This window comes from Leuciscus leuciscus (genome assembly GCF_965113295.1).
Source record: "Leuciscus leuciscus genome assembly, chromosome: 15".
Taxonomy (NCBI): domain Eukaryota; kingdom Metazoa; phylum Chordata; class Actinopteri; order Cypriniformes; family Leuciscidae; genus Leuciscus; species Leuciscus leuciscus.
This window is the reverse complement of record NC_138739.1, coordinates 3,197,463-3,341,641: the sequence shown is the minus strand read 5'-3', so window position 1 is coordinate 3,341,641 and position 144,179 is coordinate 3,197,463. Positions and strand designations below refer to the sequence as shown.

The 144,179-nt window shown below is 41.2% G+C and overlaps 4 protein-coding genes and 2 long non-coding RNA genes across 16 annotated transcripts in view; 2 read left to right on the top strand and 4 right to left on the bottom strand.

Moving 5' to 3' along the window:
- The window catches only part of ampd2a (adenosine monophosphate deaminase 2a), a 41,263-nt gene extending 29,390 nt beyond the window's left edge, over positions 1 to 11,873 (top strand). For all 4 annotated transcript variants that reach the window (XM_082139008.1, XM_082139010.1, XM_082139009.1 and 1 more), the window contains 7 exons: positions 1,204 to 1,367; positions 3,576 to 3,702; positions 3,936 to 4,099; positions 5,073 to 5,193; positions 6,840 to 7,013; positions 10,381 to 10,491; positions 10,666 to 11,873. In XM_082139008.1, coding sequence (XP_081995134.1) covers positions 1,204 to 1,367; positions 3,576 to 3,702; positions 3,936 to 4,099; positions 5,073 to 5,193; positions 6,840 to 7,013; positions 10,381 to 10,491; positions 10,666 to 10,917 — 1,113 coding nt within the window. In that variant the 3' untranslated portion in view covers positions 10,918 to 11,873. The remainder of the gene's footprint in view (positions 1 to 1,203; positions 1,368 to 3,575; positions 3,703 to 3,935; positions 4,100 to 5,072; positions 5,194 to 6,839; positions 7,014 to 10,380; positions 10,492 to 10,665) is intronic.
- Positions 11,770 to 27,360, bottom strand: eps8l3a (EPS8 signaling adaptor L3a). The gene is made up of 21 exons (XM_082139069.1): positions 27,154 to 27,360; positions 23,435 to 23,507; positions 23,294 to 23,361; positions 22,072 to 22,136; positions 21,831 to 21,989; positions 20,923 to 21,072; positions 20,635 to 20,708; positions 20,445 to 20,554; positions 18,894 to 19,057; positions 18,719 to 18,821; positions 18,553 to 18,626; positions 18,282 to 18,356; positions 17,983 to 18,128; positions 16,977 to 17,127; positions 16,238 to 16,269; positions 16,067 to 16,163; positions 15,700 to 15,804; positions 15,529 to 15,614; positions 12,890 to 13,022; positions 12,727 to 12,808; positions 11,770 to 12,013 (listed from the first exon to the last, which is right to left on the bottom strand). The coding sequence occupies exons 2-20, from the start codon at positions 23,494 to 23,496 to the stop codon at positions 12,779 to 12,781; spliced, it is 1,884 nt and encodes a 627-aa protein (XP_081995195.1). The 5' UTR covers positions 23,497 to 23,507; positions 27,154 to 27,360; the 3' UTR covers positions 11,770 to 12,013; positions 12,727 to 12,778.
- A 135-nt stretch (positions 27,361 to 27,495) lies between these two features.
- irf6 (interferon regulatory factor 6) lies at positions 27,496 to 43,239 on the bottom strand. Of its 2 annotated transcripts, none has more exons than XM_082139170.1 (8): positions 42,991 to 43,239; positions 42,159 to 42,341; positions 36,130 to 36,325; positions 35,723 to 35,806; positions 33,533 to 33,727; positions 32,203 to 32,595; positions 29,381 to 29,502; positions 27,496 to 28,146 (listed from the first exon to the last, which is right to left on the bottom strand). In XM_082139170.1, the coding sequence occupies exons 2-8, from the start codon at positions 42,330 to 42,332 to the stop codon at positions 27,916 to 27,918; spliced, it is 1,395 nt and encodes a 464-aa protein (XP_081995296.1). In that variant the 5' UTR covers positions 42,333 to 42,341; positions 42,991 to 43,239; the 3' UTR covers positions 27,496 to 27,915. The 2 variants fall into 2 exon arrangements, with proteins under 2 accessions (XP_081995296.1, XP_081995297.1); XM_082139171.1 differs by having other exon boundaries at positions 42,159 to 42,338.
- A 3,308-nt stretch (positions 43,240 to 46,547) lies between these two features.
- LOC309475950 (uncharacterized protein) lies at positions 46,548 to 137,359 on the top strand. 7 transcript variants are annotated; one of them, XM_082138960.1, is made up of 7 exons: positions 46,548 to 46,601; positions 49,799 to 49,834; positions 53,448 to 54,110; positions 90,575 to 91,252; positions 131,419 to 132,039; positions 132,246 to 133,643; positions 134,033 to 137,359. In XM_082138960.1, the coding sequence occupies exons 1-7, from the start codon at positions 46,586 to 46,588 to the stop codon at positions 135,910 to 135,912; spliced, it is 5,292 nt and encodes a 1,763-aa protein (XP_081995086.1). In that variant the 5' UTR covers positions 46,548 to 46,585; the 3' UTR covers positions 135,913 to 137,359. The 7 variants fall into 7 exon arrangements, with proteins under 7 accessions (XP_081995086.1, XP_081995091.1, XP_081995085.1 ...); XM_082138965.1 differs by having other exon boundaries at positions 46,573 to 46,601; positions 49,796 to 49,834; positions 131,959 to 132,039; XM_082138959.1 differs by having other exon boundaries at positions 46,573 to 46,601; positions 49,796 to 49,834.
- Positions 115,455 to 117,313, bottom strand: LOC309476401. The gene is made up of 2 exons (XR_014198109.1): positions 116,350 to 117,313; positions 115,455 to 115,892 (listed from the first exon to the last, which is right to left on the bottom strand). It is a non-coding gene; the product is annotated as an uncharacterized lncRNA (long non-coding RNA).
- A 3,157-nt stretch (positions 137,360 to 140,516) lies between the features above and the next one.
- On the bottom strand, positions 140,517 to 141,362 carry LOC309476513. The gene is made up of 2 exons (XR_014198225.1): positions 140,946 to 141,362; positions 140,517 to 140,866 (listed from the first exon to the last, which is right to left on the bottom strand). It is a non-coding gene; the product is annotated as an uncharacterized lncRNA (long non-coding RNA).
- Between the last annotated feature and the right edge of the window lie 2,817 nt (positions 141,363 to 144,179).

The following is a 144,179-nucleotide window of genomic DNA, read 5'->3' as shown; positions in this document are numbered from 1 at the left end:
AAAAAAAAAAAAATTTTTTTTTTGGACGGCCGGGCGACGGCCCTCGGTTGGACGGCCGTTCTGGACTTTTCCAGAACGCACAGATTGCCAATCCGTCCCTGCCAGTCACCCGTTATTACAGTTGTCAATCATTCCCATCATCGCCAGTCACCCGCTATTACAGCTGTCAATCATTCCCATCATCGTCAGTCACCCGTTATTACAGCTGTCAATCATTCCCATCATCGCCAGTCACGTTATTACAGCTGTCAATCATTCCCATCATCGCCAGTCACGTTATTACAGCTGTCAATCATTCCCATCATCGCCATTCACACGTTATTACAGCTGTCAATCATTCCCATCATCGCCAGTCACACGTTATTACAGCTGTCAATCATTCCCATCATCGCCAGTCACCCGCTATTACAGCTGTCAATCATTCCCATCATCGCCAGTAACACGCTATTACAGCTGTCAATCATTCCCATCATCGCCAGTCACCCGTTATTACAGCTGTCAATCATTCCCATCATCGCTAGTCACCCGCTATTACAGCTGTCAATCATTCCCATCATCGCCAGTCACCCGTTATTACAGCTGTCAATCATTCCCATCATCGTCAGTCACCCGTTATTACAGCTGTCAATCATTCCCATCATCGCCAGTCACCCGTTATTACAGCTGTCAATCATTCCCATCATCGCCAGTCACCCGCTATTACAGCTGTCAATCATTCCCATCATCGCCAGTCACATTATTACAGCTGTCAATCATTCCCATCATCGCCAGTCACCTGTTATTACAGCTGTCAATCATTCCCATCATCGCCATTCACACGCTATTACCGCTGTCAATCATTCCCATCATCGCCAGTCACGCTATTACAGCTGTCAATCATTCCCATCATCGCCAGTCACACGTTATTACCGCCATTAATGACACATTAATTCATTATTAAATCATTACTTATTACATTCATTCAGTTAATGCATCATCAATAGTGTTAAAGCACCCTTTCTTTTTAGATATAATTGTTATTTCTTTCCTAAAACTATAGTTTGAAAGAAATACATAAAAAAATGAAAATGTTAATTGAAATAAATTGAGTTCAAACTCGAATAATTCTTCACTGAAAACCCTTTAAAGTACATTCAAGCTCAGACGGGTGTGTGTGTGTGTCTCGTTCTGAATGTGCTGCCGTGTGGCTTCCTGTGTGTGCAGGAAGTGATGTCAGACCTGGAGGAGAGTAAGTACCAGAATGCCGAGCTGCGTCTGTCGATCTACGGCCGATCCATGGACGAGTGGGACAAGCTGGCGCAGTGGGCCGTCACACACTCCGTCTACTCCGATAACGTGCGCTGGCTCATCCAGATCCCACGACTGTTGTGAGGACACACACACACACTCACACACTCCCTCTGCTCTGATAACGTGCGCTGGCTCATCCAGATCCCACGACTGTTGTGAGGACACACACACGCACACGCACACTCACACGCACACTCACACACACACACTCCGTCTACTCCGATAACGTGCGCTGGCTCATCCAGATCCCACGTCTGTTGTGAGGACACACTCACTCACTCACTCTCACACACTCACTCACTCTCACACACACTCACACACACACTCACTCACTCTCTCTCACTCACTCTCACTCACTCACTCTCTCTCACTCACTCACTCACTCACTCTCACACTCACTCACACTCTCACACTCACTCTCACACTCACTCTCACTCACTCTCACACTCACTCTCACACTCACACTCACTCTCACACTCACTCTCACTCACTCTCACACTCACTCTCACACTCACTCACTCACACTCACTCTCACACTCACTCACTCTCACTCACTCTCACTCACTCTCACACTCACTCTCACACTCACTCTCACACTCACTCTCACACTCACACACTCACTCACTCTCACACTCACTCACACACTCACTCACTCTCACACTCACTCTCACACTCACTCACTCTCACACTCACTCACTCACTCTCACACTCACTCACACACACACACACACACTCACTCTCACACTCACTCACTCACTCACTCACTCACTCTCACACTCACACTCACTCTCACACTCACTCACACACACTCACACACTCACTCTCTCTCACTCACTCACTCACTCACTCACTCACTCACTCTCACACTCTCTCACACTCACTCTCACACTCACTCACTCTCACTCACTCACTCACTCTCTCTCACTCACTCACTCTCACACTCACTCTCACACTCACTCTCACTCACTCTCACACTCACTCACACTCTCTCACTCTCACTCACTCTCTCACTCACTCTCACACTCACACTCACTGCACTCACTCACTCACTCACTCACTCACTCACTCTCACATTCACTCACACACACACACTCACACACACACACACACACACTCACTCACTCACTCACTCACTCACTCTCACACTCACTCACTCACTCTCACACTCACTCTCAAGTCAAGTCACCTTTATTTATATAGCGCTTTTTACAATACAGATTGCATCAAAGCAGCTTCACAGTGATAACAGGAAAATAATACAACAAAGTTTGTTTCTAGAAGAAAATTGTGTCATCGACCACCTTAAGTAAGGAAGATCAATAATATTGTTGAGTATTAAATGTCCCCAACTAAGCAAGCCAAAAGCCAAGGCAACAGTGGCAAGGAACCAAAACTCCATCAGTGACAGAATGGAGAAAAAAAAACCTTGGGAGAACCCAGACTCAGTCGCTCAGTTCTCCTCTGGCCAACGAGCGAACAGTGTATGATTATGATCCAGGCAGCATTACAGGTCAGAAGTCAGATTGGTCGTGTCGATGAGGCCTTCACAGGGCTGATGAGGCTGGCACTGAACGGCTGACCTGATCTATGCAGCCTAATATGGAATTATAGAAGTCTATAATGTGTTATGTGTTATGTTATGTGTATGCTAGGTCAAAGATATGTGTTTTTAGTCTAGCTTTGAACTGACAGAGTGTGTCTGCTTCCCGGACAATGTTAGGAAGACTGTTCCAGAGTTTTGGTGCTAAATAGGAAAAGCATCTACCGCCAGCAGTCGATTTTTGAGATCGCAATAGACGTGAAGGACTATAATGCGTTAAGAGCTCGCTCAAGAACTGCGGAGATAAACCATTTAGTGCTTTGTAAGTAATCAGCAATATTTAAAAATGTATGCGATGTTTAATAGGGAGCCAGTGCAGTTTTGACAGAACTGGGCTAATATGGTCATACTTCCTGGTTCTGGTAAGAACTCGAGCTGCTGTGTTTTGGACCAGCTTTAGTTTGTTTATTAAGTGTGCAGGGCAACCACCCATAATAGCATTACAATAATCTAGCCTTGAGGTCATGAACGCATGAACTAATTGTTCTGCATTTGTCAATGAGAGCATATGACGTAATTTAGATATATTTATCACTTACACACTCACTCTCACACTCACACACTCACTCTCACACTCACTCACAAACTCAGACACACACACTCACTACACACACGCTTTGTTTTTATGTTTTATGGGTTCTTCCATGAGTGTGATGTGTGTGTTTGTGTGTGTGTGTGTCCGCAGTGACGTGTACCGCACTAAGAAGCAGCTGATCAACTTCCAGCAGATGCTGGAGAACATCTTCCTGCCTCTGTTTGAGGCGACGGTCAATCCAAGCAGCCATTCAGACCTGCACCTGTTCCTCACACACGTGAGTCTCACACACACACACACACACACACACACTCACACCTGCACTTGTTCCTGACACACGTGAGTCTCACACACACACACACACACACTCACACCTGCACTTGTTCCTGACACACGTGAGTCTCACACACACACACACCTGCACCTGACTCATGTGAGTCCTTCAGTGTGAAACACAAGTCTATGATGTGTGTGTGTGTGTGTGTGTGTGTGTGTGTGTGTGTTGTTCAGGTGGTGGGCTTCGACAGCGTGGACGACGAGTCTAAACCGGAGCATCACATCTTTAACCTGGACAGTCCGACTCCGGAGCGCTGGTGTGACGACAACAACCCGCCGTACTCGTACTATCTGTACTACATGTACGCCAACATGACGGTCCTCAACCACCTGCGCAGGTACTCACACACCGCACTCACACACCGCACTCACACACTCCACATCATCAGTGTGTCAATCACTTCACCAGTCTCTCTGAGTCACTCTGAATCACTTCACGAGTCACTTCCTGAATCACTTCACGAGTCACTTCCTGAATCACTTCACGACCTCTGAATCACTCTGAATCACTTCACGAGTCATTCCAAGGCTGCGTTCCAGTTCACTTTTAGACACGCACTTGCAAACTTCCCTAAGCACTTCCCCTCGGGGGAATCCCCACCGCCATTTTGAAGTGCGTTCCACTTCGTGAAGTGGAGGAGGGAAGTTTATATGGACAGACCCTCGTTCCCTCGATTTTGACAGAGGGAGCGAGTCTACTTCATATGTACACTTCAGGTACACTTATGATCCCACAATGCAGAGCGATTGTGATGTCATATCTCGTCTAATCACCACCACAACAAACATCTCTATGATATATGAATTATATATTTTTTTATTTAAAACAACCCACACACACCTAAATACATTTGGATGCTGCATTAAACAAATTCTTAAAGGGAAAAAAATGTAATAATAAATCAACTCCACAGCTGATTCCAAGTGACCAAGGGCTTAGGATGTTTCAATTCAGCCCGCCGCAGTTTCCGCCAGTAGTGGGCACTCGTGCAACGTAAGCAATGACGCACATCCGAGTGAACAAGACGGAGGGAAGTTAGCGAGTGAAGGGCATGACAATTTTGGACTGGAACGCACCACAAATCACTTCACGAGTCACTTCCTGAATCACTTCACATCCTCTGAATCACTTCCTGAGTCACTCTGAATCACTTCCTGAGTCACTCTGAATCACTTCACCAGTCACTCTGAATCACTAAACGAGTCACTTCACGAGTCACTCTGAATCACTTCACCAATCACTCTGAATCACTTCACGAGTCATTCCAAATCACTTCACTAGTCACTCTGAATCACTGCGTCTCTGAGCAGGAGGCGGGGCTTCAACACCTTCGTGCTGCGACCTCACTGCGGGGAGGCGGGGCCTATTCATCACCTGGTTTCTGGATTCATCCTGTCAGAAAACATCTCACACGGACTTCTGCTCAGGAAGGTACATGGATGAAAAGAGTGTGAATCGAAAGAGTCATTTGTTCAGGAATCAGATAGACTACACTGGTTGTGCTGTGTGTGTTTCATTCACAAAAAATAACCATCTTCTAAGAAGACGAATATTTACAGTCAGGCCTGTGTTGTGTGGGTTTGATTTAATAAAAAGAACCGGTTCATAAGAGTAATTTGTTCAGAAATCAGAATGTAGTCTGATTACTGAACGAATGGCTCTTATGAACCGGTTCTCTTTGTAGTGAGAGGAAAAACCACTACAGTATAGATTCATAACCGTTATTTGTTTGGGAAATTGGTTACAGTATTTCTCTGCTCATTCATTCGGGAATCGGATTTCACTAGATGCACTATGTGGCTTTGATTCACTAAAGATTCAGTTCATAGCAGTCATTTATTCAAGTATCTGATTTCACTAGTTCACGAAATATGGCTAATTTGAATGAAACAAATTCCCAAACAAATGACTCTTCTTTACCAGTTCTTTTTAGTCAATCAAAACCATACAGCATGACTAATGTAGTCCCCAAAGAAAGACTTATGACAACACAACCAGTGTAGTCCAACCAATTCTCAACCAAATGACTCATATGAACCAGTTCTTTTAAGTGAATCAAAACATGCAGAATGACTAATGTTGTCCAATTCATGAAGGAGTGACTCGTATGAGATGTTTTTTTTTTTTTGTGAATCAGAACCAAAAAGTTTGACTGGTGTTGTCTCATTCTTAAACAAACATGTACATTACATTTGATCATTTAGCAGAGGCCTTTATCCAAGCGCCTTTATCCGAAACGACTCCTATGAATTTTTTGGTGTGAATCAAACACATTCAACGTGACTAAAGAACAATGATTCCTAAATGAATGGCAAACTAATTTATTTTGATTCCATAAAGGTGCAGTGTGTAATATTCAGGAGGATCTGTGGACAGAAATGCAATATCATATGCATAACTATGTTTTCAGTGGTGTATAAAGACCTTACATAATGAACCGTTATGTGTTTATTAGCTTAGAATGAGTCATTTCTCTCTACACACACCGCGGGTCCGCTTACATCCACATGTTTCTACGGTGGCCCTGAACGGACAAAAGCGTTTCGTCACTATGTTGTTCTTCGTGATAAGAAGCTTCAGCTAAAGCCAGCGAATAAAACACTGACACAATGATGAACAAGTAACAATAATATTCGCAATAACATATCGTTTTACTGAATAATTAAGTAAACCTAATTTCTTAATCTATCTTTGCAAAGAAACCTCATTGTTTAACTGGCTACTCTCTGCTGTCTCAGACGACGACATCACTTCCTGTCGGCCACCGTAACTTCTGTTGGGTGCAATTCACAACCTCACCACTAGATGCGCTAAAACTTACACACTGCACCTTTAACTACTCTTGTTTGACCATGTTTTTGATTCACTTAAAGAACCAGTTCATAACAGTCATTCGTTAATGAATTGGACTACATTAGTCACTCTGTATGTGTTCGATTCACTATAAAGAACCGCTTCATAAGAGTCATTCATTAATGAATCGTTAGTTTTCAGTATTTTGAACAGGTTATAACAAACACACAGGACAGAATCATCAGAGTGGACGTAGTAGTGATCCACCTGTGTGTGTGTCGTAGGCTCCGGTCCTGCAGTACCTGTACTATCTGGCTCAGGTGGGCATCGCCATGTCTCCACTCAGCAACAACAGTCTGTTTCTGAGTTACCACCGTAACCCTCTGCCCGAGTATCTGTCCCGCGGCCTGATGGTGTCGCTGTCCACCGACGACCCGCTGCAGTTCCACTTCACCAAGGTCAGATCACCTGGTGTCCAGTGTTGTGTGGAACTCATTACTAGTAACTTGAGTTATGTAATCAGATTACTTTTTCAAGTAACAAGTAATGCATTACTTTTAAAATTTACAACAAAATAACAGTTACTTTTTCAAATAAGTAACACAAGTTACATTTTTAACCCATTTATTGACTGACAGCTCTCTTGTCCCCATGTTGAGAGAAATCAAAGTGCAGAGGCGTGTGTGTGTGTGTGTGTGTGTGTGTGTGTGTGTGTGTGTGTGTGTGTGTGTGTGTGTGTGTGTGTGTGAGAACATGATGGTTATTGCAGTTCTAGACTAAATGTGAGTGTGCATTTACTGATCTCACTTGCACAAAAAAAGATTCAATATTCCTCAAAATGAATAAAATCAGTGAAATGCAGAATCAGACTATGCAAACCTCCAATAACTAAATATGTTAAAACATTCATTTGTATGCATTTAATCTCACTTTATTGACTGATGTACTTGCTTCTGACCTTCGATGATTCAGTCAAGCCATGAGCAAAAATGACTATAGATTTTTTTGTTTTTATTGGTAAAGTAAGTGTTAAACTTTCTTCTCCTTCATCCAATTCTTCTGTTATCCAGAATAACAGCAGCTGAAAGGTTTGTTTGAGCTGTTCTTCTACTGTACTCTCTCTCTACTGTACTCTCTCTACTGTACTCTCTACTACTCTCTCTCTACTCTACTCCCCCTCTACTCTATCTACTCTACTCTACTCCCCCTCTACTCTCCCTCTACTCTACTCTACTCCCCTCCCCCTCTACTCTACTCTCCCTCTACCCTACTCCCCCTATACCCTACTCCCCCTATACCTCTACCATACTCCCCCTCTACCTCTACCATACTCCCCCTTTACCTCTACTGTACTCTACTCCCCCTCTACCTATACTGTACTCCCCCTCTACCTATACTGTACTCCCCCTCTACTCTACTGTACTCCCCCTCTACTATACTCTACTCCCCCTCTACTGTACTCTACTGTACTCTACTCCCCCTCTACTGTACTCTACTCCCCCTCTACTGTACTCCCCCTCTACCGTACTCCCCCTCTACCTCTACTGTACTCCCCCTCTATCGTACTCCCCCTCTACCTCTACCGTACTCCCCCTCTATCGTACTCCCCCTATACCTCTATCGTACTCCCCCTCTACTGTACTCTACTCTCCCTCTACTCTACTCTACTCCCCCTCTACTGTACTCCCCCTCTACTGTACTCTCTACTCTACTCTACTCTACTCTACTCTACTCTACTCCCCCTCTACCTCTACCTCTACCGTACTCCCCCTCTACCTCTACTGTACTCCCCCCTCTACCGCTACTGTACTCCCCCTCTATCGTACTCCCCCTCTACCTCTACCGTACTCCCCCTCTACTGTACTCTACTCCCCCTCTACTCTACTCCCCTCTGCTGTACTCCCCCTCTACTGTACTCTCTACTCTACTCTACTCCCCCTCTACTCTACTCTACTCTACTCCCCCTCTACTGTACTCTACTCCCCCTCTACCTCTACTCTACTCCCCCTCTACTGTACTCCCCCCTCTACCTCTACCGTACTCTACCTCTACCGTACTCCCCCTCTACCTCTACCGTACTCCCCCTCTACCTCTACCGTACTCCCCCTCTACCTCTACCGTACTCCCCCTCTACCTCTACCGTACTCCCCCCTCTACCGCTACTGTACTCCCCCTCTATCGTACTCCCCCTCTACCTCTACCGTACTCCCCCTCTACCGTACTCCCCCTCTACCGTACTCCCCCTCTACTGTACTCTACTCCCCCTCTACTCTACTCCCCCTCTACTGTACTCCCCCTCTACTGTACTCTCTACTCTACTCCCCCTCTACTCTACTCTACTCTACTCTACTCCCCCTCTACTGTACTCCCCCTCTACTGTACTCCCCCTCTACTGTACTCTACTCCCCCTCTACCTCTACTCTACTCCCCCTCTACCGTACTCCCCCTCTACCTCTACCGTACTCCCCCTCTACCTCTACCGTACTCCCCCTCTACCTCTACTGTACTCCCCCTCTACCGTACTCCCCCTCTACCTCTACTCTACTCCCCCTCTACCGTACTCCCCCTCTACCTCTACCGTACTCCCCCTCTACCGCTACTGTACTCCCCCTCTATCGTACTCCCCCTCTACCGTACTCCCCCTCTACTGTACTCTACCGCTACCGTACTCCCCCTCTATCGTACTCCCCCTCTACCTCTACCGTACTCCCCCTCTACTGTACTCTCTACTCTACCTCTACTCTACTCTACTCCCCCTCTACTGTACTCCCCCTCTACTGTACTCTACTCCCCCTCTACCTCTACTGTACTCCACCGTAATTCAAACCTCTACTGTACTCCACCTCTACTGTACTCCACCTCTACCTCTACTGTACACACGTGAATCTGCATTCCCTTCAGTCTGAGGATTATGTAAAGAGTCTTTACATTTGCCCAAAAATATAGCCAAACTTTTTTCTTATAAAAAAACAAGCCCAGCCCAGGTGGAACAAAAGTAACGCAAAAGTAACGTAACAAATTACTTTTCTAAAAAAGTAACTAAGTAATGTAATTACTAACTTTTTAAGGGATTAATGCAATATTGTAATCTATTACTTTTCAAAGTACCTTTCCCCAACACTGCTGGTGTCTGATGTTCAAGCATCAGTTTCAGGTTAAACTACAGTATTTATTAGTGGTGTAACAATATATCGCAATACAAAACTGCAACAATATGCATCGTGTATAGTTCAATAACATTTCTGTGTGAGGAAAAAATGTGAGTTTACAGAGTTTTAGTGTCAGTACTACATTAAACTACTATATATAATGTTGAATATTATGTATAATAATGCAATGGGGGAATATTTGTGTGTCCTGATAACGCCAAATGTCTGATGTAGTAAAAACTGGCCTACATTATTTTAAATATATCTAGTCAGTGACAGAGTGAAAGCATATTCATCTACAATATTTCTGTATTTTCAGCTTCAGAATCATGAATATTGTTATTCTGGTGTCTCTATTGTCCTGTGCTTTGGGTTTCCAGCAACAAATCCAAGCCTATTCATTTACACACACAATGTTATATCAAATTGATCATTTTAAATCAATAGTATTATTTTTTTTTTTACCTTTTACCATATGTCTTAGACTAGAGTATCCCAATAATATTGTGTCGTGAGTTCAGTATCGTAATATGTATCGAATCGTGACATGAGGGTATCCTTACACCCCTAGTATATATGCTTGTGTCTGTGTTTTGCATGACTGTATGTGTGTGTGTGTGTGTGTGTGTGTGTGTGTGTGTGTGTGTGTGTGTGTGTGTGTGTGTGTGTGTTGCAGGAGCCTCTGATGGAGGAGTACAGCATTGCTGCTCAAGTCTGGAAACTGAGCTCATGTGACATGTGTGAACTGGCCAGAAACAGTGTGTTAATGAGCGGCTTCTCACACAGGGTAACAAACACAAAAGTACACACAGTATATATAGAAAGGTTATCAAGGTTAATGAAAATAATGGAAATGAAAGCAGGGCTCCCAGAGTCACAGAGAACCCAGAAATATTAGGGTCAGAAACATTTCTGTGGAGTGTATAATTGTGTCCTGATCTATTATATCTGTCTGTCTCAGGCTAAGGGTTATTGGCTGGGTCCCAACTACAACAAAGAGGGTACGATCAGTAACGACATTCGGCGCACAAACGTCCCCGACATCCGCGTGGCGTACCGTCACGAGACGCTGTGCGAAGAACTTCACCTCATCACCCAGGCCGTCCGAACGCAGGAGCTGGACCGCATCGAGGAGGAGGAGGACATGCTGTCTTTCACGTCCAGCCAATCCACAGCCCCGCCCACATGCTCGCCTGTCCAATCAGCACGCTAGAGAAGCCATGTCCCCGCCCACACGCTCGCCTGTCCAATCAGCACACTAGAGATAAGCCATGACCCCGCCCACACGCTCGCCTGTCCAATCAGCACACTAGAGAAGCCATGACCCCGCCCACACGCTCGCCTGTCCAATCAGCACACTAGAGAAGCCATAACCCCGCCCACACACTCACTACAGAACGCCACAGCACCAAGACCAAAGTGACATTCCCTACGTCAGTGTTGATCTCATTTCAGTGCATGTTTAGAGACGTTTCAGCTATGCATCAATATAATGCAACGAGCACGAGTGTTTGTGTCATTACACCTCCGTCACGAGCGCCGTGATGACATCACCGCTCCCTCACGTGCCTTTTACTTTAGCTACTTTTATTTTGAAGCTTTGGCTTTGATTGTAACTTACTGTGAACGTGTCTTTTTTTTAGTCTCTCGTTCTATAAACTGTTTAATTTCTTCATCAATTCGAAGGATTTATTTTCTCTGATGGCCGAACTGTTCAGATGTGTGTTTACGAGTTTCCTCCGGTCCTGCAGGAGGCGCCGTTGAGCCCTAAACCCTAAACCTCCTGTGCGCTAAACGCTGGGGAGTTCACATGTCTATATGAAGGTAGTTCACGTAGATCTCCTCGTACACTCGACATGTATGCCTGACAGTAGTTTTAGTTGAACATTAAACTGACTGTTAATCTTCACACAATATAGTGATTTTCCCACTAATAAATCGCACAAATCATGAGATCAAAAACAGCACGATTTGTAGAGATTAGCATGCGGATCGAGCAGACACAGAGCAAAGCATGAGGTTCCACATGCTAGAGAGCAAATGATCACAAGTAATGGTACAAAAATATATATGTATATCTTTATTTTTTGTGAATGAAAAAGTTAGTCTACAGCAGTTCTGATCAGAGTATTTTGTTCATATCAATAAAGCATGTGTGCATTCAGTCTCCTCTGGGTTCTTGATCATCTTTGCATCAAACCTAAAAACAGTGATAATAATATACAAATCAGACGCTCCTGATCTTCAAAACCAGCTCTGATTACCAATAAATATGAATTTAATATTCAACGTCCTTCAGCATCCATTAAAGGAACACTCCACCGTTTTTTTAAATAGGGCTTATTCGCTTTCTTTCCTACATTTAGATAGGTGGGCAAATGCATTTTTGTCTCAGTGCATGCATTGTTTTAGTTTGACAGGGTCGGCGCTAGCTTAGCTTAGCACAATGAATGGAATCCTTTGTTGCCAGCTAGCATGTCCTGAGTAAAAGTGATATAAAAATTAAAAAAAACCCACCTAATTACTTCTTGTGGCCTGCGTATTCACAACAAGTACAAATAGTGATGCAGATTAACACTAGGCGATTTCCTAGGCAGATATTGACTTATATATTAAGGACTATATTAGGGGGAAGCACAGGCGAAGCACTGCTACTTGGGCGTGATATCTCTGCGCCCAAGTAGCAGTGCTTCACCTGTGCTTCCCCCTAATATAGTCCCAAGTCAATATCTGCATAGGAAATCGTCTAGTGTTAATCTGCATCGCTATTTGTACTTGTTGTGAATACGCAGGCCACAAGAAGTAATTAGGTGGGGTTTTTAAATTTTTTATATCACTTTTACTCAGGACATGCTAGCTGGCAACAAAGGATTCCATTCATTATGCTAAGCTAAGCTAGCGCCGACCCTGTCAAACTAAAACAATGCATGCACTGAGACAAAAATGCATTTGCCCACCTATCTAAATGTAGGAAAGAAGGTGAATAAGCCCTATTTCAAAAAACGGTGGAGTGTTCCTTTAACAGCTTCAGTTGTGTGTGTGTGTTAGTGTCGGTCGACGGGAAGTTAGCGGCCTCAGATCATTGGTCTCACTTCACTGGCCACCTGGAGAGAGTGAACATGACGTTGTGTGAATATGACATCAGATACTTCAGTATGACATCATGTGTGTAACGATGACCTCACCGCAAGGGCCGACTTGACGTTCTGCAGCTGGTAGAAAACTCGTCCGCCCTCCTCGGGACAAACAGTCTTGAGCTCGTCACGTGTCATTCCCAGCAGCATGGAGCCGGTGACGCCCCCTAAACACCGGACCGTACTGACACACACACACACACACACACACAGTTTAACAACACAAACATTTTATTATGTGACATCTGAGTTCAGATTAACAAACTAGCATGCCAGTGGTTCTCAACTGGTCTGGCCACATTTTCCCATGGTCATTAAAGGATTAGTTCACCCCCAAATAAAAATGTCCTAATAATTTACTCACCCCAATGCCATCCAAGATATCCATGTCTTTCTTTCCTCAGTGGGAGAGAAATTATGTTGTTTGAGGAAAACATTTCTGGATTTTTCTTCTAACAAGAGCTGATCAACAAACGGACAGGGAACTACGTCATCATGTTGAAAGGTCACGCCGGCGTCGGCAATACTATTTGAACTACCATTCATATTCATCAGAATGTTATTCACATACTATTCATATTCACTGAATACTATTACTATATATATAATAGCAAACAATACTATTTGAACTATCCTCCTACGTACGGTCGCATTGTAAACAGTGGGGCGGTACTTCTGCCGGCGCCGGCGCGACCTTTCAACGTGATGACGTAGTTCCCTCTCCGTTTGTTGATCAGCTCAATCCCAACTATTGAAGGTAAAAAGTCTATAAATTATTAATTTTTTATTAAAATGACCTATCGTTTCACTAGATAACAACCTCTTCTTCAGCTGTGATCGTGTACAGCCCGTTTAAACACTTCAAAGACTTTTGAAATGATGGGAACCAATGAAGTCCATTGTTAGAAGAAAAATCCAGAAATGTTTTCCTCAAAAAACATAATTTCTCTCCCACTGAGGAAAGAAAGACATGGATATCTTGGATGACATTGGGGTGAGTAAATTATTAGGACATTTTAATTTTGGGGTGAACTAATCCTTTAAGCGCGACCCAAAGTTTTTAGGAATTTGAACCAAACAAATTTAGTTCTCAAAAATGGTTGACATGCACAGAGATACCGTTCCTTTTTACTTAACATACACACACACTGTAAGAACGATAGTAATGAGGCTATTAAATAACAAACCCAAACTAGTATTAAAGTTAGCATGTTGGAATGAACCACCACAGTCATCAAAAAATAACAGAATAATAACAAAATAACTGGAAACTACAGTTACCGTTGTAAATACAATAATAACATGAACTGTTAATAAAACATGCACAAAGATCCTGGTGAAGTTAGACGGAATAAACATATAATGCATGCAATCCTCCCCAGCTAAAGGCCAATTTATACTTCTGCGTCGAGTGTACGTCGTAGGCGACGCCGTCGTGAGCATTTATACTTCTGCGAATGTCTGTGTTGCTCTGCAGTTACACCGCCGAAACGCTAGTTGGCACGGGTGGGTTTTAATGTTCCAGTTCCACTGTGTTTACATTCCTCGCGGCTGTTTTGAGTTTAGGTTTCTACGAGCAATGACGACTGAAGGAGTCATACAGATGGCTGTATTTCCGCACTTCTTCAAGCAATCTCTCGGTCACTTGGTCTATTTCCATGGCTCTTCACTGATCTTCGGAATTTAAAAATGGCGGGCGGGCGGTGCAGAGTGCAGAAGATCATTCCGGAAATGCGTAGGAGGAAACGCGATGCTATCCAGCCGACCAATCACTGATCTTGCGGTCCGCGTCGCCGCGACGCGTAGTTACATTTTTGAGGAGGTGCGCGTCAGGGTACGGCGAAGGGTACGACGTATGGTACACGTCAATGCGTATGCTACGCCGTACCTTCTACGCGCACCCGACGCAGAAGTATAAATTGGCCTTAAGTCATGAAATGGCCAAAAAGTACCAATACATCACGTATTGGTACTTTTTGGCCATTTCATGACTTATTGTTGACTTAAAAATAAACTTGCCTTATGATGACTCATAATTTCATTGGCTCTTTAAGATTTGTCGTTGTTGCTCTTTATGATATCCAGCGCGCGCCGCGAGCACAGGAACGTCTGACAGGACAGACAAGCTCGTTTTTCTGAGGTGAGAGACTTTTGATTTCAGATACTGGATCAGTACAACGCGTTTCTCTCTGTAGTTAAACTGCGTCTGACAGAAACCGCTTCCACGCAACATAAAAGACTTTCATTAGACTTTTTTTCCCTCCAATTATGCTTTTTGTTGTCTTTGACTACACACTCCGCGACCAACTCAAAACGTTCTTGCGACCCACCAGTTGAGAAACACTGTAGTATGCAGTGTGTATTATGTACTCAATACCCAGATTATCAACTACATTTCTAAATGTGCATCGTGTGAGACCGTAAGGCACCAGGAGTCGTCGTGATTTTCAAACATTTTAGGTTTTGACTCATTTCAAAACAAATTATTTAATAACGTGCAGTATTATCCAATATGCAAATTAGGTAAATGAATTAAACATGCATCTTAATTAGGTCATGTGACAGTGCAGAATACTATTACTGTTTGAAATGGTTATTGTTTTGCATACTAGTTTCACACACTATTTATTTTTTAAACCATATGCATTACTCAGTATATACTGTGCAGTACACTAACACATTTTCCTCACATTTTACTGAAGCCCTTGTGCTCCAGCCAGGCCCGGACCTCCTCCGGACGGGATTTTCTGGTGAGTGCTGGTGCAGATGGAGTTTCCTGCGGGTCATGGGGTGAAGTTTATGATTGTGAACATGTGTAACTCAGATCAACAGGACTAGACACATACGTCACGTATACGTACAGGTTTGGCCTCCTGCTGTGGAAGCTGAAGCATGTTGTTGGGGACGTAACCGACCTGCCCTTTCTGATTCCTCACCTTCCACCACTGCTTAGACATGTCCAACAACTACAACACACACGCTCAATCCTCAGAAACCATTTTCTCAAAAACAAGTTATTACAGAGTCAAGTCACCTTCATTTATATAGCGCTTTTAACGATATAGATTGTTTCAAAGCAGCTTTACAGAGATAATAGGAAATTACAGTAACATAGATGGTTTTGGCTTTACAGCAGATCTAGAATAAAGTTATTGTCCAGATAAAGTTAGAAAGTCAGACACTATATAAACTCTAAATCTCTTTGTCTTTGTGTCTGCAGTCGCTCACCTGCAGTTCTTCACCTTTACTGATGGTGAGCTCACGAGCGTTACGCGCGGAAAAATCAAACACCGCTCGCATGTAGCTCACCGGCAACTCCTCCGAACTGCAAAACACACACCGTTACACACTCAAAGTACAGCAGGAGATCTACACTAAAATACTGAAGTATATCCGTACCTTTCCTCAGGTTCCTCTGGTATTTTGTTGCTCTACACAAAGAAACAGAAGCAAAAAACTATTAAAGCATTTTAATTAAATGTTTCTCATGTAATTAAAGGGATAGTTCCCCCAAAAATGAATATTAGCCCATGATTTACTCACCCTGAAGCCATCCTAGGTGTATAAGATTCTTCTTTCAGACAAACACAATCAGAGTTATATTAAAAAATGTCTCGGCTCTTCCAAGCTTTATAATGGGAGTCAATGGGCTTTTTTTTTTTGTAGAGTAAAGCGATGAGTAACACTTAAACTTGACGCACAACGTAATGGTGAACGTGGTTGCCCAGTCCTGTTTGTTTGAATCGTGAGAGGCATCAACGCTTAAGCTACTCCTACATCTACATCATACATCATCAAGTGTTACTCTTGTGGCGTAAGTCGACTTGCATACGGCCGTCTGCCGGAAGCTAGTTATTTTAGTCCATAAAGTTTTAAACATGGATATTTTTCTTACACGAACGCATCGCTTCACTGCAGAAGGCACTTTTATCATGGGTGGATTATACCCATTGGCTACCCATCGACTCCCATTATAAAGCTTGGAAGAGCCAGAACATTTTTTTAATATAACTCTGATTGTATTCGTCTGAAAGAAGAATGTCATACACACCTAGGATGGCTTGAGGGTGAGTAAATCATGGGCTAATTTTCATTTTTGGGGGAACTATCCCTTTGAGTGCTCAGTGTGTGTTTGTACCGTTTGTCGTGTCACAGATTGTCGTGGAGGCTCTCGGCTGCTGGTGTGTGTGTTGGTCGGCTCTGGGTTTCTAATGGCCGGCGGCTCCCAGCCGTCATCAAACACCGGCGTGAACGTGGGAATATCTTCATCATCCTCCGGCCATTTGGTGCTTCATCAGACACACAGAAACATGATGTGAAGAGACCAGCCTCTGTCAAGTCAATTTATATAGCGCTTTTTAAAACTCTATCAGTGACGGAATGGAGAAAAACCATCGTGTGAAACCAGACTCAGTCTCTCAGTTCTCCTCTGGCACACGAACCAAAAGTGTATGATTATGATTCAGGCAGCATTACAGGTCTGAAGTCAGATTATCAGAACATTCAGAATATTATCCAGTTCCCTCTGGTTGAAGTTCACGCCGGTATGGAGAGTTTGTTGAGGATCAGTGCCGATGCTGTCGTGTCAATGAGGCCTTCACAGGGAGAGTCTAGTGGACACACTCTCTGCTGACACTTCAGGGATGTGTTGTGGTCATGTCTAGGCTCAGGTCTGTCTTGGGGTTTTCTCTGTCCGACGTGTGTGTGTGTGTGTGTGTGTGAGTGAGTGAGTGAGTGAGTGAGTGAGTGAGTGAGTGAGTGAGTGAGTGTGAGTGTGTGTGTGTGTGTGTGTGTGTGTGTGTGTGTGTGTGTGTGTGTGTGTGTGTGTGTGTGTGTGTGTGTGTGTGTGTGTGTGTGTGTGAGTGAGTGAGTGAGTGAGTGAGTGAGTGAGTGAGTGAGTGAGTGAGTGAGTGAGTGAGTGAGTGAGTGAGTGAGTGAGTGTGTTTTACCTGGGGATGTTCCAGGCGTCTCCCAGCGACTGCCACAGATGGTCCTCCTCCGCCGTGTGTGTGTGTGTGTGTGTGTGAGTGAGTGAGTGAGTGAGTGAGTGAGTGAGTGAGTGAGTGAGTGAGTGAGTGAGTGAGTGAGTGAGTGAGTGAGTGAGTGAGTGAGTGAGTGAGTGAGTGAGTGAGTGAGTGTTGTACCTGGGGATGTTCCAGGCGTCTCCCAGCGACTGCCACAGATGGTCCTCCTCCGCCGTGGCCTCCTCGCTGAGGAAGAGGATACACTCCGGCTCAAACAGAGGAGCCACGATAGATGGAGGGAGATCCTCATTACAGTGAAACACTATCTACCCACACACAGATATAAACACATGTGAGCTAAAGAACAATGTGTTCACAGACAGACATAGATAGATAGATAGATAGATAGATAGATAGATAGATAGATAGATAGATAGATAGATAGATAGATAGATAGATAGATAGATAGATAGTCTCACCAGGTCCAGTATAGAGAACAGACAGTGTGCGAGTTCAGCAGCGCTGGGGTTTTCAATCTTTCCCTGCAGTGTGCCCTGATGAACAGATTATTCGACATAATTATAATAATAATACAATATAACATAATAATCTTTGTGATAAATATCTTTAAAATAAATATTTATACATATTAAATTAAACAAATATTAACAGTTATTTAATATATAGTATATAGGTATAATTTTTGTAGTATACAATATCAAATGACACGGAGCAGTATCTCTCACACACCAGCAGGTTAAAGGCCATCTTGACTTTCTGCAGACAGACTGTGAACTCTTCATCTGACGGCAGTCCCTTCACCACTTACAGATGAGTACAGATGAGAGGAGACACGTCAGCAGAGCATTCATAAACTCATCTCATCCGATCCAGTGATACGAACCGTTTCTCTCACCTTTCTGCTTTTTCTTCTTTTTCTTTTTGTCCACTTTAGGGGCGACGGCTGTCAGTCTGTCGGCGAAGGCTTCGATGTCGTTAATGAGATGATTCAGGATGTCCTGCACACAGACGAGTCGTCTTTATCTCTCATCTAAACATCAACACTGCACGATTCAGTCACAAACACTCACCACGTTCCTCTCTCTCTCGGTGTACGGCCTCTGAGGGGGCGGGGGCGGTCTCGGGGGCGTGTCTTCTACACGAGGGGGCGGAGGCTGTCTCGGCGGCGGAGCCACTATCTTCATATAGGTGGAGTTATTTCTGGAGGCGAGGGGAGTTGGGGCGGCACTCTCATCTGGACAGCACAGAAAAACAGCGCTTTTAAATATGAAAAGTACATACTGCGCTGGTGATGGTAAAGTACATACTGTGTACTATTGATACCACATGATAAATTCACATTCTCATCCAAAGTGCAAGAGATTGTGGGTAATATTAGTCCAAAGAGCAAGCAGGGACACATAGGCTGATAGCATACTTCCCTACTATATAGTAGGTGAAAACACTATGTGACAAAAGTAGTATGTCCGAATTCACAGTACTCATAAAAGAGTCTGCAAAAAGTCCCCGGATTAACTACTACTACAACAACTTCCTATTTCAAAATATATATCATCATATTTAGATATCACCTAGGCATAACTCGGCACTAGGCATTTGCTAGGGGGTTCTGCGTAATTGCAAGAGAGCTAACTCCTAAGTCTCCAATGTTCTGATGGTGAGATGTGACATGTCCATGTTTCTATATGCGGTTGCTAGGGTACTCTAAATGGTTGCAAGGGTGTGGCTAGACAGTTACCAGTTCCCATGTCTCTGTGATGTTCTGGTGCTGAGATATGGCTTATTCATGCTGCCGTAAGGTTGCTAGGACGCTGTAAATGGTTGCTAGGATGCGGCTAGACAGTTTCCTAGCTGAAACTAATAGACTGGGTGTGTAATTGGATATTTGAAGACTTCTTGCCAGTCTGAGTCAAAAAAGGCCACTCACTTTTCTCTACGATATTCTGATCCAGAGATATCTCTCTCACCTTTTTTAAATGTAAGTCTATGGAGTGGTTGCTAGGGTGCTGTTACTGGTTGCTAGGGGGTGGCTGTAACATTGTTGTGTCACTGCTTATTGGCTGCTTGCTAGGAGTCTCAAATGAGCTCACCTAAAAGCCATTCTCATCTGGATATATGATCTCACAAAATTTGTGCCAATGTTAAGTGTCTTGTGAGCCGAGAGATCCTGGACGAGCCCCCATTTGCCCACTTTTTTTCCCAGTTTTTCGCCCACCGTGCAAACATCATACACCCGATCGGTTATAAAAGTCAAAGCAATGTTCTCCTCAATGAGCCGCATGATTTAACACCTCATTCATGGGTCTACGACAAACGGTGTGGGACGAGTTAGGTGGTGAAGTTTTGTACGGAAGTAGAAGAAACATGTGAGATAACAATAGAGTGCCTTACTTTCTTTACATTTTACATTTATGCATTTGACAGACGCTTTTATCCAAAGCGACTTACATTGCATTTCAAGGTACACATTTTTACATTCTTATCAGTTCTTGCTTTCCCTGGGAATCGAACCCGTGACCTAGGCGTTGCAAGCGCCAACGCTCTACTGTTTGAGCTATAGAAAAGCAACAACCTTTCCAACCACCACTTACTAATAATACACCGTTCTGGTATTATCTCACCATAATCCGGAGCGGCCCACTGTTCTGGAGGAGGTCTCGGAAGAATCAGCTCGGCTGGAGGAGAGGCTCTTCGTGAATTTCTTGGCATGGCGTTTCCTACACCGGCTTTACTGCAGAATCAAATGACAAATTTGTCACCACGATATTTGGAGGTCATTAGTGATTGGTTGGACAGGATTCATCAGCTAACCTGATGTTACTCTGTCTGTGATCATCCCTCTTGTTCTGAAGAAGCCGATCCAGATCTTTCTTCAGATAATCTGCCTGAACGACACATAAAATCAGTCGTTTATCATCAGAGTCAAGTTAAAGTCACATTTATTTATATAGTGCTTTTTACAATACAGAGTGTTTCAAAGCAGCTTTACAGAGATAACAGGAAAATAATGCAACAAAGTTTGTTTCCAGAAGAAAATAGCGTCACAGTCCAGCTTAAGTAAGTTCAGTGATGGTTCATTTTTGTGAGTTGTGAACTCACCCTGAGAGACTCGCTCTGGAACATGAAGACGCTGACGGCCCGACTGCCCCGGTTCTGGATGGAGACGGTCAGGAGAGATTCGTACGGGCTCTCGTCCAGAACCGCCTTCAGATCCACAACGCTGTTCAGCGGCCACGACTCCAGCACCTCCTGAAACATCACAGCGAGAGCGCTTTAATATCTCAACGCTTTCAACCAGTCAGTCTTCTGCTTCCACTGAGAGTTTCATATACCAAGGTATATTTTAAAGGTGCAGTGTTTAAGTTTTAGCAGCATCTAGTGGTGAGGATGTGAATTGCACCCAACAGAAGTTATGGTGACCGACAGGAAGTGATGTCGTCTTCTGAGACAGCAGAGAGTAGCCAGTTGAGCAATGAGGTTTCTTTACAAAGATTAATTAAGAAATCATGTTTACTTAATTATTCAGTAAAACGATGTGTTATTGCGAATATTATTGTTACTTGTTCATCGTGTCAGTGTTTTATTCGCTGACTTTAGCTGAAGCTTCTTTACACGAAGAACAACATAGTGACGAAACGCGTTTGTCCATTCAGGGCTACCGTAGAAACATGTCGATGTAAGCGGACTCGCGGTGTGTGTAGAGAGAAATGACTCATTCTAAGCTAATAAACACATAACGCTTCATTATGTAAGCTCTTTATACACCACTGAAAACATAGTTATGCATATGATATTGCATTTCTGTCAACAGATCCTCCTAAATATTACACACTGCACCTTTAAAGTACCATGATACCTTTAGGTACTATTTTGTTCTTATACAATGGTATTTTACATGGCACTGTATGGTACAGAATATCATGTTTTTTCAATAAATTTGGTATGGTAAAACCACGGTATTTGGGTTCACTTACACCGTACTTTAAAGTATGTCATAAGAGATTCACCTTGCTCTCGATGTCAAGGAGCATCAGCGATCCGTCCCGCGCCTCCAGGATCACGTCTTGACCCCACACACGCCCCGTAGCGTCCAGGTACTTCAGCCGCTCCACACAGTCGTCCACGTCACACACCTGCCGCCCGTCCAGCTCACAGGTGAACAGATGCTGTGGAGGAGAGAGGAAGAGTGAGTGAACGGGCATGTGTGGGTCACATGACGACGATGATGATGATGACGATGATGTTCACCTCCACTCGGTGCTGGAACTGATGCATCTGTCTGTTAATGGACTCCGCGTATTCCTTCCTCTGATCTACAGAAAACACACAATCATCAAACATACAATAACACAAACACAATGACAAACACACACAAATACACAATCATCATCATAAACTCACAAACACAATAACAAACACACAAATATACTATCATCAAACACACAAATAATGAAACACCAGTACAAAACTATAATATGAATAAAACATTTAAATGAATTAAAATATATGTATATATATGTAAATAACATTTATTATACATTAAACAAGTTATATCTATACAATATGCTACTTTGATATTTAATATATAGTGAAAATGTAAATCAAATATATAAAAATATTATAATTAGTGGCGTCAAATCGATTAATCGTGATTATTCACATCTAACAAAAAAGTTAGTTTTTACACAGAGAATGTTATATATATATATACGTGTGTGTGTGTGTGTGTGTGTGTGTGTGTATATGCAGACAAGCACAAACAGACATATATACTGTGTATATAATATATATAGCAGAATTACACATTACATACACAAACTTTTATGTTAGATGCGATTAGTCCTGATTGATTGAATTGACAGCAATAATTATAATTTGTTTAATAAATCATATATTTAGCTTCAACCTATTTAGTATGTAGCATTTATCATTTTAATATCCATAAAATAAAATAGCACCATACACAAATATCCACAATACATGACAAACACCAATATTAAGAGCAATATAATTCACATAAATATACAATAACAATCAATAACACACCATGAATAAACAAACACACACACACAATAATAAACATTAGCACATAAATGTACAACACACAATAAACACCTCAAATAGACACACATTAACAAACATAAACTCACAATACAAACACACACACAAACTCATAGCAAACACATCATACACACCGCACATATATTAAACATCAAAAATACACAACCAAACACCGAGAATTGTTTTGGTTTTGTTTTGTCAGCTTTATGGGACTCGATCTAATTCTATTTTTGAAACTAATTCAGTTGATAAAACGTCCGATAAAACGTATTATTATCATTATCTGTGTCCAGCGTCCAGTCATGAACGCGTCTATAAATAGCACACAGTTATGTAAAGGTTAAATGACTAACATGAGATTAGCCGTGTGTTAATGATCCACTGGTGACGTCACAGGACCAGTACTCACTGTATATTGATTTAGCGCTGGGTCTGGATAGACTCGACCGCACCGAGGACGTCTCATCCGCCGTCACGCTACATGAGATGACACAGTTAAACACACATCTGATCTGTTTGATATTATATTAATATCATATCTGCCCCTCACCTGGACCGCAGCGAATCTGGGTAACCGCTGGACCAGCCGAACGGACTCGAACCCTGCAGCATGACTACAGCACCTGGGCACAATGTCAATCCCCACTATATCACAGTAACACTAGCAAACAAACCTACTGTGATCATACCGCGGTACTGCGATGGATTCAACTTGTAATACCAGGGTATTTTGATATATACATGTATACAGGGCCTAATACTTTTTGCCACACCTGCCAATGGCCAATGACTTAAAAAATTTACCAGGAATAAATATTTTTTACCGGCCATGCAACCGTTTTTGCAAAAAGAGGCAGTAATGACAAAATACCAGTCAAAATTCACAATTATCCATTTCATTTTCGATACCACAGCTATACTAGCCTAACTTATACAGGCCTTGATCTAAAACATTAAGACAAATAATGAGTCAGTAATAACACACAGAAATACAATATGACAAAGATACATGAAATAAACTGTGCTTTTCAGGTTTTTAAGGAAGATCTAACAGTAGCTTTCGGGTACAGAAATTTAATAATCTATAAGTAATCAAATGTAAAATAACTTCACTGTATAAATTAAACAGATTAATCCTTATTTTATGTTTAAAAAGTTATTCAGAAAAGAGCAGCGAGTGATTTTCTCAGTCTTCTGTTAACTTAAAGTGACAGCAGCCTAATAAACCTGCTGCTGTCTGTCATTAAAGATTGAATGCACGGATTCAATATACTGTTACACATGCGTTTTCTTTCTTTCAACTACTTACGTTCACTTAAGACGTGGTAGATTTTCCCTAAACTGAACTACGTACCTGGAACCTAATTACCTGGGGCGTCTACAGTCGACTCTTAAAGGAGAACTCCGGTCAATTTTAACATTGAGCTAATTTTTTTGTAGTCGAGTTCACGCGCATATGTTTAGTTACCTATGATCACGCGCATGAACTCGACAATCGACTACTTTGGACTTCAACCGAAAACAGGATGTAAATACAGGTATGAGCGCTGGCCGAATTAACTTCATTTTTCTTCATATCTTTCACATCTACTGCAGTCAGATTCACCCGTGTTAACTCTAAAGGAATCACTCACATTGGCTGGGCACTTGTAATGACACATCAAGGATGTTAAGAGGGTAAAAGCAGGTTTAAAATATGCCCCATTGAAGTCAACAGGGTGCAAATTTTAAAAAGAGGATAACACAGTGTAGGCAACACCGATTTTTGTTGTTGTTCTCTGTATTGAAAGCACTCCAAATTTACCAAAAAATGAGCTCAATGTTAAAATTGACCGGAGTTCTCCTTTAATACGCTGATTTCACGCAGCCGCCATTTTGAAATCGAAAGTGAGGCTCCGGTGGGAAAAACCCCGGAAGTAAAGATAAACAACAATGCCTTTGGACTACCAACTTGAAGCTGCTGCCGCGATTTACTCTATTGGATGTTAATATCCAATATAGGATATGTATATAGTTCATTCCTGCTTCTTTTTTTACTTTTTGAATTATAAAAAAAAAATATTTTATTTATAAATGAATTTCACTGTATATAGTCTAAAGTATAAAAGAAATGTATGTACAGTTTTAGAATTGACACACCATCATTAAACACAACAATACGCCATCACATTCACGACTCTCCTGTGATTAAAAACACTTCCGGTTTTCTTCCCACCGGAGCCTCGCTTTCGATTTCAAAATAACGGCTGCGTGAAATCAGCGTATAATCAACAACTGGCTTCGAGTTCCTTACCCTAACTCATTCCCCTAACTAACTTGCTGCAGACAGACTTCAGCAAATGTCCTTTAAATGCTTTAATCACGGCCAGAAGAGTTCTCGAGTAGTTCTCAGAGAATCTCCCCCAAGAAGAAGCACGGCCGGAGGATCTCAGACAAATTTCAGAGAGAATCCCACCAGCAAACACGAATACAACCTTTTTTATAAAATAGGGGTATGCTGAAAATGACATGATACATTACATAATTTCCCTACAATTTGATTGGTTCTTCATATGCAAACCCTTCTGTTGCTAGGTAGAGGCAAACTAGGCATCTGTCTAGTTTCATCTCCCATATTTGTTATTTTTACACTCAAACAACCAAAGTTTCACAAGTTTTCGCCAAAGGGGAAACATACATTTAGCCAAAGAACAGAACGTCTTAGCACATTCTGTTAGAATGTTCGAATCATGGTTAGTTTAAAAGATAGTTTACTCTCTTATCTATTAAAAATACATCTCAGACATAACCGACTATGTTTACTAGGATACTTTGTGTGAATTTGTCCTTTTAAGCGCAAGAATTGTGAAAGAGAGCTCAATTCAGTACTCGCACACTTCGGATGTTTGCGCACAGAAAACGCACGAGTAACGAATTGAGTTTGCTTTCGCCGCTTCTTGCGCTTGAAAATTTTAATTGGCAAGGCTTAAACTTGTTGTGACGCAGCGCTGGCCTTTCAACTGTCCCGAGCGGCGTTCACGTTTGTTCATGTTCTCACAGCATTGCATTGGTAGAATTCATAAAAATGTTATCGGCACACTGGTGATTGTTTCATACAGTATACTCGCCAACACAGATTTTTACTCACATTTGTCGCTTGGCATTGTTTGCTTTAGGCCCTGCATGGACACCACAATATTTACACTGTCCTCTAAGGTACCTCAAAGTATACCATGGTAAAATCGTTAAAAAAGTACAATGGTATCCTTGGAAGTACACTGAAGTGCCATGGAATAGCTCTCAAAGTACCATAGTGTTACCATGGGATGCCATCACTGTGCCATTGTAAAGTATGGTATTTTTGTGACTATACCACAGTATTTACATGGTACTGTACAGGTTAAGAACGTTGTGGTTTTTACACTTTTATGGGAATACCATGGCATATTTCAAAGTACCATTTGATACCATCACAGTACCATGGTACTTTTTGAGAGTATACCACAGTACTGTATTGTTTTTTCAACGTATATTTTTATAATAACGTATTATACTTTAGTACATTTGCATGGTACAAGAATACCAAGTATTATCCTCTCTTCCAAAAACAAAGTACCATGGTATTGTTTGAAATTCCATTGAATACCATGGTATATTTGATAGTATACATAGTATACAATGATACTTTTTGGTACCATTTTGTTCATATACTATGGTATTTTACATGGTACAGAATATCATGGTTTTTCAACAAATTTGCTATGGTAAAACCATGGTACTTGGGTTCACTTACACCGTACTTTTAAATACCATGGTATTTCCAAGAACCTTAGGTAAAGTTTCATGTTATTTTGGAACATTTGCGTCGTTAAAGTGAGGAATGAACAGTGTTGAGTTACCTAATCATCTTCTGGAAATGTGCACAGGTTTATAAACTCATAAATCAAGATCTCTATAATCTGCTGTGAGGAGCGTCAAGAACATGACGTAACACTGTCCGTACGACAAGAAAACATGGAGAACGACACGACAAACCCCTAAACACTGCGAGAACGTCTCGATTCTGATAATCATCTGATGAAGATCAAATAAACCAGAATAGCTTTATATGTGATCGTGCCTGTTGGAGACCTTTGAGAAGAGCTGAAGACTTCTAAACCTTACCGAAATCTCCTGAAGACACACACCTGAGATCAGCAGTTCAACTAGTTCTGATATGATAAAGTCATCTAATAAATCCAGAAAGCACTTCCTGAGGAGATCAGATGTGTTATTGGAGATCTTTCTCACCTGTGTGTTGAGATCTTCTGTGGTTTCTCCGGTTCCTGTGTGTTAAATCATACTGAACTCGCTCATAACCAGACGTGATGGACTGAGGAAACTCCCGTCGAGGTCCAAAGTCTGACACGAGCTCAGAGCCAGTGTGTCTTAAAGGAGCTCAGAGATCAGATGGGTGGAGACGTCCACAGAAACACAACCTCACCTACATCTGAACAAACCCCTAAACTTTAGTAACAGTGAGACTTGAATAAGTGAATGGTTAAACAATCAGATTAATCTGTGCCAAATCATCGGTTTCACATTAACAACAATCATATCAGAAGTTCCACCTTAAATGACAAAAACACTCACTCACTTTGTGCATTTCTCATTTTATTTGATAAATCCAAGTAACATTATTACACAATTCTACATGATAGGATGTCAAATACATAATACGGTTAAAAAAACTAGATGATATTCAACCCCAAAAGTGCGAAAAACCACATAAACCTGACAGTTTGATTATAAGGGTAACATACATCAGCAGTAAAAGCACAATAACGTGGTTAAAAGCTCATTATATATTGTGTGAAACTGAAGCGATAAGCATGAGGAGTGAGTTCCCGCTGATAAAATAGCATCTGGGCGGACGTTTGCTGTGGCTGATCATTAACACACGCTAGACTTTGACCGCGCGACATTCACACACTAAAACCCTCAGAAACACTACAGCAGGAGTTTTGTGAGTCTCTGAAGCGTATCGAGTGGTTCTGGGTAAAGCCCGAGTCATCACTGCGTCTGCAGGGCCTGCGTGAGGTGCAGGCCGGCCCCGGGCGGCAGGGGCCAGTTCTCCTGCCCCTGGTGTGTCTGCAGGAGCCGGTAGAGCTGCTTGAGGTGTGTGACGATGTTGTCTTTGATGTCGGGGATGGAGATCTGTAAACGCACGCTTCCGCTGTCGAACGAGCGCGTGCAGTCGCCAGAAAACATCTCGCTGATCATGCGCGCCACCACCGGCACCACCTGCACACACACACGGAGACGTTTAGCTCAACGCTGTTAGCTACGAGAAGATGACAGCCTTGATACTTACACGTAAACATCAATACAGGAAATACGATCGGCTAGTTCACACGCTAAGGCTAGCTTAGCTTCAAAGACAATTTTAGGCTAAAAAACCCAAATGTTTTGAGTAGCGAAACGGCGTTGTTAAAAAGAACCAGTTTCAATTTGTTTTATAAGCAACTATTTGTTGGTTCTATATGATAAATGATATTTTTAACTGATTGGCAAATAAAAATGAAGATAGTTATTGTCTTTTAAAATGCAATTTAAAATGCATTTCATTTATAAATATAAAAACATCTTAAAATATAGCAATAAAATAACTAGGGATGCACCGATTATGTTTTACCACCGATTTTTTACAAGCAAATGAGCCGATAAGACATCTGAAATAAGAGGCAACAACTGCATTTAAATTAGATTGTATAGTTTCAAGATTTAAAGCAAAAATCTGAATGGTCTGACTACAGCTTTGTGGAATTATGCTACACAAAACAAAAGCAAGATGTGTAAGTTCATAAGTCGACAGCATTGCTGAGTATTTCCTCCTTAAAACTGCAGTGATCCAAAGACAGTCTCAAACACACGCTTTGAAATCGCTGGTGTTTCTGACGTCACAAACTACCTTGTAACCAATCAGATCAACGTGTGATCGTCAACCAGTGGATCTCTGAGCTGAGTGAGTGAGTGGAGGCGGGGCTCATTTGCATATTCATACTAAATGAGGCAATGGTGTCGAGTTACATTCAAGATAATTAAAGGCTTTTTTTGGTTGTCATTTTGGTGATCAAAGATGAGTTTTAAGGGATAAAATTATTGACTAAAATGGAACTTTAAATAGTTGAAAATATGTATATTTTGCAAGAACCTAAAACTATAGTGTTTTTTATATATAATAAACATTCTTAAATGAGCAGTTTTGTATTTCTCCATAGTTTTTAGTTTGACTGTTGTTCGCAATGCTTCATGGGATTGTAGTTCTTTGCCTCACTAAAGCCGCTAGGTCTGTGTTTTTGTACATTTTCAAAGTTTGTAATTTTTCTGGATGGTTTGGTTCATGGCTTATAACACTTTAACAAAGACCTTTTTTAAAATTCCTATGGGAAAAACAAATGGAAAAATACACTAATGCACTCTCTAGTGCAGATGGACAGCCACCGTGGCCCATAATGCACCACTTCACACGTCTCACCTGCACCGTGATGAGCTTCCTCTCTCTGGGTCTGCCGTCGGGCCACTCCTCCCCGAAACACAGGTGAATGTCGTAGAGCGGCGGTTCAGAAGAGGACTGACCCCGCTGGTGAGCGATGACCCCTGCGCACACACACACACACACACACACACACACACACACACACACACACACACACACACACACACACACACACACACACACACACACACACACACACACACACACACACACACACACACACACACACACACACACACACACACACAAGCATCAGAAACACCTTCATGCTTTCATACAAACAGGGTTTGAACACATAATGTAAAAAAAAATTTAATCCAGGACTTTCAAGAACTACTTTTTTTGTTTTCAGGAACTACATTCAGAGATCGCACTTATCAAACTATTTCTTTAGTATTTAAGGATTTTTAAAACCCAAATTACAGACATAAGGTATCCAAAAATACAACGCATTTAATAACATATATTAAATACAAAGTTTATAATGGCTATTATTGTTTAATAAACAATATTTTATATTATAATGTTGGTGTACTTGGTAACGAGAAAGGTCTGATGGGGGTTTATCAGATGGGCTGTAGTGGTAACGTTGCGTGAAAAGATTGTATGTGTGTTTTTCGAAAAAATGTATTTCATATATATTGTATGTAAAAGGTGCGTTGTGTAATATTAAGGAGGATCTGTTGACAGAAATGCAAAACTATGTTTTCAGTGGTGTATAAAGACCTTACATAATGAACCGTTGTGTGTTTATTATTGGAGTCAAATCTTCTGACACTGCCAGGATTTCATCGGAGGTTAAATTTGTTAAACGGTCATTAAACGTCTGTCGGTGAACATGTCAAACTAACAAGTTTGTATTTATATAGGACATTTGAAATCAGCAAACAAGGCTGACCAAAGTGCTGAACAATACACAAGCTGAAGAACAAGGACAAACCACACATTCATGACAAAAACTCACAATGAATTAAAAGCTAAAGAAAAAAAAAAAGGTTTTAAGAGAAGATTTAAAAGCAGTTAAAGACTGAGCCGCTCTGATGTAAACCAGAAGGGTAGGACCAGCAAAGGCTCGGTCTCCTCTATCCTTCAACCGTGATCTGGGGACGGACAAAAGACTCTCATCACCAGACCTCAGGTTTCGTGTGGGAGTGTGTGGACAGAGTAGCTCGTGCCAGATTATTGTTAACAGGTATTATGTGTATTGTTCTTAATGCATGATGAAGTAGAAGGAGAAAGGTAACCTCGGTTTTGGATTCATTCAGAAATAAGAAAATTGAGAAAACCACAATTTCACTTCATCTAGGCATGCAGAACGAGATCTCAGAGCAACATGTGTGTTGCGTTTCAGAGGCAAATAAATGTGGGTATCGTCTGCATAGCAGTGAAATGATGCTTTCTGATGGAGCCCAGAGGAAGTAAATACAGGGAACAAAGAACGATCAAACACTTCAGATTTTAACCTAAGATCAGAGGATTCTTTTAGGATTTGTTTTCTAAATGTCCATCATTTGTTAAACTCATATTCATTACTTCAGTGAGCTCATTGTTTCTGCATTAAAATATTACATTGTTTAAATTAATACATTTTTAGCTAACTGTGATTTTGTATATGTACATTTCTGAAATACTTAGATGGTTTCCTCTGATAACAGATCACTGTAAACTGTAGGGATGGGTATTGACACAAATTTCACAATTTCGATTCCCAAGCTTGCAATTCGAATCGATTTCGATTATGATTCGATTCGATTCAATATTGATTATTTTGGATATCAGGGACAATACATCTGAAGGAAAACAAATCTCTTCACTAATGCTGTAACTATGGGAGTCAGTTAGCCTAGCCTTCATTAGCCTACTATAATGTTGAAGGTAAAAGTGAACTGATTTGTATACAAACACTTAAAATACACTTATTTATTTTTATAATAATAAAGTTATATGAAATTATACATAAAAATTTAAATGGTGGCGGTCATAAAAAAACTTTCCAGATTTATTCAAACATGCATTAAATATTGAAGAACATTAAAAATCATAACAGATATGTAATATGGTGCATATATTTAGCTAAATGCTCCTCTCTAGAGTTAATATTTCTCGCTGACTAGCGAGTTTATGGTCACTGGATATGGTTTTTCTGAGGTAAATGTGACGTTACATGACATTGTTTACTGACGTCTTTCCACGGTTGAAACACTGATTGGGCGACTCCATGTCACATGATACGGACTTCGATAACTTGTACTCTGTCTTTTAACACACTTTCAGAAGCTCATTCATGTTTATTTCTCACTGTAACTGGTGTTATTAAGGCGGAAGAGAAGATCATGTGCTTCTCTAGAGCTGAGCCAGAGCGATCTCACGCCACAGCGATGAAACGGTAATTGTTTTTGAATTTCGTCAAAAAATGGACGGAATTTGAAATCTGAGACTGTGTTTCATATCAATAGCAACAAAGCACAAAGATTACTGTGATTTATTGGATGAGATGCGCTACAATGTTCCACTCATTCATCAACTGAAAACAGGATGACTAATCGATTCTTGGGATTTAAGAATCGATATCGTTTCATAAAAATGAGAATCAATTAAAATTGAGAAATCTATATGTTTTACCCAGCCCTAATAAACTGTAATATGGACTCATGCACTTTCTGTAAAGCTGCTTTGAAATGATGTGTATTGTGGAAAGCGCTATACAAATAAACGTGAATTGAATTTGCTAAATTTGTCTCAGACGGCTAAGTCGTGGCCAAAATGGCCCAGTGTGCAGTGGCTTCAGGAGTGTGTCTCACCGCTGAGGAAGGACTCCAGGCAGAAGAGCTTGACCTTGTGCTGCCGCTCGATGAGGTTGGGAGCGTTGGGATTGGGCGCGCAGGGGCCGGACCAGTACACTTTACACTGGCACAGGCGGATGGCGTAGATGTCGTGACCGTTGACCTCCAGGATGAGGCCGCGGTCCATCACGTCCAGTAGCCGGCTGGTGAACACCCTCTGCTTGTCGTTGGTGATGTGTTCAGTGGGGGGGAAGCGCACCTGCTCCAGGCTCACCGGCCCGAACAGCTCCTCCTGGTTCACGATCGGCCCCAGGTCCCCGTAGAAGAGCCGGCAGCCCTGAGGGTTGCTCACGATCACCGGCGGACACACTTCCTTACCGCGGTAATAAAACTGCACCTCCAGATCCGTCACTGTGAAACACAGAGTGCATTATGGGTGTGATTTCGGGTCGTTGACTACAGCTGTTGATAGAAATAAAGCTGAAACGTCTTACTTGTGAGTAACACTTGTGTTACAAAGTGTGTGTGTAACGTGTGTGTGAGTGTAACGTGTGTGGGTTTAACGCGTGTCTGTGTGTGTGCGTGCGGTGTGTGTGTGTGTGTGTGTATGTGTGTATGTGTGTGTGTGTGTGCGCAAGTGTTACAACGTGGGTGTTATTTTATGAGAGTGTGTAACGCGTATGTGGGTGTAACATCTGTATATGTGTGTGAGAGAGAGTGTGACATGTTTGTGTAATGCGTGTGTGTGTGTGTGTGTGTGTGTGTGTGTGTGTGTGTGTGAGAGAGAGAGAGAGAGAGAGAGAGAAACGGGTGTTAGTGTAACACGTGTGTGGGAATGTGAGTGTGTGTGTGTGTGTGTGAGAGTGCAACGTGTGTGTGGGTGTGTGAAAGTGTAACATCTGTGTGCGTGTGTGCGTTACAACGTGTGTGTAGTTACTGGGCAGAGAGCTGATCCAGGTCTCTGGGGTGGCGAACATGCCGTCGAAGGCCGAGGGCATCTGGTGTGTGTATGTGTGTACTTGTACAACTATCTTTGTGAGGACCAATTTGAGTTTTAGACCAGTGGAGTGAGGACAAAGAGAGTAAAGTTGAGGACATGTTGGCCGGTCCTCAGTTTCTGAGAGCCTTTAAAGGCCTGTTTGAGGGTCAAGACTTGGTTTTAGGGATAAGGTTATAATGAGGTTAAGGGTCGGTTTAGGGTCAGGGGGTCGGGTTAGGCACTTAGTTGTGATGGGTAAGGTTAGGGTAAGCGGCTAGAGATTGCATTGTGTCAATGAATGTCCTCAAAGATAGATGTACAAGAATGAGTGTGTGTGTGTGCGTGTGTGTGTGTGTGTATGTTAGTTACTGGGCAGAGAGCTGATCCAGGTCTCCGGGGTAGCGAACATGCCGTCGAAGGCCGAGGGCGTCGGGATCTCCGGCTGCATCTCCACGTCCAGCGGCTCCTTCTTCGGCCACACCTCGGCGGGGGGAGGAGGGGGAGGGCAGCTGGCCGGCGTCATCGGGGACACGGATCCGGGAGGAGTCCAGACCGGACTCACGCCTGCGCACGGACACATCACAGTCAAACACAACAACATACGCCACATTAAATACAGCAACATTTAAAGGTGCCGTCTGTAAGATGACAACTAGTGGTGGAAACAGGTACTGCAGTCCAGATCCAGGAGATCGTTGTTTTGGACAATGAAAATTGGTAACGTGCAGCATCATAAACCAAAACAATATCAAACATTCTAGCCTGGAAACACACATTTCAGAGTAGAATAACTGGCTGTAGAAGTGTTTTTAAGAGAAACAAAAACTCTGAACTTCTTATCGTTTCCTATTGTTTTAGTATGGTTTCCTCAATATATGCAAACATATGGAATTTTTATGCTTTAGTAGAGTGAAAAAGTTACATACAGCACCTTTAATAAAGGGGTCATCGGATGCCCATTTTCCACAAGTTGGTATGATTCTTTAGGTTCTTCATGTAAAGTTCGTAACATACTTTGGTTAAAATTCCTCAATGGTTGTGTAAAACAACACCCTTTTACCTGCTCAAAAACAGCTCTGTTCACAGCGACCCGTTTCGGTGCATGTCTCTTTAAATGATAATGAGGTGCATGTCTCTTTAAATGATAATGAGCAACTGCTCTTCCGTGGGGGTGTCGACACAAGACACTAAAGTGATGCCTTGGTGGACAGTGTACAAATGTCTGAGGGCGGAAATATGCTAATACGGGAAATATGCTAATACGGGAAATATGCTAATACGGGACAGTCCATCAGTGGTCGTGGGCGATTGATTATTGAGAGTGTTTAGGCTTTTTGAGGATAAAAAAAAAAGGGAAAAGGAGTGAATTCTCATTGTATGGTGATTGTGTCCACACACTGCAAAGACACATTTACATGCTAACACGGTCCGTGTAACGCTTCACAATTCAGTTTTCAGACCTTACAATGCAAATGCAAAAATGCAAAATTGAAACCAGCCGGGAAAAGTGAAATCCCGGTGGCCTGGGTATGATTTGGCACATTGCCCTACCTGTTTGTTTTGACCTTATTAATAAAAATAGCACATTAAATTCTCCATTCGATAATGAATCAGCACTATAAACATTAAATATTGTATTAGCCTACAAACGAGAGCTAAAAACCTTTTAAAAAATTGTGGGGGGGGGGGGGGGGGGGGGGGTATGCTTATTTTTTTCTATAGGCCTATTTTTGCTTAGTAGGCTATAATTTTTATCGTTATTCTATATTCCCGTGAAGGATCTTGAAAAGCGCTGCTGCTCGCGAGCCACCCCCGTTCTGCTGCACTGAAAATGAACTGTCTGGGATCTCGTGGTTGTGGCTGCCTAGGCTACTGTACCATGTAAAATGAACAACAACAAGGATATAGCGATATATTAATAAAATAAAAGTAAGAATGAATAGGTAAATACAAACAAGGGCAATGTGCCAAATCATACCCAGGCCACCGGGATTTCACTTTTCCCGGCTGCTCCCGATGGCCGGTCCGAGACTGCCTTATAATTTAGCACAGACTATTAATAATAAAAATGATGGCACTTCGGGTGAAAAATGTTGTCCTGTGTTCCGTCTTTTAAACTTCTCCTCAAACGTGCATGCAGTGTAAATAAAGCAGTTACATCAATGAAATGATAGTGAAGTTAGTCCACGGCCACACCCCCGTGCTAATGGTACCGCCCACGGCACAAATTACAAGACGAAAAATGGAAAAATAGAAAATCGGTTAGATTTCATTTATTCAAATGTTTGTTTCTGAAGTCACAATTTAGCAAAAGTAAAATTGAAAAAAGGGGAGAAAAAGGCAAATATCCATTGATAATGTACTGGAAAAACAAGAAAAATGAATGTCTGGTTTCAATTTTTCATTTTTGCATTTGCATTGTATGGTCTGAAAACTGAATTGTGAAGTGTTACACAGACCTAACACCATATAAAAGTGCATTTTGCACCCGATGACCCCTTTAAACCACATGCTGTACAGAGAGTTTAAGACAGGTTTATCCCGGTTTTCTCCCAGTACCGTGAGGTGGATATGGTGGAGGAGGCTCAGGAGTGTCGGGAATGTCGTCTTCATCGCCGTCGGTCTCATACGTGGTCACTGAACCTGAGACACACAGAGTTCACCAAAGACTTGCACACTGCATACTTACTTTTCTAAATAGAGAGTTTCGAGTGTGTAATGCTACATCATAGTCACATGACCTCATGTGCATGTTTAATTCGGAAATCAATGTGCAAATCTCATGTGATAAATAAAAATCATTCATAATAATATTTATTTTATATGAATTAATATTTATTTAAATGAATTAAATCAAATATTTAAATGAATTGATTCAGGAATAAAGTCATAACTTTTATAAAAATCAAGAATAAAGTCATATAAAAAAAAAAAGAAAGAAAAGTGTGTATGTGCGTGTGTGTTACCTGGGTTACTGATGGTCTGTGGAATATCACACACGTCGTAGATCTTCAGCGGGTTCATGGGAACCTCTTTGGTCCCGTCGTAGATGAGGTTGAACTCGCGGCTCTTGTTCAGAGCACATCTCAGCTGAGCTTTCCATTTAGCCGGATCCGGCTCGTCCACGCCTTCCTGATACTTCCCGGTCTCCACGGCCCAGGCCTGGCAAACACACACGGATCAGTCCCGGCAAACACACACACGCGCGCATCAGTCCCAGCAAACACACACACGCATCAGTCCCAGCAAACACACACACACGCATCAGTCCCGGCAAACACACACACACACGCATCAGTCCCAGCAAACACACACACACACGCATCAGTCCCAGCAAACACACACACACGCATCAGTCCCGGCAAACACACACACACACACACACACACGCGCATCAGACCCGGCAAACACACGCGCATCAGTCCCGGCAAACACACACGCATCAGTCCCAGCAAACACACACACGCGCGCATCAGTCCCAGCAAACACACACACGCGCGCATCAGTCCCAGCAAACACACACACGCGCGCATCAGTCCCGGCAAACACACACACGCGCGCGCATCAGTCCCGGCAAACACACACGCGCGCGCATCAGTCCCAGCAAACACACACACGCGCGCATCAGTCCCGGCAAACACACACACGCGCGCGCATCAGTCCCGGCAAACACACACACGCGCGCGCATCAGTCCCGGCAAACACACACGCGCGCGCGCGCATCAGTCCCGGCAAACACACACGCGCGCGCATCAGTCCCAGCAAACACACACACGCGCGCGCATCAGTCCCGGCAAACACACACACGCGCGCGCATCAGTCCCGGCAAACACACACACGCGCGCGCATCAGTCCCGGCAAACACACACACGCGCGCGCATCAGTCCCGGCAAACACACACACGCGCGCGCATCAGTCCCGGCAAACACACACACGCGCGCGCATCAGTCCCGGCAAACACACACGCGCGCGCATCAGTCCCAGCAAACACACACACGCGCGCGCATCAGTCCCGGCAAACACACACGCGCGCGCATCAGTCCCGGCAAACACACACACGCGCGCATCAGTCCCAGCAAACACACACACGCGCGCATCAGTCCCGGCAAACACACACACACGCGCGCGCATCAGTCCCGGCAAACACACACACGCGCGCGCATCAGTCCCGGCAAACACACACGCGCGCGCGCGCATCAGTCCCAGCAAACACACACACGCGCGCGCATCAGTCCCGGCAAACACACACACGCGCATCAGTCCCAGCAAACACACACGGATCAGTCCCGGCAAACACACACACGCGCATCAGTCCCGGCAAACACACACACACGCGCATCAGTCCCGGCAAACACACACACACGCGCATCAGTCCCGGCAAACACACATACGCGCATCAGTCCCGGCGAACACACACGCATCAGTCCCGGCAAACACACACACACACACACGCATCAGTCCCAGCAAACACACACACACACGCAACAGTCCCAGCAAACACACACGCATCAGTCCCGGCAAACACACACACACACACGCGCATCAGTCCCGGCAAACACACACACGCGCATCAGTCCCGGCAAACACACACACGCGCATCAGTCCCGGCAAACACACACACGCGCATCAGTCCCGGCAAACACACACACGCGCATCAGTCCCGGCAAACACACACACACGCATCAGTCCCGGCAAACACACACACACGCATCAGTCCCAGCAAACACACACGCATCAGTCCCGGCAAACACACACACACACACACACACGCGCATCAGTCCTGGCAAACACACGCGCATCAGTCCCGGCAAACACACACACGCGCATCAGTCCCGGCAAACACACACACGCGCATCAGTCCCGGCAAACACACACACGCGCATCAGTCCCGGCAAACACACACACCAGTCCCGGCAAACACACACACCAGTCCCGGCAAACACACACACGCGCATCAGTCCCGGCAAACACACACACGCGCATCAGTCCCGGCAAACACACACACGCGCATCAGTCCCGGCAAACACACACACGCGCATCAGTCCCGGCAAACACACACACGCGCATCAGTCCCGGCAAACACACACCTGACCTCAATTTTAATCAATTTCTCATCAACCAATTGCCTGGATTTAATAAATAAGAATATAGCATATAATATAATCATGGAGGCGCCCGCGTGGTCACTTGCATTGCACGTTAACTGGAGCGCATCTCATCCTAACTTAACCGAAACTCATACGCCTCACAGACATGAGAAATACATCAAATACACAAAGTTGAAATGTCTTTAAGCTAGGGCTGGGACAACGCGTCGAAGTCATCGATGACGTCGACGCAAAAAATACGTCGACGCAAAATATGCGCGGCGATTCGTCGACCTGCTTTCATTTCTCTAAAAAACGTTTGCAAATTGCTTCACAGTGTGTACCTTATGTGCGCTGATACACGATGGCCATCATTCTATCCAACGGTATATAACCAATCCAGGGGTTTTCCTGCATTGATTTTTTTTGGCGGCCGCCAAAGCCGTATTTGATCGGTGAGTGATGTAGAATAGAATGACTGACTGCGCTTGACAGGGCGCATACAAGTACGAGAGAGAGCCCTGGCCGCGCGTGCACTCACCGTCTTCAAACAACACGAGCGCTGTCTTTCTCTCTCTCTCTCCCTCGTGCATATTAATCAAAATCATTAGACACGATAGAAAAAGGGCGGAAGACCAAAGTTTCACGTGGAGCATTCGGAGATTTTTTTTCTCTTGAATTACCGCGGAGTGTGAATTGTGGTAAAAAATAAACTGCCGGGATAATCACACAACGCTTGCCGTAGGCTACACGTCCACTAATGACACGTCCGATTCGCGAACTAATGACTCATTTGAACCGATTCACTTTAATGAATGGTTAAAACAACTGATCTGTCCAACACTGAACTCACGAGACGTCTGAATCGGTGTATAACAAATCGGTAACACTTTACAATAATGTTCCATTTATTAAATTCTAGTTAAGTACTTTTTTTTATTAGTATTTTTTTTTTTTTTAAGAAAAAGGTGAGTGGCAGAGTGTATTACTATACGTTGTTGTTATTTTTATGTGAATGAAGAATTAAAAGATGCACTTTTTTCAGTAAGCTAGGACTATGTGTTTTCAACATAAATGTTCAATTCTGTTGGTTCAGGAAGGACGCCATGACAGGCTGCTGGCTCCCACTGTTCATTTTTATTTATTTTTTGTTGAAAAAGCACTCTCTGTATTAGCTTAAAGCCCTCATGTTTACATTGGTTACTGTATTCTTTCAATTGCTCTAAACAAGTATTTTGGGTGACCTTTTTATTTTTTTTATTGAATGCTAGACATCAAGTTGTTGTTATTTTCATCTGAAAGAAGAACTTTTTTTCAGTAAGCTAGGCCCTATGTGTTCAGTAAGCTTGTTTCAGTAAGCTATGTGTTTTCAAGGCTTTAAGGTTTTATTGAATGCTACCTCTGACTAAGAATGCATTACTATGCACTTGTATAGTCTTTTATTTTGGAATTTTAAGAGCAATAAACATATATTGCAATGTTAAGGAATTCATGTTTTTTTTCATTCAGATATGTAAATTAACATGTATAAATTGCTATTAGTCAATTAATGGGGATTGGGGAGATAATCGATAATCGATAATCGAAATCGAATCGGACTGGAAAAATGAATCGTTAGATTAATCGTTGCATCGAAAAAATAATCGCTAGATTAATCGTTTAAAAAATAATCGTTTATCCCAGCCCTACTTTAAGCAAAATAATTCAAAACGAAAAGAAATAGGCTACTGGGCAATTCCATGCCAGAGTCCTGCACGGGTCCGATTTTGTAAACCCGCACCCGCCGTGCTTCAAACCGCATCCGACCCGTTATCCATCAACAGCACTAATTAAAATCCGCACCCGACCCGCTTAAAATAGAACCCACACCCGACCCGCACCCGAAAATAAAATCAGTTTAGCCAATCACATTATAGACACAATTACAAAAATGTTTATTGCCAGGTCATACAGAAGTTATAACGACAATTAACACAAGGACAACTTCAGCCGAAGCGGTCAAAAGGCCGGTACATGATGGCTAACGTTACCACAAAACTGAGTAGCCTAACGGACGCGGCTACAACACTATCCCCCAGTTTCACAGACAAGGCTTAAGCCTAGTCCCAGACTAAAATGCATGTTTGAGCTGTTTTAACTGAAAGTAACTTGCACTGACAGATCTTAAAATACATCAGTGCCATTGTCTTGTCTCAAGATGCACACCAGTCATTTTATTTTCTAAGGCACGGTTATAAAAACTACTTAAATACCCTAATTAAACTAAGCCCTAATTCTGGCTTAATCTAAGCCCGGTCTGTGAAACCGGGCCTATATCTGCCACGCAATTTCGTCTAGCCTACATCTGACAATGTTGGGTTCAAACACGCCCTGCACACCACACATACTGAACAGTGTTAAATTTGAAAAATACTGTTCGACAGAACTGCTTGGTTTGTTACCACAGTTATCTGTGCTTCCTCAGGGATGAAGTTCCACATCTGCGGCGATCCAAAACGAGCATGCAGCAAAGCCTTTCACAATATTTTCTTCAGATAACTCCAAATTTCTCCCACACACTGGACTTGATTTTTGATGACGTGTTGTCGACAACTTTACAATCTCCACTAGCTATTCTTTTCTTCAACTCCTCAGCATCCATCTCGACGACTGCAAGCAGATCGCGCGCGCGGTTATGAGGAATTTTTAAAAGTGAAAGTAGCCTAGGTAACGTTATAGATCCTGGGAGGGCGTGGCGCGTGGGCACAAATAAACTGATGTGGATTTAAAATTATTTTATCAACTTGAAATACAGGAATATTTTTGTAGATGTGTTCCTAAAAATATGCATATATTTTTACGTTTGCATGTGATTGTTTTAAACCCGTGTTTAGACCCGTGTTTCCCCCGTGTCCGACCCGACCCGCACCCGTATCCGACACAGTTGGATATTTTTCACCCGTTTGAGCAAAATTTGCGGGTCACCCGTCGGGTACCCGAACCCGTGCAGGACTCTATTCCATGCAAAACTGTCACATCCATAACGCCAACACAATGCCATGGTATTTAGTTGGCATTATGGATGTGACAGTTTTGCGTGGAATTGCCCTACTCTCTGATTATGTAATCCATTATGTGCATTTCTCTCTATAGGCGCGTTCACTATGGAGATGGCGATCAACTTCATCTTTGCAGCCGACACTGACACAGAGAACACTAGTTTATTAATAAAAATCAATGCACATCTTGCTTGTTGCACGCACACATATTATGTTGAAATAACGAGATATTATGTTGAAATAACATTATTAATAATAAAACATCTTATTTGATTGAATGCTGCGTTTGTGCAATTTAATCAAATTAAAACTTTAATTGTGATCATTAAAATAATTGAATATTAAATATTTGGTGGCCAAGTTTTGCTAATTTATTAATAGTATGTATATATATATATAAATTGCGTAGCTCCCCGTCAGTGATCTAGCACCCCCTCAGCACATGCGTTAAAAATTATCTGCCGCTGCCCCTGACTACATGTGAGCTTAAAAGTTCAATTCTATACCTTTATCACTGTATAAACTAACTTAACTTTTACTTGCACTGATATAGCAAGACTTTTTATTTTAGTTGTCGTCTTTCATAGACAGATATTTTCTTCTTGCTGTGTAAATGTGCAGTTTCTCTCTTTCTCAGCATGTGATTGGCTGTTTGCTACTGATGTCACACCTAAACTCAGGATCAAAGCCTGAGTTAACAGAGAAAGTTGATGATCAGCATCATGGTACCAACAAAGCCTGGTTGGATTGGTTTAGTTTTGTCAACTCTGAACTAATCCTGTAACCCTGAATTTGTTCATCTACCATCATGGTACAGGCCCCTGGTCCCGACCCCTGCCGTACTCCGGCCTCGGGATCCCCGACTCTCACCTTAAAGATGGTGTTTTCCTCCTCCTGTTGGGGTGTGTGACGCGTGGCGTGTTTCCATGGGATCTGGAAGCGTTTGGCCTCGCGGTCGAGCCACACCAGACCGGGAAACGTCCCGTTCTCCACCTGGGACACCAGCCAGGGCTTGAGCCGGACCCGGCGCGGATGAGACGACATGACGAGCTTCTGGAAAACACACATCAATGATCACACTGACCCTCATATCCGGCAGAATAAACCACAGCCTGCACATTTAACACAGAAACACTTTTCAATCGCTTCGGTTCATTTATTTTGTCTGCAGTTTTACTCTTAAATTTTCATTCATTTCCTTGTTTAATGTATATGTGTGGATGTGACTTTTAAATAGTGTTAAAAAGTTGCATAAATTGAATAAAATATATAACAGGTCATATAGTACATTCAATAACAATAATAATAATAAACATTATTATTGGCAGCAACAGTAGCATAAACACCATTTAATAGATGACGTTCCCTTGAATATTTAATTTGACTGTAAACACAGGCCAGATAAAGCTTATATTAATAAATAGCCTACACTTTATTATGATCATTTATTCAGCGATTTATTCATATAATCATATAATAAATATGTATTCATATAATCAGAAATAAGCGTCAGATAAACCCATAAAGCCGGTGACTTTGATATTCGATGCTAAATCACGAAAATGTTCTTTGCCGTCGATAAAAACCCTTAAATTCCGATAGAAAATCATATTTGAGCGCATTATATTGTTTGTATTAGAGTAAAAAGCCTGTAGGCCTACATATTAAATGTAAATGTGATATAAATATTAATGAGTCTCACCTGAGGGTTTCAGGAAGCGTCAAAGCAGGAAAAAACACCAATCCTGAGGCCTTTACCGCCAAAACCAGCCGGTTTATGAATAAACGTGGTTAAAGTCCGAGAGTATCGGTCATACACCGGAGAATGCGCACACACACTCGCCGTGAGTCCGTGTGAAACTGTGTGAAACGCGTTTCATGTGTGTTTGAATCTCTGCTCGAGAGTTTCACCGTCAGCCGAAACTCAGGTAGAGTGGTGACGTCACGCGCATTTCTGTGACTCGCGCACACACACGGGCACGCGCACTCATGAATGAAAACACTCAAACACACAGGCCTGCGGTCATATCCTAGTGGGAATCATCATTCACTTCACTGTTCTTAATAAATCATTATGTTTATTTAAGATTTTACTCAGTCATCCAGGATAGGCCAAGTAAAAGTAAAAAATACAACACAAGTAGGCTATAGGTCTAAATACATCAGAGAGGAACAAAAGCTGGTGTAGTAGTTCTGTGACCCTATAGGCGCTGTGGTGAGGATAGGGTTAGGATTAGGAGTGGGATTAGGAGTAGGTTGGATTAGCTCACTATAGTACGGCGTTGTGCCGAATTTCGACTGCCTGCCAAATTATTACCCCCTCGCTGAATTCGCTATGATTGCCTAATCCTAACCCAAACTACTCATCCTAACCCAAACTACTCATCCTGTCCCATACTACTCATCCTATCCCAAACTACTCATCCTAACCCAAACTACTCATCCTATCCCAAACTACTCATCCTAACCCAAACTACTCATCCTATCCCATACTACTCATCCTAACCCAAACTACTCATCCTATCCCATACTACTCATCCTATCCCAAACTACTCATTCTAACTCAAACTACCAATTCTTGGCGTTAATAATTTGGTGGGGGTCAGAATTCGTCACAACATCGGGACTCAAACTCGGGTCGCTCACTCACTCAAAACATATCGTGTTACACACGAGAATTCTTTTTAAAATATTGAATAGAAATTATTCGTTTTTTAGAGTAAAAATATTTAAAAAATGATTTCTCATATTTTTCATATCCCACATTCCAATACGGCTCATCTGCATGCACAGGTGTGTTAGTGCACATAATATTCATCCACTTGACAACATAGACCCTCGACATGAACTGACCCGACTGACTTCTGTGTGTGTCAAACTCAGATCCTGGAGAGACACTGACAAACACTCGAATTAAACACACTTGGTTATCTGTGTTAAACTTCTTATCTGTGCATCCTCGTGTCCTCTCCTTGCGTTCTAGCTCCATCCCCTCATGAAGAGAGACAATGATACACCTGTGTATGGCCCTGTCCCAAATAACACACTTCACTGCACTTTCAGCATTATTTAAGTCTCATGGACGTAACGGATGGCACACGGCAGCCGTCCACAAGCCTGTGAGTGGATATGAAGCGTGTTATTCAGGACTGGACCAAAGCAGCGTTACGTCAGGAAAGTGTGGACGCGTAGGAAGACCGCAAGTGTTTATGGTGTTATTTGGGACAGGGCCTGTATCCTCGCGCATTATTCCTCAGGAAAGCTTCCCTGGTCCTCATTTATCGCCTCCTCTTTTCCCCCTCATTTTTAATATATAATTGCAAGAACCAAAGAAGTATCTGTATAATCGACAATTCAATTACAGGAAAATATCATTGAAATGACACCGTGAGACAGTGTTAAGGGCTTTGGAGTTGCCGGATGTAAAGGAGATGACCAAAAAAAAACATATTTGCATAACAAATAAAAACTGATTGTGATGAGAATGTGTGTATAAAGACACAAAAACACACTTGTGTGATTATTCCCAGAAGAGATGAGAAACAGATTCATCTTCAGCACCACAGAAGAACTGTCTAACTGTCTGTGTGTGAAATAACTGTCTAAATCTCCTGTTCCGGCCAGAAGAGTTGGATAAAAAATAAATATTCCCAATCATGGTATCAAACGGATGAGAGGAAGACTGGGATCTGAGTCTTTGCTCCATAGGGAATAGCATTACAACAGCAAACTCTGGTGGAGTGACAGGTCTGTTATATTATATTATATTATATTATATTATATTATATTATACCTACCTGCTCAAACACTCTGGACAGGAATATAAGTGTCCATCACCATTGATTAATTGACCAAAATAATATTATTATTGACCCGATCTGGGAAACAGTAGAGCCGCAAGACTTATTTGTATGAGGAATATCACAATTATTCCAAAAAACAAAACAATAACTGTGAGGATTAAAATTATGTTTATAAGTTATAGGTGCCAAGCCAAAAACACTTAAGTTTGATCATTTAAAGTGCAATTTAGTGATGTTAGTAACATAACAATAAGAAAGGGAGAATTCCCACCTTAGAGAACAAGATTGGGAAGAATAGGCTAATTTATCCTGAAAGTATTATTTAGGGAAGGAAAATCTAGAAAGTTTAGACCAGCACATTCATATTTATTAATAAGCAGTGTGTTTGACGTAATGCCTCTTCTGCTTCTGAACATAATCCAGGATATTAGAGCGAGAGCGGGTCCGTCATTCTTCAGTTCGTCCTCTCACAGAGAAATCTCCTGAATTTCCTTCTAGCTTCTTCAACAACTGCGTCAAAGTTCAGTCTGCATCTGACTTTATCATCTTTACACCAGGATAGTTCACCTGTGACTGAACTGGAATATCCTAAAGAGAGGAAAACAGGTTTTAACTGCTCACATTTATCAAGATTTACATTTAAAACAGAAGATTTAAAGGGAAAATGCAATGTGTTGGACAGCAATCGGTCTCTGTGATTCATCTTTTACAAACAGGGTCGTGCCGTCAGATTCTTCACTATAAGTAAATAAATAAGGGGAAAAACCTGACCAACTCCTCTTGAAGAAAAAAACCTGAAATACCTGATTTGAGGAACAGGGATTATTGTAAAGAGTTCTTATAAATATGCAGAATGGATCACCAAACCCAAGATTTTTGAGAGATAGAAAAAAAAAAATCTACAAAGAGAATATAACTATCATTAACCAACTCGCTATAGTCTAATAAATCTAAAACAAGTCGGGTATTGTTTGCTATACGTCTTTTTGGAATTAATCCTGATTGAGTCTCATCAATAACAGAACTCAGAACACACTTGAGTCTTTTAAGCACAGGCTAATATCATATAATCATTATGAAGAAGACAAACAGAGGGAGAAACGAGGAAACATTAACACTCAAGATCTTCAGGATAACTCGTGTAATAATGTTGGAGGAGGCTGGAGCTAAACTCTGGGACTGTGACCCTCCAGGATCGGATTACTCACTGTTAGAGCGCCACCCTGTGGCTGAATAACGCAAGGACACTAAACCTCTTACAGAAGTGTTCCATGACTAGAATATGAAACTTAAATTCTTATCTCATAAATATATATATAATGAAATAAGAATTTTGAATAATGAAAATGTTTGCATATGCTTTTTCTATTGATCAGAGTTAAAGAAGGAAGCGCATCTTCCGTAAACTAGTTCATTTCTGGTTATAAATAAAGGCGTGGCATAGATGAGCTTTAACGTGTTTCTTTCGGTTTTGATTTCAGTGCTGGTGTTGAAATGGCGTGGAGATCAGGTAAGAATCAAATTAAGGCACAAACATAGCCTATGAAGGAATGTTTCCTCAATGATTCGTGCAGTGATTATGAAATATTAGCCAACAATAGACAATGCTTTACTTCGTTTAGTTATTTCACGCTCTTATATGTATGTTTAAATGTGTCAGTGAACACCAGGAAGAAGAATAACCGACGAATATTAAAGGCTACATCTCACATACATTTTTACCCATCAATTGTGTTATCTAGGCGTAGCCTATGTATAGTTTTGCATTCTTAAGTTTGAATTAACAACCACAGCTAGACATTTACATGTAAGCTTATAGTGACGCAAACGTAGCGACACAATCTTAAAGCATGTTGAGACTGATCAGATGTGTAATAGTAAAATGATGCAAATACGACAAAATGAAGCAGTCAAGACTTTTTACTCCATAAATCTACACAAGCGCTGATTGAGGGAACAGTGTTCACTTCTCCATGAGCACGTGATTACTGAAGTTCACTACTGGACAAAATGCGTTCAGATTCGTAAATATACAGATAGCCTACACTGCATTTCGCAGGCTCGAAATAAAGACCAATGAGAACATTGTGCAATGCGACTGCAGTACTTTATTATCTCTATTATATTTAATATTTATACTCTCAGTGTCACTTTCATGAAAATAAAAAGTAAAAAAAAAAAAAAAAAATGCTGTTTTAAAAAGAATGGTCTTGATGGGGGAGGAGTCAATTAGGCCACGCCCAGGCACGATGCGCATTAGCAAACAGCGATTATATTAGCATTAGCTCCTCATCAAGATCGATCATAATGAGAAATGTGAAGCTAAAGACCGCGGACTTCAGACACTTCTCAGAATAGCTCAGATTCAGAAGATAAAAACAGACGTATTGTTCTCTCCTATCCTGCTATTGGTCAGTAGCTATTGGTGGCTTAAGCCCCTGATTATTGTTAAAAGCCCCTGATCTTTTTGAAGATTTACTCAGGTTATTATGTATAATGTTATGGTCTGTTTAGAGTATTCGTTGAATAAAGAATAAGGGTAGAATATATATTAAACCACAGGGAACATGGTTGAATTTATGTACAAATGGCATGTAAACGGTAGCCTGGTAATACCAAACTCTGCTACTTCGCTTTGCTTCATAGACAGAGTCTGGAAGGGCATAATTGAAAAGTGTCTTCTTTCTCGCGGGGGGGGGGCGCTTATCTGAAGTTTAAAATCATTGGTTACCCGTAAGCCAATCACATAACGTTTGGTTATGGTGTGTGTTATGCGCATGCTCAGCCGCATCTAACTTCCACTGTAAACACATGTATGATGCGAAAACAAAATCATCGAGCGAAACACCGGAGTGAACATGGCTGTGAACGACTTTTGCAGATTATGTGAAGTAAATCTACGCATCCACGGTACAATCAGCGTCTACGTCACGGCTCTCAGCCCGCCCTCTGTTCGTTGATTGGCCGGCTGTTTTCAGGCCGGAGGAAAACTGGGGCACGTTCAAGTTCAAAACGGTGCGCAACGTTTTGCTACGGTTTCCGGGTTGAACGTCATGTTTCCTGGAAGCGGCGTGCACCGGTGTGCAACCATAGACAGTATAAGAAATGGACAGAGTCATCTCATTGGAACTCAATTGAGGCAAGTGAAGCCCATTTTCAGCGATTTTTTAGGACTTCCGTTCCTGACGCGCAGACTCAAACTGAGCTTGACGACGTAGATGTGACGTGAGCAACCCGTCTGTCTTCTAGTGGCTGTGGCATGGGAAATCTGAATCATTCCCTTCCGAATCTTGCAGAGACGGAGATCGTGAGTTGGAGGTGTCCATGAGCTACGAGCAGGAGAAACTTTTGCTAGGTATTCTGATTAATTATTTTGTCATTTTGCCTCCACGTCTCCCCGATTGCCCGCGAGCTTCTCCTCCCGTCAATACGGTAATCTCTCTACTGTGCGACAGAGAGTCGTGTGGTTATGACGCAATCGTTAGCCTACTTTTACAAAAACTGTTTTTACTGGGCCATAACGTAAGCTACATGGTAATGGAGCATTTTATACATTGTCGTGTTTCTTTAGAAATAAATAATGGACAAATGGAGTCTTCAAACGCCTCAGATGTAAAGTTATTCGCTGTCAAAGTGACGCCAAAATGAATGGGAGTCAATGGGATGCTAACAGCAGGTGAAGTTCTGCTACAAGATGGTGGCACGCGGCCGGCTTCAACTTCCGGTCGACTTCCTTCCCGCTTGTGTGCAACGGGGTTTGAGATACGTTTTCTCTTGTTTGGTGGGTGTGTCAGAACTGCAGTCCAATCAGCAGCAACATGTATAAAGCACGCGGTATTAAAGTGAACTCGCACAAGGGGTTCAAGGACAGTAATTTACAAATGTGTTCGATGCAGCTCGGTATACGCAACAACTGAGGATATTAGAAGACATGTTTGTCATAAGTTTTATTGTAAAAATATAGGATATCAACATAATGATGTAGTTGTTTATATTTGTAGCTTCATTGCAAGTGTATGACATTTGGTATAGAAATAAACAATGGTAATTAAGTGCTTTTCCTAAAAATGAGAAAGAAAATACAGGGTATTAAAACAGTAAATAAAGTCAGTATGTGAGGCTATAGATGTGTTTTAGTCTGAATTAGGTAAGATGTGTGCTTCCATTTCAGTTTCAGCAATCCCTTCACTCGATTGGGATGTTCTCTTTTGTTCTGGGCGGCAAGTGCAGTAACTGTAACATCGGGCATATTTTGTAGTATTAAACACATATTTATACCGACTTCATCAGGCTCAGAAAATTCTTCACAAAGAACACAAAGAATGGCCTTCTCAGCTGCCATAGTTGCAACTCTTGCGTCATCAGAACAGTGTGTTCAACGCATCACCGTTTCTGTTTAAAAAACGTTGTGCAACGTTTTGTCGGGGCTGAACGCAGCCCTGATAGACAGGTCGCTATCTCAGACTGAGTACTGAAGCGAACTGAAATTGAGCGGAAGTACGAAGTCTGACGTAGTCAGGCTATGTAAATAGTGGTTTGTTTGTGAAGATGAGATGACTCTTTATCATTTAATTGGTGATAAAATAAAAAAAAATTGTATGATTGTGTTTAGTGTGTAATTGTAGATTGATTAAAGACTTCTTCTGTGTGTGTGTGTGTGTGTGTGTGTGTGTGTGTGTGTGTGTGATTTTTTTTTTTCCCCAGCAGCAGGTAGAAGAAGTCCAATCCTTGATCGCCCTGACAGTAAGTGAATTAAATCACTAGCAGTGATATTAAGATGTGTCAACTTGAAACTTGTTCCTTTAAAGTCCCCGTGAACCGGAAGTTGCAAATGACTTTTCTCCAGTGTTGTGACGTATTTCCCAGTGAAACGGAATATTGAACAGAGGGCAGGGTTTTACTCTAGCGCTCCTCCTCTCCATCTCTGCTCATAGCAGACTAACGGCTTTGAGGAGTGGTTTAGTGTTTTTCAACCCAAGCCGTCAAGCCTATGTCATCAGAGAAGGAACGCCATTCCAGACCGGAAGTAACTTTTCAGACTTTGATTAAAGATTACCACGGCAAACTATTTTTTTCTGTGTCTTAACTTGCACGGATTAATTGTTCACCACAAGACTAGTAATATGCGCTAACAAAGTAAATAGGGTCAATTTTGATTTCACAGGGACTTTAATGAAACATTATGGATAAAGGCCCGTTCACACCAAGGACAATAACTATAAAGATAACAATGAAGATATAGTTCTAAAAATTGTTCTCAATATTAAAGAATAGCAGAGATCACACCACAACTATAACGATAATGGCACAGAGAAACGATGTCACTGGAATCACTTTCAGAATCATTTTCTCCAGCTGATGGACAATAAAAACATTGACAGCCAATCAGAATCCATCCTGCTGTAACGAGCTCGAGCATTTAAAGCGGCAGACAAACACACACTTAGAATAAACAGAATGATATCGGACGCTAATATAGTTATATTTTTAGTTATCTTTATAGATATAGCAATTTCCAATATGGATAACCAAATGTAATGAATTCTTTTTACATAAGTGATTATAACCACCACTATGTTCAAAGTGTGTGTCTGTGTGTGTGTGTGTGTCTGTGCGTGTGTGAAAGAGAGATTAGCTATTTGTAAACAGAGAGATTACTACAGAGACGAAACAGTCAATAGCCGCGTGTCCATTATAGACTTGCGCAATGTCCAGAAAGTCGATAAAAAACTATTGCGAAATGACGGCGTTTCGTGACTAAAACGTCAGTTTTTCCTCTTGCGATAAATCATTCCAAAAATCATGGCAATGGACATCTCAGCCACTGCACTAGCCATTATTATTAATGGAAGGAGACGTATGCGTGTTATCCAATCATTACTGGCAAGAAAAGACCATTATACTGTGAGCGGCACATATGAGGTGTTTCTGGGTGTTTCTCCCTCAGATCTGTGTCGAGGTCTTGATTGTGGCATTTCTTGGAGGTTTAGAATCCAGTATTCCTGTAATTCTTTTATCTTTTATGAATTTAATAAAGAACTCTCTCGTATTCTGTCCAAACACACCGCGTCATCTACATCAGGTGACCTGTAAATGTGCAAAAACTGTTTCTATTGCCGTTTCAGAGCTCTAGCCAGACAGGATTTAAAGGGATGGTTCGGAGTAAAATCCACCTAGGGTCCTTTGCACCATGACCTCGAGCCAAACACCCCCCACAAGCCTTTATTCCCTTAGTTAACCATTATTAAAGTTAGAGCTTATTTAGAGATATCAGCCGAATGGTTTAGTGCAGCGTTAATGGATCCAAGGCTGTATCTGGTAAATTACTCCACTAATAATGCCCAGAATGGCACCAAACTTCTACAGTAGCACAAATAGGTTCTGTACTCATAAAACGAGGCATTGGAAAGTTTGTAAGTACATCAGGAGTTTATTTAAATAACACTTGCCTGACGGCTCATGCTACCGCTAACCCGGACGTCACTTCAGCGAGTTGAGAAAAGCACATTAAAGTCCTGGCAGAAAGCGATGCATAAGGATGTAGTGTAACGATGAATTATTATTTTTTCCGAAGTGTTGACAACTTTGTGTTAACTAATAATTGTTATAAACTGGAACTACCAACAAAATATTAGTGCATTCCTGGAACTGGGCGTCGTTACACTACATCCTTATGCATCGCTTAACATAGATCCAAAGATCTGAAAAAGCTTATGATCCGATCGACCAAAACGCATCTTAATACCAGCTGTAAACAGAGCCTGAGATGCATCAGAAGAAGGGACACAGATGACATCAAATACAGCATTTTACAGTATGACATGTGATTACATGGTCGACACATTACTGTAACTCACCCTTATAAAGGCCACAGTATACTTCACTTTTAACGTGCGTGATTTCGTCATCAGAAGAGTACATGCGTACTGTATGCGCACTGCCGGATATTTCACACATTGTACACACAGGTCACACATGTGCATTACTTTTTTTTGCAGTAACTTTATCCACAAGGTCGATTGTCGATTCACATGGTAGTCAAAGAAAAACTGCATAAACAGAACAGATCCGGAACGCATGCAAACTACAGTAACAGTGGAGGCCTACATAGATTGTGCAAAGAGGTTAGAAAGATTAGAAAACTCTAGCATGAAAGAATACAAAGATATTTACATGGGTTGAAACTCGTGGCGAGAGATTTCTCAAAACTGCGCACTGGCTGTGTCATACTTCCTCACACCCTTCTGATAACACAGATAGATACTATTACAAACATTATGGATTTAATGTTACATAAGTTAGGTAATGTAAGTGTATTGTCTAATGTGGCAACTGTAGCCTTAGGGTAATGAGTTACTGTAATGATTTCAGCAACAAGGGTGATTTAAAACATGTATGTTGCATTGTTTGCTATTAAATGATCAAAAGTACCAAAATGAAAAGATCATACTGTTGTGTTTCGGTGATTAAATCAAATGTTCTCATTACATATTAAAATAATCTTGTGTTTGAAACGATGATAATGTAGAATAAAAATATGTACAACTGTTATGAAAGCATAGGATCAGGTTTTGAAAGGATGAGCTGTGTTACAAGAGTGATCAGTTTGGATTTTTGTACTAAGAGTTTTGAAAATGCACATCTTACTGTAAAAATAGTACCAAAGTGAATAAAAAAAAACCTGTAATAAAAACACAATTAGAAAAAGAAAAACAACTAACCATTTGCAGGCTCAGTATTAGCATTGTGTTTAAATCCCAAATATTGCCAAATAAGTGCTTTTACATTTCGCATTGAAACCAAATCTCCTGCCATGGTCTCGTCAGTCAGCTCCTCGCTCTCGGGTTAGTGTATGTGTGTGAGATGGGTATGCTTAGGGGTAGGGTTAGTGTGTGTGTGTGTGTGTGTGTGTGTGTGTGTGTGTGTGTGTGTGTGTGTGTGTGATGGGTATGTTTAGGGGTATAGGGTTAGTGTGTGTGTGTGTGTGTGTGTGTGTGTGTGTGTGTGTGTGTGTGTGTGTGTGTGTGTGTGTGTGTGTGTGTGTGTGTGAGTGTGTGATGAGTATGTTTAGGGGTAGGGTTAGTGTGTGTGTGTGATGGGTAGGTTTAAGGGTCGGGTTATAGTGTGGGTGTGTGTGTGTGATGGGTATGTTTAGGGGTAGGGTTAGTGTGTGTGTGTGTGTGTGTAATGGGTAGGTTTAAGGGTCGGGTTAGTTTGTGTGTGTGATGGGTCAGGTTAGTGTAAGGGGACAGAATATACAGTTTGTACAGTATAAAAATCAATTTGTCTGAAAACCCCACGTGTGTGTGTGTGTGTGTGTGTGTGTGTGTGTGTGTGTGTGTGTGCTCTTTTTCAGTGAGGATTGTTCTGCTGGGAAAGAATGTGTCAGAAAACAGCCGAGTGGGAAACATTATACTGGGTACAGAAGCGTTTCAGAGTGAAGCTCGTTCCCCTTATTCACAGCAGCACAGTGTGAGCATCAGTGGAATGGTGGAGAAGAGATACATCACTGTCATCCACAGTTCTCCCCTGCTCCAGCCACAGCTCACACAGCATCAGATCACACAGAGAGTGAGAGAGTGTGTGTCTCTGTCTGCTCCAGGACCTCATGTGATCTTACTCGTACTGCAGAATAAGGACTTCAGAGAGGAGGACCTGAGAAGAGTGAGAACTGTGCTGAACCTCTTCAGTGTGAAGGCCATTAAACACACCATAGTGCTGACTACTGATGAAGTGACAATCGCATCTAAATGGACTAAGATATGGGATAACCCTATTCATAATTTAATAAAAGAGTGTGGAGGAAGACATCTTCAGTTTGATGCAAGAAACGCAGGATGGCGCTTTGAGATGTTCAGAAGGATAGAGGAGATACTCCAGGAAGAACAAGAAGAATTTCTCGTCTGTAACATATATGAGGATAGAGATGATGGAACAAAAGTGGATGATCCAGTGAAGTCTGATCACAAAGGGGATGGACAAGTAAATCAGAGCCCAAAAACAGGAGGTGATGGAGGAGGTTTGTTAAAGTACTTTTTCTGGATAATACCTCTAAGAAACTACATTATTTTGTCCTCTGATAGTTACAGTCATACAGTAGTGCTTCTCATTTTTCTCCCTGTCATCTTCTGCCTCTACTGCACTGTAACAGTTACTTATTATTTTTAGTAATCTGTTTTGTTTTGGTTGAAAAGCTTGACAGACAGAAAGACAAAGTATTTAGCTGAACACAGTTTGAGTAATACTGTCACTGTTCACCCAAAAATGATCATTCTGATAATTTAATTTCTTTGCAAACCTGGATATGATTTCTTTCCTCTGGAAAACAAACTGAGATGGAACATCTAGGTGGTTATTTTATATACAACAAAACTGGGAAGTAATTCTTACAGTAAAGGTCAGATTTTTTTTAGGTCAGTTGACAGCCTTTATCTTGAGGACAGTTGAATGTGAGAGAAAAGTTTGGGGATGAAGAGGTGGGATTGGGATATTTGAACTTTGTGAACCAATGTCTCCTTATACTGCATGTCCTGAACTAAATGTGCCCCAGCTCTATCATACAGGCAAGGCTTGAGACTCTGGGAACATTAGACAACAATCTGGCACGGGACAGAGAATACATAGGGAGGGTAATGAATGTGAGGGCAAATGAACGAATGAGATGACAAGAGGGCGAGGTCAAGACATTAGGAGATGTTTTAGGTGAACTATTGCTTTAAAGGTTGTAGTGTGTGTGTTTGTACATGTCATAGATTCATACATAGAGAGTAGATTCACACTCTCATGCAAGGAAGCCTTCAGTAGATAAATCAATGAATTGCAATCTAAGTTTTATATAATGTTTTGTTGTTGTTTAATGAAGTGTACATTTGTTACCAAAGCTAAACTGAGTCTGTCTCTAAATATTGTTTTAGTGGCTACTTCCGGAAAAGCAAAGCTGAACATTGTGCTGTGTGGAAGTAATACAACACTCAAGACCTCAGTGTCTAGAATATTTAGAGGAGTAACGAGTAAACCTCTGAAAGAGATGAGCAAAGTGTGTGTGAAGAGAGAGGAGAAGATTAATGGACGGCAGATTACTGTAATAGAGCTTCCAGCTCTCACTCGGCTCTCAGAGGAGGAAGTGATGCGGGAGACTCTCCGCTGTGTGTCTCTCTGTGATCCTGGAGTTCATGTGTTCATCCTCGTTACTCCTGTCGGTTCACTGACTAATGAAGACAAAGCAGAAATGGAGAAGATTAAAAGAATATTTAACTCTAATGAGCACTTCATGGTGCTTTTCACTACTGAACTCCGAACTGTTGACCGAAGTGTGTCAGATTTTGTATCATCCACAGAATCTCAGAGCATCGTGAGTCTCTATGGGAGTTGGTACTGTGTGATGGGGTTAAAGGATGATAGAAACTCCGGAGAGATCTCAAAGATTCTGGATTGTATAGAGAATATGAAGACTGAACCCTATTCACTTCAGATGTATATGAGAGCTCAAGAGAAGAGAGTCAGAGATGAACTAGAAGAGAAACTGAGTGCGAGAGATAATGAAATCAAAGAGTTACAGGAGAAGATCAAGACACTGGGTGAGTGGATTCATTTATATTTCTAATTGTTAAATCTTTTGCAAATATTGACTGGGTAAAGTCTATGATCCTACACATCACCAGACTCTGAAGGTTGGGATACACTACACGACTTTCTGGACGAGTTGATGCCAGTTGCCGAAAGTCAGAGCCATTCTGCAGATTTGAGCTGACAGATTTCATAGAAAATCATGTAGTGTATTATTGTTGTTTAGTGTATGATGCCCAGTTTTTCCTATGTAACCATTTACAAAGTCAGCAGGTGTATGATGCCTAGTGTTTTAAAATCTGTTCAGATTGTAAAAGTCGTATAGTGTATTCCAGCCTTCAGTAACTTACTTCCCTTGTTGTGATGCTCTGCTGCCAGTTTTAGCTCCTGCGTTTTTATTTTTACCTTCAGTCTTTCTTCAGAAAGTAAAATGTAAGGTCATGGGATACATTTCAGGTCATGGGATACATGTAAGGTCAGTGGGATACATGTCAGGTCATGGGAAACATGTCAGGTCATGGGATACATGTCAGGTCATGGGATACATGTCAGGTCATGGGATACATGTCAGGTCATGGGATACATGTCAGGTCATGGGATACATGTCAGGTCATGGGATACATGTCAGGTCATGGGATACATGTCAGGTCATGGGATACATGTCAGGTCATGGGAAACATGTCAGGTCATGGGAAACATGTAAGGTCAGTGGGATACATGTCAGGTCATGGGAAACATGTCAGGTCATGGGAAACATGTCAGGTCATGGGATACATGTAAGGTATCCCAAACTTCGACTTTGAGCACCTGAAAAGCTCTATATTACTTAAGCTGTACTTTTTGTTTTCCATCATTTTAATACATGTTGATACAGCAAATGGCTTACTATACCACTAATACCACTGAGATTCAAAACTCAGTGTGCTGGACTACTGAATCAAAGCAACAGAAATTGTGTTAATGTGCAAATACTTACAGTAGCATGCAAAAGTTTGGGCACAGCATGTCAAAATATCTGTTCCTGTCAATAGCAGGGTAAAAGATGATCTGATTTCCAAAAGTTGAAGATTACACATTTCTTTTTTTTTTATTTCCATAATTTACAGTTTCAAAATAACAAAAGAAAGAAGGGAAGAAAGAAAGAAAGAAAGAAAGAAAGAAAGAAAGAAAGAAAGAAAGAAAGAAAAAGAAAAGAAAAAGGGGCCGAATCAGCTTTGCGCACCCTGCAATTGTCAATACTTAGTAACTGGGGTGTAACGTTTCAAATTACTCACGGTTCGGTTTGTATCATGGTTTTAGGGTCACCGTTTCGGTACAGTTCGGTATGTTCTGGTAAAAAAGGATTACTGTCAAATAAAAATAAAGAAAATAATTACAAACAATCAAACTACAAGTAAGAGCACAAATAAAAACAACAGAGCAAAGATTAAACATAAAAATAGCATAAATAAAGTTAGGTCTTTCTAACGATGAGTCAACAGAGTTGGGGCTTTATTAATAGTAAAAGCAGTAATACAGACAGGCAGGGGTTGATCATCAGTATTAGTAAAATCCAAGGCAAAACAGAGATGTGGTCACAAAACAGGCACAAGATCAGGGCAGGCAGCAAGCGATCACAGGATATATCCAGGTACATAAAGCAGAAACAAAAGACAGGCAGCAAAGGTTAAAAACACGGTAAAGTGTCCAGGGTCAAACACAGGCAAGGCAGAAATATCAATAGAACGCTCAGTAATGTCAGACAGCGCGAAACAAGACTTTACAGAGTATGAGTGTGAGAGAATGCCTTAAATAGTCTGGTAAATAGGGAACAGGTGTGGAGGCAATCAGTACCATGTACGGGGATTATGGGAAATGGAGTCCAGGGAAAGAGAGTCAATACTCAGGTGAGGGAACCCTCCGGTGGTGAGCAGGAGGAACCACAGAGGCATGATTCGTAACAGTCTTACAGTAGTTTGACTAACATTAAAAACAGGAATATTAGGCTGCTGTCACTTTAAGATGTAAGGCACTGATCCAATATGCTGAAACTGTACACATGCGTTGTCCTTCTGTACTGTTTACGTTCACTTCAGACATAACCGACTATGTTTGCTAGGATACTTGCCAAGACAGGCATGGTTTTGGACATCATTTTTGTGCGAATTTGTCTGTTTAAGCGCAAGAAGACTTGAAAGAGAACTCTATTCAGTACTCATATGCTGTCAGTGTGTGTGTGCCTCGGATGAGTGCGCACACAGATCTTCTCAAAAAGCTAGTGCAAGTTCTCTTTCGTGTCTTTTTGCGCTTGAATTTATAAATTGGCAAGGATTAAAAACACACACACACGTCTTTCACACCCCGGGCTTATGTATAGCCCTGTTCAGCTTTTTCATTATTGTTTTGTGTCTGATTTAGCACAGAGTGCCTGTTTAAACACAGAAAGCAGCGTATCAGATCTCACCTGCACTCACGCGCTATCAACACCCGAGTGATGACGGCGTAAATGACTGTTCATATTAGAGCATATGGCACTCGATTCAAAGAAAGTTTCAAACCATCACTGTTGTAATGTGCTGGAAGCCAGAATGTTCAGGATATTTATATGATGTCAGCACGGCTGTATCAGGGCTTCTCCCGCTTACCTTGATGAACTGCAACACGCCAATACATGAGGAACTGTGATATCAGCTACAGATTTACATCCTAACAGTTGATTGGACATCTACTCAATTGTAACATTAACAGAACTTTGTTTTACGCATTGTTTTTTCAACAAACCATATTATAGATGCGTCGTCAGATTTGAGATCAACCGCGGTGCAAATGCGTGTCGAACGGAGAGGTGTGGAGAACAGTGCAGTTTGATATTTTTCCAGGAAGCATTACATCCTTTTTAGTAACAGTCCCTTTGGCAAGAATCACAGCTTGTAAACACTTCTTGTTTCCAGATTGCAGTTATTCTGACATGACATGAATGCAGCATTACTATTAAGTTAAAACCACATTGTTAAACTAGTTTATTCCTTTGACAGTTCCAGAGGGTGTGAAGCTGAATCTGGTTCTGTGTGGGAGTAACGGATTAAAATCCTTCATATCAAACCTGATCCTGAACCAGGGAGACAGAAGATCAGAGCTCAGCTCAGGGTGTGTGAGGAGAGACGTGGAGCTTCATGGACGTCTGGTGTCTCTGGTGGAGCTTCCAGCTCTGTTCAACACTCAGATCTCAGAGGAGGAAGTGATGCGTCAGACGCTCCGCTGTGTGTCTCTCTGTGATCCTGGAGTTCATGTGTTCATCCTCATCATTCCTGATGCTCCACTTAATAATGAAGACAAAGCAGAAATGGAGAATATCCAGAGAATATTCAGCTCAAGAATCAACAAACACACCATGATCCTCATATACCAGAATCCAGAAGACAGGACAGCAGAACTATATAAAGAAACACAGTCTGTCATTGAGAGTTTTGGAGGGCATCATTGCATTGGCCCTGACACACAAGTGTCCATGTTAATGGAGAAACTAGAGCAGATGGTTGAGGCAAATAGTGGAGTTTGTTTCTCTACAGAGACATTGTTGGATGTACAGATGGAAAAACTGCAGACATTTGAAGAAATGAAGAAGAGAATCCATTCATTAGAGATGTGGTTTCAGTCACAAGGTAATGATCAGAAAATCTGCATGGATTAATTTGATTGGTGAGATAAAACAATTACATTATATGCAGAGTTCAGAAGAAATACTATGATTAGCATTTGATGCTTCAGATTAAATTATACGCAATATTCTCTGATGACCTGTATGATTGACAATCTTCTTCAAATGCAATATATTGTTATATTCAATATATTTTTTATTTTATCTATCTTTAGATTCCAGAGAAAGAGAAGATGAACTGAGGATTGTGCTGCTGGGAAAAACTGGAGTTGGGAAGAGTGCAACTGGAAACACCATCTTAGGAAGAGGAGCATTTATATCAGACACATCTCAAAAGTCTATTACTAAAGAGTGTCAGAGAGAACGAGCTGAAATCAACGGCCGGCACGTTACTGTGATCGACACTCCAGGAGTGTTTGATACTAAATCCAGTAATGAAGAAATTCAGAGAGAAATAAGCAACTGCATCTCCATGATCCTGCCCGGACCACATGTGTTCATCATTGTGCTCACTTTAGGACAACGATTCACTCAAGAGGAGGAACAATCAGTGAAGATCATCCAAGAGATGTTTGGTGAAAACTCTTTAATGTACACCATGGTGCTCTTCACCAGAGGAGATGATCTGAAGAACAAAACCATTGAACAGTGGCTTGAAAAACCTGGATCTGTGATCAGAAACCTTATTGAAGCATGTGGAAACAGATTCCATGTGTTCAATAATAATCAGACTGGAGACCGAACACAGGTGTGTGATCTACTGCAGAAGATAGACGACATGGTGAAAGAAAACGGAGAGAGTTACTACTCATGTAAGATGTTCAGAGAGATGGAAAGAGGAATACAAGAAAAACAGAAAGAGAGAATGAAGATGATGATGGAGGAAGAAAGACAAAATCATGATAAAGAGAGAAAGAGAAGAGAAGATGAATTTAGAAAGAAAGAAGAACGATATAAAAGAGACATTAAAGAAAGAGAGGAACAAGAGAGAAAGATGCGAGAGGCAATGAAGAGAGAAAGAGAGGAATGGGAGAGACAGAAACAAGAAGAAAAACAAAGAAGAGAAGAAGAGGATGAGAGAAAGAGAAAGAAAGAACAGGAAACATGGGATAAATATTATCACAAACTGAAACAAGTGAAAGAGACAATGAAGAAGATGATGGAGGAAGAAAGACAGAATCATGATAAAGAGAGAAAGCGAAGAGAAGAGGAGTTTAGAGAGAGAGAAGAAAGGTACAAAAGAAACATTAAAGACATAGAGGATCATGAGAAAGAGCTACAAGAGGAGATGAAGACAGAATGAGAGGAATGGGGAGACAGAAACAACAGGAAAGACAAAGTGAATAAGAAGAGAAAGTCTCGAGCCTTTGTATTCAAATCCCGAGTCAAGACCAGCAAGTCCAAGTCCAGTTGTCAAGTCCTCAACGCAAGATTCAAGTCTTTAACGAGTCATTAGTGCTTGTTTCCCAAATTAGTGTCATAGTATTAATTACTATAGTAAATTTATAATAGGCATTTTAAATGTGTTTGTCTTCCGTGTTCAATTTCATGTAAGATGAGGTATTGACTATTTTCACTATGGGCATCCATATAACTCAGTTAAAGTTTTCTGCCTAGGGATTTGTCTTGAATGTGTGATGTACAATTAATGCAAGAACAAACAGTTAGAATTTAATTTTTTTTCTTCTTCTTTTTTTTGGGGGTAAATGAGAGTAACAAAGCATAAACTTGTTGACTACACTCTAAAAAATGCTGGGTTGTTTTAACCCAACGTTGGGTTAGTCCATATTTGACCCAAAATTGGGTTAAAACAACCCAGTATTTTTTAGAGTGTAGAATGTGAAATATCTGATATTCAGATTCTCAAATATATGCCAATAAATGTATTTTGTGTTTTAATAAGTTTACTGTGATCATAGTTGATTGCTTGTGATCAGGGTCTTGTGTGGTGCTATGCTGTCAAAGCCTGTCAGATATACAACATTTAAATTCATCCATTCCTCTCAAAATGGCTGGTGAACAGATGAATAGAGTAACACAGTGGCTGCGTTCGAAACCGCATACTCAATGAGTAGGTACTTAATTTCAATAAGTATTTACTTAACGAGCGCTAAAAGAGTAGGTACTTTATAGCCAGATCTCGTTGAGTATGAATGCGAACCGGACATCTGCCATGTTGACGTTATCATGTGACCTACGACGCGTTATCACACACGCAACAACTTAAAAGATTTGAACGACACGTTTAATTCATCTATCTGTAAATATCTTGATATTGATTAAACTTGCTCATTTTGTGGTCTTGTTGAAGAAACTGCTGCCCATTTATTTAGTGAATACATTTAGGGTTGATTTAAGTTCTTATATTTAACCCTACTAATGTGACCCACCGTTTTATCCTTAACGATATTATTTATTTTTATTACAAAATCCCAAAATCGTCATCTCTTGAATATGTTGTTAATTTCTTTATTTTATATCCAAACATTTTCATTCACAAGCAAAAGTGGCTTACTGCTTTATGTTCTCCTCTTTTTCTTGTTGAATTTAACTCTCGTTTCATCCCTCAGGCCTAGGCCTATAAATAACAAAAAAAAAAAGATTTTTTTAAGTGTATTATAACTTAATTATTTAAGAAAATATATATTACGATATTCAACCTTGTAGGTTCTTTTTTCCTGTGTATAAAATCTCATATTATGTATGCAAACCCATGATTGATATGTGTGTGTGTATATATATATATATATATATACACACACACACACCTCATAACATCAGTAACTCGACAGCTCTACCTAGAACAGGTTTCCTCAGTGTTTGTAATGTCTGCACAAAGGAGACGTTGGGCAGCTGTGCGAAGATTCGCCTTTGGAGAAAACTGTTGATTTTATACTCGAAAAATTTAAGTATCATTAATGTTAAAAATGAATATTACCCCAGAATGAATTGCATTGCTATCCCATCCCAAAACATACAGTAACAATGATAGATGCTGACCAATACTTAATTATATTACTTTTGACTGAAAATAATTCAATAAAACAAACAAAATGTAATGTGTCATATGACATAGCTATGCATGAATACACTCTAGATGTGTATATAGTGAACATCTACATTTTCATTCAAACAATAAATAAAGCATTAATTAAATAATTATATTTTATTTACTGACAACAATGAGAAATATTAATAAATTAGTAAAAGAATGAATGAAAGTCACCATCACACAATAAACAAATGCATATACAAGTCAACACATGAAACAAAGCTTTATTCAAACTACAATCATGAATGTAGGCTACAAGCGCTGAACCCCACATCCTTCTGCCATCTCAACACAGCGGTTCCCATTCTGAGGCTTTATTCTGATGAATCAGCTGACCACCAGAGGTAGCCGTTCCTTCATGCCTGAGGTTGTTGCGTGCTGCACTGTGCTTCACAATCTGAGGCAATAAGGACAGGTGGAGTGACGGTGGGTCTCGTAAGGACAGGTGGAGTGATGGAGGGTCTCGTAAGGACAGGTGGAGTGATGGAGGGTCTCGTAAGGACAGGTGGAGTGATGGAGGGTCTCGTAAGGACAGGTGGAGTGATGAGGGTCTCGTAAGGACAGGTGGAGTGATGGAGGGTCTCGTAAGGACAGGTGGAGTGATGGAGGGTCTCGTAAGGACAGGTGGAGTGATGGAGGGTCTCGTAAGGGCAGGTGGAGTGATGAGGGTCTCGTAAGGGCAGGTGGAGTGATGAGGGTCTCGTAAGGGCAGGTGGAGTGATGGAGGGTCTCGTAAGGGCAGGAGGAGTGATGAGGGTCTCGTAAGGGCAGGTGGAGTGATGAGGGTCTCGTAAGGGCAGGTGGAGTGATGAGGGTCTCGTAAGGGCAGGTGGAGTGATGGAGGGTCTCGTAAGGGCAGGTGGAGTGATGGAGGGTCTCGTAAGGGCAGGTGGAGTGATGAGGGTCTCGTAAGGGCAGGTGGAGTGATGAGGGTCTGGTAAGGGCAGGAGGAGTGATGGAGGGTCTGGTAAGGGCAGGAGGAGTGATGGAGGGTCTCGTAAGGGCAGGTGGAGTGATGAGGGTCTGGTAAGGGCAGGTGGAGTGATGAGGGTCTGGTAAGGGCAGGTGGAGTGATGGAGGGTCTCATAAGGACAGGTGGAGTGATGGAGGGTCTCATAAGGACAGGTGGAGTGATGGAGGGTCTCATAAGGACAGGTGGAGTGATGGAGGGTCTCATAAGGAGTGATGGAGGGTCTCGTAAGGGCAGGTGGAGTGATGGAGGGTCTCATAAGGAGTGATGGAGGGTCTCGTAAGGGCAGGTGGAGTGATGGAGGGTCTCATAAGGACAGGAGGAGTGATGGAGGGTCTCATAAGGACAGGTGGAGTGATGGAGGGTCTCATAAGGACAGGTGGAGTGATGGAGGGTCTCATAAGGGCAGGTGGAGTGATGGAGGGTCTCATAAGGAGTGATGGAGGGTCTCGTAAGGGCAGGTGGAGTGATGGAGGGTCTCATAAGGAGTGATGGAGGGTCTCGTAAGGGCAGGTGGAGTGATGGAGGGTCTCATAAGGACAGGTGGAGTTATGGAGGGTCTCATAAGGACAGGTGGAGTGATGGTGGGTCTCATAAGGACAGGTGGAGTGATGGAGGGTCTCATAAGGAGTGATGAGGGTCTCGTAAGGGCAGGAGGAGTGATGGAGGGTCTCATAAGGACAGGTGGAGTGATGGAGGGTCTCGTAAGGGCAGGTGGAGTGATGGAGGGTCTCATAAGGACAGGTGGAGTGATGGAGGGTCTCATAAGGAGTGATGAGGGTCTGGTAAGGGCAGGTGGAGTGATGGAGGGTCTCATAAGGGCAGGTGGAGTGATGGAGGGTCTCGTAAGGGCAGGTGGAGTGATGGAGGGTCTCATAAGGGCAGGTGGAGTGATGGTGGGTCTCATAAGGGCAGGTGGAGTGATGGAGGGTCTCATAAGGGCAGGTGGAGTGATGGAGGGTCTCATAAGGGCAGGTGGAGTGATGGAGGGTCTCATAAGGAGTGATGGTGGGTCTCATAAGGGCAGGTGGAGAGATGGTGGGTCTCATAAGGACAGGTGGAGTGATGGAGGGTCTCATAAGGAGTGATGAGGGTCTCGTAAGGGCAGGAGGAGTGATGGAGGGTCTCATAAGGACAGGTGGAGTGATGGAGGGTCTCGTAAGGGCAGGTGGAGTGATGGAGGGTCTCATAAGGACAGGTGGAGTGATGGAGGGTCTCATAAGGAGTGATGAGGGTCTGGTAAGGGCAGGTGGAGTGATGGAGGGTCTCATAAGGGCAGGTGGAGTGATGGAGGGTCTCGTAAGGGCAGGTGGAGTGATGGAGGGTCTCATAAGGGCAGGTGGAGTGATGGTGGGTCTCATAAGGGCAGGTGGAGTGATGGAGGGTCTCATAAGGGCAGGTGGAATGATGGAGGGTCTCATAAGGGCAGGTGGAGTGATGGAGGGTCTCATAAGGAGTGATGGTGGGTCTCATAAGGGCAGGTGGAGCGATGGTGGGTCTCATAAGGGCGGTGGAGTGATGGCGGGTCTCGTAAGGGCAGGTGGAGCGATGGAGGGTCTCGTAAGGGCAGGTGGAGTGATGGAGGGTCTCATAAGGGCAGGTGGAGTGATGGAGGGTCTCGTAAGGGCAGGTGGAGTGATGGAGGGTCTCATAAGGACAGGTGGAGTGATGGAGGGACTCATAAGGACAGGTGGAGTGATGGAGGGACTCATCCATGGCACCATCTCCAGGTTTCAGCTCTGGGCTCCTCATCCTCAGTGCTCACACCAGCCTGCTGACATTTCAGATCCTACAAAAATGCACAAACATAACACAAAAAACAGTCATTTTAACCGCACAATGTCATTTGATTTCAGTATTATTTAGAAGACAAAAACTTTGTTTTTTTCACAAATGCTGCCGTCATCTTCCCTTGCAGGTCCTGCTCCACCACACAAGCTGTGCAGCAAATGCACAGAAATCAAGAATCAGAAAAGTGCTGTAATAGCTCTGTTTGAAATTACAATAATTAAAATAAACTACAACTTAATATTTAAATAGTTGTTGTTATTTATTTCTGTAATATACTCACTCAAAGCCTTTGATGGCAGCATTCAGCTTCATGAGCCACTCTCCACTGGATAAACACCAGAGATGGGGGACTCGAGTCATATGACTTGACTCGAGTCAGACTTAAGTCGCAAATTTTAGGACTTGAGACTTACTTACTTACTTATGCCTGCTACCCCTCCTGGGGCATAGGCCGCCGACAAGAGCTCTCCAGGCATCCCTGTCTTGGGCTTTTCTCTCCAGCTGGCTCCAGGTGTATCCAAGTTCTTTGGTATCAGCTGCCAGATCTCGGCGCCACGTATTTCTTGGCCTTCCTCTTTTCCTTTTGCCTTGGGGATTCCAAGTGAGCGCTTGCCTGGTGATGTTGGAAGCTGGCTTGCGGAGCGTGTGACCAATCCATCTCCAGCGTCGTTTCAGGATCTCATCTTCTGCAGGAAGCTGATTAGTTCTCTGCCAAAGATCCTGGTTGCTGATGGTGTTTGGCCAGCGAATCTGGAGGATTCTTCGCAGACAGGAGTTGACGAAGGTCTGAGCTTTCTTCATCGTCGCCACTGTTTTCCTCCATGTCTCTGCACCATAGAGAAGGACCGCCTTGACATTGGTATTGAACAGCCTGACCTTTGTCCTTAGGCCCAGTTCCTTCGAGCTCCAGATGTTCCTCAGCTGTAGGAAGGCTGCTCTTGCTTTACATATTCGTACCTTAACGTCAGCGTCTGTTCCACCCTGATTGTTGATGACACTGCCCAGGTAGGTGAAGGCCTCCACTTCTTCTAACGCCTCTCCGTCCAACTGGACTGGGTTGTTGTTGGTGTTATTCACCTTGAGGATCTTTGTCTTCTGTTTGTTGATGTTCAGACCTAGTTGAGCGGAGGTGGCAGCTGTGCTGTTTATCTTTTCCTGCATCTGCTGTCGGGTGTGGGATAGCAAGGCCAAGTCATCCGCAAAGTCCAGGTCGTCGAGTTGTGTGAAGGGTGTCCACTGGATTCCTGTTCTTGTGCGTGCCGTTGTAGTCTTCATTATCCAATCGATGGCTAGCAAGAAGAGGAAAGGCGAGAGCAGGCATCCCTGACGAACCCCGGTTCTCACTTCGAAGGTCTCCGTAAGCTTCCCTCCATGGACCACTCTGCTGGTCATACCATCGTACGAGTTTCGGATGATGTTGACGATCTTGGCTGGCACACCATAATGCCGGAGAAGATTCCAAAGGGCACTCCTATCCAGGCTATCAAAAGCCTTCTCATAGTCTACAAAGGTAATGTAGAGAGAGGAGTTCCACTCCAGTGACTGTTCGACAATGATACGCAGGGTGGCAATCTGGTCCGTACAGGATCTGTCTTTCCGGAAGCCTGCCTGCTGGTCACGGAGTTGGGTGTCCACCTGGTCCTTCATTCTATTCAGGATGATCCTATTGAACACTTTCCCTGGAATGGACAGTAGCGTAATCCCTCGGTAGTTGTCACACTTGCTGAGGTCGCCTTTCTTAGGTAACTTTATAATATATCCCTCCTTCCACTCCGTGGGCACCTGTTTCTCCTCCCAGATTTTCTTAAACAACGGGAACAGTATCTCTACCGTTGTTTCCAGGTCCGCCTTCAATGCTTCTGCTGGTATACTGTCTGGACCTGCTGCCTTGCCGTTCCTCTGCTGGCCTACTGCCTTGCGGATCTCTTCTCTGGTTGGCGCACTGCAATCTATTGGTAGATCCTCTGATGCTGGATTGATGGTTGGCGGGTTTGCTGGCATTTGCTTGTTTAACAGTTCTTCGAAGTGTTCCCTCCATCTATCCATTTGTTGTTCCTCTCCCTTCAATATTTTTCCCTCCTTGTCTTTCACCGGCCTAGCTGGCTTGCAGAACTTCCCTGACAGCGTCTTTGTGATGGAGTACAGATCTTTCATATTGCCATTTCTTGCTGCTTCTTCTGCTTCGGCTGCCAGACCATCAACATAGTTCCGCTTATCGGTTCTAATACGCTTCTTTACCTCTTTATTGGCGGCTGTGTAATCTTCTTGTGCCTTAGCCTTCTCCGCTCTTGTTCTGCTGTTATTGAGGGCTGCTTTCTTCTCTTTTCTTTCCTGAATCTTCCTCAATGTCTCTACCGACAACCACTCCTTGTGCTGGTATTTCAGGGGTCCAAGGACCTCCCTACATGTTGTCGTTATGGTTTCTTTCACTCGCTTCCATCTGCCATCCACTGTATCCTCCTTCTCCTCTTCTAGTTCTTGCAGTATTTGGAACCTGTTGCTCAAAGCCACTCTAAATTCCTCTAGCTTGTGTGTGTCCCTCAGAAAGCAGGTGTTGTACTTGTGCCTCTGTGCTGTAGTTGCCATCCACCCCCTCTTCAACTGCAGCTTCAGTCTTGCCACTACGAGATGGTGGTCTGATGCGACGTCCGCTCCTCGCTTCGCTCTCACATCCTGTAGAGATCTTCTGAATTTCCTGACGATGCAGATGTGGTCTATCTGGTTCTCGGTGGAGCCGTCCGGTGACACCCAAGTTGCCTTGTGTATCCTCCTATGTGCGAAGACGCTGCCGCCGATCACCAGGTTATTAAGAGCGCACAGATCTGCAAACCTCTCACCATTTTCGTTCATGTTGCCAAGTCCATGTGTTCCCATCACTTCCTTATACCCGGTGTTATCCTTCCCCACCTTGGCATTAAAATCCCCCATCAGGATGGTGACATCGTTCTCTGAGTAACTGTCCAGGATGGACTGCAATCTGCTATAAAACTGCTCCTTGTCTCCCTCCTCGCTGTCATTGGTGGGTGCATAGCACTGCACAGCATTCATGGTGATCTTCTTCTTCTTCGTTCGGAAAGATGCTGTGATGATCCTTGGGCCGTGGGCTTCCCATCCAGTGAGTGCTCGCTGTGCAGTTTTTGACAACATCAGTGCTACTCCTTGTGTGTGGGGGACGTTATCCTCCTCATGTCCCGAGTACAGCAGCATCTCGCCAGTGATCAGCCTCTTCTGACCGGACTGCGTCCATCGAGTTTCGCTGATTCCAAGCAGGGTGAGGTTGTAGCTCCGCATCTCCGCTGCCACTTGCGCTGTCTTCCCCGCTTCGTACATGGTCCTCACGTTCCATGTACCGATGTTGGTTGCCCTGGCTGAGAGAAGGGAGATCGGCCCTGCAGCTTCCAATTTACGTCGGTTTTCACTGCACAGCGTCATACTTCTTCTTAACGAAGACCCGTCTCTCCCCAAGGCGGAATTACCTGTTGCTCTTGTTTGCGTTTCTGTAGCAAAGGGTTTTTTTTTTGACTTGAGACTTGCTTGACAAATATTAATAAAAGACTTGACTTGACTTTGACTTGATATTCATGACTTGAGACTTGACTCGGACTTGAGGTAAATGACTCGAAATAACTTGTCTTTTTAAAAATAAATATCTGTATTTGAACGCACCGCAACAATCACGTGACGCAGCAGGAACGCGCGCTGTGTGAACAAAAGCCGTGATAATGCAGTGTCGTAGTGATGACGCTGAAGCGCGGGATCGTTCGCCAGCTTTGAAACGGTACGTAATGCGCAAGTTTATGATCGAATCAGAGAAGAAGAAAAAAATGCACAAGCGTGGTTTCATAAGCAAACTTAAGACGCTGCTAAGACATTACATGTCTTTAGGGGTTGTGTGTGAACGCAATCTCTGATTCCGGGAAATCACTGGCACTGCCAGACTGGCAGTGTGAATGAACCTAAATCAAACGAACCCGGGTAAAATCTTGGGTCACTTTATCCGTGTATTTTCCGGAATCTCTGTGTGAAAGGGGTTTTGGTCACACACCCTGACAAAGGCTCATTAGCCACAACGCATAGTTGTGCAAGTACTTGTCACCTGATTTTAAAATATTAAAGCCATGATGAAATAAAGGCTTTCTATATATTTTTATTTTTAATAATATTCGAGTGCCTTGGGTTAATGATTTTTTTAATGATCTGAATAATCCCTTACATACAAAAGCACAGAGAAAAAATATTTTCTTGAAAATGAAAATGAAAATCGGGTTAAAATATGTTAAAATATGCCATATTCCAGTTTTTCTTACCTGCATGAATCCCTTTGTACTGTCTAGTTATATGCTACCAATATAGTCTGCTATGATCCCAGGGTTGACTTGAATGTTAAAAGAAATATAAAAAAAATGTAACTGTAATTTAATAATAATTAATAATGCATTGGTACAGTCTACCGTTCTCTGGGATTTGTTTTCATGATAATCGAATGTAAAGAGTTTTATCTCTAAAAACTGTTTAGCTTATAACGCTAGTATATAGGGCATAGAGTAAGTAAAAAGAAATCGCTTGTTAATACCACTAAAAGATTGTAAAAAGACACCGACACACAAAGAAAAAAAACATACAGACTTTCGAACCGAACCATGCATACACAAATACACAAAACAAAAATTCAAACTTGCAAGCACAACCATGCACACATGCAAACAAACAATACACTCTTCACTCATACACACGCACACACATTCACTCACAAATATTAATGAATCAATCACACTCAATCAAATCACTCTCTCTCTCTCTCTCTCTCTCTCTCTCTCTCTCTCTCTCTCTCTCTCTCTCACACACACACACACACACACACACACACACACACACACACACACACACACACACACACACACACACACACACACAGTCAAACACAACCATGGACATGCAAACAATACACTTTTCACACATACACATGCACACACATTCATTCACAAATATTAATAAATCACTCACTCACACAGATTAATAATGTACAATAGTCAATCCACCTGTTTGACAGGTGTAAGTTTTGTGTCAATTCAATTATTACTGTTTTTTTCTTGTTATTCTTTTGTTAAAAAGGAAAGATCTAACTTGTTGGGATGTGTTCATGTTCCATAAAGGGGATGCCAGTTTGAAGAATGCCATTTAGTGGCATAGGAACCATTATACTGGAATTGTGAATTGTTTAATACCTTTTAATGGTCTTCTGCAAAGTTTGAGGCATATTTATTTTTCATGCTTTAATGTTGGCCTAATTTCAGTTACATTTACATTTTAGGCTATGTAGTTTGAAATTTGTACTTTTTTTTTATTTTTTTATTGTAGTAACCACTCAGCTGTATGTGGAAATGCATATTTAAAAAAAAATGTTGCAAATAAAACCATAGTCCACAGCTTATGTAGTTTTAACTTATTTTAATATATAAATTCAGTGAAATCATCAAACGTTTGTATGACTTGCCAGTGACTTGTGACCCAAGCTACGACTTGACTTGACTTGACTTGACTTGCTTTTCACAAAATTGACTCGGACTTGCTTGAGACTTGAAGGTTAAGACTTGAGACTTGCTTGTGACTTGCACATGTGTGACTTACTCCCACCTCTGATAAACACACATCTGTTCATCTGTCCCTGTAACATCCAGACAAGATTCACATTACCTTTATGAGCTCAACACTACATTTACATGTTGAGGTTGTTTTAACTTTTTATCCAACATAAATGTTCCTCAATTTATCAACAGTAATGGACAAATAAAATAGAAAACTTATGTTTAGTTACTTTATAGATTTGTTCTAGCACACATTCATCACTCAGATGTCTATTTCATGTTGTGATGTGCTCATCTGCAATACTTACTGAAGATTTTCCTGTCAGATGTAAATAGACATTTAAAATAAGCGTCTTTAAGATATATGGTTTATGTAAATCCACTTTAGAGACGTAACTTACGTGTCCTTACTGGAGCTCCCGTTCGCTAACGTTATACTACATAATAAAACGTGTTTTTACAGCAAAATCACAACTATACTACACTGTGTAACGTCTTTACACCTTCAACAATTCAACAGTTTACTCTACAGTAGTTCAACACATGCAATTTTAACACAAGGAACCGTGTTTACTCACATTTGAAAGCACCCGCGTCGCTGATCTCCGCGATGTTTGATAATGACGTATCCTCTCGCGTGGCCTCCTGGGATAGAAGAGTATCCACGGATCAGCACTCAAAAATCTGTGTGGAAGCAGTAAGCCATCCGGGAACTTCTCGCCTACTCTTTTATGAATACTGATGTTTCGAACGTACTGCTTCCTTCACGTACTGTTTTCGCCTACTATATAGTAGGAAAGTAGGCATATCGAACGAACTTAAGTCCGAATCTCGCGATAATTAATACGTCACCCAGGTAATTCTCGCCTACTCTTTTGGATTCGTACATACATTTTCGCTCGCCTACTCTTTTTCCCATAATAAATAGTAGGGAAGTATGCGGTTTGGAACGCAGCCAAGATCTTCAGGATAATAATGTTGGAGGAGGCTGGAGATAAACTCTGGGACTGTGACCCTCCAGGATCAGATTACTCACTGTTACAGCGCCACCCTGTGGCTGAATAACGCAAGGACACTAAACCTCTTACAGAAGTGTTCCATGACTAGAATCTGAAACTTAAATTCTATCTCAGTAATATATATATATGAATGAAATACGAATTTTGAATAATTGAAATGTTTGTAGGCAAGGGCGCCGTAAATGGGTGGAAGGTTAGGACGATTCTAAGGGCCCAGGCTGATTTAGGGCCCAGAAGAGCAGACCCCCTTTTTCTTTTCTTAGTTCTTTTCTCTTTTTTATACATACATTAAATGTGCTAGGGCCCCTCATGCACTAAATGTGTATTTTGTACGTTTTGACCATAGATTTAATATTTAAAAAACAAATAATGTATTTACTGTTTCAGTCACACCCCTCCCCCTCACAATGGTTCATTCCACCTGCGCTGTCCGAGCTACGATCGCTCGTGTAGCGTCTCTTGCTTATTGCACTTGCTATGATGCAGCGCAGACAGTGACACACGCAGACATGTCACATCAAAAGTCAGGGCATCAAAAACGGAAATAGAAGACAGAGAACGCCGAAGTCGACAGTATGTCACACAGTTTTTCAAAAAGAAAGGTAGCTTGCCCTATTCCTGTATTCCAAAACTTTCAGAGTTAGGCTACTTATTTTTGTTGCTACATGACCTGCTTTTATCTAGCTAGCTAAGTAAAATAATTACTGAATTATGATTTACATCCAACAATAATAACATCTCTGCTGTCTCCGGGTTATCATGTCTCGTAGACACAGATTCAGCGGCTGCTGCACACCCACGTCCTCCTTCCCCCACGTCCCCCGTCCCCGTCTCATGGTGCGTTCACACCGGACGCGAATAGCGCGTCAGGCGCGAGTGATTTCAATGTTAAGTCCATGCAAAGACGCGTTGTAATTTCGTTTCAAACTTTTGTTTTTACGCGCGTCAATTTCGCTCTTGACGCGCGAATTAACACAAAGTGGTCAAGCGTATAACTAGACGCGGCAGGCGCGAATTTGACGCGCTATTCGCGTCCGGTGTGAACGCACAGTCAGCCGAACAAGGTGAGCCTGAGCGCGAAACTTCACGAAGATTGATTGAAGCCTCTAAACACGTCTTATCTACTGTGTTCGCCACATGATGATAACTTTACAAAACAAAAAGTAATCTACACGCTTCAAAAATTACAAAATCAGTTTGCCGTGTGTGTCGTGTGTTCTGTGAAGTGACAGTGCTGCTGCTACTACGATCGATGCTGTCAAACTTGACGTTCTTAATATGAATAAAATGCCCCAGAAAAAATAATATAAAATTGAATAAAACATGTCTGTAGTAGGCTAACCATTGGCTATAAGGAGTTTACAAAATAGATATTTTAATATTTTATATTAAGAAAACAAAATAATATGGTTATTACGTGTGTGTGTTATTGTCTGCACCTCGTATGCAACTATGCAATGTGCTAAGTATCTTTTTTAAAGTATACAGGGCATGTTTATTGGGTTAAATTTTATCTGTAAAAAATGTAGGGGGCCCAGAAAATTTGGTTTCCATAGGGCCCAGAATTTCTGGCGGCACCCCTGTTTGTAGGCTACTATATGCTTTTTCTATTGATCAGAGTTAAAGAAGGAATTAAGCGCATCTTCCGTATGCTAGTTCATTTCTGATTTATAGATAAAGGCGTGGCTCAGGTGAGCTTTATCGTGTTTCTTTCGGTTTTGATTGCAGTGCTGGACCTGCTGGTGTTGAAATGGCGTCGAGTTCAGGTAAGAATCAAATTAAGGCACAAATATAGCCTATGCAGCAAAGTTTCCTCAATGATTTGTGCAGTGATTATGAAATATTAGCCAACAATAGACAATGGTTTACTTCGTTTAGTTATTTCACGCTCTTAGGTCTATGTTTAAATGTGGCATTGAACACCAGGAAGAAGAATAACCGACGTATATTAAAGGCTACATCTCATACATTTTTACACATCAGTTCTTATCTAGGCCAATGCTATTATAGTTTTGCATTCTTAAATTCGAATTAACAACCAAAGCTAGACATTTAAATGTAAGCTTAGTAACGCAAACGTAGCGACACACTCTTAAAGGTCCCATGACATGAAATTTTCACTTTCTGAGGTTTTTTAACATTAATATGAGTTCCCCTAGCCTGTATATGGTCCCCAAGTTTCTAAAAATTTAAATCGGTGTAAATCGAGCTTTTGCTATCTTTCTCTGCCTTTGAGAAAATGGAGGCTCATATGCGCTGATCTTGAATCTCCTCCTTATGACGTCATAAGGAGAAATGTTACCTCCCCTGTGCCCTGTCTCTGCTTTGCCCGCCCAGAGAATATTTTCCGCCCATGAGAAAATGCGCTAGGAAGTAGGAACGCGCGCGCGCGATTTTAGTTTGTCCACGAGAGATATCATGGCTTTTGAGCGAGCGAAGCATAACAATTGCTCAATAATTGGATGTACAAATGAACACCGAAGGGTCAATACAGAGCTGTGCTTGCTGAACGTCTGAAACTAAAGTCTAGATCACTCTCTTTGGCTCAGCAGCTACACACCTCGGACAAGTAAGTCAACTAATGATATAAGTGTGTTGCTTTACTGTTATGGTTACCTAAATTTTACACGTAGAATGTGGCTGTAACATTAGCTATGCAGCTATGCAGTTTATGTGTGTGAATACACACACTGTAACGCGAGTGTTGTACACTTCTTTCGTTCTTTGTTATTTGGATAACCGTTTTCCTGTTGGTTATATGGCTCGCGCGATATCCGCATTTCAAGATCGCAGAGCTTGATGTAATTGTAATAAGATAAATACAGACGTTACAGATCTCTCATGAAAAGGCAACAGTAGGTTAGCGTTAGCTACATAATAATAACTGTAAACCATCCGAATAAAGTACCGTATCCAGACATAATATTTTAAACTAACCATTCGGAAACGTCCTGCTGGAGCCGCTGAGTTGCAACTTCTTCATCCGTTGCTTCTCCATCTGGATCAGATTCTGGGTCAAACTGAAATGCTTGAAAGACTGCGTGTCTTCGTGCCATTGCTATATCCAACGTAAACATGCACGCCACGTTACCGTTGCGCAAGATGGCCAAGGCCACACCCACCCTCCACCTTGCGCCGCCTTTCTCCTCCTTATTAGTATTTAAAGCTACAGACACCGAAACGGCCTGTCTGAAGGAAGCTCATTCTGGGACTGGCTTGTAGTGGCTATAATTCTGCACTGAGGCTGAATTTTTGGAAAGAGATTTCAGAAACAGTACTAGGGACCACTAATGACTATATTAAAGCCTACAAAAAGTAGCATGTCATGGGACCTTTAAAGCATGTTGAGATTGATCAGATGCAGGGACGGACTGTGCGTTCTGGAATAGTCCAGAACGGCCGTCCAACCGAGGGCCGTCGGCACAAAAAAAGTCTAATAAAGCAATAAACAGCCAACAGCAGGGGCACTAATACGATCACTTATACACTACGTGTAAAAAAAAATTATTTTGCGATCTTTTCAACTAAACTTTTCAATTTTCACTTTTGAAACGGCCAAAGGGCTGATCTCGATCACGCGAACATTACACAGAGCTGCGTGATCCACTGAGAAGCAGGTCAACGGTCAATTCAGCGCAGAATTCTCTATCTCTCGTATAAACCCACAGATGACATTGTGATTTAAGCTTATAAAAAGCTAGATGAAACAGTGCTGATATTCTCAACATATTGATGCAAAAAACAGGCGAAACATTGTTCCAAGAATAAACCAGTTAGAAAACATTTCACTCCACAACATTAACTGTTGTAAAACAAACTTTTTTGGCAGAAATGTGCCTGTATATATTCATATTAAAAATGATGTTATATTAATATAGTCATGTAAAAATGTATTAAATGTAATGCAGTAATGTTTTTGTTTAGAAGTTATGGCAGTTTATTTATTTATTTTTGCATTTATATTTATACTAAATGTTTGGGCTACTGTTTTTGATAACACATACAATAGGTTTATAGAAAAATCAACAACAAAAAATCAATAAATATTTTCATAATTTTTCAGGAATTGTTGATTTTTATTTTTTTTAAGGCTTGTAAGTCTGAACCAGAATATCAAGATATTTTATTATTTCGCATAGGCTAATATGTGAAAAGTAAAAAAGCACCATGTTATATGTATAATAAATATTTGAGTATAACAAACAAAATCCCTTCTATATTATTTTATCCCTTGAGGTAGGGGATAAAAAGGTACACAAACAGGTTGGAGGCCCCTGGTATATAACTATATGTTTTATAATTACAAGTTTGTGTTATTTGGGGTTACTGTAGCCAGTGACATTTCATTATTTGTATTTTATGGCATTGTACATTTTTTGTTTTTATTTGAAGGCTGAGGCTTCATTAATAAACACAACCTCAATTATCATCATTGGTTTTGAGATGTTACTTGCTGTGAATACCTTGTCTGATAGGTTACAGTATTGTGGCATTGTATCAGGACATCCTGGCTAGTGTCGGTCGCACACGGCTAGAGGCGAATGGCCGGATGATGGGCCTATTTGGGAGAAAGTCCAGGGCTGTTTTTTAGCCCCAGTTCGTCCCTGATCAGATGTGTAATAGTAATATAATGCATATACGCCAAAATGAAGCAGTCAAGACTTTTTACTCCATAAATCAACACAAGTGCTGATTGAGGGAGCCTATGCAGTGTTCACTTCTCCATGAGCACGTGATAATTGAAGTTCACTACTGGACAAAATGCGTTCAGATTTCGTAAATATACATACACTTTGCATTTCGGAGGCTCGATATAAAGACCAATGAGAACATTGTGCAAACAAGCTAACAAAACTTGCAAATTAACGTTAGTGAAGCGGCCAGAGGGATCGTTCTGCCTCCACCTAAGCTCCGCCCACAAAAAAGTCACCTTGTTTACCAACTGAAAAGGGGTCTATTAAATGTGAAGCAAAAGACCGCGAACTTCAGACACTTCTCAGAATAGTTCAGATTCAGAAGATAAAAACAGACGTATTGTTCTCTCCTATCCTGCTATTGGTCAGTAGCTATTGGTGGCTTAAGCCCCTGATTATTGTTAAAAGCCCCTGATCTTTTTGAAGATTTACTCAGGTTATTATGTATAATGTTATGGTCTGTTTAGAGTATTCGTTGAATAAAGAAGAAGGGTAGAATATATATGTATATATCAAACTACAGGAAACATGGTTGAATTTATGTACAAATGGTGTGTAAATAGTGGTTTGTTTGTGAAGATGAGATGACTATCGTTTAATTGGTGATAACATAATACATTTTTGTATGATTGTGTTAAGTGTGTTATTGTTGATTGATTAAATACCTCTTTGTGTGTGTGTGTGTGTGTGTGTGTGTGTGTGTGTGTGTGTGTGTGTGTGTTTTATCAAGCAGCAGGAAGAAGAAGTCCAAACTTTGATCGTCCTAACAGTAAGTGAATTAAATCACTGGCAGTGATATTAAGATGTGTCAACTTGAAACTTTTATGTGTTCCTTTAATGAAACATAATGGGTAACGGCCTGGTCACACCAAGGACAATAACTATAAAGATAACGATATAGTTCTAAAAATTGTTCTCAATATTAAAGAATAGCAGAGATCACACCACAACTATAACGATAATGGCACAGAGAAACTATATAGCTGGAATCACTTTCAGAATCATTTTATCCAGCGGATGAACGATAAAAACATCGACAGCCAATCAGAATCCATCCTGCTGTAACGAGCTCGAGCATTTAAAGCGGCAGACAAACACACACTTAGAATAAACAGAACAATATCGGACGCTAATATGGTTATCTTTATAGATATAGCAATTTCCGATACGGATAACCAAATGTAATGAATTCTTTTTACATAAGTGATTTATCTTGGATTATAACCACCACTATATGTGTGTCTGTGCGTGTGAGAAAGAGAGATTAGCTATTTGTGAACAGAGAGATAGAGTACAACGGAGACGAAACAGTCAGATTGCGTTTTTTTGTATTTAATTTTTTAATTTTTTAAATGTCGATAAAAAACCATCGCAAAATGACGGCGTTTCCATTAACCGATGTTAAGCACCTAAAGCGTCAATTTTTTTTTCTTTCGCGATAAATCATTCCAAAAATCATGGCAACGGACTTTGGTAGGTTTATATATATCCCAGCCACCGCACTAACCATTATTATTAATCAAAGGAGACGTATGTGTGTTATCCAATCATTAATAGCAAGGAAAGACCCTTATAATACTTATGAGCGGCACATATGAGGAGTTTATGCGTGTTTATCCCTCATTTCTGCTTCGAGGTCTTGATTGTGGCATTTCTTTGAGGCTTAGAATCCAGTATTCCTGTAATTCTTTGTCTTTTATGAATTTAACAAAGAACTCTGTCTCGTATTCTGTCCAAACGGTGTTATTATGTCAGGTGAGCTGTAAATGCGCAAAAACTGTTTCCATTGCAGTTTTGCGAAATATCTCTCTTTCGAATTGGCTGAAAAACCAACTCATGCGAGCTCAAAAACATTTTTGCAATAAATGGGAGTTTTCGCGAAATTTATGCGTTTCCATTGGGCGTATTTCCAATTCGCAATTTCAATTTGCGCAATTTGAAGGGTAACAGAAACGCGGCCAATGACTATATAACATCAGATTGATCAGAGGCCGTGTTTACAGCTGGTCTTAACATGCATTTTGGTCGAGCTAATCACAACTGGACGGCTCTAAACACTGGTGTAAACAGGGTCTAAAACGCTTTGAGCTTGTCCACTTTTGACCACTTCCAGAGGTAGTCGAAAACACATTCAACCGGATTGCTTTCGTAGTGTAGACGCTCATGTGGTCGAGTGTGTTCAAACAGACACAAAAGACCGTCTACTCTCCGTCTACTGATCTAATGCTAAACATTATGGGAAGAGCTCAAGCTAGATGGGATTTAAAATGTATCAGCTGGAGACCCAAGTTTGGTTTGAAGAGGAAAAACGTACCAAACACAATGTTCTCTCACCATTCCTGATTTCTAACACACACTCACAGCGTTCGGCTGGTCTTGTATGGGATGAATTTAGTCTCAAAATGATTAACACATGCATGCACAATTATCCATGAACTCATCCATGAATCCATGTACTATCCACAACTAGGGATGGGGCCGATCCGATCCAGTATCGGTACCGGGACCGATACCAGCGTAATTCACGTATAGGATTTTCCCGATCCAACCTGCGGAGATATCCGATATCCTTGAGTCATGTCTGCGCTTTAACGATGTCTGCTGAAATGACTCCAAAAGTGATTCCCGCCGGCTAGTCTGCTAGCTGGCTGCAAACTGCGGAATGGATTTCCTGAACGGAGGCGCGCCTCAATGAGACACAGAGTTATGAGACACGCCCCTGCTCAGGAAATCCATTTCGCAGATTGTGGCTAGCCAACAACGTCCGCTGTGTGGAAATACTTCACACTGGAAACACCGCAGAGCAAGACAGCAAAATGCAATGTTTGCAAAGCCGTAATTCAGAAGCTCCCTCGCGTCGTACAACACAACAAACGCAATCAAACATTTAAAAAAGCACCACGTTACTGTGCGTTCACACCAAACGCGAATAGCGCGTCAAATTTGCGTCTGCGCGTCTAGTTGGACGCTTGAATATTTTGAATCCATTTGCGCGTGCAGAGTGAAATTGACGCGCATAAAAAGCCAAAGTTTGAAGCGAAATTGATGGGTCTGAGGCAAAATCCGCTTGTCTGTTTGCAAGATAGCTGATTTTGATCGAGCATTCATCGAGAGTTACCGCATTGGAGCGAGGATCACCCTTCGTGTGTGTGTAAGATGTTTACACTTGCACTTTTCTTATATTTCAACACTCAAGTAGTTTACATTTTGGGAATGTTGCATATTTGTTTTCAGAATGGGATTTTTCCTGTTAACAATATTTCCTGTTTTTCTAGTTTATTTCAGCATCATATAAAATAAACAATAATGATAATAATAATATTAAAGTAAACACAGCTCTGGTATCGGAATAGTATCGGTATCAGCCGATATCCAAATTCAGGTATCGGGATCGGATCGGAAGTGGAAAAATGTGGATCGGTACATCCCTATCCACAACCAAATGTCTTTCAACTTGCTTGTGCAAATTTCAGAATTAAATGAATGTGTAGCAATTTGTATAAATAGAGACTGATTTGTGAATACAAAGGTTTTCTTTTGTATTAGTGTATTATTATTTGCGCATGCAACAAGTAAGATGTGCATTTGTGGATCCGGTGACACGCGTTCATTCATTGACTCGTTTCTGACACACACACACACACACACACACACACACACACACACACACACACACACACACACACACACACACACACACACACACACACACACACACACACACACACACCTGTCTGAGAACCACTAGATAGCAGTAGCTACTAAAACAGACAATGGCATCATAATGGGACCTTCTAAAACACTTAACGTAAAAAATGCTAAAAACTGCATTGATTTGGACTTCAACAATATGGTTACCGTTGAAGTCCACTGTGTGGAGAAAAATCCTGAAATGTTTTCCTCCAAAAACTTAATTTCTGTGTCTTTTTTTCAAGAAATTAAATAGGAAATTGGGCCAACTGAACCAGTTATAGTGTGTTAGCAATAGAGAAAAACTGTAATCAAGTTCATGGGTAATTGTGCATGGATCATTTTGAGTCTAAATTCATCCCATAGTCTTATGGCTGTCAGAGCAGAAACTACCAGCTGCTGCTCTCTGTATGTTTTTCCGTTGTCTCTGGGCGCATTCATTATTACGCAAGCTTATTTTGTCTATTAGGCCGGCGACACACTGGCTGCGTGGCGTGAGCGTGGCGTGAGCGTGGCGTTTCTGTTGCGTGTCAGTTGCGTGGCGTTTTCTATGTCTTTGCACACCAGAAACGTGTCTGACGCGGCGCTGCTGCTGCTAGGTGACATATGATAAACCTCATTGGTGATATATTCGACATATGGGGAGAGAGTTGTGGAAGGCCTATACTTCATGTTAAACATAAATATATAGCAGCAAAGACAACGTCGGGCTACAGAATATTTCGTTCTGTATTGACAGGTGCAATATTTGAAAATCCCCCCCAAAAAATTATTACATTTATATCTGCATTTATGTCAAAACCTAGAGACTTTCAAACATCAATGTCATTTATTAATATGTATTCATGTCAAAATGACATATAAACATCTTTTCCTATTCTATTTTGCCTGGATACGCTTCCAACACGCTTGTGTGTCGCGTGAAAAATAGCCGTCGGTTCTATTTCTAGCATGCACGCGTTTTCCATACTCGACGCGTCCGCACGAGCGCGAAGGTGCGCGCGGCAAAAATGGTGTCATTGCGGTGTGGGCGTTCGTGCGCGTTGGGTGCGCAAGACCCCATTTCGCTTGGCGGTGTGCACGGTAAAGCCTGTTTTATACTTCTGTGTCGAATCGATGGCGTACCCCCGCAGACCCCTCTGCGTCGCCGCGAACCCCTCTCTGACCCCTCCGCCGTAGCTCGACGTGCACCTCCAAAAAATTGTAACTACGTGTCGAGGCGACGCAGACCGCAAGGGCTGTGATTGGTCAGATTGTACATCATTTCCGGAGTGTAGCTTTCACTGTCTTCGTGCACTGGTCGTACAGACCACCTTCGCTGACGTCTTCTTTTTCTTCTGCGATTAAACATTTGCAATAAAATAATTTGTTGTTCAACGTCGATTAGCTCCAGCTGCAACAACACTCTCTCTCTTTCGCTCGCCATTGTCGGAAATGAAAGCAAAGCAAAGAGATTCGCGACACCGGCACCCGGTTTGCACGTCTAAATTAGTTGCTTACATTTAAAAAAATGAGCATAAAAAGGATTTTTGATGTTTAATAAAAAATTTCACGATACTTAATGAAATGTTTAGTGAAATTAGAAAATAAGTAAGAGATCGTTAATTTAGTTATATTGTACACATTCTCATATCCATATATTTTGTTTTATTGTCACGAGCAGAGCATGTGAGCGGAGTGGAGCGGGCGGATCTTGGACAGAGCGCAGAGCGGCAATTTCAAAAGGACGGAGCGTCGCCCTATTTCCCGCTCCAATTCCGCTCCGCTCACGCCACGCATCAGTCAAAAAATGCGCCATGAAGAAGAAAAAACATATATAGGTATAGTCGCACTGGACTATAAGTCGCATTTATTTAGAAATTTATTTCACAAAAAAACAAAACAAAAAAAAGCAATGTTACAGATGGGACAGTTCTCCGTTACGGACGTGAGCGCTCTGACAGCGGCACTAAAAGACTGCTTTAAAACTTTCACTGAGACCTCAAACAGAAAGCACAAAGCCTGTCTTTAAATTTAATTTTGTTTTGTATTAATTGTATCTTAATTTTGATCAGTGTTTCATCAACCAATTGTCTGGATTTAATAAATAAGTAAATATATTAGAAAATAGATAATCACGACACGAAGGCGCCGGCGGGTGAACCTGGAGTTTGTCTCATAAATGAACCGAAACTCAGCGTATAGCCTACTTGCCTGACAGACCTGAGACATATATATAAAGCCTGAAATGTCTACTTTTAAACAGAACAATTCAAAACGAAAGAAAACAGACTGCTCTCTTGAATCCGTATAAATGTGCATTTCTCTCTGGGGTGTTCAATACTGCGAAGATCGCGAGTCAGCATCTTTCCAGCCGACACAGACATAAAAAAAATTGTTTATTAGTAAACAATTAAAATGTCTCCTGCTATATTTTACATATACATAATCATTAATTTTGCCGGTTCGTTGTGACAGCTTTTAGGTGCGTTATTGGCAGCGCCACCCTTACATGTTACATGAACGCATCAGCACCGAAAACATGGAGATTTTTTTCTTTTGGGGGCATTTTGTTTGTGTTCAGACTTTCTCAGTTGTCTTTAGGCGAGATGTTAGAGGACGCTGCTAATAAAGTTGCTAGTATGGCCTACACATATTGGATCCACGTTTATTATTATAGGCTATTTAAAAAAAATACCCCATTTTTTATGCCGTTTGTATCATTTTATTTTGTTGTATTTATCCGCCACACCTTGGCCGGTCCGTGAAAATATTGTCTGATATTAAACCGGTCCGTGACGCAAAAAAGGTTGGGGACCGCTACAAGTGATATACATGTAGATTTTTTTCCTTTTTTGGAGCGAGCGGGGGGCGATTTGAGTGGAGCGCGAAGCAAACTGCGTTGAGCGCTGAGCGAAAATGAGCGGAGCGGCCTGATGTAGCTTTGAGCGGGGGAGCGGAGGGGTGAACAGTTCCGTGAGCGATGAGCGGAGATTCTCACCGCTCCACTCCGCTCATATGCTCTGGTCACGAGTAATAATACACAATTCTTTTTGTAGTGTGGTATTGGTGGTGGTGTCCTAAAATAAACATTGTCACGTGTGTATTGCTTTCTTCTTCTAACCGCTGATTCCTGATGGTTAAGAGGACAATTACTCGAGTCGCCCCCTGTCGTTTCAAAGAATAGTACAACGGCGAGCGCGTCAAGTATAAACGCCTCGTCCGTTTGGGGAGGTGCGCGCGCAGTCTGCGGAGCCAGGCAAAAGTATAAACAAGGCTGAGACGCGCGTATCACGCAGGCAGTGTGCTAGCTCTAACTTGTAAACATGGGAGCCGAAATAAAAACGGACACGCAGCCAGTGTGTCGCCGGCCTAAGATCCAAAGATCTGAAAAGCCCATAGATTTTACCCATCAATAGACCCTCCCCTTGAAGAACTCAGGACAGAAGTGGTTGAAAGTGGACAAAAGAGACGGATTAAAGCACCGGTGTAAATGGGAATGTGTCTGTCTCTTCTACTTATGATCCGAACGACCAAAACGGCAGCTGTAATACCAGCTGTAAACAGAGCCAGAGATGCATCAGAAGAAGGGACACAGATGGCATCAAATACAGCATTTTACAGTATGACGTGATTACATGGTCGAGACACATTACTGTAACTCACCCTTATAAAGGCCACAGTATACTTCACTTGTGCACAACTGTTATGAACGAAGGTTGGGGGGCAGTGCCACGGTGGGCAAGTGATGTACCCGGTGTTACGGCTGAACACGTGTAACATATCGCAGCAAGTCTATTGTGTGTGTGTGTGTGTGTGAACTAAATTTAGGTTCCCATGAGGAAACAAGCTTACAAATCATACAGAATGAGTTTTTTTTTTTTTTTTATGTAAAAATGCAGAAAGTTTAGTGTGTTTGTGATGGGTATGTTTAGGGGTAGGGTTAGTGTGTTTGTGTGTGTGTGTGTGTGTGTGTGTGTGTGTGTGTGGTGATGGGTATGTTTAGGGGTAGGGTTAGTGTGTTTGTGTGTGTGTGTGTGTGTGTGTGTGTGTGTGTGTGTGTGTGTGTGTGTGTGTGTGTGTGTGTGTGCTTGTACAACTATCTTTGTGAAGACCAGTTTGAGTGTTAGACCAGTGGAGTGAGGACAGAGAGAGTAAAGGACATTTTGGCCGGTCCTCAGTTTCTGAGAGCCTATAAAGGCCTGTTTGAGGGTCAAGCCTTGGTTTGAGGGATAAGGTTATAATGAGGTTAAGGGTCGGGTTAGGGTCAGGGGTCGGGTTAGGCACTGTTGTGATGGGTAAGGTTAGGGTAAGCGGCGAGAGATTGCATTGTGTCAATGAATGTCCTCATAAAGATAAATGTACAAGAGTGTGTGTGTGTGTGTGTGTGTGTGTGTGTGTGTGTGTGTGTGTGTGTGTGATGGGCAGGTTTAGGGGTCGGGTTAGTGTGTGTGTGTGTGTGTGTGTGTGTGTGTGTGTGTGTGTGATGGGCAGGTTTAGGGGTCGGGTTAGTGTAAGGGGACAGAATATACAGTTTGTACAGTAAAAAAATCAATATGTCTATGGAAAGTCCCCCTAAAACACGAAAACCCCACGTGTGTGTGTGTGTGTGTGTGTGTGTGTGTGTGTGTGTGTGTGTGTGTGTGTGTGTGTGTGTGTGTGTGTGTGTGTGTGTGTGTGTGTGTGTGTGTGTGTGTGTGTGTGTGTGTGTGTGTGTGTGTGTGTGTGTGTGTGTGTGTGTGTGTGTGTGATGGGCAGGTTTAGGGGTCGGGTTAGTGTAAGGGGACAGAATATACAGTTTGTACAGTAAAAAAATCAATATGTCTATGGAAAGTCCCCCTAAAACACGAAAACCCCACGTGTGTGTGTGTGTGTGTGTGTGTGTGTGTGCTCTTTTTCAGTGAGGATTGTTCTGCTGGGAAAGAATGTATCAGAAAACAGCCGAGTGGGAAACATCATACTGGGTACAGAAGCGTTTCACAGTGAAGCTTCATCATCTTATTCACAGCAGCACAGTGTGAGAATCAGTGGAACAGTGGAGGAGAGACACATCACAGTCATCAACACTCCTCCCCTGCTCCAGCCACATCTCACACTGTATCAGATCACACAGAGAGTGAGAGAGTGTGTGTCTCTGTCTGCTCCAGGACCTCATGTGATCTTACTCGTACTGCAGAATAAGGACTTCAGAGAAGAGGACCTGAGAAGAGTGAGAACTGTGCTGAACCTCTTCAGTGAGAAGGCCATTAAACACACCATAGTGCTGACTACTGATGAAGAGACACGCACATACATATGGACTTCTATAGTAATAAATAGCACTGTCCATAATTTAATAAAGGAGTGTGGAGGAAGACATCTTCAGTTTTATGCAAGAAACGCAGGATGGCGCGCGCTCTGAGATGTTTAGAAGGATAGAGAAGATGCTCAAGGAAGAACAAGAAGAATTTCTCATCTGTAAGACATATGATGATGGAGGTGATTCAGTGGATGATCCAGACAATTCTGATCACAAAAGGAGTGGAAAACTCAATCAGAGCACAAAGACAGGAGGTGATGGAGGAGGTTTGTCAACGTCTTTTTTCTGGATAATACCTCTAAGAAAAAAAAAAATGTTTGTCCTCTGATACTTACAGTCATACAGTAGTGCTTCTTATTTTTCTCCCTGTCATTGTCTGCCTCTACTGCACTGTAACAGTTACTTATTATTTTTAGTAATCTGTTTTGTTTTGGTTGAAAAGCTTCTGAAAGGTTTGTATCAGACATTGACAGAAAGACACAGTATTCAGCTGAATACAGTCTTCAGACACAGTTTAAATAAGGCTGTTAGTGTTGTTAGACCGTTCACCCAAAAGATGATCATTCTGCTCTCATTGGGGCTGTTTACACCTGGACACGTCATGCGTTTTCTCAGATCGGATAGCTATCTGATTTATCAAACCGATTCCATTTACACTTGGTCACATAAATGTGTTCTCGCTAAATGGATATAAATCCGATCCCTTCCATTCCCGCACTATATGCAGATTTAATGGAGTTCACGTCACCGAAAGCAACAATTATAAGCTGCATTTTATTGATCACCAGCTAATTTCAAAATCAAAGACCGCACCAACATCATTTAGTTTCTTTAATTTTAATGATTATGATTGTGTTGAGCGTCTGCGACTTACTTTCACTTTGATTTGCGGCAGTTTGGTGAAGAGATGCTCAGCTCCAGTACTGCTGTCATATCTGACTATAACATGATATAGGGTTCATACAGATTCTGTAAAATGAAATTCCAGGACTTTCAAGGACTTTTTAAGCACTACTTTTTGGGATTTCAAGGACTTCAATCAGCACTTATCAAAGGTTATCTTTATTATTATTTTTTTTTATTTTTTTACTCAAATTACATATATATGGTGGTATCTGATGTTTCACTTCATAGAGATCAATCCATTGACCAGCGCTGTCAGGCATGGGAAATCCTCTTAACCAATGAAAGGATATTGAAACTGATTTTTTTTTCATACACACGCTGCCTGGTAGCCTATCGGTTGTTGGTATCGGAGCATTTTTACGAGTACGAGTACATGAGCCCGGTATCGATGCATCCCTATTTTGAATAATTCAAGCCCTTTTCAACCTCTTCAAAAATATGGCTGTTATTTAATTTTTTTCTGGCAAGGGTTTTCCAGGACTTTTCCAGGACTTAAATGTCAAAAAGTCAAATTCAAGTACTTCAAGCACTTTAAGCACCTTGTAACACACTCTCACACTTTTATTCTTTAGCATTGTTGGGAGGAGTAAAATTAACATATGTGGTTTCAACAGCCAGATGCATTACACTTGTCCAGCTTAATCTGGAATGACCTCCTGAAGTGGTTTGAGCGATCTGATTTAAATCCGTCTTGAATGCGTTTCGGAGGTCATTTAGACCTGGTCCTTTTACGATCGGATTGCTATCCGATCACAGAAAACGCATGAAGTGACCAGGTGTAAACAGGCCCATTACCATTTCATTTCTTTCCAAACCTGGATATGTTTTTTTCCTCTGGAAAGCAAACAGAGATGTTTAAACGAACATCCAGGTGGTTCTTTTCAAACAAATGTTGGAAGTAATTCTTACAGTCAAGGTAAAAAAAAATTATAAAATGTTTAGGTCAGTTGACACAGACAGCCTTTATTTTGAGGACAGTTGAATGTGACAAAAAACGTTTTGGGATGAAGTGGTGGGATTGGGATATTTTAACTTTGTGAACCAATGTCTCCTTATGTCATCAGGGTTCCCACAGATCCTTAAAAAGTCTTAAATTAGATTTGATAAATTTAAGGCCATAAAATGTCTTAAGTCGTATTTTTACTTCTAATTAGCGTATGTATGTATTATTCTATCTTTGTGGATTTGCTTGTTCACGTGACAATCTGCGTCATGCATGGCAGCATATTAGCCTACGTCTGTCTCCTGCACGCGAGAGGAGAGAAGGAGAAGAAAGTTGGTAAATGTCAGTTCAATTGTAAGTTCATTCTTTATGTGCGTAGGAGTGTGCGATGTATTGTCTATGATGATATTGTAATCACTGTTTTAAAGGCACACTATGCAGCTTTCCGTTTTTGTCAAACAGCGACCCCTAGAGTCGCTGTGGAGTAGTTGTATTTAACATTACTGTCGTAAATACCACTCGCGCAGAGCCGTCTCTGCACTCACGGCCTGATCCCTTCCGCCCTCTATACCGGTACCTGTTCAGTAAGATGGAAGCTGTAATGAGTGGAAATAAGGTGTGGCCCCTTTAAGAGCTGCGCGCACCCTGTTGAACTGTCGGCAGTCTGTATTGTATGTGCACCTCGAACACCCCATGTATGCGGGTTATTTCAGTTTGATGCTCATTCTTATCCTACTTTTGTTTATCAAGTAAAGCTGTGGATGGGAGAACGGGTGACAGACAGTTACACGAGTTCGATTAGGGAATAAATTGCAAGTTGTGAGATGCCAATCGCCTCCGTGAGTCTGTCTGGCCTCTGTAATAACTGTGAGCTATCCCTATTTCTCCTCCTGACACAACGCGTTACAAAGCGTCGGACATCGAACAGGCACAGAGTCCGACTAAATAACGTAAAGCAATTCGTTACATCGCGAGACCTGATATCACGCGATACTTCCTGGCGCTGAGGCCGGCGACCTGCCGGCTCAAAGTTGTAAGGGTGGTTTTTCGGCACACAGGCGCTTGGGGGGTGCGAGACGACCACCATTCAACCCGAAAAAAGTCATATAACTATTCCAATGACTCCGAAGCTGTTTGGTTAAGGTAAAAAAGATACTTAGTTCACCTTTAACTATGTACGAGGCACTGCGAGCTGACATTGCATTTGTCACTCGTGCTTTGCTTTCACTGTGTGATGTGTCAGTGCAGTTTTAGGCCAAAACATTTTTTGTCACATCCAGCAAACATCTCCTCACTATCCGCTCGCTGCCTGTCCCCTGAGCACACTGTGAAGAAACGTGGTCTCTTTAGACAGCCCAGGCTCCACAAATGACAACAAAAACAAACTGGGCTCACCCGCACCACGAAACATAACAAACTGTTCCAGCAAATAACCGACAAGAATGATTTGGGGGTGGGGGCTGGGGGGTTAGTGCGCAGATGAGGCAATAGTATGCAGACCCATCTCAGATGAGGAGGAGGGAGGGTCTAGCTAGCTTCCATTTTGTTTGACAATACTTTAAACGTCAACAAGAAGTGACGTCACCCAACATCACTTAGAGCACCTTTAAATTGCAAACACACGAGGAGAGTCTCCGTATGAAAGACCCACGACTGGCAGATGAACGTGCAACTACATTGCTCTCCGAAACGGTAGGAAATTAAATTAGATTGAATGGAGGATTTTAACTGTGACAAGATGATTGACAGGGCAGTTTACGGTGACAGGACGCACGCGAGAGATCTGTCCGTTAAGATGAGTACGAGTATGTCCCAGAGCTTGCCTACTCTTTTGCTACACACTCAAAAGTATGTATCTTTTCCGTCACAAAAAGAGTACATACTTTTAGGGCGTAGTATAAGTATTGGGACGCAGCTTTGCTTTTCCTGAATGAATCAGGCGTTTGAACCAATCGGTTGAATGAATGACTCCCTCAACTCACTTATTAAGACTACCGACCTACTGGCGGTTTTAGTTTCATATTTAAAGTACCTTTAAATTAGAACGTTAAAATGATAAATAATTTCATATTTAAATATTGAATAAAAATATTATCTCATAGCTTTATTTATGCTATTGTAAATGGAGTTCTGATGGCACTTCTGTGTCACCTCTGCACTGCAAAAAAAATATTTAATTTGACTGGTAACAGAGTACTGTGTTATTATTCTAATATCATTTAATTTAAATGTTAGAATTTGACATTAAAGGTGATGCATACCTTTAAATAAGTTTAGATATAAGATTAATAAAAATGTTAATTTCTGTCACTGCTGTGAACTGACCACTGCATAGAATATGAAAAATATGCATATCTTCTTGAGTCTGTCAACAACAAGTCTAAACTATTATTTCATCTCGCTTAGACTATTGTAACAGTCTTTTTATTTGTCTTAATAAGAAAGATTTTTGTCGCCTCCAGACTATCCAGAATTCTGCTGCAAGGCTTTTAACCCACACCAGCAAAAGGGCACACATCACACCTGTCTTAGCTTCACTTTATTGGTTACCAGTGCAATTTAGAATGCACTTTAAAATTTTTGCCCTACAAGGACAGGCGCCCCCTTACATTTCTGACCTGATACAGCTGCGTACGTCCACACGTAGTCTTGAGATCAACAGGTCAGAGATTTTTAGTTCACTTTGTGATTTTTATCTGTGAAAGATGCTATACAAATACATTTTACTTACTTACTTCCTAAACCAGCCATGGCACCAAGCACAGAAACAGATTATCAGTAAAATATTATCTAATTATAATCAACAACACTTTGAAAATATCGAGATATATTTTTGTCAATACTGCGCACCCCTAATGTAAGGTATTAATTTTGATTTCTTCAGGTCTTAAAAGCCTTAAATTTGACTTTAAAAGGTGTGCAGCAACCCTGGTCCTGAACTAAATGTGCCTCAGCTCTATCATACAGGCATGGCAAGGCAATCGAGAAACTGGGAACATTAGACAACAATCTGCCACGGGACAGAGAATAAATAGGGAGGGTAATGAATGTGAGGACAAATGAACGAATGAGATGACAAGAGGGCGAGGTCAAGACATTAGACAGGAGATGTTTTGGGTGAACTATTGCTTTAAAGGCTGTAGTGTGTGTGTTTGTACATGTCATAGATTCATACATAGAGAGTAGATTCACCCAGATAGTAAGTCAGTAAACTATTGCAAGGAAGCCTTCAGTGGATAAAACAATGTATTAAAATCTTAGTATATTATACAATATAATATTTTGTTGTTGTTTAAGAAGTGTACATTTGGTACCAAAGCTAAACTGAGTCTGTCTCTAAATATTGTTTCAGTGACTACTTCTGGAAAAACAAAGCTGAACTTTGTGCTTTGTGGAAAAGATACAACACTCAAGAACACAGTGTCTAAAATATTTAGAGGGACAATAAATAAACAAAAGAAACCTTTCCATCAGAAAGAAAAGAGCAATGTGTGTGTGAAGAGAGAGGAGAAGATTCATGGACGGCAGATTACTGTAATAGAGCTTCCAGCTCTCACTCGGCTCTCAGAGGAGGAAGTGAAGCGGGAAACTATCCACTGTGTGTCTCTCTGTGATCCTGGAGTTCATGTGTTCATCCTCGTTACTCCTGTCGGTTCACTGACTAATGAAGACAAAGCAGAAATGCAGAAGATTAAAAGATTATTTTACTCTAGTGAGCACTTCATGGTGCTTTTCACTACTGAACTCCGAACTGTTGACCGAAGTGTGTCAGATTTTGTATCATCCACAGAATCTCAGAGCATCGTGAGTCTCTATGGGAGTTGGTACAGTGTGATGGGGTTAAAGGATGATAGAAACTCCGGAGAGATCTCAAAGATTCTGGATTATACAGAGAACATGAAGACTGAACCCTATTCACTTCAGATGTATATGAGAGCTCAAGAGAAGAGAGTCAGAGATGAACTAGAGGAGAAACTGAGTGCGAGAGATAATGAAATCAAAGAGTTACAGGAAAAGATCAAGACACTGGGTGAGTGGATTCATTTATATTTCTAAATAAATTGAATCTTTTGCAACTATTGACTGGGTAAAGTCTATGATCCTACACATACACTACACGACTTTTGCCGAAACTCAGAGCCAGTCTGCAGATTTGAGCTGACAGATTTCATATAGAAAATCATGTAGTGTGTATTATCCTCAATTGTTTAGTGTATGATGCCCAGTTTTTCCTATGTTCCCATTTACAAAGTCGGCAAGTGTGTGATGCCTAGTGTTTTAAAATCTGTTCAGATTGTAAAAGTCATGTATTCCAGCCTTCAGTGACTTACTTCCCTTGTAGTGGTGCTCTGCTGCCACTACTGCCAGGTTTAGCTCCTGCGTTCTTCTTTTTACCTTCAGTCTTTTCTTCAGAAAGAAAAATTTAAGGTCAGTGGGATACATGTCAGGTATCCCAAACATCCCACTTTGAGCACCTGAAAAGCTCTATATTACTTAAGCTGTACTTTTTATTTTCCATCACTTTGGATTCTTAAATGTTAAATAATCTTAAATGGATTATTACTGTATATACCACCAATACCACTGAGATTCAAAACTCAGTGTGCTGGACAACTGAATCAAAGCAACAGAAATTGTGTTAATGTGCAAATACTTACAGTAGCATGCAAAAGTTTGGGCACAGCATGTCAAAATATCTGTTCCTGTCAATAGCAGGGTAAAAGACTATCTGATTTCCAAAAGTACACATTTATTTTTTTATTTCCATAATTCACAGTTTCAAAATAATGAAAGAAAGAAAAAAGAAATAAAGAAAAATGGCCCAAAGCAAGTTTGGTTACCCTGCAATTGTCAATACTTTGTAACTAGGGGTGTAACATTTCAGATTACTCACGGTTCAGTTTGTATCACGGTTTTAGGGTCACCGTTTCGGTACAGTTCGGTATGTGCTATGTTCAGGTAAAAAAGGATAACTGTCAAATCAAAATAAAGAAAATTACAAACAATCAAACTACAAGCAAGAGCACAAATAAAAACAACAGAGCAAAAGTATAAAAGTTGTTGCGGTGCGGATCTTAAACTAGATGACAACCGCTACAGATTGTTCAGAACAATAAATCACTTGGTCCATGTCCATAATAAAGTTCTTTACTGTTGTCTTTTGCTTCATACATCAGTATGGGTGTGGTTCTATAAATGAACAATAATAACAATAATGAATATACAGTATACAATGAGGCAGAAACAGTACTGGACAAAATAAAAGTAATGCAATAGCATAAAGATAAAGACATATTATACAAGTCCAGCAGCTGTGCATTTACCTCAGGTTTATACACATAACTTTAAATAAACTATCACATAATATTACATCACATAATATTCAAAAAGTAACATTCAAAGTCTAATTCAGCATGTTTTATGCTGAAATGAATGTGCGATCGAGCTTATGTGTGCATTGACTACCTCAAAGGAATAAACAAACTTTTAGAATTGCAATATAACGTAGCAGCAACTAAATCTACCAATATGTACATGAAAGAGTATTTAACTACTTACTTTTAAGATGTACGCACACAGTATGAGCAAAAAATCCGCTAGAAATCAGACCAGATCAGCACGGAGATTACTACAAACCTGCCGCGAGATTTAGCAACATTACATGTCTGGGCATGAACACATTTTGATTGACATTCAGTTCTCCCGATCTAACCCAATAAAATTACAGGAATGATAGTCAGGTGATTCAGAAATAATATCCTAAAGTGCAACAAATTAAATGTCCAGCAGAGGGCACCAGCGTCATTAAAGCTTAGCCTTTTGTACAGCCGCCCCCAAATTTGTTTAACAAATTTGAAAATAAAGAAAAGGCTCATTAATCTTGGTGTCATCAGGTAGGGCAGGCAGTTTAATCAGACGAGCCACAGGTCTTGTGTAACTTTTGTCTTTGACATTCACTACAGCTGTGCGGACTCGTCCATCTTGTCCTGGAATTACTTTGGCTACAGTACCTATTTGCCATAGGGCTCTAGGTGCTTGATGGTCCACAATCATCACAACTTCACCAGTTTGAAGGTTTTCTGATTCTCTTTGCCATTTTTGTCGTCGTTGCAAGTCTGGGAGGTAATGCCGTATGAAACATTTCCAGAAGTTTTCAATTAGAATCTGGCTGTGACGCCATCTCCTACAACTGAGAATTTCTGATTCCGGATAGACAACTTGTGGTAATGCAGAATTTGGACGTCCCATGAGGAGGGAATTAGGTGTCACTGGGTCTATATCTGCTATGTCTGAAGAAACATATCCCAATGGTCTGGAGTTTAATATTCCCTCTACTTCCACAAGTACCGTGTTCAGTACTTCTTCTGGAACAGATTGAGAACCAAGAGAGGTACGTAGTGCTGTCTTGATAGACCCAACCTCTCTCTCCCACGATCCACCAAAATGCGGTGCATTTGGTGGGTTTAGACGGAAATTAATCTGTTGAGAAGCCAGATTCACTTTCAAGGTTGGGTGAAGTGCATTGAAGGGATTCTGAAGTTCTGTAATACCTCCTTTAAAATTTGTGCCATTATCAGAGAGCACTTCATATGGTTTCCCTCTGCGAGCTATGAACCTTCTTAACGACATGAGAAAGGAGTCTGTGTCAATGCTCGATAGAAGTTCAATATGAACAGCTTTGGTAGTAAGGCACTTGTACAGTATTCCCCAACATTTTTCACATCTGTGTCCAAACTTAACCTGGAAGGGGCCAAAACAGTCAATGCCCGTCGAATAGAAAGCTGGACGAAACAGTCTAAGGTTAGACTGGGGGAGATCCGCCATCATGGGAATTTCTGGTTTCCCTCGCCATTTCTTACATTCAAAGCAACTGTGCTGGTGTCTTTTTACTGCCTCTCTGCCTCTTATGATCCAATATTTCCGTCTCAGTTCTGCGAACACGCGCTCAGGTCCCGGATGTAACTGGAGGTTGTCGTAATGTTGAATCAGAAGCTTTACAAGAGGGGGAGCAGGATCTAAGACAATGGGGTGGAGAGTATTTGCGTCCAAGTGCTTACATCTGCGGAGGCGTCCACCTACTCTGACTAATTTGCAGGCACGTGCAGAGGGGGGGGGGGGGGCGTTGGGTGCTCCAGCACCTGCCCTTTTGCCCCTTGGTGCCCAAAGTGCCCTTTTGTCAAGGCAAAATTTCCTCTCCTTTTTTTAAATTAAAGGCCCTTTTGTGGATGCCTGCCCAATCTAACTATTAGTAAAATTAATGAATAATAATTTAGCCGTAAATAAAATGACCCACATGATGACCTTTCACCTTACGAACTCATCCGGGCATTTTTTAATTTCGCGCGGCTACGCGCACTACCAGAGGATATCTTCAACTCTGCGGCTGCTGGTAAGTGGTGTTTCATTCTCAGCTAAGTGCTTTTGATGTCTGTTTACTTATTATTATTATTTTACAAGAACGACGTGAAGAGAGCATGCAGACAGAGATGTTGTTTATATTGCTGTGTGTAGGCTGTAGAAGTAACATTAGTTTGCTGTTTGAGAGAGACAAGTTTCAGAGGGTCTGTTCTTTTTATGTTATTTGACTAAAAACTATTATTTATACTTTAAACTATTGTTATTATTTCTACAGTATTAATTAAAAAAAAACGTAGAGTGCCTTAAAAATTATTATCACAACACTGGTAAGGCTTACCAGTATCTTATGTTTTGTGTGCAGCAGCCTCTGTGAACATCTCCCCTAGCAGCCTGGGCAGAGTCAGCTTTACAGCAGGTCAGTGAGCTAGTGAGCCAGTTCCAAACACTGTCAGCTATCTTTACATCTTGTCATGGTCACATAAAAATGGTTTAATCAGCTAATATATCTCCTGTATGTTTGTTTTAATGTCTACAGTCTCAGATCAACTCCAGCAGTATCATCAGCAGCAGCAGCAGCAGTAACAACAACAACAGCAAAGGCAGCAAACTCACTTAAGGACTTTAGTAAGAATTTACCAGAACAGGTACCACATTAATGTTAAAAATCTTGTAAAGTATTAATTGCTGTATTTTTTCTGTTTGCTTTGTTTTTATTTTCATTGTATAAATGTAACTCTTGTATTTTTGTAAATCAGTTTATGCCATGAAAGTAGCCACAGATGCTGACATGGCATTAAATAAAACTGTACTGAACGAAACATGGGCCACGTTGATTTTGTCCTACACAGTTTACTATTACAGCTGTTCTTTATTATTCTGTTTAACAGAGAAGAAAAAATCCATCAGGTTGGGACAACTTAAGATACTTCAGTTTCTAATCCCAGAGTTATTAATAGGTGCACATAAATTATTATTTTTTTACTCTTAAACTTAAAATTAGTCTTTTCTGTTCTGTTTCTTTTTCAAAACTGCATCAATGCATTTGCTGCCGTATCGATACAGAATCATCCATATTGATATATTGCTGTATTGATATTTTGAGCACAGCCCTATTTAAAGCCTTGTTCCATGTGCCCCCTTTTATACTTTGAGCACCTGCCCCTCCAGAGGTCTCTGCACGGCCCTGCTAATTTGGCTTTGTGATCATACTCTGGGGCTAGAGTTAGAAGACGACTAGAGCGAGATACAGGTTTACCTAACTGGAGTTGGGCTGTTTCTTCTGGGAAGCTTTCAACTTGAGCACGTCTCAGAAGTTCCTGTTCAGCTTGTGTATAGTCGTCAGCAGAGAGTTCAGTTTCATCTGCCGCCCCATGAAGGTAAATAGCAGTAGCCTTAATTTGATCTTGAAGTGAATTGTATTGAGAGATATCTGGAATATCAGTTTGGCTGGAGGATAGCGCTCCACAGAAAGTAGAATTGCGGTGTTCTTGGATATCATCGCCTACAGCATCAAGTGGCTGTTTGGGCCAAATACTAACTGGCTGAGTTAAGAACTGTGGACCTTGATTCCAGCGGCTTTGTGTTGCGAGTTTAGAGAGAGTGAGTCCTCTGGTAATGTCGTCTGCTGGGTTCAACTCTGAATTGACATAACGCCAGGCTTTTGGGTCTGTAAGGTCTTGTATCTCAGCCACACGCGTTCCGACAAACACCTTATAGTTGCATGAGTCTGATTGAAGCCAAGTCAATACAGTTGTGGAGTCAGTCCAGTATAGTTCTTGATCAATCTTGCTGGTCAGTTCTTTTCTCAAGGTAGCAGCCAGCTGAGCACCAGTGAGGGCAGCACAGAGTTCGAGTCGTGGTATAGACTGTTGTCGTTTGGGTGTTACTCTCGATCTTGCAGCAACAAATGAAACCTGAGTTTCACCATGTTTATCACTTGTACTGATATATGCAACTGATCCATATGCACGTTCTGATGCATCACAGAATATATGCATGGTTCGTTTGCTAACTGATAGTTCAGTATTTACTTTGGTGTAACATCTTGGGAATGTGACATGTGGTAGTTGTGTCAGCTCACTCTGCCAAGTCAACCAAGCCTGAAGTAGATCTTTGGGAAGATCTGGGTCGTCCCATTCACGTTTCTTGTCCCATAAACGCTGGATAATTATTTTGGCTCTTGCTGTGAATGGAACTAGGAAGCCTAATGGGTCATATTGGCTTGCAAGGGTTTTGTAGATGTTCCTCAATGTTGGTACAGAATTTTCCTGTTGTTTGTATCTGTAACCAAGAACATCTGAAGAGCATTACCAGCGTAGGCCTAGAGTCATCTCTTGTGGGTCTGCTCCACTTTGAGTGAACCAAAGGTGACTGTTTGCAGATTTCAGCTCATCCGGGAAATGAGCAATGACTGATGGAGTGTTAGTGGCCCACTGCCTCAATTCAAAGCCACCTTCTGATAGAAGTTTCTGCATCTTAGTTACAAGAGTCTGTGCTTCATCAACTGATTGGAAACTTTGCAGCCAGTTGTCTACATAAAAGTTGTGCTCTACTGAGGCATGCACATCTTCTTCTGGAGTGCTGTGGTCATAAACATGTTTCTGCAAAGCGAAGGTTGCACAACAGGGGCTACAAACTGTCCCAAAAGGCAATACCTGCCACTCATAAACAGTAGGGGCTCTTTGCTGGTCCAAGTTTCTCCAAAGGAAACGGAGAAAGGGTTTGTCCTCTGGCAGCAGACACACCTGGTGGAACATTCCTTTTATATCGCTGCTAATAGCGACAGCATTTTCTCTGAAGCGCAGAAGTACTCCTAAGAGGGTTGGTCCAAGTGTAGGGCCAGGCAGGAGATGGTCATTTAAGCTTGTTCCTTTGTACTTAAATGAGCAGTTGAAGACAATTCTGTGTTTTTCATTGTGTTGAACAATGTGGTGTGGTATGTACCATGCGCGATGGCTTTTATCTGTCTCCTCTTGTGTCAACTTTGAGATATAGCCTGCATTCTCAAGTTTCTGCACTTCTTTAATGTACACTGACGCAAGATCTGTGTTCTGCAGAAGGCGTTTTTCTGTGCTTCTTAAATGAGCTGTTACTGCTTCTTTAGTTGATTGCAAAGGTGGAAGATTTATTTTCCAGAGGAGGGGTGTTGCATACCTTTGAATGTCTCCGACTGCCACCCTGATTGTTTTCTCCTCGAGAATTTGCACTGCTTCTGTGTCTTGCCTTGATCTCGTGATCAGTTTCTCACTCCTATATGGAAGTGTATCCATTTGCCACAATTTCTGTACATTGTTGAACAGTTCAGCTTCTGGTGACAAAGTGGAGGTTAATAGACACTGCTGCGGTGAGAGCTGACTGGAAAGGAATTTTGAGGGGCCCTGCAGAGTCCACCCAAGTCTGGTTTTCACAGCGGCAGGACCACCAGGAGGTCCGAGACGTACTGGCTCTGTGGCTGTGATTAAATGTGGGTAATCTGAGCCAATGAGTAAGAGTGGTTGAGCCTGCTGCAGTGGGGGAATAGGCAGACCTTTTAGATGTCTGTATTTCTTTTGCAGCAACTTAACAGGGTAAGTGTGTTTTGCGAGGCTCAATTCTTTGGCTGTGAAAGCTCTTTCAATGGTGAAGGGTTTGTTTGGCTGAAATACAGAAGCTACTGAGAATGAAACAGCCGCCCCATGAACAATCCGTAAGTCTTGTCTCACAGTACGGAGGGCTATATCTTCTGGAAGTCCTTGGAGATCAAGTTGCTGTGCTGCTTCATACAGTAACATTGTCCTCTCTGAGCCGTCATCCAGTATGGCGTATGTGTCAAGTTCCTTCTCACCATTTCTCAAGATCACTCGACTGACCTTCAAAAGAACTTTACTGCTTGCAGTTGGTCTGTCCAGATACAAAGTCTCTACTTCTGAGTTCACAAGACAACTGTTTTCTGCTGAAGCTTGTGTTTCATGTTTAACTTTGGCATTGAAGTCATGCAGTATTTCTAAATGTCTCTTTTCACATATTTTGCATTTGGCTTTAAGATTACATTGTGAGATCTGGTGATCACGGCCACACTTAAAGCACTTCTTATTTGACTTCAGCCAGGACTCCACTTGATCTTGATTCAGCAGTTTGAAATTAGCGCACTGGTTGAAGTAATGCTGCACAGTGTTGCAAAAGGGGCAGTACTTTGTGGGTTTCTCCTTCTTGACTGCTGTAGCACTTGCCGGTTTACTCTGTTCACCACCATGCAAGACAGTAGCAAATCGTTGAACTGGTTTGAAGTTCCTTTGCTGATCTCTCTGTGGCTGAGAGTAGGCTCTGCTTACATTACTAGCATACTGTGTCTCATCCTCTTGTATTCTGAGCTCATATTCAAGCCAGTCGCTGAGTTCTATCAGTGTTGGAACTGGGATTTGAATGGGGTTAACAAACCTTCTGAAGTTTGCTTTAAGATCATGAGGCAGTTTGGCAAGAAGACGTGAAACATGTGACCCACATTTGAGTTCTGTCCATCCTTTAGCTCCAAGTTGGTCCAGCATTCCAACTAATGCGCGCACTTTGAGGGCAAACATTCTAAAAGATTTAATGTCACCACTCCTGATTTTTGGGCCATCCATCAATTCTGCAATTCTTTGTAGTGCGAGTTGATGTGGTTGACCATAAAGTGCAGTTAGAGACCTCATGGTGTTGGTGTATGGGTACCTGCTGTTGACATACGAGTCTGCAATGAGCAAAGCATTCTCCTGTTTCAGATGATCAACGAGTATTTGGTACTTGAAACGTTCTGTTGCCTCAACAGGTAGCAAATTCTCCAGTGCAATTTTGAGTCGTGCAAACTCTCTGGGATCCTCACTGCAAAAATTAGGAATAGTGGGAATGGGACCTCTGTAGGTGGGCTCTACACGAGGATATGGAGGAGAAGGAGGACGCACTGGGTGGTACGGCTGATATGTTTCAGGCTGAGCATAATCTGCATACTGTCGTGGGGTCAAGAATCTTGATTTGTCTGCAGGAATAGGAGCTGATCGACCATAGCAGTCTGAGTGTCTCTCATAGCGTGCGTGGTGAGCTAATGTATCCCTCGGAGTAAGTCTCTCATCTTGGTAGACTGGACTTATAGCTGAATTACCATGATGAGGTTGCTGATAACCGTGTGGTTCAGTGGAAGGAAAATAACTGACGGGTCTACTGTTCAGACTATGATCTTTATAAGTCCCATAAGTAGCTGCTGTCTCTTGGCTGTAGTCCTGAGGCATAAACTGAACAGCTGAGGGAGATTGGCTGCGCTCTCTTTGGTCAGTGCAGATAGTTATGGCCTCTGTGGTCTGTGTTGTAGTAACCAAGTAGTCTGTCTACATGCCCAATACCAAGATGAGGATATGCTGCATCTTCCTGATGAGCTAACTTGTGCTGGGCTTGAGTTGGTCCATAAGGATAGACAGGATGACTTGAAGTTAGCCGATTTGCAGAGACTAGTAGCCTCAGTTCTCCTAGGTTGTCAGTGAGATAATCAATCTCTTTGTGACTGACTGAATGAGAATGCAAAGGGTCTCCTCGTGAATCTACAGGCAGTGCCCTCATGGGCTGAGGAAGGTCGTCTTGATCTCTAGGCAGAACTGGCCTGCCCTCAGTGGCTGCTGTATATGCACTTGAGGAGAGAACTCTCTGTTCTGCATCAATTATCCGCCTTGGAGAAGTCCGAGTACGGGGCCTTGGCTGTGGCGGTGACTGCGGCAAATCTTGATATGTCTCCACAAATGAGCTCCTTTCACTTGATCCAGTGCTCATACTTTTCGTTGGTTCTGGTCCGCTTTCAGTACATGGGAACTCTTTAACCCTCTGAGGTCGAGAAACGCGCCGACGCGTTTTGCTGGATTTTTTTCACATAGCAGCAACATAAACTTAAATTACTCCGTCATTTATGGTTATACAGAAAAAAGAAATATAAAAAAATAATCTGTGATATTTTTACTTTTGTATGTGTCCACTTACAATCAAATCAAAACATTGTGCTTTTGTAAAATAAAGAAAATAAACAGGGTGTGCGTTCTGCCTCTCCGTCGCAGTGAACTTTTTTTTCTTGAGCACGTCTATAAACTGAAACAAAACTCAGCGAATCCTTCTCACACATGTATGAGCCATATACCTTTATACACATTTAAGTGTGTACTTTTAAATGATCGGATTCAAACTGCAAACAAATATTCTCTGTTTAAGTAATTTGTATAAAACCAACAGGATGTCCAGTATCTCAAACGCTTGCTAATTACTTTTTTAATTCGACACGCCCACTCGCGCAAAAGAGATTCACATGCAAATCTCCACATGGGACGCGAACGCCCTCGTTACCTCAAACACAAAACACCAAAACACTTCACAAGTCTCTGCTTTTCGTCGAGTTTGGAAGACACGCCGTGAGCTTACATTGGATTTAACTCAGAAGAAGAAGAACGCGATTTGAAGACAAGAAAGATGTAAGGTAAGAAATTCTTACTTATTAGTTTATGGTATTGTTGCATAAACTTCACATTGCAGTTGAACTGTTGCTAGATATATGGTGAATATTATACTATTTAGACCCGTGTTTCCTGTTAAATACTGTTTGTGGATATCTGCTCAAACATAGATATGTATAACCATAATGTTTAATATTTTGGAGCGCGATGGCGTTTGAATGTATCATATTTTGGAGCGCGCTGTGGGTTTGAGTATCATATTTTGGAGCGCGCTGTGGGTTTGAATGTATCATATTTTGGAGCGTGCTGTGGGTTTGAATGTATCATATTTTGGAGCGCGCTGTGGGTTTGAATGTATCATATTTTGGAGCACGATTGCGTTTGAAAGGAAAAATGCACCAAACATTTGGCTTTATGTTTTTACTATTATCTCATTTCATATCATCATAACGAATGGAAACATTTGAAGTAACATATGATAATCAATATATTTTTCTCTAGCGTAGTTGTTCTTGAAATCTTTTGGAAGATTTAATTTATTGTTATTATTATTTTATGCAGCACTGCGTAGCCTATGCCTACAAGGCACAACAAACCTGGTGTTCATTTTATATTGTTGGAAACGTGTGTGTGTGTGTGTGTGTGTGTGTGTATTCTGTGAATTTTAAAAAGAAATTTTAACCAGAAAAATCTAAAATCTATTCCCAAAATCGTGCAGCCCTATAGTTTCTCTTGATATCAGTATGTTCACAGTTTTTTCCTTTTTTTTTTTTTCAGGGACCAGATGCAACTGAGTCCTGCTGACTTCAACATTCACATGAGTCTCTGTACATGAACATGGTAAAGTGAAAATCAAACACCTTGGAAATTAAAGGTATGTACAATGTTTTTAGGAATGGCACAAAGGTCTCTGTCTTTGGATCATTGTTTTCAATGTGCTCTTTTGTCATTTGTATTTTTGGATTGTGTTGTGTTGTAAATAAATCCAAACAATCTAAAAGCCATTCTTTTTTAAATCTCCTCATTCTTTGTGCAAGGTTGCTCTGAATGACAGGGCCTGATCGCTCCTAATAGGGCAGTTAGGGGAGTGTCTTTGTCTTTCTCAGGTGTTAAAAGCTTACATATTCATGAGATGATCACGCCTCTTCGCATATGGCTTTGTCACACAAAACACGTCTTAGAAATTTTAAATCAATATATTGTCTTATCTGAATGAGCAGTCAGGGTGATTTTCACATAGTTTTGGAGCAAATATTCTAGGCTATGTCATACAATTTTCAAAAGTCTTGTGAAGAAATAATCAGTATGGGTTTCATGGCCTTATTTCAGTGAGAATTTTTTTTTGTATTTTCACAAACCACGCATAAATGTTATTATCTCAAAACTACAAACTTTTACACACATGCTGCTGATATATTATTGTAGCAGAGTTTGTGCTGAATACAGTGTAATCAGACTTTAGCCATGAAAATGTCACTAGTAACAGAAAAAAACACAAATGTCAGAGCATGTCAGAACACCTCCAGGGCCCAGAAAACAGCTCAGACCTCAGAGGGTTAAAGGCAGGCCTTTTACCTGGTTCAGGTCCAGTTCCACCATTTGTGGGCTGTTCATCAGAATGAAGTAGCTGACATGGCATTGTGTAGTCAACATAGAAGTCATCTAAGTATCTTGGTGGGATGACTTGTCGACGTGGTCTAACCACTGGTAAATCTGAGGTAGCCTGTCTTTCTATTCTGGACATGGTGATACTGTAGTAGCTGTCTGATCCGGCTCGAAGGACCAAATATTGTATGAAAGTTGTTGAGGTGCGGATCTTAAACTAGATGACAACCGCTACAGATTGTTCAGAACAATAAATCACTTGGTCCATGTCCATAATAAAGTTCATTACTGTTGTCTTTTGCTTCATACATCAGTATGGGTGTGGTTCTATAAATGAACAATAATAATAATAATGAATATACAGTATACAATGAGGCAGAAACAGTACTGGACAAAATAAAAGTAATGCAATAGCATAAAGATAAGGACATATTATACAAGTCCAGCAGCTGTGCATTTACCTCAGGTTTATACACATAACTTTAAATAAACTATCACATAATATTACATCACATAATATTCAAAAAGTAACATTCAAAGTCTAATTCAGCATGTTTTATGCTGAAATGAATGTGCGATCGAGCTTATGTGTGCATTGACTACCTCAAAGGAATAAACAAACTTTTAGAATTGCAATATAACGTAGCAGCAACTAAATCTACCAATATGAAAGAGTATTTAACTACTTACTTTTAAGATGTACGCACACAGTATGAGCAAAAAATCCGCTAGAAATCAGACCAGATCAGCACGGAGATTACTACAAACCTGCCGCGAGATTTAGCAACATTACATGTCTGGGCATGAACACATTTTGATTGACATTCAGTTCTCCCGATCTAACCCAATAAAATTACAGGAATGATAGTCAGGTGATTCAGAAATAATATCCTAAAGTGCAACAAATTAAATGTCCAGCAGAGGGCACCAGCGTCATTAAAGCTTAGCCTTTTGTACACAAAGATTAAACATAAAAATAGCATAAATAAAGTTAGGTCTTTGAAAATTATGAGTCAGCAGAGTTGGAGCTTTATTAATAGTAAAAGCAGTAATACAGACAGGCAGGGGTTGATCTAGCCTGGATGCCAGCCGAACTAAGCCCCGCCCACAACATTTGAGGTTGGGAAGTTCGGTCTGGACTTGATCCATTGTGGAGCAACTATGCTCGAACCAAAGCTGTTCAGACCAATCAAATTGTCAGGGCGGGCTTTATACGATGATGGACAGATGATCAACAGTAATGTAATCATCCACATCACCAAAGAGCGCTTGGGTTGAATTCGTTTACAACGAAGATGGCTGCCACTGAAGAATTGAGATGTGTAGATTCCGCCATCACGTCTGTTATAGAAGATATCGACAGCGCATTAATTTTAAAAGAGGAACAGAGAACCGCGATCAAGGCATTTGTCGATCGGAAAGATGAATGAATTCCAAAGCTTAGGAGCATAGAAGGAAAATGCTCAATCACCCCTAGAACGAAGCTGTGTCTTGGGAACAACCAAGAGACCACTCTTAGAGGAACGCAGATAACGACGAGGTGTGTAAGGCATTAATAAATCAGTCAAGTACTGAGGAGCTAGATTGTGCAAAGATTTATATGCCAACATAAGGATTTTAAAATCATTACGGTACCTGACAGGTAGCCCGTGCAGAGACTCCAAGACAGGGGTGATATGATCTCTAGCCCTGACCCCAGACAATATTCTAGCAGCCGAATTTTGTAGATATTGCAGTTTGTCAATTGATGATTTAGATACCCCAGCTAGAAGACCATTACAGTAGTCAATACGTGAAAAGACAAAACAGTTTATCAACCTCTCAGCAACTGAGAAGGACAACATAGGACGTAAACATGCTACATTTCTGAGGTGATAAAAGGATGTCTTAACCGTATTCTGTACAAAAGGCTCAAATGAAAGTGTGGCATCAAATAAGACACCAAGATTTTTTTATTTGCTCTGAAACTCCAAGGCAACACCATCAACAGACAGAGTAGGAGACCCAACCTTTCGCAGTTGATGAGGAGATCCAAGGAGCATAACTTCTGTTTTTGAGCCAGAAAATTATTGGACATCCAAATCTTGATCTCAGCAATACAGTTCGAAAGATGCACAACGTCCACTTGCTGACCCGGTCTTGAATGGATATAAATCTGTGTATCATCAGCGTAAAAGTGATAATTAAGGTCGAGAGATCTTAATAATTGACCAAGTGAATAGATATACATACTAAAAAGTAAGGGACCCAATACTGACCCCTGTGGGACACCAGTATGAACAGGACCAACTTTGGACCTATAGCCACCCATAAAAATAAATTGACTGCGATCAGTGAAATAGGACTCAAATAGTTTATTTTCAATTAAGTGTTTGTTTAATTGGGCCGCAACCACACCCTCCAAGATTTTAGCCAGGAATGAGAGATTTGAGATTGGGCAATAATTTGACAGAATTTTCACATCAGAGTTTTGCTTTTTTTAAATGGGAGTGACCGCAGCAGTTTTAAGTGGTGCTGGCACCTCCCCAAATGACAAAGAGTAATTTATCATAGCAAGAACTAAGGGACATAAAGGACCAAAGCAGGATTTAAACAGGCTACAAGGCATGGGATCAGGTATGCATGTGGTAGCTTTCATACAAGAAACCTGCTTGCAGAGCATCTCAGATTGTAATATAGTAAATTTGGAGAAAGGAGTGCCAGAGAAACTTAGAGTATTAGCTGCGAGATCAGCAGACCACAAAGTATGTATATTTGTGTGAATATTGTAAAATTTTTCACTGAAAGATTTGAGAAACTCATTACATAACCAACCAGATAAAGTCAAAGAACTGACACTTATCTACATTAAGTAGACTGTTAATTGTATGAAAGAGCTGTCTGGGATTGTTTTGATTATTTTCAACAATATTTGAGAAATAAGCAGATCTCGCAGTTTCAATGGCTACTCTGTAGTCTGACAAGCAGTCTTTCCAAGCTTGGTGAAACATTTAAACCAGAGCGACGCCATTTTCGAACCAATTTCCGACACGCAGCCTTCTGTAAACGCAAATCATCATTATACCAGGGGGCTGTCTGAACAAATGAAACATGTGTTTTTATGGCTGCAAAGAAGTCCAAGTTGGCTATAAGAACATTGTTAAATACTAAGATTGTATCCTCAAGAGGAGCAGAGGACATAACATCTAAAGAAGAGACAATCGAATTTGCTAAAGTAGCGTGATCAATTGATTGCCATTTACGGAATGAAATAGTTTGTGAAGTCTCTCTACTAGTTTGAAATATCTCTATATTAAAGAAGATAGCTAGATGGTCAGAAAGTCCAGCATCCACAACAAAGAAATTAGAGAGAAAATAATAATTTGCAATAATTAAATCCAACGTATGACCTTTACAGTGAGTGGGGACATTTACAAAATGAGAAAGATTAAAGCAGTCCAAGAGTGATAGGAAATCCTTGGCTATGACACAGGCTTTCTGATCTACATTTATGTTAAAATCAAATTTGACATACAATATAGACAGAAGATCAGCAAACTCAGACAGAAAGTCCTTATTCGGTTTAGGAGGTCTATAGATAGTGACCACAGCAGCATGGAGAGCAGAATGAGAATCAGATATGTTTAAAACAAGATATTCAAATGTTTTAAAAAGAGGTACGAACACAGGGTGAATCTTGTATTGCAGTTTATTGACAACTATAATACCACCACCTCTACCTGTAGTCTGCGAGACGTTAATGAGTCCAAAGCCCGCTGGAGCCAGCTGATTAAAAAGAAGACCATCGTCCTGTTTATGCCATGTTTCCATAAGGAAATCACGTTGTTCACAGAGCGCACATTAAGTAACGCGACTTTTAAAGGGCTTGAAGACACTGCAGCACAGGAATGCCGCTCACACGGCAGAGCTGATAAGTTAGTAAAATCAACCCCAGAGTAAAACAGTCTTTTAATCCTATGTCGGCAGTTCAAAACTGAGATGGAAGAAGACGAGGAAGAGACATAGCTTTGTCCTGTACTCCGATGAATATACCGCTTGGGCCGCAGTATTCCAGCCCTGTCACAGTGGTCGTAGATGTCCCCAGACAGATAATAATTCTGTTTCAGGGATAACAGCTGGCAGGAGGTGTACTGTAATGGTGCGTTCACACCGGATGCGAATAGCGCGTCAGGCGCGAGTGATTTCAATGTTAAGTCAATGCAAAGACGCGTTACGCGCGTAAAAAATTCCTGCGGCGCGAATGAGGCGTAGAGCGCGGCGCGGTAGACGCGAATACGCCTCATTCGCGCGTCAAGTTCGCGCGAATTGAGCTAATTGAGCGTCTGGCGCGTTAAGCGCGAATGATTTTATTATGCTGCGTTCACACCGGACGCGAATAGCGCGTCAAATTCGCGCCTGCCGCGTCTAGTTTGACGCTTGACCACTTTGTGTTAATTCGCGTGTCAAGAGCGAAATTGACGCGCGTAAAAACCGAAGTTTGAAGCGAAACTTACGTGCGTCAGAGGCGAAAGTTTCGAAACCCGTTGGCGGCCATCTTTTTTAGATGTTTATCGAGCATTAGCATTAATCGAGAGAGTCACCGCTCGTATATGCTCTGGAGAGCAGAAACAGCTGCGTAGGGGACATCGTCGCTGTACTCGGGTCCACCAGACCCTCCGGAGGGTTTCAGGAGTTTCACAATTTGCTCCAGGAGCTAGGTTTGGTGGACCTAACGGTGAGGACGGTGACGAGGACAGCGTAGACCGTAAGGCCTCGGCCTCGAGTGGTCGCTGCCTGACGAGCCCGCGCTCTACAGCCCGAATAGCGCGAATTGAGCGTCTGGCGCGTTAAGCGCGAATGATTTTATTAGTGCTATTTGTGCATTCACGCGTTTGACGCGAATTCGCGCTACGTGAAGTGACAGTTTATAATGTTATTTTATGTTTGGCCTCAATCAATTATTTTGTAATATGACTAAAATGCACAACAAAGCAAATCTTTCACATAAAAATTCGATTTCAATATATGAGAGATACTCATTTTGTATTGAATGCTATTTATTCCATATCTATTCTAGATTATCTGAAACATTATTATTCTAATGTAAAGACAACAAACACAATTTAGTGTATAAAAACAAAAATCACAGGACAGGTTTCACTTTTGGAGGCTGGCTCCATTTATTATCAAAACAAAAATAAATGACAGATTAGGTGGGTGTGGGCGAGGGTGAACCTCGCGCCCGGCTGTAGAGCGCGGGCTCGTCAGACAGCGACCACTCGAGGCCGAGGCCTTACGGCCTAAGCTGTCCTTGTCAGCGTCCTCACCGTTAGGTCCACCAAACCTAGCTCCTGGAGCAAATTGTGAAACTCCTGAAACCCTCTGGAGGGTCTGGTGGACCAGAGTACAGCGACGATGTCCCCTACGCAGCTGTTTCTGCTCTCCAGAGCATATACGAGCGGTGACTCTCTCGATTAATGCTAATGCTAATGCTCGATAAACATCTAAAAAAGATGGCTGCCAACGGATTTCGAAACTTTCGCCTCTGACGCGCGTAAATTTTGCTTCAAACTTTTGTTTTTACGCGCGTCAATTTCGCTCTTGACACGCGAATTAACACAAAGTGGTCAAGCATCAAACTAGACGCGGCAGGCGCGAATTTGACGCGCTATTCGCGTCCGGTGTGAACGCAGCATAAGGCCATATTCATTGAAGCCGCGTCAGCACCAGCTCCAGATAGGCCTATCTGTGAGTCCACAGAGTCAAAAGAAGGCCACCAGGCCAGCACCAAGAGAAGCAAACTCCTGGCATACATAAAGTACACCGCATCACAATGTCTGTTCAGAGAGCGGAGCGGCAGCAAGAACTCGCCAGCATACCCTGCTCAACCGGAAGCCATACGGGAAGTCCTTGCTAGTGATGTGACATTTGAACCGAGGCGTTGGAGCGTGTGTCGAGAAAAAATGGGCGTGCCAGATGAAGCCGCGATTCGAGGCTTGTGTTGTTAACGTGAAAATCACGTGACTGATGACAAACGAGGCCTCGGTTTGTGTGGATACGTCATCGGTTTGGTCTGAGTGTCGCTTCTGGATAAAAGGCGGTTCGAAACTCGCGCCACCTTGTGGGTGTTGTCAGCAGTAGTAAAAAGCAGATGTAGTAGTGTTAAAGAGTCAGAGTCATGCACTGGTTCAGAATTAATGAATTTGTCTGCTATTTCTTTGCACAGTAGCTAGGTGTCACTAGTGAGCAATGCTGAATGAACCTTTGGCTGAAGCAATGGGCTGCGAGATCTCAGTGGTTCAGGAAGCCTCATTTTGCCATCACTAGTCCTTGCCCATCGTGCTTGGCGCTGCTAGGCCAATCATAGGATATATCCAGGTACATGAAGCAGAAACAAAAGGCAGGCAGCAATGGTTAAAAACAGGGTAAACATGTCACGTTGGAATAAACAGAGGATTCAATTGCGAGTGATAACACAAATTTATTGAAAAGCAAAAGTGAGAGTAGTTTAACAGGGTCAGATGTAGATGATGAGTGGCAGCTGGCGCTGATAATCAGCTGAGTGGTAATCAACGGCCACACCCACACAGAGCGAGAATGAGCCAGTGAATTCATGAGCCAGTGAATTCATGAACCGTGACAAAACAGTCCAGTGTCAAACACAGGCAAGGCAGAAATAACAATAGAACGCTCAGTAATGTCAGCCAAGGCAAAACATGACTTCACAGAGTATTAGTGTTAGAGAGTGCCTTAAATAGTAGAGTAGAGATACTTTATTGATCCCGAAGGAAATTAAGGTGTCCTATAGCTTATACATATCATACATACACATAGGCTGCATTTACAGTGCAGGTCTTGATGCCCAATTCCGATTTGCTGACTATATCCGATTTTTTTGACGACCCACTTACATCCTCTTTTAAAAGTGACCCGTATCCGATATTTGCATTTACACTATACACTGCCGAAACAACCAAATGTAGACGTTCTGGCCCGGAAAATGAAGTAAAACGGCTCGATATGCAATGGATGCAGAAGCAGACAAAATTATTATAGTGATGTGCGGATCGCGGTTATATCCGCGGGGGCTCTGCGGATAATCCGCGGATCGGGCGGGTCAAGTAGGCTGATAAAAATAACATTCTGATTCATTTTGGGTGGGTCGCGGGTGGATAGAGAAATCATTATTAACGAAAATATTAACTACATTCTGTAAAATATGAGCATGATCCATTCCAGTTTAAGTTTCAAGGGAGTAGAGCCTGTTTATGCCATTAAGAAAATGAAATTCTGTCAAATAAATTTTGTTTTAAAGAAATATTCATTTAAAAGCAGTGCTCATTTATCATTGTATTACATACGCGCATGAACCGTCGCCTCGAGTCCGCTGTTGAAGGTGGTGATGATCATCCATTTATCCTCATGCGTAACAACACATAAGAATAATAGTACTTTGACCATCGGGTGCGGATACTTAAATCAGAGAAAATTATTGGTGTGGGTGAGTTGCAGTGTAAATGCAGTGTAAATGGGGCCATAGACACACAGACAAGACATCCACGCAGACATACATACAGTACTACAAATATACAAAGGAAGATGCCAATAGTGTGCCAATAGTGTTCCATTAACAAAGTTAGATGAGTGGTATGGGAAAAAGAATGCAGAAAGGAGCAATGGTATCATACTGCAAGAGAGTGGTTATCAAGTACACTGCCAGTGCAAATTCTATATCCGATTCAAGTACAACAGGCTACGCAATATATAAAAAATAGAATAATCATTATTTACTTAACTACATATAGACAAAAGTAAAAAAAAAAGAAAAAGAATTGAAGAAACAGTTTAAGTTAAAATAGAAAACATCATGGTGTATAAACCAGGGCAAGTGGCTAATGTAGCCAACAAGGGAGTCAAACAGTGCCAATCAGTCCAGTCCAGGGTAGTCCAGGGTAGATTATGTTTATGTATAAAGGCACCCAGATGAAGGCATGGTACAAAGGGTAGTTTGAAGAGCAGACTTAAACACTTAAATCAATCACACTCCTCCCCTTCTGTGTAGCATTGAAGAGCTGAATGACCCTAGGGACAAAGGACCTACGCAGCCTGTCTGTTTTGCAAGACTGAGACAGGAGCCTGCCACTGAACATGCTCTTCTGCTTGGAGAGATTGATGTGCAGGGGGTGGCATTCATTGTCCATTATAGAGAGCAGTCTGTTCAGGGTCCTCTTATCTGCAACTGATGTCAGTGACTCCAGCTCCATGCCCACCACAGAGCCAGCTTTTCTCACCAGCCTGTCCAGTCGCCCAGCATCCCTCTTCCTAATGTTGCCTCCCCAACATACCACAGCATAGAAAAGGACACTGGCCATGACAGACTGGTAGAACATAAGCAGGAGTTTGCTGCAGACATTGAAGGACCCCAGCCTCCTAAGGAAATAAAGTCTGCTCTGTCCTTTCTTTTAAAGTGCATCAGTATTGGCAGACAAGTCTAGTTTATTGTCAAGATGTAGCCCCAGGTACTTGTATGTAATGACAGTCTCCACATTCACCCCATCAATAGTGACAGGCAGCACGGGAGTGGCAAGCCTCCCGAAGTCCACCACCATTTCCTTAGTCTTGGTGGTGTTCAGCTGCAGCTGGTTAGTCCTACACCATCCCACAAAGTCCTCAACAAGGCTTCTATACTCCCCCACATCCAGTGATGTTGCGCAATCCCTGCCAGACCTCCTTCATGTTGTTCGCCTGTAGTTCACTCTCCACCTTCTTCCTGTATGACTCCTTTGCCTCTTTCAGACATTCCTTAAGCCCCTTCTGCACGTGCTTCAGCTCCGTCAGATCACCATTCTTAAACGCCCTCTTCTTCTTATTAAGAAGGTTTTTGACATCGCTGGTCACCCAAGGTTTATTATTTGGGAAGCAGCGCACAGTCTTTGTAGGAACTACAACGTCCATGCAGAAGTTCAGGTAGTCAATTGTGGTATGTGTGACCTCTAAATCCTCATCATTCTGTAGAACACTCCAGTCAGTGGATTCAAAACAGTCTCTCAAGGCCTCTTCTGCTTCAGGAATCCACTTTCTGAGGGTGCGTGTAGCAACCGGTAGCCTCTGTACCTTTGGCTTACAAGTACATTGGCTGGATATGAATGAGGTTGTGGTCCGACTTTCCCAGTGAGGGTAGGGGGGCAGCGCTGTATGCATCCCTCACGTTTGCATACATGAGGTCTATTGTCCTGTTTTTCCTAGTTGGGCATTCAACAAATGGGTAGCCAGTTCGTCAGTCTTAATTAGCCAGTGAGTTCACATTCCCCATCACTATCGATGGAATTAAGGGCTTATATCTCCACCTCTTCTCCCGTCGCCTCGTCCTCATTTTAACTCCAGCTCTACAGCCCCGAAAGCACCACAATTCCTTGGGGATGTTAACGTGAACACCACCAGCATTCCTTCGTAGCGCGAGCAGCTTATTCCTTGTATAAACAAGTCTGTTGCCGCCAGAGCATTGCAATAACAGTTCCGTATCCATAGGATAGAATAGGATAGAATAAAAACACTCCTCAAAGTGCATAATCCAAGGGTTGTGAAGTAAAAAAAAAGTAAAACAAAAGATGAAGCTGATGAAAAACACATGGAGCTACATGGACATGCTGCCACTCTCGTCGGCGCCCGGAAGTTGTACCAAATAGTCTGGTAGATAGGGAACAGGTGTGGAGGCAATCAATACCAGGTACGAGGATTATTAGAAATGGGTGAATTAGAATACTAAGGTGAGGGAACCCTCTGGTGGTGAGTGGGAGGAACCACAAAGGCATGATTCGTAACAGTCTTACAGTAGTTTGATTAAAAACAGGAATATTAGGCTGTTGTCACTTTAAAACATAATGCACTGATCCAATATACTGAAACTGTACGCATGCGTTGTCCTTCTGCACTGTTTACGTTCACTTAAGACATGACCGACTATGTTTGCTAGGATACTCGAATGAAAGACAGACATGTTTTGGACATAAATTTTGTGCAAATTTGTCTGTTCAAGTGCAAGAAGACTTGAAAACGAACTCTATTCAGTACTCACTGTCAGTGTGCATGTTTCGGTGAATGTATAAATTGGCAAGGATTAAAAACACACACAAATGATAAACTTTCATGATGCCGCAGAACGGCCCTGATCGGGGTGGTGACAGTTCACCTGATCAACTGTCCCGATTGTCTTTCACACCCCGGGCTTATGTATAGCCCTGTTCAGCCTTATCATTTTTGTTTTGTGTCTGATTTAGCACGGAGTGCCTGTTTAAACACAGAAAGCAGCGTGTGCTGTTCAGATCTCACCTGCAATCATGCGCTATCAACACCCGAATGATGACAGTGTAAATGACTGGTTACAGTAGGTAGTCAACCAGAATGCCTACTACCGCCGTGGCAAAACCACCGTGGCAAAAATTAACCAGTCGCATTTCAAAGTCATTCGCGAAATGACCGCCAGGTGGCGCAAAGGGATACTGTGCAAAACAGCAGCAATTGCCGCATTTTGAAATGTAAGTGGCGTTTAATGTCAATTAACAGTAAGGATGAATTACTACAACTATGGTAAACAGAATTTTTTAGAACAGAAAAATAGAATCAAAACTTAAAAATAGAGACAACAATATAGCCTATATTTCATATTGTAGACGTTGGTGGGCAAGAGCCCGTCCCCGGGGGAGCAGCGCGATAACAAACAAAAAAAGAATAATAATTTATAACAAAAATAACAAACAAAAATTAATTGGGTGCAATGAAGCTGATTATTTTTACGATTCTATTGAGGAATGAGACGAATGAAGAGCGTTTCTCGCTCGTGTGAGCGAACACACACACTGACAAACCAACTTTTGGGCATTTCTCAGTGAGTAAATTTGTGGCTGAGTGGTTTTTAGATGACACGGGTTCAAATCCCGAACAAACATGGACTACTGTAATTTTTATATTATTAATGCATTTTATATTATTAATGCAGATAGATTTGTCTAGTTCTAAAACTCTGTTACACCTTATAATTTTCTGTTAAATATTTAAAAAATAAAATTACCATGCATTTCCATTTTACACCAAGGAACAAATATTTTCCAACAGAATGACTGAATTTACATCTGTATAATAATTCCAATCATAATTTCAAAAGCAGTTCTGTTATAAAAATATAGGCCTATATATTTTGGGGTTCCCTACAGAAAGAGTTTTTATAAACATGTTTTTATGCAAGCGATTTGCCAGGGGGTATGGGGTTTTCCTTCTGGTCTAAACATCCCTGTTAGAGGATCGTTAGAGGATGTTTATTTCAGTATGTTCATGGTTCCAGTCCCCTTAATGTATGCACAACTTTTCAAAATGTCGCAAAGCGTGTTGAGATTATTTTGATTTGAAGTTTATAATTAAGTGTTTTGGCACACCACGCTATGCATTGTTCTAAAGTTGGGTTTTATTCTGGCATGTTGAATTAGTGTTCGACAAACGCAGCGGCGCGTTCATTTGGATTTATCTTTCTCATAAAAGCTAAAAGAATTTAATAGGCTACTCCGTAATTTAGGAGTAGTTTCCTTCATCGTTCAAAACTGTACACTTTTATTCATATTAAGCTAACGACAAAAGTCTGTCTTTCGTCTCTGTCTCCGGGAACTGCGCGTCACAAAAATTAACCGAAAGCCACTTGCCTCAGCTCATTCACGATAAGAAATCGGCTATGTCTAAAGCCTTTAAATGTCTAAATATTTAACAAATGTTATCTGATTATGTAATCCATATGAAACCGAGAGGTAGGCCTACAGAGGACATACTCAAACATGTTTGGCTATCATATGAGCGCTTCCCAATGAGGAAAGGACAAGGCAAAGGTGAAAATCTCGCTCTAATTAAATTAAACTCGCTCTGAATTAAAATGTAAAAACAGATAAAATAATTTATTTGTTGAAATGTTGCGATATTGTTCCATTTAAGTTCATAATTATTCTATAAATGTTATTTAGTTTAACAGCAGCACCACAAAGCACTGTGGTTCGAGATTTATTTGGAAAAAAAACACACAAAAAACACTTTATTCTCAAATTGCATGCACCCTGGTTGTAAGGATCCAAAGATCCCTGTGGAATTTAATATTGAGTTGAACATTTTGTTCATGACAACAAATGAACATGTGTAACCTGCGTCGCGGCGACAATACAACCCTCACTTACAAATAGCGAAATATGCAAATGAGCGTGAAGTGCACCGCTTCAAAATTTGGACCAGTGACCAGAAGACCAGAATCGCTCAAGAGACTGCGTTAACAGCAAGGGGAGAAATAATTTATGACAAGCACTACTTGCGTTAGAAAATTTGGGATGATGTATTAAGGAATTAAACAATAAAGCAGTGAAATTTTTAAACATCACATCACATCACACAGTGGGGAAAGAAAAAAATAAAAATATATAATGACCAGGAGAACAGCAAGGATTTGCCGTGGAACAAATAAATGTAACCTTAATATAACCCTAATTTATATTTCCTATTTAGTTTATAATTATTATTGTTTCTCTCTTTTTTTTATTACCTATTTAGTTTCAAGCTAATAAATTTAATTGACCCTTATTCTATTAATATATGTATATAATTTATTTGTTTACCTATTTATTCAATTTGTTTCTAATTGGCTTATTTAAGGTTAAGTAAACGTTTTAAATTCAAATGCAATCCTTCCAAATGATAACCCTATAAGAATACCCTTTTTACTCTCGTTCTCCAAGAAAAATAAATAAAAATAAAATATAAAATCAAAATGAATTGAAATGAAATACAATGGAATTTGAAAAAAAAAAATAACAGTAGAGAAAATAAAATACAGGTCAAAATTTACTGCTTAATTAGCAGTCTCAAATTCAATACAATTCAGATTCCTCTTTTTATATGTATATAATTTATATACACACTAATTCTCAGTTCCAGTTCGAATGCCGCTCTCACGAGATCCTTCTTCCGCAATGTATCTCGGATCAACACAGTTCAATTCAGATGTGTGCACAATCATACCACTCCGTTCGTTTCTTGATTCACAAACTCGGTCCTTCCTTATATGGGCAAATGGCTCGCCAGTTCCCGCTCGCAACGTTTTTTTTTCCGATGTGAAGCAAGCAGGGACAATTCACATACAATTCTCCAAAATCGTCCGGTGTCCAGGAAATGTGCAGCATCCGACTCAGAAAAGACAAAAAGTAGAAAAGAAGGAAAAAAACAAGAAAAAAGGGGAAAAGGAAAGAAAGAAAAAGACCCAACCTTGCAAAGACAAGGCCAAAAATACAATTAGACATTCCTTTCAAAAAATATACATCATTAGAGCAGTTAGCCTGCATATAAACAACATTCAACTTTTTTTTCCTTTTACTGCAATTCCGTCTTACTTTAGCACATATAGTTTGTATGTGCAAAGAGCTATTTTTCCGATGACGCACTTAGGCCTCATCTGCCCGTATTACATGTGCGTCATGACCGCACATTAACTCATAGCTCAAATACACGACGAAATTCGTTAAAATAACCTCTATTAACCACTCGAGGTGGCTTTTAACTCTGAAACATTAATTATTCAACACATACATGCAATACTCTTCCCATTATAACGAAAGGGTCAACTCTTTTACATACAACAGCATATTACATCAGAATTTAGTAATTCAATACAATTTATCAAGTATTTTACACACAAAAATAATTATTTAATTACAACACTCACCAAGAGAACTCAATTCATCGGCTATGAAGGGCAAAACTTCCAACTTTGGAAAATGTATTCTCTTCGTAGCAGTCAATATCACGTTCACTCGTAACGTTTGACTGATGAATCTCAATCCACACTTTAATCTAAAAGTTTCTCTATTGTTTCTCTGATTTAAATCTTGGTTTGTTTGTTCTAATTCTCGTTTCTTTCTTTAGGATCGCACCAGCAGCTTCTGTAACTTGAACTAGCCGCTTCAGTGTCTCGCAAAAAGTGTTGCATCACCCTTGCCCTGAGTCCACCTATTAAGGCGGGGCTAACTCCCACTCGTTGAATTGAACCAATCTTTGTCTTGCTAAATTGGATACATTTTCTAAATGAGTTTTATGATTTTAGTTTATGCATTTTCTTATTTTCTCTTAGAATCTTAAACTTTCTATTTTTTTTCTTTCCCCACAGACATTAATAAAATAACTGTTTTATATATATTCACAAGTGTTAGTCTTTTTTTTTTTCTCTCTCCTTACATCAACAGAATCTCTTTAGTGACCTGGGTTACACCCTCCCCTCCTGAATACATGCACGTCCTCGCTGCATCTGCATATTTTTTGGGTTGAGCCACAACTACAGGCACATCGTCAATAGTAGAAGCATTCACCTCCTCCAAAGAAGTACTGAATGCCATACTTAGACCTTGCAACAGAGATTGAATCACTACGGTAAGTGGATTCCCTAACTGGGGATACTCAAACCTTTTTGCAGGTCTTCGCTCTCTTTGCGAACGCCTGGGAATAACTCCTTCCTCGGACTCCGGGTCATTCTCTCGTTCACTTTCATCAACTCCAGCATTCATAGTTGTGTTCTCAACCTCACTATCAACGTCTGTTTCAACCTCCTGAGAAGGAAATTCACCTACAGACTTAGGACAGAGATCCAATCCTGGCTCTTCCCTTACCGAAACCCCTGGATCACTATGACCAGATTCCAGCTCAACATAAGGAGTTTCTACTTCTCCAGACTCAGGTAAGCTTTCCCTTACAGGTTCCTCTGAATTCTCCTCTAATAACTCACAGGTAGGTATACTCTCTCTTGCAGGTTCAACAGCAGGTAAGTCAATTGGGACTTTCTGAGGGTTTGAGCAGGGTAATTGCTCAGGGCTCACCAGAACCCGAGTTTCAAAGTCCAACATGTCCCCAAGTACAGGACTAAAGAACTGATCGGTCTCAGACTCGTACTCACACTCTGACTCTTGTGAATCATCCTTATTAGCACAGGCTCTAGTTCTGGGCCTGCGAACTCTTTGTTTAGACTGCTGCTCATCTCGATCCGACTGCAAAAACCCACAGGGCAACAACAAGTCTCGATGTAACGTCCTGAAAGGACCACTCTGCCCAACTGGTCGGACAGTGTACACTGGTAAGTCTCCCGCTCTCTTGACTACTACTTGGACACCTTGCTCCCACCTGTCAGCGAGCTTATGCTTCCCTCGCAATCTAACATTGCGCACAAGGACTCTGTCACCCTCCTCCAAGGTAGAAACAACCACGCGTTTATCAAACCTTCCTTTGTTACGCTCTGCTAATTTAACAGAGTTCTTCTTAGCTATCTCGTAGCTCTCTCGCAACCGATCTTTCAAATCCTTCACGTATTGGGAATGAGACTTGGCCGGAGCTTCTGTTGGCAACCCGAAAGCTAAATCAACTGGCAAGCGAGGCAGCCGCCCAAACATGAGCTCATAAGGAGCATACCCGGTTGTATCGTTGCGCGTACCATTGTATGCGTGCACTAAGGGCTTCACAAACTCTTTCCACCTGGACTTTTTCTCATTATCTAATGTTCCCAGCATTTGGAGAAGTGTCCGGTTGAAACGTTCTACCGGGTTACCTCTGGGGTGGTATGGCGTGGTACGAATCTTATGAATACCCGCAATATGACACAACTCCTTGATGGTGTGGGATTCAAAATCGGGCCCTTGGTCACTATGTAGCTTCTCAGGAAAGCCATAGTGAACCAAGAAATTTTCCCACAGACATTTCGCGACCGTACGAGCTGTTTGGTTCTGGGTCGGTATCGCCACGGCGTATTTCGTGAAATGGTCTGTTATGACCAATATGTTTTTGGTATTGCTGTGGTCTGGCTCTAACGACAAAAAGTCCATACAGACCAACTCCAAAGGTCTACTGGTCTGAATGTTGACCAGTGGAGCTGCTCTGTCTGGAGCCCTCTTTCTGCGCACGCAACGCTCACATGTCTTGATCTTCTCCTCCACTGCCTGAGACATCCTGGGCCAGAAGAACCTGGACCTCACCAAGTCCAGGGTTCTCTCAATACCCAAGTGCCCCATGTCATCGTGTAGACTGCGCAATACCATTTCCCTTAGCCCTGCTGGTAATACAAGCTGATAGCGAGAGACCCCATGCTCCTGCCTCCTCCTATACAACAGCCCATTCTTCAGCTCAAGTCGACTCCACTCCCTCAACCACAATACTATTTCAGGTGGCTGGCCCCTCAGAGTACCTGGCCTAGTCCCACTCCTCATCCACTCAATTATTATCTCAAGCTCTGGATCTTTCCCTTGCCATTCTGCTAATGCGGTCTCTGAGAGATTAGGGAGATCAGGCAGACCATGCTCAGCTTCGTGCTGCAACTCATTCGGCAAGGCATCAACACAATGAGTGAGGGACTCGACTAATGTAATTGAAAAGTGTGCCAAACCAGGCCCTTCGGGCAAACCAATCACCTCATGTCTCTCACAAATGGCTTTCACTACATCTGCCATGAGAAAATCAGACCCGTTTCCAGGCTCCGCAAGGTGGTGAAGTGTAAACTGCTTGATCCTTTCTCTTTCCTTCTGAGAGATCAGATCATCCAAGGGCTCACCATGCGGACGCCGGGAAAGACCATCTGCGTCCTGATTCTGACTCCCAGCCCTATATTGGAGCTTAAAGGTGTAGGTCGACAAGCTAGACAACCAGCGGTAGCTGGTAGCATCAAGCTTCGCAGAAGTCAAAACATATGTCAGAGGATTACTGTCTGTTACAACAGTGAAGTCTGTGCCATACAAATAATCGCTGAACTTGGCCGTAACAGCCCACTTTAACGCCAAGAATTCAAGCTTATGTGCAGGATATTTTGCCTCACTCTTTGTCAGTCCCCTGCTGGCGAACGCTATTACCCGCATCTGCCCATCCTGCTCCTGGTACAATGCCGCACCAAGCCCCGTAGTACTGGCATCGGTGTGAAGTGTATATGGGAGCTTGGGGTCAGCAAAGCCCAGAACAGGAGCAGAGGTCAACTTAGAAATGATGACGTCAAAAGCATTCTGACATGAAATAGTCCACCGATCACCAAACTGCTCTTTGGTATTGAAGTACTCTCCCCTCTCTCGTTTCCCGCTGCGGCCCCTACGAAGTGGAGGGTACCCTTCAGTGAGTCCTGTAAGAGGTTTAGCTATCTTCGAGTAGTCACACACGAACCTTCTATAGTACCCCGCAAAACCTAAGAAAGCTCTTAGCTCTTTCAAATTTGTGGGCCTTGGCCAAGTTTTTAGAGCTTCAATCTTAGCCGGGTCAGTCTTTACCCCGTCCCTCGAGACGACATGCCCCAAATATTTGACTGATGTCTGGAAGAAACGGCATTTTTCAGGCGCCAACTTCAATCCGTACTCTTTAAGTCGATCGAGGACTTGTACTAACCGCGACTCATGCTCTTCCAAGGTCTTTGAAAAGACTATCAAATCATCAATGAAGACTAATACTTGTTTCCTGTGGAGGTCACCCATACACCGCTCCATTAACCTTTGGAATGTACTTGGCGCATTTGTGATTCCCTGGGGCATTCTATTGAATTCCCAGAATCCAAGAGGGCATACGAAAGCAGTCTTACACTTATCGGCCTCATCCATCTCAATCTGATAGAACCCAGACTTTAAATCAAGCACCGAAAACCACTTTGAGCCGGTAAGTACAGAAAAAACCTCTTCTAGATTGGGCAGAGCATATGCGTCTTTGATCGTCTGGGAATTCAACTTCCGAAAGTCTATACAGAGCCGCACCGAGCCATCTTTCTTTCGGACTACCACTATGGGTGAAGAAAAGGGGGACTCAGACTCACGAATCACTCCAGCAGTCATTAGTTCCTGAAGATGCTTTCGAACAGCATCAATGTCTTGGGGGTGGATCGGGCGTGCCCTATGCTTAAAGGGTGTCTCGTCAGTTAATCTGATTTGATGTTTCACTTGACCTGTACAGCCATAATCAAGATCATGTAAAGAGAAGACCTCAGGCATAGAATTTAACCGGTTTGATATCCGCTCCCTCCAGTCTGAAGACAAAGGAGAGTCTCCGAAATCAAAGGTAAGGTTAGCATGGGTAGGTGCTGATGATTCAACTTCGCTTGAATTCTGGGCTGTTTTCTCTATAACCCTCTGTATAGCATGGATCTCAGCAAGTACAGCTTTAGGGGGGATCGTTATATCTGTTTGAGTACCATTTTTAAGTAAGACGGACAGCTGAGAAGGTCGTCTAGAAGGCAATGTGTGCACACAGCTTGCAACTAAGAGACCGCTTGGGAATGGGGCCGATGGTTGCTCAAGAGTCACCCATTTCTCCATACAAGGTTCCCTAAGCTGAACTGAACCATTCAGGACCACCGTGTTCCCGGCAGGTATGACTTCAGGTAAATTCCCTATCAGCTTCACGTGCCCCAATGCTTCACTGCTAGTTTGCTTCCATCTTGCCTCCAGGACTTTAAGCACTGCCTGGTATCCTTGGAGGCTCGAACAAGGGTTACTCTGATTCTCCCTAATGCAGTGGCCATAAAGTACATCCAGGGAATTTGTACCGACAAGAACTTGTGACATACTCTTTAGATCCGGAACTACTAAAGCTAAAGTGGGGACTTCGACTTCAACACCTACAAACTCTTTCGGAAACCTCAAGGCCAACTCGATGTAACCCAAATATGGCACGGCTTGCCCATTAGCTCCCTCCACCTCTAACAAATTTTCTAACGACTTCAGCGTGTGATTAGACAGATGTGCCTCGTAGAATGACTGGGGAACCGTAGTAACCTGAGAGCCCGTGTCTAGGAGACAGCCTACCTCTTTACCACCAATACTGATCTGCGCAGTGCACTTTACTCCTACTAACCCCTTCGGTAGATTCTTTAAGGGTGACTCATGATTGCTAGCGACAGGCACTTGCCTATAACATTTAGGGCGGTTACTTTTACACCTTGTCTCTGTATGCCCCGCTACAGAGACTTCCCTTAGTTTAAAGGCAAAGAGGAATTCCCATGCAGAGAGTCCCACTGGGCCTGTTGTTCCCTCAACTTACGCCGCTTTTCCTCAACTTTCGGGGGATTTGCAGGATTATCGCAAGCAACAGCCAAATGGCCATCCTCTCCGCAACGGAAACAATACCCAGGGCGAGGCCGATTGGCCATTGGTTGGGCCCTTCTAGCACCTCTAACTGTGTCGGTCTCAAACGAATTCTGTGGCGGAAAAACTCGGGGACTAGCAGTCTCTCGGGAGTGGTCTCTATAACTCTTTTGAGCAGCACTCTGAGCTTGCAGTTCAGCAACTTGTCGTCGCAGGTTAGCGACTTCTGAGTCATCGGAATTTCCACACTTCACTTCTTGAGCCATGGATGCTTTCATAGAGGCTACCTGAGTGCACAACTCTTCCACTACTTTCCTCAAAGTGTTCAACTCTGCCTTCTCAGAACACCCACTCAGGCGCTTCTGGCTTGGAGTTTGACCTAGAGTAGCAACTTGGGCCTGTACTTCTGCAAGTTGTTTCTTTAGGAAGTCAGTTTCCGAATTGCTAGAATTTGATGTCTCATGTGAATAGACAGACACTTGCTGAGTGGCAGACCGTGGCCTTGGGGAAGCAACAGGAGTTTTTGACAACCCAAGGTGTATTTTCATTCGCTCCTCTTTGGAGGCACGCTTACCCTCCTCTGTTCGAATTAACACAACCAATTCAGCAAAAGTGGGTGGGTGAGACTCGCTCTTTCCTAACTGAAGGCTGTCAATGAGGCCATTGTTCCAACACCCTCTCATAAACTGTTTCAAGAGGTAACGATCATGATCTTTCTCCGCAATACCTCCCCTCCTGATCGTTGAACTCAGAAGAACTTGCAACCGATGCAAGAAATCAGATGACCTTTCACCCTGGTTCTGTAAGGTGCCCATGAATTTGGCCAACAGTTCATCACCATCCTCTACAGAACCGTACACTGACTCTAGTAACTCTAGGTATACCACAGGCAAGGCTGGAGGTCGCACATGCTTCACTACGTCTGTAGCGGGAGGCAGCAAGCTGTCTAAGATCCTACGTGCTCTATGTAAATCTGAAACAGACGGGTCACTTAGCAGAAGGTCTACACTTGCTCGCCAAGTATCAAAATCAGGTTCATTTGGAGGGCGTGGGCACCTCCCTGAGAAAATCCTAAGGCGAACTGAGGTTTGTTGCACCATTGCAGCATCAGCTGTCTTTACTATGTGCTCTACTACCATTCTTTGAATACCCGGTGGGTCTGCAATGTTCACAGGGAAACCAGGGCTGGTAGTCACTGTGACACCATCAACAGTGGTTTCTGGATTTGGGAAGGCCATTGGGGCCATCCGTCTCTTGGTTGGGTCTTTGGATTCTGGGATTCGCATTCCTACAGTTTCTGCATTGGTCGATAAGAGTATCGGAGAACAAGACGCCTCTGAACTAAGGGAATCATCAACGCAAGCTTTTTGTGCTCTTTCTGGAGTACAGTTAGCAGAGTGAGCTTGGAGTTTTTCCAACTCCTCCTGAAGCACATCTGAGAGGGGCCTCTCACTCTCTTTAGCAAGGGCCTTCAATTTTTCAATATACCCCTCAGTGACTTCATCACTAGCTGTCCGGTTACAGACGCTAGCCAGAGCTCGTACTTGGAATGTGACACTTGGGTTCAAGAGGCTTCCCAGGGTTAAGGGTAACATTGGCGTTAAATTCAGCATCGCAGAGCTGTGAACATATTCCACAATAGCATGCTGATGGAACTCAGAAGTTTGATCATCAATTATCAAGTTACGTTTAACTGAGCCAAACTTTTGCAAGAAAGTTACTAGCTCATCATCCGCCTCGGTCAACGTGAGGCCTTTGACTATAAGCGCATTTTCAATGTTCACACTTTCTCTCTCAATGATTTCCATTATCACAATGTAGGGTCAACACTCTGGGGATTTTTTTTTTTTTTTTTCACAAATTTGCTCGCTTCCTACCTTTCCTATTACTGTCCTTGTTGCTAAGCAACAGTCTCCTGGCTGGCTCGCCAACTTTCTGTCACCTGCGTCGCGGCGACAATACAACCCTCACTTACAAATAGCGAAATATGCAAATGAGCGTGAAGTGCACCGCTTCAAAATTTGGACCAGTGACCAGAAGACCAGAATCGCTCAAGAGACTGCGTTAACAGCAAGGGGAGAAATAATTTATGACAAGCACTACTTGCGTTAGAAAATTTGGGATGATGTATTAAGGAATTAAACAATAAAGCAGTGAAATTTTTAAACATCACATCACATCACACAGTGGGGAAAGAAAAAAATAAAAATATATAATGACCAGGAGAACAGCAAGGATTTGCCGTGGAACAAATAAATGTAACCTTAATATAACCCTAATTTATATTTCCTATTTAGTTTATAATTATTATTGTTTCTCTCTTTTTTTTATTACCTATTTAGTTTCAAGCTAATAAATTTAATTGACCCTTATTCTATTAATATATGTATATAATTTATTTGTTTACCTATTTATTCAATTTGTTTCTAATTGGCTTATTTAAGGTTAAGTAAACGTTTTAAATTCAAATGCAATCCTTCCAAATGATAACCCTATAAGAATACCCTTTTTACTCTCGTTCTCCAAGAAAAATAAATAAAAATAAAATATAAAATCAAAATGAATTGAAATGAAATACAATGGAATTTGAAAAAAAAAAATAACAGTAGAGAAAATAAAATACAGGTCAAAATTTACTGTTTAATTAGCAGTCTCAAATTCAATACAATTCAGATTCCTCTTTTTATATGTATATAATTTATATACACACTAATTCTCAGTTCCAGTTCGAATGCCGCTCTCACGAGATCCTTCTTCCGCAATGTATCTCGGATCAACACAGTTCAATTCAGATGTGTGCACAATCATACCACTCCGTTCGTTTCTTGATTCACAAACTCGGTCCTTCCTTATATGGGCAAATGGCTCGCCAGTTCCCGCTCGCAACGTTTTTTTTTCCGATGTGAAGCAAGCAGGGACAATTCACATACAATTCTCCAAAATCGTCCGGTGTCCAGGAAATGTGCAGCATCCGACTCAGAAAAGACAAAAAAGTAGAAAAGAAGGAAAAAAACAAGAAAAAAGGGGAAAAGGAAAGAAAGAAAAAGACCCAACCTTGCAAAGACAAGGCCAAAAATACAATTAGACATTCCTTTCAAAAAATATACATCATTAGAGCAGTTAGCCTGCATATAAACAACATTCAACTTTTTTTTCCTTTTACTGCAATTCCGTCTTACTTTAGCACATATAGTTTGTATGTGCAAAGAGCTATTTTTCCGATGACGCACTTAGGCCTCATCTGCCCGTATTACATGTGCGTCATGACCGCGCATTAACTCATAGCTCAAATACACGACGAAATTCGTTAAAATAACCTCTATTAACCACTCGAGGTGGCTTTTAACTCTGAAACATTAATTATTCAACACATACATGCAATACTCTTCCCATTATAACGAAAGGGTCAACTCTTTTACATACAACAGCATATTACATCAGAATTTAGTAATTCAATACAATTTATCAAGTATTTTACACACAAAAATAATTATTTAATTACAACACTCACCAAGAGAACTCAATTCATCGGCTATGAAGGGCAAAACTTCCAACTTTGGAAAATGTATTCTCTTCGTAGCAGTCAATATCACGTTCACTCGTAACGTTTGACTGATGAATCTCAATCCACACTTTAATCTAAAAGTTTCTCTATTGTTTCTCTGATTTAAATCTTGGTTTGTTTGTTCTAATTCTCGTTTCTTTCTTTAGGATCGCACCAGCAGCTTCTGTAACTTGAACTAGCCGCTTCAGTGTCTCGCAAAAAGTGTTGCATCACCCTTGCCCTGAGTCCACCTATTAAGGCGGGGCTAACTCCCACTCGTTGAATTGAACCAATCTTTGTCTTGCTAAATTGGATACATTTTCTAAATGAGTTTTATGATTTTAGTTTATGCATTTTCTTATTTTCTCTTAGAATCTTAAACTTTCTATTTTTTTTCTTTCCCCACAGACATTAATAAAATAACTGTTTTATATATATTCACAAGTGTTAGTCTTTTTTTTTTTCTCTCTCCTTACATCAACAGAATCTCTTTAGTGACCTGGGTTACACATGCGTGTGAAGATTGTATTTAGTTTTGCTTGGAAAAAGCTGGCCCAAACCGAAGTAGCGTTTTAATTCTTCAACTATTAAAATAATGAAATATTTACTTAATAAACTTTTATGAAATATTACTACATAGCCTAAATTATTTATTTCCTTCATTATCAACACTTTAATAGCCTAATGCTAATGTCTAGAATAATGATCTAGCTGTGAATTGCGACTTCTCTTTGTTTTAAGTCAGTCTTAAACTCAGATAGCCTGTGGGGGGTTTGGGGGGACAGTTCAGTGGCTTAATCGTGGGGGTGCAGGAGTGTTAATCGCCCCTCTTTCATATGGAGAGTGTTGGATAGCCAGCCTGATGAACAGGCAAAGGCAAAGTTCATTTCAGGATAAATCTCTCGATTTGTCCAAATGTAGGCCTATAGCCTATTGTAGTTTTATTTATTGTATTTAAAGGTTTTTCACACAAAATTTCAATTGAAGTGTTCAATCCAGTTGTTTCAACTGGTTTTGTAGAGTGTTAGAATGTTTGAGCAGTGTGTATGATTGTCAACAATCTGGCATTATCCAAACAACTGTTGAACTGTTGACGAAACGCGTTCATGCCAAGAAACGAATGTGAGAGAGCAGCAGACAAAGAGCGCTTTAATTCACGATCAACCTTGTTTTATTGTAAGGTGAATTCAACAAGGCATTCTGTGTCTTTGAAGCAACGAAGCCTAAATAATTTGTTCGTTTTTTTTTTCTTTTCGTGATTTATGTGGATGACACGCAGCGACATATACAGTATTATCAGCTGAATGATGTGTTTTTACCTTGAAATGTTTAATTTCGAGAGAGACCCGGCGGGCGCAGTGAGGGAGACAAAATAAACTTGCTAAAAAGAGATTGAGTGAGAGGCAAAGAAAAACGCCTGTTCTTAATTTATGTTGCTTTGAAGTATTTTCATTTTGTACTGTTTTAATTGTTTCATTTAGCTGTAATTTCTTTGGCAATACAAATTTAAAATGTTGCAAGAATAAGATTCTGACTGTGTTTCTTATTTTGCATCGCAAAGGAAATAAACTCTAAACTCGAGGCCTCAACTGTTCCGACACTTTATTTAAACCTTGAAATGTGTGATCGGGTTTTAAACTTAATTAATTTTAGTTTTCTATTACATTTTCATTGGCATTTATATTGAAAGCAATACTATTTAGCAGAGGTGGGAGTAAGTCACACATGTGCAAGTCACAAGCAAGTCTCAAGTCTTTAACTTTCAAGTCTCAAGCAAGTCCAAGTCAATTTTGTGAAAAGCAAGTCAAGTCAAGTCAAGTCAAGTCAAGTCACTGCTTTATGTCAAGCAAGTCAAGTCAAGTCAAGTCGTAGCTTGGGTCACAAGTCACTGGCAAGTCATACAAACGTTTGATGATTTCACTGAATTTATATATTAAAATAAGTTAAAACTACAGAAGTTGTGGACTATGGTTTTATTTGCAACATTTTTTTTAAATATGCATTTCCGCATACAGCTGAGTGGTTACTACAATAAAAAAAAAATTCAAAAAAATTCAAAAAAAAAATTCAAACTACATAGCCTAAAATGTAAATGTAACTGAAATTAGGCCAACATTAAAGCATGAAAAAATAAATATGCCTCAAACATTGCAGAAGACCATTAAAATGTATTAAACAATTCACAATTAAAGTATAATGGTTCCTATGCCACCAAATGGCATTCTTCAAACTGGCATCCCCTTTATATAAGTTAAATATTTTTAATTATGAAGTTAAAACCGCCAATAGGTGGCGCCAAATCACCGTCTTAATGTACGAGTCATAGAAGCATTCATTCAACTGATTTGTTCAAAACGGCAGATTCGTTCTGGAACTAAAGCAACTATAGGTCACTGAATCACAGATACGCATAACTCTTTCTGTGGCTTGTTTGGAACTATTGTCATTGGAGAAATAGAGCAAAAACAGAGAATATCTGGAATACTATGTCTAAAATGTCACATCACAATATTCACTCTTTGTTTACTGAACTGTTTTATAAAATCATTATCACATTTGCAATCGCGCCAATATTCTGGAAATATTTTTTTATATCATATGTTATAGGCTAATTATAAAAATAACTCATACTAGGGCAATTTTTCCACCACATTTTGAATTTTGGGTGCATATTAATTCTGCTGGCATTTTGCCCCCAACCCCCTGATAACATCTAACCCTGCTTTAAGAGAAACATAAAACACACAAAACATTAACAGTTTTCTATGTTGTTTTTCGTCATTGGAAAGAACGACATATTTGGCTTTAAAGCATGATTTGAAAGTAATGTGGCAAATGTGATACAAAACACATGCCATTATCATTTGAATATTGACAACATTAAGCTACATTTGAAAACATAATTGTGTATAAAGAGGCATGCTGTTTTGACCAATATTCTCTCTAGATTTAACGATAGTCAAATTAACTATAACAAACAGGTTAAACAAGCCATAGCTTACTTTTAGACGTGGTGAATAAAGTTCGACTGTTCGAGGTTGTGATGGTCGTCCGATATCCCTTGCCAGTTATTATGCGTACAGCAAATCATCTTGTATGAATATGGTCAATTTTAGTGTTTATATCCAAAAAGAAACGATGCTGGGAGATGTTATTGTATTTAGCGCGCTAAACCGCGCTCACCGCGATGTATGTTTTTTCTGGGCTTGTGCAGCGTCACGCAATCGCGCAGAATCTGATGACTGGCGTCAATGGTTCCGTTGCTTTCATTTTGTTCATCAATTGATGTTGCGATGATTTATATAAAAATGTATATCAAGTCATTCTCGAGTCATACAGTTCAAGTCAAGTCAAGTCTCGAGTCATTGGATCTCAAGTCAAAGTCAAGTCGAGTAATTTTCTTAATTTAGTCAAGCAAGTCTCAAGTCCTTAAATTTGCGACTCGAGTCTGACTCGAGTCAAGTCATGTGACTCGAGTCCCCCATCTCTGCTATTTAGTTACTCTTAGTCAACAAAATCTTTTTCTGATTTGTTCAATGTGGATCTTGTAACAGAGACAGGGGTGTACCAACTGCCACAAAGAGGCCCCAAAGATGTTCAAGCAGTTGCAGCACCACTGCTCTGAATCAGTGGTGTAGTCTAGTTTTTTGTAGTGAGTATACTCTAATACCTATACTCTATACTCTAATACTCTAAACTCAGTCAGTTGAGCTACATACATTTAGCCTTAGATGTTATATGAATTTGGTCCCTGAAGCACAGGTTTTATCAGCTGACAATTTAAAAAAAAAAAAAATGTTTTAAACATTATAGGCACAAATACAAATTTACTTTTAGAAATGGTGTTTTTGAAAAAAAAAAGTGTTATTTTAAAATACATTTTACTGTGCAATTTCTTTCTAATTAATTTGAGTTAGACCAAACTTTTATTTTGGTGGGTTGTAGACATTTGAGTTTCTGTGTGTTTTAATAAACTATTATTATTATTATTATTAGGCCTGAAGTATACTCTACTGTGCAATAGTAATATATTTCTGTTATAATTTCTTCAAGTTATACCTAACTTTTATTTTGACAGGTTGTCGTAAAGACATAACAGTTTCTGTGTGTATATGAAACGAATGAATGACGATAGTTTTATCAAATTCTCATCAAGTGACTCTCATAGCAGCTCTGCGATGAAATGCACATGTATGTGTAGCTGTAGCCTACATCATGTCTCAATACAGTGAAATGCTGAAAACACCACGAGCGTGAGTCACCCGTGCTTCTCTCTCTGTGTGTGTGTGTGTGTGTGTGTAGTGGAGCACACATTGAGTGCTCATTCCCAGAGACGCGTATCTCTTTTAGCTTTAATATTCATAGACACTAGTCCATATCGAGATTTGATTCATTGTACAGCAGCTACTTTTGATTTATTCATTCAAAAATAGCCAAAATCCGTGACGTTCTGCTTTATATAGCAAGTTCCATTTGTGACTGGATTCCGCGATTCGATCCGTCGCTTCGCAAACACAGACGGGGTGAATTTATGAATGAAAGTGTGAAAGTTCTGACACAAAACGAAGTTGATACGTATCCTCACGCTTTTTTAAGTGGGTATACGCAAATCCTTGGCCTTTTCTAGTGGGTATACGGCGTATACCTGCGTATCACGTAGACTACACCACTGCTCTGAATATACCGGCTGATGGAGGCGTAAAAAAGAAGTGACGTGCTGATGAAGTCAAAAGTTCAGTGTTTATTCCCAAAAAGTGAAAAACAAAGACTTTCCAGTAGAGTGCAAATTATATTTACATGAAGCAAAAAAAAAAATACAAAAAAAATAAATAAATAAACTGTTCAAAGTTAACTGCAAGCAAAGATTTTGGCTATGCCAATAAATTGTCCCAAAAACCGAGCAACCAACTCACTCTACGAGCTCCCATCCAACACTGAGGTGCCCTCTTAAAAAGGATAAGCCCCTCCCACTTGGACTAAACCATTTAGTAATTAAAGATAATAAAGAAATTTAAGAAAAAAAAGAAAAAATAGATCTAACAGTAACAAAGACATAAACTGCTAGAATGATACTAAAATATACAAACATTGGAAACAAAACAAACTCAATTAAATGTTTAACAATGTTTAACGAAGAATCAAACAGAACATCAGTCTCCCCCTCAGACATGAGAACAATTAACTGTGCCTTCTATTGGCGGGAAACAGAAATTTAAAAATGGTGGCAGTTACTGTGACCGGGTTTCGTCTGTTTGGTATGGGAAAATGTTCCAGTACGTAAGTATGACAATTTATATTATGCAAGTGGATAATTGAAAACAATAAACATATAACATGGTAACCGGTCTTGTTTTGAGTTCTTGATACAATACATAAATCAACATAGTGAAATTAATGCCTCAGTAAATGCTAAGCTAAAGAAAAAGGACATGATGAGGACAGAAACAACACTTAAAGGGATAGTTCACTTTGAAATACATTTTTGGTATGTTTTAGCTTACCTCAAGGGCATCCAAGATGTAGGTGTCTTTTTTTCCGCAGTAGTTTCAATTTTGATATTTTTAGGTCAAACCGTTCTTGTCTGTCAGTCATATAATGCAGGTCGATGGGCACTGTCTCAAAGAGCAAGCACAGAGTCCAAATTAAAACAATTCCCCGTCGTCCAAATTAAACAATTCCCCATCATAAGTACACATTGATGGCCTAAGACACGAAATGAGCGGTTTGTGTGAGAAAACGAACAGTATTTATATAGTTTTTACCACTTATACACAGCCATGTCCGAGTGATCTGATCTGACGTGTGTGCAGACTGGTGCATAGATATATACACACTAGATGTCGCCTTAAAGACATTCGTTCCAATAAACTGCCGTAGACAAGGCGACATCTAGTGTGTATATATCTATGCACCAGTCTGCATCGTCAGATTTGAGATCAACCGCGGTGCAAATGCGTGTCGAACTGTGGATGAAGAACGGTACGGTTTGATATTTTTCCGGGAACCATTACACTCCTACTAGTAACAGCCCCTTTGGCAAGAATCACAGCTTGTAAACGTAAACACTTCTTGTAGCCAGATTGCAGTTATTCTGACATGACGTGAATGCAGCATTACTTTTATGTTAAAACCACATTGTTAAACTAGTTTATTCCTTTGACAGATCCAGAGGGTGTGAAGCTGAATCTGGTTTTGTGTGTGAGTGACAGAAGATTAAAATCCTTCATATCAAACCTGATCCTGAACCAGGGAGACAGAAGATCAGAGCTCAGCTCAGGGTGTGTGAGGAGAGACGTGGAGCTTCATGGACGTCTGGTGTCTCTGGTGGAGCTTCCAGCTCTGTTCAACACTCGGCTCTCAGAGGAGGAAGTGATGCGTCAGACGCTCCGCTGTGTGTCTCTCTGTGATCCTGGAGTTCATGTGTTCATCCTCATCATTCCTGATGCTCCACTTAATAATGAAGACAGAGCAGAAATGGACAAAATCCAGAAGATATTCAGCTCAAGAATCAACAAACACACCATGATCCTCATAAACCAGAATCCAGAAGACAGGACAGCAGAACTAAATGAAGAAACACAGTCTATCATTGAGAGTTTTGGAGGACGACATCATTTCATTGGCCCTGACACACAAGTGTCCATGTTAATGGAGAAACTAGAGCAGATGGTTGAGGCAAATAATGGTGTTTGTTTCTCCTCAGAGACATTGATGGATGTACAGATGGAAAAACTGCAGACATTTGAAGAAATGAAGAGGAGAATCACGTGGTTTCAGTCACAAGGTAATGATCAGAAAATTTGTATGGATTAAACACTTTTCATGAAGTCTAAACAGATTAGTGGGATAAATCAATAACATTACATGCAGAGTTCACGAGAAAAATGATGATCAGCACATGATGCTTCAGTATAAATTCACCTGTATGATGAACAATCTTCACTTGAAATGTATTATATTGTTTTTAAATTTTATGTGATCTATCTTTAGATTCAAAAGAAAGAGAAGATGAAGTGAGGATTGTTCTGCTGGGAAAAACTGGAGTTGGGAAGAGTGCAACTGGAAACACCATCTTAGGAAGAGAAGCATTTATATCAGACACATCTCAAAAGTCTATTACTAAAGTGTGTAAGAAAGAGACCGCTGAAATCTACGACCGACACGTTACTGTGATCGACACTCCAGGACTGTTTGATACTGAACTTACTAATGAGGAAATCCAGAGAGAAATAAGCAACTCCATCTCCATGATCCTGCCCGGACCACATGTGCTTCTCCTACTGATACCAGTGGGACGATTCACTCAAGAAGAAGCAACATCAGTGAAGATCATTCAAGAGACATTCGGTGAAAACTCTTTAAAGTACACCATGGTGCTCTTCACCAGAGGAGATGATCTGAAGAAAAAAACCATTGAAGAGTGGCTGAGAAATCCTGAACCTGCACTTAAAAACCTCATTGAAGCATGTGGAAACAGATATCATGTGTTCAATAATAATCAGACTGGAGACCGAACACAGGTGTCTGATCTACTGCTGAAGATAGACGACATGGTGAAAGCAAACGGAGATAGTTACTACTCATGTAAGATGTTCAGAGAGATGGAAAGAAAAATACAAGAACAACAGAAGAAGATTCAGACAGAAAGAGTGGAGCAACTGAACAGAGAGAAAGAAGAACTGATGAACAAACATGAAGAAGAGAAGAATAGGATGAAGATGACGATGGAGGAAGAAAGGCAGAATCATTACAAAGAGAGGAAGACAAGAGAAGAGGAGTTTAGAAAGAGAGAAGAACAGTATAAAAGAGACATTAAAGAAAGAGAGGACGAACAGAGAAAGATGCGAGAGGAGATGAAGAGAGAAAGAGAGGAATGGGAGAGACAGAAACAACAGGAAAGACAAAGAAGAGATGAAGAGGATGAGAGAAAGAGAAAGAAAGAGAAAGAGAGACGGAAGATGATGATGGAGGAAGAAAGACAGTATCAAGATAAAGAAAGAAAGAGAAGAGAAGAGAAGGAGGAGAGAAGGAGAAAAATAGACAAGGAAACATGGGATGAATATTATGAGAAACTTAAAAGAGAGAGAGAAAGAAGACTGAGAGAGAGAGATCTTCAGTTAATACATGAAGAAGAGATGAAGAGAGAGATGAAGAGAGTGAATATGAAGAAGGAGGAAGAAAGACAGAATCAAGATGAAGAGAGAAAGAGAAGAGAAGAGAAATCTATAGAAAGAGAAGAACAATATAGAAGAGATATTAAAGACATAGAGGATCAAGAGAGAGAGATTCAAGAGGAGATGAAGAGAGAACGAGAGGAATGGAACAAACAGAAACAACAGGAAAGACGAAGAAGACATGAAACACATAATACAGACACACACCCTCAAGGTCAGAATTATAAATATGCCTGTGAAAATAAATCTGCATTGATTATCCTTTTGATATATATATTTTTTTTTTTTAAATCACAAAAAAATGATTTAATCTATTTATTATTGTTATTATTATTATTATTATTATTTAAACACAGGGAATATTAAGGGAAGAGAGTAACCTACACTTTATTTAATAGGTTGGTAAGAGACCTGGATAATGGATTGAGTGGGAGTGGGGGAGTGGGGGGGGGGGGGGACCAAAAAAACCAAAAAAACGTTGAGAACCACTGAGATGGACTGTAAATAGTTTACATTTTTGGTTTAAGTTCAACACTAGTTGCTCTGGGTCTCACATTTAATAAATTGTTATTAATCTCTAAACCCTATTATTGTCATTTTCAGATGATGAAGATTCACCAGCAGATCCAGGATGTTTGAGAATCTTGCTGTTTGGGAGGAAAGGAAATGGAAAGAGTTCCACAGGAAACACAATCCTCGGAAACAACCAGTTTCACAGCGAAAGCAGTTCAGATTCGGTGACCACTACTTGTCAGAAGGGAGATGTTGAAGTTGATGGTAAATCAGTAGCTGTTGTTGATACTCTAGGACTCTTTGACCCTTCACTGACAAAAGAACAAGTGGTTGAAGAAATGATGAAGTGTGTTTCACTGTCCGCACCTGGACCTCATGTGTTCATCATTGTGTTGAGTTTGGGAAGAATCACTCAAGAGGATGAAGACACTTTAGACGTGATAAAGATGATCTTTGGCCCAAAAGCAGCAAAGTTTAGTATTGTTCTCTTCACTAGAGGAGATGAACTGAAAAAACAGACAATAAAACAATATGTAGAGAAAAATGATGAACTCAAGAAACTGATCAGAGAATGTGGAGACAGATTCCTGGCTTTTAACAACAGAGAAACACAAGATCGGACGCAAGTTACTGAGCTGATAAACATGATAGAAGAGGTGAAGAACTCTAATGATGGCCGATACTTCACTAATGAGATGTTTGAGGAGGCAGCGATCTCCATTCAAAAGAGAAGGAAAATGCAAGAAGAGAATAAAAGAAAAAATCAGGCTCAAGTTGAAGAATTAGAAGCCAGATATGAGACTGAAGTCAACAGCATGAGACAGAGACTGGAGGAGAAGAAACAAAATATAGATGAGGAGAGAGAGAGTCTGGAGAACAAGTTCAGAGAACAAGAGGAAACACTGTGGACAGAGTTTGAGGAGAAAGAAAAATCAGAGGAGATGAAACAAGAGATGGAGGATCAGAAACAATCAGAAGAGGAAGAACAGCGAAGAGCTGAATATGATCAAACAATAGATGAGATGGAGAGAGAGATTGAAAATTACAGATTACAGTGTAAAAAACAGCTAAAAGAAAGAGAAGAGGAAGATAGGAAGAGAAAAGAAGATTATAAACAAGATCAAGAAAAGATGAAAACTGAGCAGGAACACATCATGGCAGAGTTAAGAAGAGAACAGGAAGAGGAAATAAAAAAGAGAGATTTAGAGGAACAAATGAAGAAGGAACAAGAAGAGAAAGAGAGAGAAGAATGGAAGAGAAAAATAAAAGAGGCTGAAGATGATGAAGAGATTCAAGAGGATATTAAACGACAGCAGAGAGAATGGGAGGAAGAGAAGAAAAGACAGATGAGAGAACGAGAGGAAGAGGAAAGAGAGAGAAAAGAGAGACACGAGGAACAGCTGAGAGAAAAACAAGAAGAACTGGAGAAAATGAGAATGAGATTTGAAGCCAGGGGAGAAGAAGAAGAACAGATGATAGAGGAGGAGAAGCAGAAACTGAGAAGAGAGAGAGAACAGATAGAAAAAGAATATAAAGACAAGAAAACTGAAATGAAGAGACGTTATGAGCAGCTGGAGCGAGAGAGAAAAGAGGAGTGGAAGAGGAGAAAACGAGAGGATGGAGAGAGACGAGGGGAGAAGAGAAAGAGATGGGAGAAAATGATGGAAGATCTGAAACGAGAGCAAGAAGAAGAGATCGAGAGAAGAGAAAGAGAGGAGAGAGAAATAATAGAAAGAGAAGAAAAAGAGTGTGAAGAAATGAAACAGAAAAATAAAGAGGAAATAGAGAAGATGAAGAAGAAACATCAAGATGAAGCCAGAAAACAAGAAAAAGAATTGAAAGATTTTATTGAGAGAAAAGAGCAGCAGGTTCAGGAGCTCAAAGAGAGGCTTGAACAACTATATAAAGAGGAAAAAAGATCGGGGTTAAATCTTATTATTAAAGGCGTTATGAGACTATTATGGGGCTAAAAATGACCCATTCCCATAACACAATCACGATGGAGAACATGCTTAACACACAAACACAGAGAAATGAAAAGGTTAAATAACATTTAATACACTCTAAGCATGCTTACACACACACACACACACACACGCACACACACACACACACATTTTGTTGTAAAACTCAAAAAAAATAATTCAGTGGTTTAGTAAGTAAAACGGTAACATTATTAACTTAATAAAAGCTCTGAATATCATTTACTTGATGGCTTGAGTTGAACATACCAAAATAATTGACTAAAAATCCAACAGTTAATTTAGTATTTGACAAACTAACTAGTAACTTGACAAACTTAAAATACACTTAATATATTTGTGAAATTTCTATCAAAATATTTCAGAATGGAGAATTAAACGGGTGTGTTTCCCAAAAGTATCGTTAGCCAACTATGGTCTCAAGCTCCGGTTTTTATCAGCAGTTCAACGAGTCGGTGTTTCCTGAAATCATCGTTCTAACGAACATTCGCAAACAGCATCGCAGAGTTGTGTATTTGGAGTGACAGATCTCAATCTGTGGTTAGAAGCAGTTTCTTGTTTCCATGACATGTGGACTCAATAAATCCTTATCATGAGCAAATTAATCAAGCTGACATTCAGTATAACCTGTGTCTTTAATTAAGAATACATACAAATGTCTTTTACGTCTTTTATCTCGTCAAGAGAAACCCCTGCATGGGGTTTTAAGGCCACGCGATCCAGTTTGGTTCAGAAAACCCATTAACAATGAAAACAAATGTGGGTCCCACTTTATATTAAGTGGCTTTAAGTACTATGTAGTTGTATCGAAAAATAGTTACAATGTGCTTATTGCGTTGATGTTGAATTGTAAAACACTTGTGCTGCTATTGAGGCGTGATACAGGTGAGGTTAGGGTCAACAGTGTAATTACAAATGTAATTACATACATTAATTACAGCTTTAATTACATGCAGGTATTTTCAAAATATAACTACAATGTAAAAACATGTATGTACACAATAAGTCCATTGTGTCAAATTATTCATTTCAATGTAAGTACATAGTACTTAAAGCCATTTAAAGGGTTAGTTCACCCAAAAATGAAAATTATGTAATTAATGACTCACCCTCATGTCGTTCCAAGCCCGTAAGACCTCCGTTCATCTTCGGAACACAATTTAAGATATTTTAGATTTAGTCCGAGAGCTTTCTGTCCCTCCATTGAAAATGTATACGGTATGCTGCTGACACGGTGGAAATTGAATAACAGACTCGTTGGTAATCATTTAATTTTAATAATTTTAATTACTTTTACATTTTTTAGTTTTTACTTCTAATATGTTTGTTATATGAGTTTAAATGTAGGCAATGGTGTATACATGTTTAAACAGTATAAAATATTATGTCTTGATGTACTCATCGACAATAAAGGCCAATGTCATGTATAACGTTACCTGTGTTTGTGTGGAGTATTTTACAGGTTTAGAGGAAATTAAAAGTTAATATTACTCAAATAAAAACTTAAATTACTCATAAATATTGTTTTTTAAAATGTTTTCCTCAATTATTTTTCCTCAATTTTATTTTTTAATGTACCGAATGCAGTTACTCAGATCTGCAGTTACTCTAGATCATATGGTATATGTAATTGATTTCATTGCATTCAAATTCAATCAATATTTTTAAGTAAAAATGTTTCACCCAAAAAAAAAAGTAAATCATAGTAAAAGTTTTTAGAGTGTACTCTCCTTAAAATGTCCATATACAGCAGTGTCATTTTTCATTCCTTAATTTATTTGTGTTCATTCATGTAATTTTGATTTTATTTGTTTATTCATTATTATTTCTTTATTGAATTATGTGAAATGAATTTAAGGGGGAAAAAAATAAAACAATAAAAAAAAAACGGTTAAAGAAATATACATAAAAACTGTATTAAAGGTTGTATCAGCGATTTCAGGCCCAAAAAAGGCCCAAACATAAATGATCACATTCATCTAATCTTTCCTAACGATCCGCTAGCTGCCCGCCCCATAAGCATGCCGTCAAAAAAACGCGTCTCTGTAGGCAGCCTAGGCGCTGAGATCTGCACACAAAAACAATTGGTTTCACCAACCACTCAAAACCAAAATAAATAGTGATCCAACCAATCACTGACAGGGGGTGGGTGTTGTGAGGTTTTGCGCTTGTGCACGGCTAAATAAAAATCGTGACACAAAATCCTAAATAAATAGCCTAATTTTGTTATATTTTAAATATCAATAAAACGCATTAAATCAGTAATATTTTTTCAAACTTGTTATTTGTCTGTATTTGATTGGCATGTGCCACTGAATGTTTTGTAATACCAGTGCTACTTTAAGTTGTTTATCTCGCAAATCTACTTAAAGGTGCTCTAAGTAACTTTTTTACCTTAACTGAACAGCTTCGGAGTCATTGGAATGGTTATATTACTTATTTCGGATTGAATGGTGGTCGTTTCGCACCCCCCTGGAAAATCCGCACTTGCAACTTTGAGCCGGCGGGCCGCTGGCCGCCGCGTCAGGAAGTCTCACGTGATATCAGGTCTCGCGATGTAAACAATTGCTTTACGGCCAAAAGAAATCTGCTAAAATGCGGTCATTATTGCGCTCCCTCACGCTGTTCGAACCCGAATGAAGAAGACGTTTTAAAGAATGTCCCATCTGCTTTGATGTCGTTGATCTATAGCCTCTGGTGTCTGAGAATCAACAACGAGTTTTTACAATAGTGTTGTCAAATATCTATTCCGAAGCTGTGGGGGGAGCTCTAGAGAGAAACCTGCGAGCAAAAAGCGAGAATACAGCGAAGAAATCCCGAAACTACTGAGCCCTGCTTTAAATTTATTTTTATCTAAATTTACTTAAGTTTATCTAAAGTCACAAACTGCCCATTCTAGGAAAGACACAAATTAAATCTCTCATGGGTCACTACGAATAACGTATTAACAGTCGCGTCCGTTACTGTAAACCTTTATTTTTTGCGTGATGTTGCACGGACGCACGCCAGTAGGTGTCAGTATAAGTGAGTGTAACACTGCACAGCATTAACTCACCAAGTCATTTGACAAATAGTCTTCAGTAACAGGCTAATACAGCATTACATTTCACGTTCCTGGCAGCTAATTCATTACGATGGCATAACATAGTGTGTTCTAATGTTCAGGTAATACAAAAATAAATGTATTAGCTGATATTTTAATTTATATGATTCGTGAATTCCACATATCTCTGCGCGGTGAAAACAACATCTCCCATCATTCCACTCTCCTTCATAGCGTCATCAAGCTTCATCTTTGTTATTTTCTTGAAAATGTGACCTCTGGCGGCGAAAAAATTACAGATTGTACCTTTAATTATTCAATATAATCATATAATCCCTTATCGTACATTTTAAACATTTAATCATTTATAATACTACTTATTTTTCTAGCTCTTGCAATGTTTGCTTTTGTTGTTTATTTATTATGATTGTGTGGTCTCAATGGGTAGGTCTTCATAAGTAAGAGACAGTGTTGGGCAGTAGCGTCGCTACAAGTAGTGACGTTACTAGCTTAACTACATTTCTCAATAGCGTGGTGGTAGCGTCGCTGTTTTCTGAATCAAATAGCTTTTCAGTAGCTAAGCTCTTTTGTTGATCAAGTAGTGCGGTAGCGTCCACTCAAGCTGAAGCTACATTTTCTGAAGCACAAGCTCAACTCGGGCGCCGCATCATTAACATCGCGCAACATCAGCATCACACGTGCACACGGAACGCACATATAGGAAACCTTGTGAATAACGGCCGTTTAAGACCGCAAGCGCGAATTGTTTTCGCCGTGCATGTTCAATGAGTGCATTCACACCGCGAGAAGAAGCAGCGCTTTGAGCGTCAAGCAGGAGCGTCGCGTGAGCAGTAGTGAAGCTGAGGGTTTCGGCGCCGAGTCTATTTTTCATTCACCATTGAGCTCACGCACAATTAAAGTGAAAGCACACTTTTGATGGACAAAATAAATATGATTTCACACTAAAAGTACCTAAAATGCACATTATTTGCATGTGTGTTTTAACAAGAACTAGAGTAGACTATGTCAGAAATCAGAAAGACTCAAAAATAGAAAATGTACCCATTTAAACTTGTTTTTATTAATCAGTTTGGGTAGAAGTGGTGTTTTATAATATATATATATATATATAGTTATATAGTGTTTTATAAACAAAAATATATAGAAAATAAATATGTGTGTGTGCTGTAGTGTAAAGTGGTTAAAAAAAATAAATCGGAATCGGCTAAAAACTGTATCGGCAGGTCAAAACTCAATGAAAAATCGGAATCGGCCTAGAAAATTGTAATCGGTGCATCTCTATAATCTTTTTGATTGGCTGGTATCAAACATTATCACATAATCTGATGTTTACCTAGATGTTTTATTTATTTATTTCTACATTTACCGTAGTATTGTCGATGGGTTCCATAACACATCCTGCAAAAGGGGGGCCTTGGCCAGAACCTAGTGGTAATTGGGGGGCCTTGTCATGGAAAAGTTTGGGAACCCCTGATTTAAAGGACATGTTTTTTTTGGCCATGTTGGTACTGTTTGGAGCAGGTTTTAATTCTTTTGTGGTTTGAGCTGAGTTGAGTTTTAAATTAACTTACAGTTAGTCCTGCAAATGTGCCCAAGTCTAAATTGTGCATGCAGGCAAACACATGTGCACATGCATACGTACACATACAGATGAATACACACACACTCTCGACACCTGGTTTTGTTATTATGTGGATCACGTTTTTTGTTTGTTTGTTTGTGCTGCCAAATTGGTTTGGAACAGTTGTTGAATAAACAATTGAACTTAAAGCGACACTATGTAACTTTTCAACCTTCATAATATATTTCCAAGATCCTTGTGATGGTACATCAACTTACAATAGGTTGAATGACACGTCTGCCATAGCCTGACAGGGTCTGTATCGCTTTTACTGGCACTATGTAACTTCGGGGTTCGGGTAGTAACCTGAGCACAAAAAGAACTACAAAATTCTACTGCTTTACGGCATACGTCACTTCCCCCACCACTTCGTCAAATTTGGACGTGAGAGGCCAACCAGCGTTTGTTTTCGGCTTTCGTGCGTATGTTTTTGTCATGGGGACTGTTTACACCTGGCCACTTTATGCGTTTTCTCAGATCGGATAGCTATCCGATCGTGAAAAGTCCAGGTTTAAATGCCCTCCGAAACGCATTTGAGACGGATTTGAATCCGATCCCTCAAACCACTTCAGGAGGAGATCTGAGACGCATTCCAGACGAAACTGGACAAGTGTAAATGCATATGGTTGTTGAAACCACATATGTAAATTGTACTCCTCCCCAAAATGCTAAAAAAAATTAAATAAAAAAAAGTGTGAGAGCGTGTTATAGGCTATATGTTATATCCAGATATGACGACGCGCTGGAACCAATTTTTTTTACAGTCAATGGCTGGAACTGTCACGTAACGGATGAATATGAGACGAGGATTCAAATGCAGAGGAATTTATTGATGACATGCAGACAGGGTAACAAACTAAAAAAACACAGAGCTCCAGGAACACGCAACAAGGACAGGTAACTCGGACAACGAACCAGCACAAGACTACGAACACAAGGAGGCTAAATAGGGGAACAAACAAAGGAGGGTAACGAGACAGACAGGTGGGACAAATTAACCAATAATCAGATAACAAGATGGGAGGGGCTAGACAATAGACACGAGCACATGCCCAAAATAACAAAACACCCATGTGCAGCACAAGACAGGACAGGCATGTGACATTACCCCCTCCCTACGGAGCGGCTACCAGACGCTCCATAAGACCAGGGCGGGAAGGGAGGGACAGACCAGGGCGGGAAGGGAGGGACAGACCAGGGCGGGAAGGGAGGGACAGACCAGGGCGGGACGGGGGGGACAGACCAGGGCGGGAAAAGGGGAATGGACCGTTCAGAAGGCCAGGGAGGCACACAAAGTTCGGGAGTCCAGGGCGGAGCAGACAGTCCATCGGGCGGCCAGGGCGGAGCAGACAGTCCATCGGGCGGCCAGGGCGGAGACGACAGTCCATCGGGCGGCCAGGGCGGAGACTTTCCCTCGGGCGGCCAGGGCGGAGACTTTCCCTCGGGCGGCCAGGGCGGAGACTTTCCCTCGGGCGGCCAGGGCGGAGACTTTCCCTCGGGCGGCCAGGGCGGAGACTTTCCCTCGGGCGGCCAGGGCGGTGAAGACCCCTCGGGCGGCCAGGGCGGTGAAGACCCCTCGGGCGGCGAAGACCCCTCGGGCGGCCAGGGCGGTGAAGACCCCTCGGGCGGCCAGGGCGGTGAAGACCCCTCGGGCGGCCACGGCGGTGAAGACCCCTCGGGCGGCCACGGCGGTGAAGACCCCTCGGGCGGCCACGGCGGTGAAGACCCCTCGGGCGGCCACGGCGGTGAAGACCCCTCGGGCGGCCACGGCGGTGAAGACCCCTCGGGCGGCCACGGCGCTGGCACTGGAACTGGCACCACCGGAACTGGCACTGGAACCACCGACTCAGGCACCGGAACTGGCACCACCGACTCAGGCACCGGAACTGGCACCACCGGCTCAGGCACCGGAACTGGCACCACCGGCTCAGGCTCAGGAACTGGAACAGACACCACCGGCCCAGGAACTGGAACAGACACCACCGGCCCAGGCACTGGAACAGACACCACCGGCTCAGGCACTGGAACTGGCACCAACAGCTCAAACCGCCCAATTGGGCGGGAACCTGAATATTGAATATTGAAATCAATATTTTCAAACAATGTAAGTTTCATAAGACTGTATATGAAAAACTATATAAAAAAAGTATATTTAATAGGCTACTCGATCAAAAGAGTTAACACAACTACAAGCCAAGTATACTTTGAATAATTAAACGTTTAAGTATATCTCGATCAAAAGATTGGGTACAAGTACAGGCCAAATATACTTGGACTTTTTTCTCAGTATAAGTCAAGTACACTTAAGTGTAATTTAAGTATATTTCTGAGAAGTATATAAAGTATATTTTTGAGAAGTATATAAAATGTAGACTGAAAGTATGGTTTCTTCTTTTTAGTTGAAAAGAAGTATACTAATATAGCACTTGAATAAACGTATTTTTCTTAAGGGAATTATTATCGCTGTGTACAAGATCAGGTTCAGGTCCATGCTTATTTTATTTACTCTATAAGCTATTCCACCCGAAAGCTTGTTACTATATAGACTTGAACATGTTAGTTTATAAGACAGTGTGAAATATTATGTAAAAAAAAAAAAAAAGGATTTAATAAGCTACTCAATCAAAATAGAAAAAACAAGTACAAGCCAAGAATACTTAGAATACTTAATTATACTTTTATATCTCGATCAACAAATATAGGACAAATATACTGTATATGTATACAAATATGTCAGTATAAGTCAAGACACATCGAATATGACCAATTACATTTATTTTCATATTAAATACCACAATGTGTCATTTACTTTCAAATGTGACAATTTATCATTTATAATTAATAATGAATTTATATTATAAATACACATAGATGTAGCTATTATCTGCACATGTATATTTATTTAATTGCAGGTTGATAACGCATTTTGTCCAGTGAACCGAGTTTGAAACTAAATATATAAAAACTAAATATAAATTTGTTTACAAAATAAAAACTAAACTAAAAAAAATTTAATAAATCATTAATCTAATAAAAACGAAGCTGTTTGAAACTTTGAAAACGATATTATACCTAGAAAAATTGTAAAAATAGCCTATAGATAAGAGATTTGGTGTGTATTAAAATGGTTTATATGTATAAAAATGTATGTGAGATGTAGACTTTTACAAAGGTTCAATGCCACTTTTAAATGTAAATGTAAGAGTGCAGAAAAATATCATTTAATAAACTTAAAGTAAACAATTGCCTTCTTTTGACTAATATTTCATAAATACTTCATAAGTCATTGAGGAAACGTTGCTGCATATATTTCTCTGTAATTTGATTCTTACTTGAAGCTATTTCAACACCAACACCTTTTAAATCAAAGGGGTCATATAATGCCATTTTTGTGCAAGCTAATATGATTCTTTAGGGTCTAAATTAAAAGTTTGTAATATACTTTAATTAAAAATTCTCATTAGTATTGTAAGAAAACACTCATTTTACCTGGTCAAAAACAGCTCTGTTTCAGCACGCCGTTTAAGTGCATGTGTCTTTAAATGATAATGAGCTCTGCTGACCCCGCCC

Bases quoted from the DNA above. Each gene is read 5' to 3' on its own strand.
- eps8l3a (XM_082139069.1), bottom strand. From the start codon at position 23,496: ATGCTGCAGGGTTCGAGTCCGTTCGGCTGGTCCAGCGGTTACCCAGAT. The intron at 20,555-20,634 runs GTTAGCTGATGA...TTGATTCTGCAG, and splicing joins CACAGACAGAGTAACATCAG to TAAAGCCGGTGTAGGAAACG. The intron at 16,270-16,976 runs GTACAAACACAC...TTCTTTGTGTAG, and splicing joins AATCTGTGACACGACAAACG to AGCAACAAAATACCAGAGGA.
- irf6 (XM_082139170.1), bottom strand. From the start codon at position 42,332: ATGTCGTCTCATCCGCGCCGGGTCCGGCTCAAGCCCTGGCTGGTGTCC. The intron at 36,326-42,158 runs GTGAGAGTCGGG...TGTGTTTGCCAG, and splicing joins AGGAAAACACCATCTTTAAG to GCCTGGGCCGTGGAGACCGG. The intron at 32,596-33,532 runs GTAACTAACATA...TGTGTTTCACAG, and splicing joins CTGGATCAGCTCTCTGCCCA to TGACGGATCTGGAGGTGCAG.
- LOC309475950 (XM_082138959.1), top strand. The intron at 54,111-90,574 runs GTTTGTTAAAGT...ATATTGTTTCAG, and splicing joins AACAGGAGGTGATGGAGGAG to TGACTACTTCTGGAAAAACA. The intron at 91,253-131,418 runs GTGAGTGGATTC...TTCCTTTGACAG, and splicing joins GGAAAAGATCAAGACACTGG to ATCCAGAGGGTGTGAAGCTG.